This window comes from Podarcis pityusensis (assembly GCF_964106645.2).
Source record: "Podarcis pityusensis genome assembly, chromosome: 2".
Lineage (NCBI taxonomy): Eukaryota > Metazoa > Chordata > Lepidosauria > Squamata > Lacertidae > Podarcis > Podarcis pityusensis.
The window spans coordinates 91,153,307-91,297,485 of NC_138029.1; the positions used below are offsets into that span (position 1 = coordinate 91,153,307).

Below are 144,179 nucleotides of genomic sequence, written 5' to 3' on the forward strand. Positions count from 1 at the left end.
TTAACAATTTCCCTCCCAGTGGGAAGTGAGATGAAAATTCTCCAGGGCTGTTCTAGTTTCCTTCCTTTGGATCCATGCCTTCCCCCAATCCTCTACCACCATTCAAGTTCCACTTTTGCTGACACAAAAGCCATGGAACTCTCAATGGTGGCAGGACATAATGAAGACAGATCTCCCTCTGGAAAGGCAGACTCCTTTCTTCACTTGAAGCAGGAGATCTCTTTTGTCCTATAGCCCTTTGGGATACCTTCCCAGAGACCACAGGATTGCAGGCTGATCCTGTTGCAGATGAATTAAAAACTGTGGCCGAAAGCTGCAAGCTGGCACACCTAACTGACCCAATTTTTATTTCATTTCATTAACGGAAAGCATGCTTTCCCCTCCCAAGTTAAGACATCTAAGTTTTCATAATATTTATTTTTGTTCTTGGAATCTACCCCAGGGATGTGGTTTTAAGTTATGGGTTATGGAAAAACAACCATGGAAAATCCACACTCGAGAACAGTGTGGCTTTAATGGAGCAACTCCTACTGCAGGCCCGTGAAATGTAGCCTTGCTTTGGCCAATAGCTAAATTAAAAGGCTAGCAAGCAATAATTTTGTGAGTCTTGTGGTCCATTTGGAGTTGGGGAGCCATACTTTACAAACATAACTGTAGGTCATGCGGTAGCATGTTTATTTGAATAATTTACTGTTGCGCTGAACTTTTGCTAACTTTTTTTTAAAAAAGAGTACTTTTTATCACTATCTTAGATGTCCTGCAGTCTAGCAATTTTGCATGCCAAGGATGGATTAGACCAAGTAGTATAAAACTGTCTCTATGGCTTTCGGTTAACAGTGTTGGCTGATAAATATCTACTACAACTTCAGTATAACTTCCAAAAATCTGAACATAATTAGCTCTACTTCTAAGAATCAAAACAGTGAACCAGACACAGTGGGATTTGCTTATTTACTTCTCTTGCATAGGAAAAACTGCATACATTGACATGCCCATCACCCACTACACAGCCACAAGGCAGCTCCTGAGGAGGGGAGGAGTCTGATCTGGCTATCACATGCTCAGAAAGGATCACCTGTCACATATCTAACACATGAGGAACCAACCCTTTCAGATCCTGTTGGACTGCCGTTCCCATGCAGACTGTGTTGGCTTAAGCTGATGGGAGTTAGCATCATCTAGTAACATCTTTTCTTTGCCTAGATTTTGCCCAGCCCTCCAACCCCAACCCTCCTGCAGGTAGTCTAGACCTCTGCCCACTTGCCTGTATTTTACCTAAATCCATTTCAGTCTGTTACCTTTCTCCTCCTTAGTCTCATGTTGGCCTTGCAGAACTCAGCGGGGAAGTGGGTGGGTACAAAACCTGAATTAGTTGGCTCTGTCTGCCATTGGCTCTGTCTCCACCTGCTGTTGGCCTCCTGTCCTGCCAATCACAATGGCACCACCCACCACTAATTAGCATCCAGAAAGGGCAGGGCCTTTTCTTCACCTGCGCAGGTCACTATTTATGACTTTAGGCTTCAAAAACCTTTGGTTTGCAAGTCCCCCCTCTTTTCTTCTTATTGGAGCAGCATGACAGCACACTGATCTTTCAGATACAGTGGTACCTCGGGTTACATATGCTTCAGGTTACATACGCTTCAGGTTACATACTCCGCTAACCCAGAAATATTACCTCGGGTTAAGAACTTTGCTTCAGGATGAGAACAGAAATCGTGTAGCAGCGGCGCGGCAGCAGCAGGAGGCCCCATTAGCTAAAGTGGTGCTTCAGGTTAAGAACAGTTTCAGGTTAAGAATGGACCTCCGTAACGAATTAAGTATTTAACCCGAGGTACCACTGTATAGTGTTTTCTCCAACTAGATTACATGCATAGTAATCCCACTGAAATTAATGGGCCTAAATTGCTCATGAATTTTAACATGTCTTCTCTGAGTAGGGCTAGCATTGGATACACCTAGCATTTTCTGAAATTGATAAAATTCTTGTAAACCAAACCACTGCTTTTAAATGACAATTCCCTGCAGCACACTTTCCCATGTTCACTTTCCTAGAAATTTTATGCTTTCTGTTCAAATACAGTATATTTACAACGGCATCAAGCTCTCCCACTGACACTTCGAGAGCCAGCCATGTTTTACTGAGGATCGGCTGTAACCAAAAGCCTATGAAGAACTCTTTTTAATATTGTGGCTCCAAAATACATTGTTAATCGCAGCTCAGCGCAATAAATCATTTCTTGTGAAACCATCAGGCGTCAGGTGGAAAACCAAGCACTGTTCTGCTGCTTAATAAAATAATATTTTTTAAAAAATACTTCTAGGTTTTCTGTAAATACCTCCTTGTTTCCACACATTTTAATTACCTGCAGCGAGACCTAAACCAGCCTTTTCTCAATCAGTCAATTCTTCTCACTGTGCAATGAATCTGTCTCACACAGAACCAAAAAAAAAAGGAGTCTGGTTGTAATTCCTGTCTGCAGTGGCCAATATGAAACAGATGAGGGTATTGCATTTCTTTCCTTTGATTAATTTAGCTGTGCCAGTTAGTTTAATTCCCTGCCCCCCAGCACAATTTGCCCCAGAGTGCTCCACACTACTGAATAAATCTGTTGTTTGGTTTAGCGTTTTCATTTAGTATGTCCTCCTAACAATTTAGACAATCCAAAACAACCCAGCTACATGATAGGAGTATGCTTTAACCTTATGTGTACTGAAATACACATAATCTAGGGCATGACCTCAATTTTAAGCCTTGGCAAATATCTAAACTGGTCATAGATATCTCTGTACACTGACATGAAAGGTCTCTAAAACAGAGGTAGCTAACAGGTTTTGACTGCCTTCATTCTTGGGCCAAAACTCTACTGAACACCTGCCATGGCTGGTTTGCCAAAAGTGGGTGAGACCATCCTTTACTCTCACAAGCAGCTCTCCTCCTGTGATTCATGGAGGGAGATTATTGATTTCTCCCTGATGGCTGAGGAAGGAGCAGTTTCCATCCAGGCAGTTTACAGTCTCGGTAGTGGCGCCCACCCTGTGGAATGTCCTCCCATCAGATGTCAAGGAGATAAACAAGTACCTGACTTTTAGAGGACACCTGAAGGCAGCCCTGTTTAGGGAAGTTTTTAATGACGGATGTTTTGATGTATTTTTAATCTTTTGTTGGAAGCTGCCCAGAGTGGGTGGGATAGATAGATAAAGGTAAAGGTAAAGGGACCCCTGATCATTAGGTCCAATCGTGACCAACTCGGGTTGTGGCGCTCATCTCGCTTTATTGGCATGTGGCCAGCATGACTAAGCTGCTTCTGGCGAACCAGAGCAGCGCACAGAAATGCTGTTTACCTTCCCGCCGGAGCGGTACCTATTTATCTACTTGCACTTTGATATGCTTTCAAACTGCTAGGTTGTAAGGAGCAGGACCCGAGCAACGGGAGCTCACCCCGTCGCGGGGATTCGAACCACCGACCTTCTGATTGGTAAGTCCTAGGCTCTGTGGTTTAACCCACAGCGCCCCCTATAAATAAATAAATATCCCCGGCGGCATGCTGAGCCAGGCAGAGGTGTCTGCCATGCCTGCTGGGGGTGGGGGGGCGGGGGCAGCGGCAGCGGCAAGAGTACCAAAATCAGTGAGTTTTTGGGGGGAGCCAGAAAAAAAGATTGGGGGAATGGCGTTCAGATCAAGCATAAATATATAAGGAAAGCTCTCCTGAATAAACCCATAGGCCTGTCTAGTAAAGGACTCGGTTTTCTACAGTGACTAACCAGATACCTTTGGGAAACCCAGTTCACAAGGTAGACTAGAGGCAATCCTCTCGTGTTGTCTCCAGCAGTCATTATTCAGAAACATACTGTCTCTCATTCTGGAGGTGGCAGAGAGCCATGAAGACTAGCAACCATCAATACTAAAGCAGAAAGCAAGGACATGCTAGCAGACAGGTAAGTGAAATACAAAGTACAGAGATTATGGCTATGCCAAAATCTGTCCTTCAGTTTTCTTGCCCTGCAAACAAATCTTCTGTTTTTCTCCCTCATTCACAGGTTACTTTAGAATTCCTTTAGCATTTTCCTGGATGCAGCTTGGAGTTTTCCTTATTACTGTGAGGTGGCAGGTTTTGTGTCTGTTTTAACTTCAACGTTTTCCCTGCACTCTGCAGTCCCTTGGCCTTTAATTGAAGTTCAGAAAGCAGTGAGGTTGGCTACCAAGTGTCTGGGATTGATGTACTTGCTAATTTAATTTAAGGGAAGTCCCTCCTTTTGATTTTCATTTGAAAACATTTCTTTATAAGTAAAAAAGACTTAAGAAAGTTATGGGGAAATGCACTGGAAAGTGTGGTATAACAACTGTTTGACACAACATTGCTTAAGAGGAATCTAATTTCCAGTAAGGTTAGTCATATTGGTCCCTTTTTTAGTAGCCCGAGGACCTAAAAAATGGAGAAAATGGAAAGCCCCCCTTCACAGGGGTAAGTAGCCTTGTTGTGCAGATCTTGCTGTTTACTTTCTTCTTTAAAAAAAAAAAAGGTTGAGGCTTACCTTCTGAGTAATTTAGAATTCTCATCACCATATAACTAATAATCAACAAGAGTTGCTGACAACTGGCCATTAATTTTAATTTTCCATTGTCACAAAAGGAAAAAACAGTAGAATTTCAAACCCAATGGGATAATCAGGTTCAGAGGATTGAAAACAATTTGCAGGCCTTTTCCTGTCTTCACTATAAAGACCATTTGTTCTGCTTGGCTCTTGGAATATAGCTGGCAACATACCAAATATGTCTGCTTTACAGAAAAGGAGACTTTATTCACTAAGTTGAAGCAGTGTCCAAGACAGGTCTGCTAGAATTTTTGCACCTCTCACTCATTCATACACAGCCTGGGTATTTTACGTCACAGCTCCTAAAGTGGTTCTGTCGTAGAATTTAAAATAAAACGGCTTATCTTTGAATCTAAGTATAACTACACAGAGAGAACCAGCTGTGAGATGTTATTAAAAACAGGGTTTGTCCCAGAACTGATCTGTACACCACGAACCCTCAGCAACTGTCTGATGGAGGTGAGGGAAGGGAGTCTCCTATCTGAGCAGTGTATCTCTTTCCATACATTCTCTCCATCTTTTCACATCTTCCATGGGATGGGCATATCTCCCCATTGGTGTTTCAGTTTCTCATTAGTCCAGCTTTATGTTCAGCTATCCACATTTCCACAGCAGCCTTGAGGTTTTTTGGGGGGATTTCTTATATAGCCCTTGTGAAAATGCACCAACATTTCAATGCAATTTCTACCTAATATACATATTTTTGGAAAACAATTTTTCCCCAAATAATGCATTTGTGAACATTATTTTCACTAATGAATTCATTTTTATTCACACTTTATCTCAAGTCTATTTATTTTTTTGTACACATTCCTTGCTTGGAGAGCTGCAAAAATTCAGAGAAGTGCATATTTCGAAGTATGGCAGTGTTCTGAAAAGAGCAAAGCAGGTAAGTTCACATTTAAAGGTGACTCTAAATGAATTCCACATTCTAATGTGACCAAAAGACAGAGTTCCAAGCACATGCCGCTCATCTATTATTGCTTTCTCTTCTCTCTCAACTATGAGGTGACAAGATGAGGGCTGAGACCTGAACTCCAGCCTTCCAAATCTCAGAGTGAAAACATTGCCAGCATTATCCTTCTCCCCTTTCTGACTCTGCCCCTTCTGCATAGTACATTCCTTTCAGGAAAAACTTTTTAAAAACATCTGAGTTGCTTAAAGGCCAAGATACAACAGTGATGAAGACACGTCTCAAAAGGCTTCCATTTCTTTACATTTTATTTTTTCGAATACTTTATATTTAAGCATTTAGAAACATTTTTTCCATGTCTTGTCAGTTAATGTTAGGGGAAGTATTAGATATTTTAAGCTCCACAACTTAAAGAACATGACTATTTCTTTATTATTCACACTATACACATATAAACTACCTGCGCTGAGGTGATAGGCATAATTCTCCAAGTGCTATTTCACCTGCAGTCCCGTTAAAAGAAAAAGGGGGGGTGGATTGTATGGGGGTCAGAGTTTGGTGAATTCTGTCCCCGTCAAACTGATTGCCCAGACTGTCCAATCAGAACTATGTGATTCGCCTTAAGACATCCTGCCAAACTTATGCAATGGGTTACTTCTTTTAGCACTGTGGTCAGTGGCAGAGCAACATGCTGCAGCCCCTGGAGCGGAGAACAGGCGGGGGCGTGGCTGGCGTGCGTCCCAGGGGCATGATGCATCACCCGCGGGGGCATGGCGAGTGATGCAGGGGCAATGGGATTACATGCAAATCTGATCATACAGTCACTTGATGCAGCTGACTTCACAGACTGCTATGTGGCAGAATGCTACAAAACCATGGACGCCATCTTTACAATCCATTCTGAGGCATTATAGGAAGTCCAGCATGCTTTTGATGAGGCTATTGCTCCTTTGACCCATGTACCGCATGGTCCATCTCTCTGTGGCAGAGATGGGAAATCTGTAGCCTTCCAAATACTGTTTGACTACAATTACAATCAGCCCAAACCAACCATGTCAGTGGTCAAAAATGATGATGGGACTAAGAATCAAACAACATCTGGATGGTCACAGGTTTTCGGTGCATGTGTATGCGTGCTGAAGAGAAGAAGAGTAGAAGACGAGTTTGGATTTGATATCCCACTTTATCACTACCCGAAGGAGTCTCAAAGCGGCTAACATTCTCCTTTTCCCTTCCTCCCCCACAACAAACACTCTGTGAGGTGAGTGAGGCTGAGAGACCTCAAAGAAGTGTGACTAGCCCAAGGTCACCCAGCAGCTGCATGTGGAGGAGCGGAGAGCCGAACCCGGTTCACCAGATTATGAGTCTACCGCTCTTAACCACTACACCACACTGGCTCTACTGGCTGAACACCCAAATACCATCCCTATAGATGTCTGCATTGGAGCTGTATTGACACTTCAATAGGCTTCTTAAAAATAATAATATTTTTTTTTAAGTGTTAAGAGTGCTGCATTGATTTTAAAGTAATTATTTTTATAGCAGGTGAAATCATATATAAAATTGTGGGGATTTTTCCTTCTTTTACCAGTGACCACCTGCTAAGAAATGCTGTTCAAGTACTGTATACATTTCTACATCAGCTACCATTGGCCAAACAAGCTGTGCATTTTATTTTTGCTCCAGATTTTAAGTACTCACATTGGAGGGGCTGGGTAAATAAATGAATATATTCACTGGTGTATTTACATTTACAGCCACAGGTAGGTGTCACAGGTAAGCACTACTGAAATCAGTGCACCCCAAGCAAGTTCAGAGGCACACACTGCAATGGCTCTTGAGCAGGTATTTGTGTTCCACAAGCCACTATGTCTTATTGCTTGGAGTGTCAACTCAGTCATAACTGGTGGTGATTTGCCAGCATAGTTGCATCAATGGATTGCAGTTTTTATTTTCAACCCAGAAACTCACTGTGCACATATAACAGGCCAAATGGAGTTCTCCTGTGCTGCCAAAAAACATTGTCCAAAACTAAATTTACTGAATAAGCTTATGCTTTGTACATACCTAGTTTCCATAAATTCTTTAAACAGCCACACTGATTATATGTCTGAAAGCAAAATACAAGCATCTAATATGTGCTATGTCTCAAATCAGAAGAATTAATTGAAATTATTTTCCAGTTCTTCACCTCAGGTAACTTCTGCTCCCACTGTATCCCGACAGATGCTTACAGTACATTGGCGATTGTTGCTGGACGAGTCAACCAAACCAAATATTTACAGAACTAGTAAGGACAAAATTGTTTCTATAGCTTCTGAGGGCTCCCTTGGTTATCTGTTATAAATGGGCTTAATCTGAGTTAAAGTCTCAGCTTCATAAAGACATGCAACTAATATTGGCCTTGCTGCTAACCCCAAGCAAATGAATGATTAGGAACTAGATAGACTTTACATGTTCCAATGTACTCTTATCACAAGAGTCAATGCACATCTTGTTGGATGTGCCTTGGATAATGTTCATGATCACATGCTGTTTTCTTAACATCGTACAGTTTAAACTGATGAGAGTCTTATCATAAACATTAGGCAGAATAAGATTCAGAAGGACTTGAAGGTCTCCATATCTATAATAGGATCCAGTAGCTGAGACCAAATAGTAAGTGAGTTGACATAATGCCCAGGTTCATTATTATTTCTAAGTCACCAAAGCATATGAGCAAGGGTGTTTATGCCAACATTTGAGCTCATCCTCCAGTTTCAATGAAGGTAAATAGGAGTGGAGTTAAAAGAAAGTCAAGAAACTGTTGAGCACAAACTGGTTACTCATCACTCCCTGTTTCTTGGCTGTCGCAATAGAACTGCTCTACGTGGTAGATTTTTTATAGGTATGAAACTGGGTAACAAAGTAATTGGGGCGAGAAAAAGAATATACGGGACAGACTAACAACCAGCACAAACCATTTATCCATCCCCATAAACCCCACTGAAAACTAAGTGTAAGGCAAACACATTTTGCTTTAAAAACAGCTATAGCTATAGCTAGAATTATTTGAATGCAAGTTGCAATATACATCTTTTCCAATCACCCTGCACAAGCCATGATTACACCAATATCTTGACAAACATGAAGACAGTTTACTATAGTAATCTTAACAGTACTTGACTTGTAAACACAAGTTAATAAGCAGATCCCTTGCATCTGAGAAGTCGGTCATTACAACAAAGAAGAGAAAGTTCTTGTGAACGTCAGGGTTATATACGTTTTGCCACTTAGTTCCATTCTTTAAAGCCACTAATTTGGCTGGAGTTAGTGTGGTGGTTTCGATCTATAAATATAACACTTTCATAACAAGAAAGGTAGTGAGGCCCGACAGCAAAATTAAGAATTCTGCATGTTTCTAGAGACCCTTGATTAGATAGTGTAACATGAAGTCAATCAGTAATTGAACATTATGGCCATTGGTTTCCAGAACATTAGTTTATATCACTCTAGAAAGAACTAGAACATTCCATTCTTTAGATTTCACCCCGATGTGTTTGCTATCCTGTCATCATTTCCAACCTCATTTCCCAGGATAACATGATTGTAAATAGTCATAGTAGTCCAAAGCCACAGTGAAGTGACTTTCTTCACTCCCCCCCCCCCCGTGTTTTTATCCCATTGATTCAAATCTGGATGGCATCAGAAAATGAAAACTTTGGTTTGAGAAACTTCATGCCGACTAAGGATGCTTGTTTTTGCTACAAGTTGTACACAGCAGGTTGGCTGTATCCAGGATGAATGGTTGGCCTGTCAGCAAGGTCTCGCACTCCAGGCAGGTAAAGTGTTGCTTGTGCCAGGTGAGGCCTTCGACTCGCTGGTAGTCCTCAGAAAATATTATCTGTGGAAGTAAACAACTCCATTTATCATGTCACTTTCTTCCTAGAGCCAGCCAAGTCCTATAACTGCTTCATTATGGAAGCAACACACAAACAAAGCAGTTGACAAGCCAAAACACATATAAAACAAAGCAGTGTTTGCATCATTACTATTTAGCAACACACCAAAAGAGGATATCTCTCAACATAAACTACGGAAGTAGTTTGGCCTAGCTAATTCAAAGCTGTAGGGCATGTTTATATTCCGCTTTCGGTTTTTATAGAACCTCTGCTTATTAAAATAAAACTGAAACAAAAAAAAGAGCACCTTAAAATGCTTCTGGTTTCCGTGATTTAAATATATTTCAAACAGCTCATGGTTAGCAAGGAGAGAGGTTAACTATCAGCCCAGTTTCAGATAACAAGGTAGGGCAAACGCAAATCCAAAAGTCCCTGGAGCAAAAACGATGAGGGAGGAATAGAGTGGCTGAGAGATCATCTCCAAGAGCTTGCATGTTGACATGGTCCTGGTAAGCCATAGTTTAGTTCACCATGTTAGGCAGATCAGACCACTGAGTTGAATTTAATGTGGTGCTTAGTAGTCCTTTGTGCAAGCAGAATGACCTGCTGTGCAATGGGACTTTCCCCCTCTCCTCTTCCCTCACCTGACCCCTACATCTATTCTAGGGTTTCCTCCAACCCTCTGGGGACAATGTGGGACAGGAAAGCTCAGCTGTGCAAGCAGAAGTCATTCTACTCACACTTTTTTCAAAGCTGCACACCACTCCCTATATTTCTGTACCTGGTACTAAGCAGGTTCCTCACTGATTAGTTATGGTTCCACCCCCATTCACCTGTTCCATTTTCTATCCCTCAAAACCACCAAAATCCCCACCCCCACCCAAAAAGCACTCATATACTAGAGGCAAGAAATCCCCACCCCCCACCCAAAAAGCACTCATATACTAGAGGCAAGTATTCATTTTGCAGAGGCATTCGGCCAAACGCAATTCCTCGGAGCTGATAGTTTCTTATAGGCAGAGAAATTGAGAGCTATGCAGGAGAAGAGACTTCCATTTCCCCAGCCGTCATACCTCGTCACAGGCCGCACAGCGTGGCCTTACGCTCTCACAGTAATGACGCCCACACCAGATGGCCCCATTGTTCCAGAAGTAGATCAGGTCCACAAGCGGTTCAGAACACTTGCAGCACACAAAGCATGCGGGATGCCACTGACGACCATAGCCTCCTCTGCTGGCATATACCACAGGGGATTCTGAGGGCAGCACCTGCTTGCAGAGGTCGCAGAACTGAAGAAGAAAGTAAGGCCGTAATGAATATTCATCCACCCTTTTGCAAGGAATAATAAAGCACTGCTCAACTAATTCACAGCCAAAGGTACAATTTCATGCTTCGTGTCAGCCAGCTCCCATTCACCTTAAGCTCAGGGCCAGCTTTTAGGATCTCATGCCTTAGGCCCTCCAAGTGGAAGCATTTAAATCAGCCACAGTGTGCAAGTTTATTGCATGCTGTAGCTCAACACATCAATCGGCACCACTGCATGGAGACTCTTCATGGCTCTGCCGCCAGCATTGGCAAGAGAACGGGACAACGTTGGTCTGTGGCTACAGAGGGAGGGCAAAGTGTGTTGACATGCCCTAAGGGTATTTCAGCAAGTATTCCAATTGTAACTCAATTGCAAAACAAAAAACCCGAACTGAGCAAAATGTAGACTACAATGAAGTCTTTCTCTCTTCTGGGTCATGTTAAGGCATCATAGAAGTACGTTTAAAAATAATAAAATACTAATTGTTCTTTACGGCAAGAACAATCTTCAGAAATTAGATTCATATTTGTAATATTTATTTGTTTTATTAATTCAATTGTGATCTCCCGTAATGGATTACAACACAGATAGCAAGCTATATAGCAGACAGTCTGCTTTAAAAAATAGTAGGGATATGAATCAAAACAGTATTCTGTAGAATTGGAAAAGGTTCTGAAAAGGGGATGATAAACAGGATGGAGCCGCTCTGAGGGAAGTTTACAACATTTGGGGCTTCTTAGCTTAGAGAAAACATGATACAAGTGTATAAAATCAGCCAGAGAAAGGGGATAGAGGAAAGCATTTCTTTCTCTCATAGCACCAGAACTCAGGGATATCCAATGAATGTTAGAAGTTCCAGGACAAACAAAAGAAAGTATTTCTTCACCTATCATAACTTATTTACCTATTAACTTCTACTTGTTAATAGCTGCAAGAATGTTACTGGATTGAAAATGGAAAGTTACATATACCCTCCCTGGAAACAGTGGCTTAATAAAGTTTGAGATTTGGCTAAAGCAGTGAAAATAACACCTCATTTACGAGTGCAAATGGCAAATTAATACAGAAACAAATTCTAAGAAAAAAGTTGCACTTTATACAACATGGCAAAGAAAATTGTTACTTCCTGCGAAAGCAAAATTCAAGTGGGTTTTTGTTTTTAAGTAACATTGTAATTTCATGTTAATATTATGCTCCCCACAGGTACTTGGCTGGCCACTGTGAGAAGAGGATTCTTGACTCGATAGCTCTTCTCGTGTTCTTATTTTAATAAAATGTTATTGGGATTTTTAATCCTGTTTCCTAGCAAATATTGCCAAGTAATTTTTTAGCAGCGTTCGTGAAGTCTTGTACGGCTGTTGTTCAACAGGGCATGTGTGATCATGGGAACCTCCTAAGATAACTGAGGCCTAAGACATCCCCCGCCCTTCTCTTTAGCTTCGAATAACTATTTAATGACAGAGGTTGAAGGCTCCAGGGGAAAGATTCAGCAAGCTAGAACGTTGACATTCAAATACAGATCCTACCGATCACCTTAAATTATTGCATTATTACATTACAGTGGTACCTTGGGTTAAGAGCTTAATTCGTTCTGGAGGTCTGTTCTTAACCTGAAACTGTTCTTAACCTGAGGTACCACTTTAGCTAATGGGACCTCCTGCTGCCACTGCGCTGCCAGAGCATGATTTCTGTTCTCATCCTGAAGCAAAGTTCTTAACCCGAGGTACTATTTCTGGGTTAGTGGAGTCTGTAGCCTGAAGCATATGTAACCTGAAGTGTATGTAACCCGAGGTACCACTGTATTTGTTTCAGCCTTTTATAGTCTTGGGCTATAATCTTAATTCCTGGCTAGCCATGGCAGCAAAAAACCATTTTTGGTTTTCTATTGGCTACTGAATGGGGGGGATGGGACGGACAGACACTGGTGGTGGCAGCTTTTGCCTGCTCACTCCAGACTCATTGGGGTACCCCTCACCAATGGAGCTTCCCTGCTGGTGGGCCTGGACAGCTTCTACTCCACTGAAGCCCCCTCTAGCGCAGCAGATTCAGGGTCTTGTTTGCCCTGCTCATTATGAACTTTACCCCATCCTGTCATGCAAATAAATAAATAAATAAATAAATAAATAAATAAATAAATAATAATAATAATTTATTTATTTATCCCCGCCCATCTGGCTGGGTTTTCCCAGCCACTCAAAGAACAATACAATTAAACATTATATGGTTAAGAGTTGAGGGTGCTCTAGTTTGAACTTAGAAGGCATGCAGAAGAAAAAAATTGCCTCTTTTTGATATAAGGCTAGTTTGTTTGCTTTTAAGTCTCTGCTATTGCAACTGTAAGGAAAGGCTGCTGCTGGCCCCCTGAGTATCCACGGTGAGAACTTATTTTCAATATGTGGCTTATCACATTGCATGCCAATGAATATTTCCTTAGTTAATACTGACAGCTTTTTATTTCCATTTCCATTTCCACTGAAATAAAATAAAACAAAAACAGCTTCCCCGAAGAATCCCTCCCTTAAGCACACAAACCACTCTTTTCCTGTGAAGGGAAGCTTTGGCATCAGTGGAATATTTGTGTTCCAGCCCCAAGCTGAATCTCAAGAAAAGGACTCGGAAAGCCAAGACTTGTACATGGATTTCCCTAAACTCTTTGAAGACTGCCGTTTTTAGCCTCTTCCTTTATTACAAGCTTGCTATGCAAGTTGACCATGTCACTGAAGGCCTACGGAGAGATGTTTTGCACTGGCGGGGAGAGCTTGGCTGAATGTCAGAGGTTTAAAATAATAATAATAATAATAATAATAATAATAATAATTTATTATTTATACCCCGCCCATCTGGCTGGGTTTCCCCAGCCACTCTGGGCGGCTTCCAAAAGAATATTAAAATACAATGATACATCAAACATTAAAAGCTTCCCTAAACAGGGCTGCCTTCAGATGTCTTCTAAAAGTCTGGTAGTTGTTGTTCTCTTTGACATCTGGTGGGAGGGCGTTCCACAGGGAGGGCGCCACTACCGAGAAGGCCCTCTGCCTGGTTCCCTGTAACTTGGCTTCTCGTAGTGAGGGAACCGCCAGAAGGCCCTCGGTGCTGGACCTCAGTGTCCGGGTAGAACGATGGAGGTGGAGACGCTCCTTCAGGTATACTGGACCGAGGCCGTTTAGGGCTTTAAAGGTCAGCACCAACACTTTGAATTGTGCTCGGAAACGTACTGGGAGCCAATGTAGGTCTTTCAAGACCGGTGTTATATGGTCTCGGCGGCCGTTCCCAGTCACCAGTCTGGCTGCTGCATTCTGGATTAGTTGTAGTTTCCGGGTCACCTTCAAAGGTAGCCCCACGTAGAGTGCATTGCAGTAGTCCAAGCGGGAGATAACCAGAGCATGCACCACTCTGGCAAGGCAGTCCGCGGGCAGATAGGGTCTCAGCCTACGTACCAGATGGAGCTGGTACACAGCTGCCCTGGACACGGATTTAACCTGTGCCTCCATGGACAGCTGTGAGTCCAAAATGACTCCCAGGCTGCGCACCTGGTCCTTCAGGGGCACGGTTACCCCATTCAGGACCAGGGAATCCCCCACACCTGCCCGCCTCCTGTCCCCCAGAAACAGTACTTCTGTCTTGTCAGGATTCAATCTCAATCCGTTTGCCGCCATCCATCCTCCAACCGCCTCCAGACACTCACACAGGACCGTCACCGCCTTCACTGGTTCTGATTTGAAAGAGAGGTAGAGCTGGGTATCATCCGCATACTGATGAACACCCAGCCCAAACCCCCTGATGATCTCTCCCAGCGGCTGCATGTAGATGTTGAAAAGCATGGGGGAGAGGACAGAACCCTGAGGCACCCCACAAGTGAGAGCCCAGGGGTCTGAACACTCATCCCCCACCACCACTTTCTGAACACGGCCCAGGAGGAAGGAGCGGAACCACTGTATGACAGTGCCCCCAGCTCCCAGCCCCTCAAGACGGTCCAGAAGGATGTTATGGTCGATGGTATCAAACGCCGCTGAGAGATCCAGCAGAACTAGGAAACAGCTCTCACCTTTGTCCCTAGCCCGCCGGAGATCATCAACCAGCGCGACCAAGGCAGTTTCAGTCCCGTGATGAGGCCTGAATCCCGATTGGAAGGGATCCAAATGGTCCGCTTCTTCCAGGCGTGCCTGGAGTTGTTCAGCAACCACTCGCTCAATCACCTTGCCCAAGAATGGAAGATTTGAGACTGGGCGATAGTTGGCCATCGTGGCCGCATCTAAAGATGGTTTTTTAAGAAGCGGTTTAATAACCGCCTCTTTCAGCGGGTCTGGGAAGGCTCCCTCACGGAGGGAAGCATTCACCACCCCACGAAGCCCATCGCCCAGCCCTTCCCGGCTAGCTTTTATAAGCCAGGATGGGCAAGGATCAAGGAGACAGGTGGTTGGTTTCACTCGTCCAAGCAGCCTGTCCACATCCTCGGAGGTAACAGATTGGAATTGATCCCACGCAATTTGACTAGACAGGACTCTAGCACTCTCCCGCCCCGGCCCTGCTCCCACGGTGGCGTCTACCTCTTCCCGAATCTGAGCGACTTTATCTGCAAAAAACTTTGCGAAATCATTGCAAAATGAGACTCCAAGAGGTAGTTACTGTGTGTTCAGTCTTAAGACACTTACACTGAGTTGTGAGAGGTTTGGACTGAGAAGAGGTTTGCTTCTGGCAGCTTAGCCAGTTTCCTGCCAGTCAAGTAACACAGGCATCACTTCGCCATTGCAGAACTCCCTGTTTCTGCCCACTCAGTGTGCATGTGGAAGGCCTGCTTGCAGTATCCCTGCTAGTGGGGGTTGGGTGGAAAGCCCTGACACGGGGCATTCTGAAGAAGGGGATGAGCCGAGGAAGGGGCTGAGCATCCACTGCATGTTGCTGTCACAGCCAGGATTGGAAATGATCACAGTACCAGTATGGAGTTGGTGCAGAGATCAGGACATCATCAATCTCCTCCTTCTCCTGGTGCTGCTGCTGCTAGTGACTAAGGTAAAGGTAAAGGGACCCCTGACTGTTAGGTCCAGTTGTGACCGACTCTGGGGTTGTGGCGCTCATCTCGCTTTATTGGCTGAGGGAGCTGGCGTACAGCTTCCGGGTCATGTGGCCAGCATGACTAAGCCGCTTCTGGCGAACCAGAGCAGCGCACAGAAACGGCGTTTATCTTCCCGCCAGAGTAGTACCTATTTATCTTCTTGCACTTTGATGTGCTTTCGAACTGCTAGGTTGGCAGGAGCAGGGACCGAGCAATGGGAGCTCACCCCGTCGCGGGGATTCAAACCGCTGATCTTCTGATCGGCAAGTCCTAGGCTCTGTGGTTTAACCCACAGCGCCACCCGTGTCCCCTGCAAGTGACTAGGTTTGCCATATTTCAAAAAGTGAAATACGCCAACATGGGCTGCCACACACCTGGATTTTCCCGGATGTTTTGCCGATTTCTGTCGGACACTGCTTCCAACTGCAGAATTCCAGGTACGTATGTATGACAACCTTACAAGGAACCGGACTGGGGATGTTGCTCTGTAGTTGCAGTGGCAGAAATTTTGGATTGCTTTGGCTCTAGGTTTAATTGTATAGACAGGCCAGATTTAAGTTTGATGAGGCCCTAAGCTACTGAAGGTAATGGGGCCCTTTATATGTCCAGCTGTCCTTTGTCAACAACAAATTGCCACTGTTTTTTGTGTTGAATATATGCTATATGGTAATATATGGACCTAATAGGTATCTAAAGCCATTTGCACATAACAAAATATGTATTTTATCAAAGTAATTGTTGAACTGAAATACAATTAAGAAGAAGTATATTAATAGTGAAATAATTATTAAGCTCTAACTTAAAATGATTTTTTATTCATAACAAACTTAATAATGCAAACACATTGGCACTTGGCAATAACAAAAGTTCCTTTAGAAACACAATTTACCAAGACTCATAATCTAGTCTCTAGAAACTTGTTTTAACATGAAATAATAATAGGTGTAAATATATGATTTTGTTTTTTATCATATTTTGGAAATGTACATCCAGTTTTTTCCCCTTTAAATTTTTTTGGGGCCCCCAAGAGAGTGGGGGCCTAAGCTATAGCTTGTTTAGCTTATACGTAAATCTGGCACTGTGTATAGATGTCCAACAGGAATTCCCCCATGAACTGTGGCAAGTCCCCCCCTCCCAAAATCAGTATAAACTGTGCTAATTCACCATTATCTCAGATTTTAATGCTTGAAGCATGAGCCACCAAAATTACGGAAGAACAGCAAAAAGCTTCAGTGTCCCCCCCCCCCCATCCAAATGGTTTCAATGTTTGGCACTAATACTGGTGTTCTCTAATGTCTTGAAAGCTGAAGTCCTTGTGATGGATTGACTTCTAGATATTACAGATCCTTAAAAGAATGGTTAGTACAACCTTTAAAAGAAGTCTGTAATGAAATAATGGATAGGAAAAGGGCACCAGAGTCGTGGAAAGAAGCGTATATCACACTTGTACTGAAAACAGAGACTGAAAAGATGCAGCTTAAGAACTACCGCCCCATATCACTGCTCAATGTGGATTACAAAATTTTTGCAGACATCTTGGCTAAAAGACTAAAAAGAGTGTTAGTGGAAGAGATACATAAAGACCAAGCAGGCTTTCTCCCGGGTAGACAACTATCTGAAAATGTGAGAAATATAATCAATATTTTAGAAAAATTACAAGTGAATATAAATACTAAGGCAGTTTTAATATTTGTGGACACGGAGAAAGCTTTTGACAACATTTCTTGGAGCCTTATGAAGAACAACTTACAGGGTATGGGGGTAGGCCAAGGCTTTGAAAATGGTATAAGTGCAATATACTCTGAACAAAAGGCTAATTTAATTGTAAATAATGTGGTGACGGAAGAATTTAAGATAGAAAAAGGGACACGACAAGGCTGCCCAATCTCCCCATTGCTTTTTATATCGGTCCTGGAGGTTTTGCTGAATATGATTAGAAGGGACCAGTTGGTTAAAGGTATACAAGTCGGAGCCAAACAGTACAAATTGAGAGCATTTGCAATGACTTAGTATTGACGTTACAGGAGCCAGAATCTAGTACCAAAAGGGTTTTAGAACTGATTCAAGAATTTGGTCAGGTTGCAGGATTCAAACTGAATAAGTTAAAAACCAAGGTTTTAGAGAAAAACTTAACATCAATTGAGAGAGAAAGGTTTCAGAATGAGACAGGTTTAACAGTGGTTAAGAAAGTTAAATACCTGGGGATTAACATGACAGCAAAAAATGGGAATTTATTTAAAGACAACTATGAAAAATGCTGGGCTGAAGTGAAAAAAGATTTAGAAATTTGGTCAAATTTGAAGCTTTCACTGCTGGGTCGTATTGCTGCGATAAAAATGAATGTATTGCCTAGAATGTTATTTTTGTTTCAAACATTGCAAACTGTGGACAAAATGGACTGTTTCAAGAGGTGGCAGAGAGATATTTCTAGATTTGTCTGGCAGGGCAAGAAGCCTAGAATAAAATTTAAAATACTAACAGATGCAAAGGAAAGAGGTGGATTTGCCCTGCCAGGCCTCAAACTTTACTATGAATCAGCAGCTTTTTGCTGGTTGAAAGAATGGCTGCTTCTTGAAAACACAGACATTTTGGATCTAGAAGGTTTTAACAATGTATTTGGATGGCATGCATATCTGTGGTATGATAAGGTCAAAGAACATAAAGCATTCAAAAACCATACTGTCAGGAAAGCATTGTTTAATGTTTGGATAAGATACAAGGACTTATTGGAAAACAAAACCCCAAGGTGGTTGTCACCGATGGAAGCGAAAGCACTGAAAAAGCTCAATATGGAGGTCAAATGGCCGAAATATTGGGAAATTTTGGAACAAGATGGAGATAGACTGAAACTGCAGAGTTTTGAGAAATTAAAAAACAAAGTGCGAGACTGGCTTCATTATTATCAGATAATGGAGGCATATAATTTGGACAAGAAAATTGGCTTCCAGGTGGAAAAATCAAAATTAGAAACAGAACTATTAGAACCTAAAACTAAGATTTTGTCAAAGATGTATAACTTACTGTTGAAATGGAATACTCAGGATGAAACGGTGAAATCTGCTATGATTAAATGGGCACAAGATGTTGGACATAACATAATGATGGCTGACTGGGAACAGTTATGGACCACAGGTATGAAGTTTACGGCATGCAATGCCTTAAGAGAGAATATTATTAAAATGATTTACAGGTGGTACATGACACCAGTCAAGCTTGCAAAAATCTATCATTTGCCCGATAACAAATGTTGGAAATGTAAAGAAACTGAAGGTACATTCTTTCACCACTGGTGGACGTGCCCAAGGATTAAGGCTTTCTGGGAGATGATATATAATGAATTGAAAAAGGTATTTAAATATACCTTCTTGAAGAAACCAGAGGCCTTTCTCCTGGGCATAGTCGGCCAACTGGTGTTAAAGAAGGATAGAACTTTCTTTATGTATGCCACAACAGCAGCAAGAATACTTATTGCAAAGTATTGGAAGACACAAGACCTACCCACTCTGGAAGAATGGCAGATGAAGGTGATGGACTACATGGAATTGGCGGAAATGACTGGCAGAATCCGAGACCAGGGAGAAGAGTCGGTGGAAGAAGATTGGAAGAAATTTAAAGACTATTTACAGAAATATTGCAAAATTAATGAATGTTAGAATGATGTTGGAATGAAGCTAGGTGGTTTAAGCAGTAATGCCATAAAGGTGTATGTGAAAAAGGATTGATAACAGATGAAAATTTAAAGTTATAGTATATTAAGTTAAAGGATTATGAGGAAACAAAGAGGGAAAGAAATTGCTGACTTAACTAATTGAACTGGAATACAAAAAAGGGAGGTATGAGGAGGTCAGGGAAACAAGGATATGAATCTAAGCTATGGAAAGATTGATCTATTTTTCTTTTTCTTTTTAAGTGTCTTTTATTCTTTTATTCTGTATTTTGTATTTTGTACTTTTCTTGTATTTTTACTTCTTGTTTTTGTGTAATTCTTTTTTCTGAAATTTCAATAAATATCATATATATATAAAAAGAAAGCTGAAGTCCTTGTGGTTGAACAAATGTGGGTACGTTTTCAGCGAGTGTTTATTTGACTGCTGTTGGCTTCAAAGAATGCTCTGGAACAGAGGTGAATTCTGATTAGTAGTGGATGGAAAGCTTGTAGGTTTTCATGCTTCTGCGTCCTCTTTGCACAGTTCGTTTTCTTTCAACAGAGCCAGGGTAAAATGGGCAAAGGAGTGACTTCACCACCAGCGCACAGAATGTTCTGTAACCATTCAGGTGAATCTGACTAATTTACTAAGATAGTATTTACTCAACAGTGCAGTTAACTTGGAACTCAAGCAACATGATTTTTTTAAAAAAATCCAAACTGTAGTATGTATCCTTAACGATTGCATTCTTAAAATCACAAAAATCCTTATACTTTGCAGATATGCAAAAATTAGATGCATAGCTATGTTGTCACGTTAAAGACTGATAGATATATTTGTGGACCAGAGCTCACTTTGTCAAATGCAGGATTTTGTATTTTTTACAAGCTGGCAGAGTTTGAATTAAGAAACCTGTCCTGTAGTTTTGCAAGGGATGCAAAAAGAGAGGCCTTCTTGGTCCTGACCAGGGCCGGATTTAGGTTTGATGAGGCCCTAAGCTACTGAAGGTAATGGGGCCCTTTATATGTTCAGCTGTCCTTTGTCAACAACAAATTGTCGCTGTTTTTTGTGTTGAATATATGCTATATGGTAATATATAGGCCTAATAGGTATCTAAAGCCATTTGCACATAACAAAATATGTATTTTATCAAAGTAATTGTTGAACTGAAATACAATTAAGGCGGTTCGAATCCCTGCGACGGGGTGAGCTTCTGTTGCTCGGTCCCTGCTCCTGCCAACCTAGCAGTTCGAAAGCACGTCAAAGTGCAAGAAAGGTAATCGGCGTTTCTGTGCGCTGCTCTGGTTCGCCAGAAGCGGCTTAGTCATGCTGGCCACATGACCCAGAAGCTGTACGCCAGTTCCCTCGGCCAATAAAGCGAGATGAGCGCTGCAACCCCAGAGTCGGCCACAACTGGACCTAATGGTCAGGGGTCCCTTTACCTTTATATTTATAGTGAAATAATTATTAAGCTCTAACTTAAAATGATTTTTTATTCATAACAAACTTAATAACGCAAACACATTGGCATTGGGCAATAACAAAGTTCCTTTAGAAACACAATTTACAATTTTTACTCATAATTTTTTGTGGGGGCAAGAGGGTGGGGCCCTAAGCTATAGCTTGTTTAGCTTATACTTAAATCCGGCCCTGGTCTTGACCTCCCTTAGAGTTGGGAGACAAGAGAATTGCCATAACCAGTTGTCACTGCTAAGTTTGAATTAGTCAGAGGGCTGAAAGTGTTTGGGTTAGGGATGGCTAAAACTGATTTAGTCTTAGGGTACTGCTTCTTCCTTTGAGAACCCAATGCAGAATTAGAAATTTTGCACCTAATTATTTACAAATATGCCACCAAATGTTATACTGTATAGGATGCTAGAAGACTCCATCCAAACTTGTATCACCATCCCTGGGTTTCCCCTCATCTCTCAGAGAAGTAGGGAACATGCAAGTGTGTATAGCAAAAAAGTTTTTTAACAGGAGGGTCAAAACCTCTGTACGTGCAAAGGGACCACACTCAATGTGTCATAGAAAAGGGTTGTTATTGTACTGAAGGAAGCTAGTTTGTGAACAATGTTTTGTGGCTTTGCAGATTCTCACTTATTGCTTCATAATGGCAGCCTGGCACAGCAAAGTGCTGGCACATCACACACAATTCAATTTTCCCGGAGAATTATAGAGTAGACGTGTAATTGCTAATTTATTTATTTTTTAAAAAATCAAGATGATCAGATAAAAATTATAGGGATTTCAGCAGTGTGATGGTACACTTACTGCCAAGTATTGAGATGTATTCTAAACAATTTGAACAGGGAAGAAGTTTTAAAAAGTAGATCTTTTTTTGAGAGAACACCAGGAACCTGCAGTTGTAAACCAAAGTGAGAAGCAGTCACTTTGCACTGTACTTTGTTTTAAATTCTACAAGATTTTATCAACATCCTAACACTTGTTGATTGAATAGCCTGAGGACAATCTATCTAGCCACCCACCCACCCACAGCCCTTAACACAGGTTCCATTTTGCCAATCCAAACAAAAGCTTAAATGTTCCATTTTTTTGGAATGTCAGAACCTTCCATGGAATTTTGCAGAGCAGCCCCATAGTTTAGCAGTCTCACGACATCTGCACAAATGGAGCTTTTGTAATTGCTTCTCAAAGAATTTAGCTTTTCCACTGGTGCCCAAAGGAAAAAAATAAAGCATTAAATTCTTCTGGAGAATAAACACCACAGGTATGTATTTACTTGGAGGGATGAACTTGCAGTCAAAATAAACCTCCCTTGCCAAGATGGTTTTTACAAATGCCTTTAAGCGGAAGTCTTAGCCTTAAGATAGGAAGGGTGGTGTGTATTTTTCCCCCTAGAATGGGTAACAAAAATCTTTCCCAGACTGACTCACTGCAACGTGGTCTAGCAATGAACTTGCAAAGGGTTTTCACTGTTTGTAATATTCCCCCTTTTGATAGCTTGCCCTCTACAATCCCCCACCTACCCTTGCTCTAGCAAAAATTTGAGCAGGGACTATCAGATATGGGGACCTTTCAGAGCCAATACAGTGGTACCTCGGGTTAAATACTTAATTCGTTCCGGAGGTCAGTTCTTAACCTGAAACTGTTCTTAACCTGAAGCACCACTTTAGCTAATGGGGCCTCCTGCTGCCACTGGAGCACAATTTCTGTTCTTATCCTGAAGCAAAGTTCTTAACCTGAAGCACTATTTCTGGGTTAGCGGAGTCTGTAACCTAAAGCATATGTAACCTGAAGCGTATGTAACCAGAGGTACCACTGTATGTATGTTTCACTGCTGCTACAGAGCATTGGGCAAGAAAGAAAGAAAAAAAGGAGCTCATACCTGTAAATCCCACTCCCCAAGCCCACCTTTTGGCAGTCCTCAAACCACTTCTGCCCAACCCATTCCTCAATCTGTCTCTCTCCCCCACCTCTCTCCACTTATTCAACTTACCAGCTCTCCCAATTCACACATCCATGGCATTGCCACCAGTTTGGAAGAATGGATAATCAAGATGATAGAGCAGGCATAGGCAAACTCGGCCTTCCAGCTGTTTTGGGACTACAACTCCCACCATCCCTGACCACTGGTCCTGTTAGCTAGGGATGATGGGAGTTGTAGTCCCAAAACACCTGGAGGGCCGAGTTTGCCTCTGCCTGTGATAGAATATGCCGAAATGGCAAAGCTTACCATGAGGATCAGGCAACAAGATGAGAAGAAATTCTTACAAGATTGGGTAAAATTTATAGAATATGTTAAAGAACACTGTAAATATGTTAAAACATTAGCAGGGTTGTTGTAACATTTACGATGTGTTAAATATGGACAACATATTTATAATTAAGATTTGAAAATTACAAAGGAAAAATAATTATATGCAAGATGATGAATGATTGAATTAGGAAGGGGGGAGGAAGTCAAACACAATGAATTTGGTGTATAATTGAATGCAAAAGTGTCGTCATTTTAAAAAATCCTTGGAAAATAAAAATATTTTACAAAAAGACATTGCCACCAGTTTGTTACAAAGGTCTTTCAGAAGAAGCTCCGAAATTAGTAAGTTTGTGAGCATGACGGCCTCGTGAACTCAAGGACTAAGATTTCCAAGATTACTGGGGAGTCTATACCGAAAAATACACTTAAGTTGTTTTAAGCACTTCTGGCAGACAGATTGTTTTCTTTCATTAAACCACATTTGGCCAAACACAGAAATATGCTCCATTCCTTCCTATGCAACTCCATGCACTATGTATCCCGATTATATGCCTCCAGGGAAGCCTTTGCATATTTACCAATTCCTGCCCTTTAGGCACATCACCCAGGGTTCCATTGGTAGAAACAACTTCTTTACTTGCAGGAATGCCTTTATCAGGTTGTTTCCCATCATCTTTGGCAGTTCCTCCATGACCTGGCAGTGCAACTTCCCCGACGCCAAGAACGCCATCTTTGTATTTCTTCACGAAGTCCTCCATCAACTTTATTTCACTCTCTGAAAGGCCCCGGCAGTGGGAAGGATCCTGGTCATAAATAGGAAGCTGTCTCATCAACCTCCTGCGACGATAATAAGCACCTTCTGTACCAGCCACTGGCTGCATTTCTTTCGAAATCAGTTCCATGTACTGGGTAGCCTGATTTACGTGGAAGAAAAAGAGAGAGACAAGATAATAATGATACCTTTATTGTAAATGTACAACCTGTGTACAATGAAATTAACTGAGCCTTCCCCCCCCAACAAACACTCAGTCTCATTGCACTTTGTGCGCTTGTCGCACAACACACCAAACCCCAAAGTCAGTTGCACTATATTATTTTCCATTCAGCAGCCTAACAGCCCACAGATAGAAACTGTTTTTTAGCCTGTTGGAAGGAAGGAAAGTCCAATGCTGTAAAGAAAAATATTGCATAGGAACCTGGAATGTAAGAACCATGAACCTGGGTAAGTTGGATGTGGTCAAAAATGAGATGGCAAGAATAAATATTGACATCCTGGGCATCAGTGAACTAAAATGGACAGGAATGGGCGAATTCAGTTCGGATGACCATCATATCTACTACTGTGGGCAAGAATCCCGTAAAAGAAATGAAGTGGCCCTCATAGTCAACAAAAGAGTGGCAAAAGCTGTACTGGGATGCAATCTCAAAAATGATAGAATGATCTCGATACGAATCCAAGGCAGACCTTTTAACATCACAGTAATCCAAGTTTATGCACCAACCACTGGTGCTGAAGAAACTGAAATTGACCAATTCTATGAAGACTTACAACACCTTATAGAAATGACACCAAAGAAGGATGTTCTTCTCATTATAGGGGATTGGAATGCTAAAGTAGGGAGTCAAGAGATAAAAGGAACAACTGGCAAGTTTGGCCTTGGAGTTCAAAACGAAGCAGGGCAAAGGCTAATAGAGTTCTGCCAAGAGAACAAGCTGGTCATCACAAACACTCTTTTCCAACAACACAAGAGACGACTCTACACGTGGACATCACCAGATGGGCAGCATCGAAATCAGATTGATTATATTCTCTGCAGCCAAAGATGGAGAAGCTCTATACAGTCAGCAAAAACAAGACCTGGAGCTGACTGTGGCTCAGATCATCAGCTTCTTATAGCAAAATTCAAGCTTAAACTGAAGAAAGTTGGAAAAACCACTGGGCCGGTAAGATACAATCTAAGTCAAATCCCTTATGAATACACAGTGGAAGTGAGGAACAGGTTTAAGGATTTAGATTTGGTGGACAGAGTGCCTGAAGAACTATGGATGGAGGCTCGTAACATTATACAGGAGGCAGCAACTAAAACCATCCCAATGAAAAGGAAATGCAAGAAAGCAAAGTGGCTGTCCAACAAGGCCTTACAAATAGCGGGGGAGAGAAGGCAAGCAAAATGCGAGGGAGATAGTGAAAGATACAGGAAATTGAATGCAGATTTCCAAAAAATAGCAAGGAGAGACAAGAAGGCCTTCTTAAACGAGCAATGCAAAGAAATAGAGGAAAACAATAGAATGGGAAAAACCAGAGATCTGTTCAAGAAAATTGGACATATGAAAGGAACATTTCGTACAAAGATTACCATAATAAAAGACAAAAGTGGAAAGGACCTAACAGAAGCAGAAGACATCAAGAAGAAGTGGCAAGAATACACAGAGGAACTATACCAGAAAGAAATGGATGTCTTGTATACCCCAGGTAGTGTGGTTACTGACCTTGAGCCAGACATCCTGGAGAGTGAAGTCAAATGGGCCTTAGAAAACACTGCTAATAACAAGGCCAGTGGAAGTGATGATATTCCAGCTTAACTATTTAAAATTTTAAAAGATGATGCTGTTAAGGTGCTACACTCAATATGCCAGCAAATTTGGAAAACTCAGCAGTGGCCAGAGGATTGGAGAAGATCAGTCTACATCCCAATCCCAAAGAAGGGCAGTGCCAAAGAATGCTCCAACTACCGCACAATTGCACTCATTTCACACGCTAGCAAGGTTATGCTTAAAATTCTACAAGGAAGGCTCAAGCAGTATGTGGACCGAGAACTCCCAGAAGTGCAAGCTGGATTTCGAAGGGGCAGAGGAACCAGAGACCAAATTGCAAACATGCGCTGGATTATGGAGAAAGCTAGAGAGTTCTAGAAAGACATCTACTTCTGCTTCATTGACTATGCAAAAGCCTTTGACTGTGTCAACCACAGCAAACTATGGCAAGTTCTTAAAGAAATGGGAGTGCCTGATTACCTCATCTGGCTCCTGAGAAATCTCTATGTGGGACAAGAAGCTACAGTTAGAACTGGATATGGGACAACTGATTGGTTCAAAATTGGGAAAGGAGTACGGCAAGGCTGTATATTGTCTCCCTGCTTATTTAACTTTTTTGCAGAATTCATCATGCGAAAGGCTGGGCTGGATGAATCCCAAGCCGGAATTACGATCGCCGGAAGAAATATCAACAACCTCAGATATGCAGATGACACAACCTTGATGGCAGAAAGTGAAGAGGAATTAAAGAACCGTTTAATGAGGGTGAAAAAGGAGAGTGCAAAATATGGTCTGAAGCTCAACATCAAAAAAACGAAGATCATGGCCACTGGGCCCATCACCTCCTGGCAAATAGAAGGGGAAGAAATGGAGGCAGTGAGAGATTTTACTTTCTTGGGCTCACTGCAGATGGTGACAGCAGTCACGAAATTAAAAGACGTCTGCTTCTTGGGAGAAAGGCGATGGCAAACCTAGACAGCAACTTAAAAAGCAGAGACATCACCTTGCCAACAAAGGTCCGTATAGTTAAAGCCATGGTTTTCCCAGTAGTGATGTATGGAAGTGAGAGCTGGACCATAAAGAAGGCTGATCGCCGAAGAATTGATGCTTTTGAATTATGGTGCTGGAGGAGACTCTTGAGAGTCCCATGGACTGCAAGAAGATCAAACACACCCATTCTTAAGGAAATCAGCCCTGAGTGCTCACTGGAAGGACAGATCGTGAAGCTAAGGCTCGAATAATTTGGCCACCTCATGAGAAGAGAAGACTCCCTGGAAAAGACCCTGATGTTGGGAAAGATGGAGGGCACAAGGAGAAGGGGACGACAGAGGACGAGATGGTTGGATGGTGTTCTCGAAGCCACAAACATGAGTCTGACCAAACTGCGGGAGGCAGTGGAAGACAGGCGTGCCTGGCGTGCTCTGGTCCATGGGGTCACGAAGAGTCGGACACGACTAAACGACTAAACAACAACAACGACTGATTATACTTCTATATCTCCTGCCCGAGGGTAGAATATTAAAGAGGGGCTGGCCGGGGTATGAATCGTCCCTGAGAATTTTTCTCGCTCTCTTAAGGCAACGATCCCTTGCAATGTCACCTAGCGGGCTCAGGGGACAGCCCATGATATCATGTGCTGTGTTCACCACCCTCTGTAAAGACCTTCTGTCTGTGGCTGTCAAGCCAATGTACCACACTGTGATACAATAAGAGAGGACACTTTCTATTGTGGACCAGTAGAAGGAGGTCATCAATTGTTGTTTAACATTGTTCTTTCACAAGGCCCTGAGAAAATGGAGTCTCTGTTGGGCCTTCCTAACCACCTGAGTTATATTGTTTTTCCAAGTGAGGTCTTCACTAAGGTAAACTCCCAGAAATTTAAAGGAAGAGACTCTCTCCACACAACGTCCCGATATACAATGGGGCTAGTTCCCCTCTCTTCCTCTGAAAGTCCAACACCATCTGCTTTGTCTTGCTAATATTTAGGTGCAAATTATTCTCTAAGCACCATGTAGATACTTTTTGAACCTCCCCCCTGTATCCTGATTCATCTCCACCTGTGAATACATCAAGTGGCATATAGACGCCAGAAGGAACAAAAATGCCAAAGGCTGTCCATCTCTGTGACTTTGTCCACCATTTTCCTAGGGAAGCTACTCTCCATGCAATACAGCCGATGACTCAGATATTTGGGGTTTCTCCCTTGTATTCAGTAGCAAAGGTGGGGTTGGGAGGCTGCAGAGTCACTGCTGCTTACTGGGAGAGTACGAGGGGCAAGGGCGTGGGGAGGGCAGTGGTGGGCAAATGTGCTGGCAGGAGCACCACATTGGCTCCCCCACCTTACCACTCCCAAAGCTGAGAGGTCAGGCAAACAATGCCACCAACACCACCTGTGTCATCTGCTACGACTTGCATCCCAAATGGCAGCACTGACAACCAGTAAGGACTTTCCCAGTGGTTCCACACCACAGCCACCTTATGTGAGTCTTGTGCAGCCAAACTGTATGTCAGGTTTAGTCAAGTCAAGAGCATCCTTTCATGATGCAATACCCATGCACAGAGCATGCAGCAGAGATACTGTATCACAGGGGAGGGAAATGTGCAGCCTCCCAGGTGTTGTTGACTCACAAGTCCTGCTTTTCCTGAGCCTTTGGCAATGCTGGCTGGGGCTGATGGGAGTCAAAGCCCAACAACATTCAGAAGGCCATAGGTTCTCCATCCTTGCTGTATCATGTCAAAGGCTTTTCACATTTTCAAATATTTTTTGAAGCATTTCCCCAAGTATTTATATACTGTTCTTCAGCAAAATTGCTGGTTTTATACAATTAAATTGCCAAAAACAAAACACACAAGACAACTGGAGGATAAAAAAACAGGTTCACAAAATTTTGAACACTTGCAAAATATACAACTATGCTGTACATGTCAAAATTCCAGCAGTTTTACTCTGACAAAGGACTGAAGCTTCTAGACTAACTTCAAAAGGCAGCTCCATGTATAACATATTACAGTGGTCCAACTGAGAGGTCACTGGGGCACAGTTATGCCTTATCAGGATTTCTACTCACATGGGGTGACTATGAAGCAAACATGAATATAATCAGCCTGCAGACATGGGGAAGGTCAGGAACTGAGTGGGCAGAGACATTGGGGTGTGACTCATATGAACATTTGTATTCAGCTGAATGCCTGAACACAAGTCTTGTCTACATCCTTGGACCACAGAAACTGTAACCCACCCCATAAAATCAAACCAGATGATACTGTTAACATTCTCAGACACTGCTGCAAATGAGGCATCAAGGTCTAAGCAAATATATGAGCAACTTTATCTTTTAAGGTGTCTCGTAAAGTCATCACAACAGGCCCCCTGAGGATTTTGGGATGATTACTTGTAAGGAGGATTGGGCCTAGTCTTGAACCACTCAGAATAGATATGCAATATCTATCTATCTATCTATCTATCTATCTATCTATCTATCTATCAGTCAGGGTTTCCTTTTCACTGCTTTTGGCCTGGTGACAACATACCTTGCTCCTGCCAGATAGGGTAGGACACAGATGCCCCATCTCTGCCCCACTCCAGCCTAAGTTTGATTGACATCCCAGAAACACAACAGATTAAGAAAGAGCCCCAGCACACATCAGGTGTCACAAAAACCAAAGGCACAAGTCCAAAACTTCAATCTCCCTTAACCTTTTTGGCATCCCTAGTGTCTAGCAAATATTAAGTATGTGCCTGGAGACATGCTTCCTATTTATGAAAGATTACATTCAAGTGGTTGCCAAAATTTAGCTGGCTAAAAGCCATGGAAAGGCAAGCTTGTTAACAGTTAACCACCAGCTGCAATGCCTTATAAACCCACATGTAGCACACAAACAGCACTTGGGCGAGATGTTAATGATTCTAATTTAGTGCTGGGGGGGGGGGGACAAAAAGAAAATTTTTGCAGGGTTGTATACAGTCTGGAAGGTCTTCCATTTTCCCTTCTGTAAAGCCATTAGTTAACCTAAGTAAGCTAATTTATAAATCAGTACTTTGCTGACTTTACACCTTCGAACACTGCCCCCCCCCCGCAATCTCTACTGCTTTTTTGAGTGCCAAACAGGAGAGCTGGTGGCAAGGGGTGGCCACCAAGTTCAGTGGCCAGTAGCCAACTCATTTTATTACTCAAGCACACAGTCCAATGCTATGGGGGGGGGGGGATGAGAAAAGTCTGCACTTTATTTGGAGACCCGTGTTTCGAATCTAACATAAAGCAATGTGTAAGTACCGGTAATCAAGTTAGCCACTGGCTTTTAATTCATAGCTGGAGACGAAAGGCTGGTCTCATTCAAGATTAACATTTACAAAAAGGATGCAGAGAACTTTCAGTGCAGTTAATCTCTTTATGGAACAGAGCTTAGAAAGAGAGAGAGATTATCTGACAGGGACCTTTTCCCTCTTATAGCGTGACTTGTTCATAGGCAGCCAAGTTGGCCATTGACTGGTTTTTTTTTAGAGACCAGCTTTCAGGAGAGTTCAATTAATTTCCACCTTGGTCAGCACTTGCCTAATGAACAGCACAACTGTTAGGGTGTATATTAAACACCTCAGCAGGCTAAAGTATTGCTTGTTTGAAACATGCAACATAACCCACTAGTGCTTTGCAATAGAAGATCTGTTCCCCAAATGTTTAAACAATATGCCCAATGCAGTTACACAAGCAAAATCTGCCTCTTGTGACTGATTAAGTACAATGTTCGTATAGCACAGCTATCAACTGGCACACAAAAGAAAGGCAGGTCCATTTCATTGCATAAAACCAGGCCTGTGGAAATAAATTCACAGGGAGCTTTAAAGTGAATTAAATGCAGCACAAATGCATGTCTGGATGAGCCTTAAAATGTTAACCGTTATCTATGTTAGTTTTTTATTTTAAAAAGAAAGCTGCTTCATCCCAAGTCAGACGGTCAACTAGCTCAACATTGTCCATGCCAGCCTTCCCCATCCGACTGGTGCCCTTCTAGTTGTTTGGGATTACAATTCCACCATTGGCTACGCTGGCTGAGGTTGATGAAAGTAAACCCTAAAGCAACTAGAGGGCACAGTGAACAAGGTGAACACCACACAAGCAGTCCTTCCTTCCTTCCTTCCCAGAAAGGAAATGCTGTAACCAGTGATCGATTAGGTGCGACAGCAGTCATTCCAATCCACATTTGGGCAACTCGTGGCCTTTACCCCTGTTTGGACAAACTGTCCATACAGACATGGATGCAAATGCTTCCAAATTGGGAATGGCTACCCAGCATGCCTCACTGAGGGTTATCATGGGCGTCTTCTTCCTCTCAGACAGAATGCCGCCATACATCTGCTAAACCAGCAGCACAACACAATCTTCTCATAACTGAGAAGCAATTGCAGAAGCATATGCCGAAACTTGCTTTTACCATATTGGGCTGGTGGGGAGAAGATCATGAAAGGAAAATTATTTTCACTATTTTAGGAGATAGGTCCTTCAGTTATTTTATGAACTAATTTCCTTTTTACCCTCAGCATGGCCAGGGATAATGGGTGCTGTAGACCACAAAAGGGGGGGGGGCAGAGGAAATTGAAGGTGGAGTCTGCAGCCTGTTTCACAGAGGTTATTTCCCTTTCCCAGCCCTGCAGGACCAGGAGGGCACCAAATTGGCCACCCAGAGTTTAATCCATCACCTTACATTGAGGAAATGTCCTTATTTTTGGTGTACTCTGCCTCTTAAGCTGTTGATTCGTATCACTTTTGCTTCCAAATCCCTCTTGGCATGTAGAACAGAGTTCTGGGAAACAGCTTAGAAATCAACCTAAGTCAGTTTGAAGGTGAAGAAAAAAGTATTTTTATTTAAAGTGTAGATATCACGGCACGCAGCTAAATCAAATCTTGCTGGCTAAACCTGTTCCAGATATCTTGAATGTATTTTCATGTGTTCTCACAATTGTATCAAGTCAGCCAAGTCCAAATACTGGGCATGGAAAGGAATGCTGGACCGGATTTTGGAACTTGTTAGGCTCCAGTCAGATGCTGCAGAAGATGATGCTATCAAAGCCACCGATGGTTCAATTGTAGTATTTGTGTTTCCAAGTTGCAAACAATATGGTCCCATCTGCACAATAGCTTTAAAACAGTATTATGCCACTTTAAAGAGTCATTCTTTAAAGGAAAGTGTAATTTGTTAAGGGTGCTGAGAGTTGGTGGGGAGACCCTATTCCCCCTACAGAGCTACCATTCTCAGAGTGATTTGACAATCATTCGTTTTCCCCAGGGAACTGTAGTTCTTTAAGGGGAATGGTGAGGGAAGTGAAAACTTTACAGGGTTATTTGGGGGAATCCATGACTGCTTCAAGTGGTGCTATAGTGCTTTAAATGCAGCTGGGGGCTAGATCTGGCACATTCCTTATGAATGTACTGTGGGTTACATGACATCTTTCAGAAGTGCTGGATATGAAAGGTTTCATCGCTATGCATGAGGGATAGAGTAGAGCACTTGAATGAATAAATGAGACCGATTCTCTCTGTGTGTCAAAAGTTATTCCCTCCTATGGAAACTAAAAACATCTAAACAGTCAACAAGAACCCAAAACTTTAAGGATCACAGGAAAATGCAACCAAAACACAGATAAAACTCTAAACAAAACATGTAAACTGTAAGCATTAAATAAATGTACTCGAGTTAAAGGGCACTACTTGTTTTCACAATGATAGGATATCAAATTCCTGAGCTTCACGTGCCTATATATAGAAGGAGAATAACAAAGGTATTTATTGTGGTCACAGAAACTTTATTGAGGGCTTAAATAACTTCGTCAACTCAAGTAAGTACGGTAATTAAAACTTGTTCCTATTGACACGAAGAAAACTTCAGTGCTGTATTCAACTAAATTGCTGTGCTAGTGGAAGCCTTTGGAAGAATTCCTACCTTAATGGGACTTTCCGTCTCCTCCTCTTCCTGTACATGCCCTGGGCCAGCTCCAAATCTGCTCTGGAGGGCTGGGGGAACCCACATTACACATTTAGGGGGTGCATGGGGGGAGGAGAGGGGGAGAAGGTTCCACTGCACAAGAAAAATCCTTGCAGCTAACAGAACTTCTGCCTTAGTGCTGTTGAATACAGCCCTAAGAGTGGCAGCCAACTGAGTTTTACTTAGAGTAAAATTAATGTACCTGTCAGCTATGTCCGTTAACTTTAGTGGGTCTACTCTGAGGAGAACTAGCATTAGTTCCAATCCTATGTCTTGGCCACTGCCCCCCACTTGAGGAAGGACTGGAGATCGGGTTCGAAATGACCATGTGCAAACATGCCTAATGACCACCTGAAGCAAATCTATGAAATTTTAAGGGAAGAGAAGTAGTGAAGTAGTGACTCTGTGCCTTTGATCCATCGAAATGTTGAAGAATGCAAGACTTGCTCTTGTTCATTTTTAGAAACATATATAAATTCATACCCATATCTGAGGATGCATGCCAGTGTTGTAGCAATCCATATTACAAACCTTCAAAGTAGAATTCTTATCCCAAACTCTCTCAGTCCATCCAACTGTGCTACAGAGAAACGTAAACTGTTTGTGCATTTGGAAACCGAGGGTTGTGTCAAAATTGAAGGTGTTTTAGAACATAAGAGCAGCCCTGCTAGACCAGCCCAAAGGCTCATCTAGCCAAGCACTCCGTTCTCACAGTTGCCAACCAGGTGCCCATAGGAAGCCTACAGGCAGAACCTGAACAACAGGTTCACATTTGCAGTATTTGGGAAAATAATCTTTTACTTTCCACCTCACAGAACTAGCCACCAATTACCCCAAATAAGATTCTCATAATATGCAATGAGTAAGCAGCTACTGACTACTGCCAGGTGGGGGACATTTGTGATTTATTATTCTAGATTCTTGGGCTACCTACCTCAGCTGTCATTATCCACTGAACCATCTTACACATTACACAGTCAGTCCCAGAGCACCGTATTAGTTACCAAGAGGACTGGGCCAATCCCAGACCACTTTGTCCGTGTGTCTTGCCCTCTTTTCAAGAGCAACAGATATATTTTGGGACTGAGGCATGCTGCAGGAGATTGACAGGTTTCCCAAGAATTCCAGTTTCATTCCTTTCATGTGACAAAGAACTTTTACAAACAGGGAGGTTTGAGGTGAACTGTAACTTTAGAAGGTCACCCAAGGCAACTCTAGGATACTTGCTTACATAAGGCTCTTCTTATTGCCCTCTGTCTGTTCTTGAGCATCTCCATCTCTTCATGCTAGTCAAGGATAGACAACATACTGGGCCATGGTGAAAACATCTGGCCTTGGAAGTCCAGGCCATTTATATGAATGGTTTAGCGGAGAAAACAACTAATGTCTTATAAGCTTCTAGGTGTAAAGATTGATAAACGACTACTCTGTTATGTATGCAGTGGTTAGAGTGTCAGACCAGAACCTAGGAGTCCAGGGTTCAAATTCCCACTTCGCCATGAAGCTTACTGGCTGAGCTTGGGCCTCTCAACCGAGCCTACATGACAGGATTTTTGTGGGGATTAAATGAGGAGGGGGAAGAACAATCTACACCACACTGAGCTCCTTGGAGGAAACGGTGAGATATAAATGCAATAAATAGATAAATGTTATGTATCTTACTATATCATAAAACTGTAAAGCTGTCATCAAGCTGCGGTTCATGTGGCCACCTACTGGACAGCAGGTGGGCAGTGCAGTCAGGCAAGTGAGTGATCGGACAGCCTGGCCTGTTCCTCTGTGAGCTGTCTCTGCCGTGGTTTGGCTGAGCTGTAAGTGGAGGAAGGTTTGCCTGAACAGGTGAGCAAACGAGCTGCCAAAGCTGGTGAGAAAGAGGTAAAATGGAGGTGGACGGAGCTGGGCAGGTGGGCAGGATCGGATCAGTTGGTGTGGACTTTTCAACCTGTCCTGTGCTTCTCCTGTCGTTGCCTCCACTGGCATAGGGATGGGGAATGAAGGGGAGAAAATATTTCTCCTCTTTATCCACCATCCAATCTCCTACTGCTACTGGAGAAAATAGCCTACATTTTCTGGCTTCCCACAGCAGTGGCAGTGCAGTGGGGCTTAAGGAGGGCAACAAACGTGGGGTTTGGGTGATCTGCAAGGTGAAGGGCGATCCCTCTCCTCCTCCTCCAAGGTGCTATTTTGTGGGGTCTTCTGACCTTCCAGAGCTAGTGTGGGGCATGTGCAGGAGGAGAGGGGAGAATGCCCCACTGTGTCAGCAGGAGCACCGAGTAAGTTGAATTCAGCTCTTAGTATTTACTCCCAACTTCTTGAAAACTAGACCACTGAAGGGGAAAACTCCTCCTCTTGTATCTTACACCCTACCAAACATCACATATTAATCACATGGGCTTCGAAATTAATACAGTACTAAATTCCATGTTGTTCAGCAGATTAATTCGGGAGGGAAAATTCAAAGGTCTCATGCCATATATAAAGAGGAAAAGCACACCATTCTTCAGATCCCCCCGCCCCCGAATGCACAACATACGTAGCCAAAAAAGAGCCATTCCTTCCTACTAGATTTTTCAGCACGAAACATTTCGAGCGAATGTGCTGCCTCAACATTATTTACTAATCAAGAAACAAGTAGCAGAGATATCTTTCTGGTAAAAAAAATAACTATTTGGTGCTTTCTCAAGTTTTCCCTCCTTTACAACAGCAGAAATGGTCCCAGGAGGCAATAAAAATAAATTGCTTAGGGTGAGATATCACTGCAACTCGTCCTCTATGCAGGAGATTTTGAAACACCATAGATTGATACTAGATCTGAGCTTCTAGTTCCATGTATTAACCATGATTAAAAACAGTCCAAGACAAGGATCTGCAGGTCTTGATTCAAAATTCATCTGTCTTTAAGTTTCTCACAGCAGCTGCTTCAAAAGTCTTGGTTATGACCTACAAAACCCTATATGGTTTGGGTCCTGGCTATCTGAAGGACCATATCTCCTTATATGAACCTGTCTGGGTTTTGAGATCTTCTAGGGAGGCCTTTCTCTCAGTCCCACCACCTTCACAGGCATATTGGGTGAGAAAATGAGAGAGTGCCTTCTAGGTGGCTTCTCCCAGATAATGGAACTCCCACAGAAGGCTAGGCTGACCTCCTCTCTTACTTTCCTTTCACTGACAGGCAAATACTTTTTTGTTCTGACAGCCTTTGGCCACTGACTGACTGTTGTGGCAGGGTCTCCTGAGGGTGGGTATTGCACTGTGTGCATGTGTGTTTTTTTAAATGGTTTTAAGCATTTTCAGTGCTGTTTTAATAGGGTTACCTGCATGGTGTGTTTTCAGGTGTATCTGTTTTAATGTAGGTGGCAAACCCACCTTGTGTGCTGCACTGAGAGAAAGGCAGGATATAAAATCAGTAAGTTAAGAAGATGTGAGAAAGGGGGTTCAGGGTCGGGGGAAAGGGACACACAGTGGAGATGCTAAATCCTTTAGCAGCTATTGAAACCCTGTGTGTTTTGGAAAATTTCAAGTAGTCCTTACATACAATTAGGTGAGTGATCTTACCAGCTTCTGAGTCAGTCCAGGTGGAGCCCATTCGTATGTAATAGTGTTAAATGTTGGATCTTTCCGAGACACGATAGGATTAGTGATAATCATACGGTTCCTTTTATAGATGCGAACACCATCACCTCCTTTCACCCGGGCAGTTAGCGAAGAGTATTTCGAATCGGAGAGCAAGCGGCCAATTTTCCGATCATCTTCTGCATCGGAGCTCAGACTGTGATCTTCCTGGCTGCATTTACATGACTTGCATATTTTCCTGTGGGAGACAAAATGAGGTCACCCTTTGATATAAGCTGAACCCCAAACAGGCATGTGCTCTTTTGGAGGCTCAGTAATGAACTTTCAAAAACACTGAAGGTTAAATATTGAAATGGATCATGGCGTAGGACAAAAGACCTTTGTTGGCAAGAACTCAATTTGTAAGCTGCAGACTAATGGAATTTGCCATGGTGTGGAATATAAAACTGTAAAAACCCACACTGCAGAGACCCTGGAGAATCAGCCTCAGGGCACAATGACCAAGTGTTACTTCTAAGCTGCTGTGAATGCAGCTAGTCAGTTACACAATTTTGAAAAGAATCACCTGAGAGATGAGGACATGAGTCTCACTGCTTTGTTTATTTAATGCATTTATATCCCTCCTTTCTTCCAAATTGGAAAAGAACACCCGAGACTTCAATATCCATGTACAAACCCAGTGTTATCACGCAAGGTGCATTATTTTCTAATATTTTATATAAGAATACATTCACAATTTTTTCCACTGCCTTGATTCCAAAGCTAAACATATGATTTCAAGGGATTTGGATTCAAGCAGCAAAGTCGTTTTTGAGTGCATTGTCTTGGCAGCTAGGTTTAAAGGCATCTGATATATGTAAAATAGCTTATTGCAGAGTTGCACAGGAAATATGGGCGTAAGATTCTTTGAAGTCAAGACTAAATAAAATAAAATAAAATAAAAATAAAAAGATTGTGGAAATTTCAGTTTATAAGATGGGGTGGGTGAAACAGAGCATACGAGAGTCTTGGCTGCAAATTGATAAGATTAAGCTGTAAATTACTAATTCAGGGAAATATAATAGTATTGTTACCCTGCTCTTAAACATTTCTCCTCCTTTACTGGAAGACTACAATGGGAGAATGAGGGTGGTTCAGAGCTCTATGGCATGAATGGGTTTGTCATTAGTGTATCACTGCAACACATCCTAGGATGAGGTAAGATCAAAACATACAGACTTGAATGTTTAGTCAGTGTAGGTTATGTCAAACAAAGACCCCCATCAATACATCCTGTTGTGATATCTATAGGCCTCTTGAGTCTCTGTGCTATTTCCCCTTGCCCCAGTTTCTTAAGACTATAAAGCATGGAAATTGTTATATTTGGGAGCAGGGTTATATTTGGGAGTATTCACATGGCAACTGGCCCTATTGGATAGAACTCTTATCCAACAGGCCTTTGGGGCACAATAAGAACAACATCACAGACTTCCCTTGATCTATGTGACTGGGCCTTGTACCGTTGGTCCACTGTATGCAGCTTAGAATCTTTGAAAGCATGAAGTGGCTTAGAAATACTTTTTAATAAAAAATTAACTCACTTGCTTTTGTACATGCATTTCTATAATTAAAGGCCTGCTGTGCTTTGTACCATGCCTTAACTTTGCTTTAAAGGCTGTATATTTGTTCTTAGCTGCTCTGGGCTCTTGTGAGATGAAATATTGGGACATAAGAAATAAAAAAACAGCAACATGTTTGCATTCACAGTACACGGCTGATTCTAAAACAGAGGCAAACCACCATCCCCACAATATAAAACAGTCATCTACAATACGTCTAAGCATACAAATACACATGCCAGGGACTTGAAGCTCTGTCGAGGGTATGCTCTGTGGCATAGCGCTACATAATCTGGGCAACGAATCACATATTTTAAAATCATGTCACGGGTCTGCCACCAACAGACCTCCTCCATTTTAAGTTAGTTCCCGTCTCTGCGATAGCAGCATTTCTGATCCCTCACAGTGATGTGGTCACATAAATAGGTTTCTCTGCTCCTTATCATTGGCTGACACTGGAAGCGGCTGAGCAATATGCCATAGTCAGTGAGGTTGCACAGTGAGGTCACAAGGCTAGCAACACTACACATTGTGGAGAAAGGAGAACCTTGATATGGGAATGCAGTTTGGGGCACCAGCTCCACAAGATGCATTGTGTGTGCTTTCCTCTTTACAGTGAGGCAGTTCAGCTAGAATCTCTCAGTTGCCTTGACATAAAAATAAGACAGGAGCGCTTGTAGTACAATAACACACATATCCTCTTTCTACACTTCTGGCATTGTATTCAAAGTCTTTGTTTTATTTCCTTCTCTTCTCTAAAATATTCTTATTCTTAATACCCTGGTAAAGCAGTACCAATCTACTGCTGTAGGGTTGGGAGTCCAACCCCAGAGACCTATGGGGTCTAAGGGATTCTGAAAGCTCTGGGGGATTTGCCAATAGCCAGTGCTGGCAATTCTGAGGCCCGAGTCTTCCTATGGAATAGAGAAGCATGGTGGGCCGTTGACACAATTGCACCCAAGTGCTCCCTTTGGTTCCTTGAAGTTTAAGCAATCCCCTCATTTACTAGGGAGCTCTGGGCAATGGAAGCAGCTGGAATGCAAAGTGATAGGAAGGGTGAGTGAACACACATAAACATATATTCAATCAGATACTCGAGATCTTAAAGTAAGGGTGAAAAGAGATTTAAGGGCAACGCAACAGAAATGCTTTCAAATCTATATGTATGCAAAATACACACTAATTGAGGGAAATTATTGAACTGCAGGGAGTTGCATGAGATGGGGAGGTGTAAAATCAGCAAATGTCACCTCTTATGCTACTGGACACATTTGTTGTATCAAGAACTGCTCTGCAAGTGGAAAGGCGGTGTTGAATTTTCATCCATTATCTCCTCTTAGCAGGACTGCCCCACCCATGAGGCAAGGTGAGACAGAAGGATCAACAGGGGCAGCAGATCTTGACATCAGTCTTTATTCTGTACTTGTTCATGATGTAGTTCTTCACTCTCCCCTTATTCCCTGGTGGGGGAGGCATCATTTGGGGGGGTTTCCTGAGGCACCAAAAAGTATTGGTCCAGCCCTGCCACCTAGTTTTTATAAGCATCCATTTCTCCCTTTGGAATTATACAAACCAAGGTCATTCTAGCCTCTAGAGGAACATTTACAGTTAATGTCCACAATTATCCACTAATGAGTTAGATGCAATGTTCCAGGATGGAGTCCATTTGAAGAGATTCTTCAAAGGCTATGCTTTGTGTGGAACCACAATAAAAATATGAACCCAGCTCAGATTTCAAACAAAACAGACAGTGAACACACAAATAGATTTTCGGCAGTGATAAAAGAGTAATTTTCAGAAAATAATTTCAAGAGCCTTTCCAGAGCCAAACAAAAAATGACATTGCTGTGCCCAGTAGGAGGAAAGTGAATGGAATATACTTAATAGTTTGCTAAATAGCCCCCATCTTGATAGCAAATAAGGAGAACAGGGTTTATTAAACTGTGTTGAAATAATTAGATCTGGAAGCCAGTCTCTCGCAGATGTAGGGAAAGGTATTACAGTGCATAAATCCACATGCAGCATAAAAGGATGCTGGATGGTAAGTCAAGTATAATTACTTTGGCATCTTGCCCTCTTCCCCCTGTTGTGCACATAAAAACCAGTCATGTGGTTGCTCTTCTCCAATTGGCTGATGCCACAGAAGAATGTCTGTTTTCAACCGGCCTTGCCAAAGTTCAATTCAGAAGGAGTACTAGGATTACAGCGTAAGGGCAAATGCTTTCTTTTTAGGATCCCTGATCTCTTCTACTCCCCAAGGAGCATTAAGTCAGTGTGGTTACATGTCATTTATGAAAAAAAGAAAGAATTTTAAATTATAAAAAGCATGCGGAGGCTTGGGTGAGGGGGAACCACTGCAGAGAACTGAGAAACTATTTCAATGTCTTTCTACAAATTCCAGTCTACAAAAGTCATTCTTTGTCCTAAATAGGTTCTTTAAAAAGGCAAAGAGTGTGAGGCAGACGGTTTAAAAGCATAGATATCCCTATCTGCAGGCACCTCTCCCTGGAAATCGTTGTCTCCAGTTCTGACCTTAGCAGAGCAGTACGTGAAAAGAATGAACAGGGCTGGTGGTGCTGTTATTTGCCAAGGTAGGGATATGGAGGGTGAAAGGGTGATAAGCTTAGAGAAGCTCCAGATCTGTGGTGGCATGATGCAGGTGCCGCTGGAGCTTCCATGTCCACATTGCCACCTTACCTTGTCCCATTGTCATCCTGGCAAGTAGCAGTGGAAAGAAGTGCTGATGCTTCGCCACCACCCAACTTACTGAACCTCACTAAAATCAATCTGCTTGAGGAGTTGGGCTCTTCTCTCTCAACAATGTCTCTAGAAATGCACAGACCTAAATATTGAGATGTCATTTAATGCACAGCCTGTCATACTGGTGGCAATCATTTTGAAGCTTGGCTAACAGATTACAGGACCAGATATTACAGAATACAGCACTGCAAATATTATAGGATCTAGGCCAGGGATCTCTAACCTGACTGGAAGTGGTCTCAGGCTGGGTTCTTTGCAAGCCTATTGGTTAGAGAGTGATTTCATGTATTGGTTGTATAGATTTCTGGCTTTGTATATTGATCTGTGTATTTTAATAGATTGCCTTGGAAACGCTTGGGTCAAAGGGTGGAATGGATCACTGGAAATGCCAGGGACTGACCCCTGGGAACCTTGTGCATGTGTTCTCCCACTCTGCCCTAGTCACAATACTATGATTATTCCCAAGTAGCTAAAGCGTTTGGGAAGAAAAGATGCAACCCAGACAGCAGCAGATTTATAGCATACTTGGCATGGGAACTTGGATCCAAGCTGTCTTAAAATTTTATATTCCTTTGCTTTGCAGATCATAAGCCAGAGACTATATTCTTTCAGATTTTATATATTTGCAGACCATTGCATTAACAGCAGGTAACACCATCATGGTTCTTAAAAAGTGTTTCCTGGCTTCACAGTAGCCCTAATGTAAGGGAAGCAGAGCATGTGTTTTTGTGTGGGTAGGATGATATATTGGCACTATTGCTTGTAGCAAATGGAACCAATATCCCAACAGCTCTAATCCAGATCACTCCTTTTAAAAGCTTTTCTGAAACCACATCTCAAAAGTAGTACACATGGTAAAAAAAAAAAAAAAAGATTTTTGATGAAACGAAATTCATCTTTTTTCAATGATATATCACTTGTAGGTAATGCAAATATTTGGCACTGAATTTTCTATGATTTCTTGCACAGAGCAGAATTTGGAGGAAGCTATACTCAAGGAAGTCTGAGTAGATGCTAAAGGGAAAAAAGCCAGAGAAGACTAGCATCTTGAAAACCTCTCTGTATTATGATGCTCTATCGTACTAAAAGGTAAAGGTGAAAGACCCCTGGACGGTTAAGTACAGTCAAAGGTGACTATGGGGTTGCAGTGCTCATCTCGCTTTCAGGCCAAGGGAGCCGGCGTTTGTCCACAGACAGCTTTCTGGGTCATGTGGCCAGCATGACTAAACTGCTTCTGGTGCAGTGGAACACCGTGACACAAACCAGAGCGCATGGAAATGCCGTTTACCTTCCAGCCACAGCGGTATCTATTTATCTACTTGCACTGGCTGCAGTACAGAATAATCAGATTGCTCCCCACCCAGAAGAGTGGAATGTGGTTGACAGTACTTAAAAGAGGACCAAAATAAATACCATATTTACTTAAGTCTAATGCGCCGTCGAATCTAATGCGCACCTCAGTTTTCAGAACCTTGAAATAAATAAAGGATTTCCTGGCGAATGTAAATGCGCCCTGGAATCTAATGTGCACCTTAATTTTTGCAACATAATTGGGCCAAAAAAGATGAGCATTAGATTTGAGTAAATATGGTAAATAAAAGTCCCTGCATATCTTTGATGTGAGGAGAAGGAATACTCTCCCAGCTCTTTGCGTTAGTGGTGAACTGGAAGTGTGAGTTCAAGACATGAATATCTATGGCGCAATAATAATATAAAAAAATGGGGAAGGAGGAGAGAAATCCAGCAATTTTTTTTTGCATAAACAAGAAAGAAGTACAACGCACAGATGGAGGAATCATAAAGTGGGTCCAGATTTGAGCAATGTTTTCATTGCCAGCCTGCCGCAAAAAGATGTCCTAATTGTGGGAGAAAGCCTATCTGCGACTGAGTAAGATTAAAAAGCAGGCAGGAAGGGCTGCTGCATTTTTATGTGTGTCTTGGATCACTGGTCTGAAAATGTTTTCCCACCAAAACCAAAACAGACCAGATTCACTACATGCCTGATAGCTTATGCGAACGCTGGCCGGGCAGATATATCAAAAAGCCTTGACTATTTGCATTCAAACGGGTCACTTGAGTCTTTCCAAACTGTTCCCTCGAGAGTGGAGACTTCAAGGAATGTGGCATTTTAAAAAGATGACATCACCACTGAAAGAATGGTGTCCTTTGACTGGAATGGAAGGGCCAAAAGAGTCAGGGACACAATTATATAGGCTGACCTTTTGATGGGGAACAAAAGCAGCAAGCTCAAGATTAACCAGTTGAGACTCTGAATCCTACACGTCTGAAAAACTGAAGGAACTTTGGTGTAACTCATTTTAACAGCTGAGCAATATTTGAACAGTCTACTCAGTTGAGTTTTAATTTGGTGCTAGCAATGGCTTACTAAAGGTCAATAAATATTTTCTTCCCGCAAAAGATGGCTTTCTAAGCAGGCTTGCTTCTAGAAGAAGAAGAAGAGTTTGGATTTCATATCCCGCTTTATCACTACCCTAAGGAGTCTCAAAGCGGCTAACAATCTCCTTTCCCTTCTTCCCCCACAACGAACACTCTGTGAGGTGAGTGAGGCTAAGAGACTTCAGAGAAGTGTGACTAGCTGAAGGTCACCCAGCAGCTGCATGTGGAGGAGCGACTGCTTTCTAACATCCTTAACTCCATCATCTATATAGGAAGAGAACAGTGCTGGACTACCTTTCAACGTTGTTGCAAGAATTACTGAGTGTATGCAAAACTCTCTTGAGTGCTTGTGAAATGAAAGCCAGGCTGCTTTTGAGTACTTGGGGGAAAAGTGCTTTGCATCTTTTTCTGTATCTATGGCAACCTCCATGTTAATTTAACTGTAAAATCACAATGAAAATCAGTAACAAAACCATTATTGATCTTATTGGGTGCAGGTCTTTCTATCCACTGCAAAGCACAAATGGCATTTAGTCTGTTCACAGCTGCACAAAATCAGAAGACAAGTCAGAACATGAACAACAACCAAAGCGGAAAAGCAGAATCAAGTATTAAAGGCACTACCTCCAAGAATGTGGCTCAAAGCCACTGCACATCCCTCTGCATCTTAAACATGGCACACCTCTTCCTGATGGTTGCTGGCTGATGGACACCTGAAAAACAAAGAAGATGCTGTTATTTTCATTGCTGATTCCAGGGTGGTATACAAGTGTAACAGTTCAAGCAGCATAAACTCAATGGATAAGAAAATGAGCATGAGGCCAGGCAATCCCCATTTCTTTGATGCATGATGGTTCCATGAAGAGCAAAGAATGGAGCCAACATTAAAAAGATCATATTCCTCCATACTTTCTGAGGCTACAGCAACCAAAATTCATGCCACAAAACCAGAGCAGATGGTGTTCTGGATATATCCTCAGACTGAACCACCATACATGCCTTTTCTTGACCTACACCCTTGTGCAAATTAATTGAAACAAACAATGTAGTTTATTGTACAAAACTCACATATACATCTCACATATACGTACATTAGTAACAGATATGACCTCCGCTATTTTTAAGCAGCAGTTGAACACGGTTTGGCATGAAGTTTGCTAGTTTCGAACAATCACTGTTGATTTTCGGATCCCTGTACCACACTTGAATCAGCGCCTGAATGAGCTTCTCCATACAGCATGGAGGTGACTTTTGCATATACAGTGGTACCTTGGGTTATATACTGTAATGGTTCTAGGGGTTGCTCGTGCGTAAGCCGGTGCTTATCTCCCCGGCTGGGTGCAAACCCCGGCTGGGTGCTGTTCTGTCATGAATTTCGATGTGTGACAGGGGATAAAATTTTGTTCCATTAGGGCCATATATTAACTAGATTGAAATATTTGTTAGAATTCCACTGACTACAAGGCAGATGTTTACATGTCACAAATGGAAAGCGATGGACTATACTCCAGCATAGCATTCCGTAGCTTAGCTCTGCATTTGAAGGTCCCAGGTTCAATCCCTGGCATTTCCAGATAGAAACCGCTGCCTAAAATCACAGAGAAGTGACGTCAGTCGATAATCCCGTGTTAGGTGGGCCAATGGTCTGATTCAGTATAAGGCAGCTTCCTATGCTACTGTTCTATAGACTTTGCCAGATGGAATGTGCAGAAAAGGAAACACAGATATACAGAATGCAGAGGCTTAAAGTGAGTAGCTTGTGTTAAGGTTTAATTCTGCTCATGCCATATGTCTTCACATAGTTATGGGCGCAGAGGCCCAGATTTTCTTGGAAGTCATGCTTTGCGATTTGAACATCTCTTCCAAAATATGTGGGCAAGGGCTAGGAAAGGGAAGGTGCTCTTCATTTGCTATTATTAAAACAACACAGCTCGTTTCAAGAATTGAAAATAGATCCCAGAGACTAAGCCCTGTATCATATTAAGCTCTGTAACCACATGAACGTGTTAACCTTGGCAAACCAGTGATCACAGCTCTGTAGAATGAGAAGCAGCTAGGATGGGTCAACCAACAAGGAACAACTCAGTTATGATAATGGCAAAGAACAGGGATTATTCCAGAAGAGGAATGGCATTAAGAATGGTGGTTGGTGCTCTCTAAACAATGGCCAGCACTTTTCCTAGATGTTCTCATACCCATGTTCTCATTTCTGGTTCTAAAATGTAAAGATTAATTGGATAGATCAAGACCGTAAGCCAGCCAAGTGTCCAAAGCGCATTTATACTTAGAAAGGAACTGAGCAGCCATCTTTCACTGTGATAAGATACTTGCTTAAAGTATGTGATGATAAATGACACATTTAAAGCTATATTATCTTGGTAGGAGGTTAAGATAAAGAAACACAGTGCTGTCTTAGTTCTGGTTGTTGAAGAATTTGTTTTGCTGCAAGATAAACAAGGAAACATAAACTAAGCATTCATGAGATTGCAATACACTAGTGACTTGATAGCCAAGCTCATTTTTATAGGCGCTCTGTACCCAGAAAAACCTAAGAGTTATTTTGAGAATGTGGTCCTAGTTTCCACATCTTTGCTGCTATACTTTGTAGATCTTTGCTGCAATCTTGCTCTGCTGTTCATTCATGAGAGGGCAGGCCCATTGAGAAAAGGGCCTATAAAAATTAATTCAAACGTAATGTTGGTCTTTTAAAAAGGTGAAGAACAAAGAACACTTCTAAGTTTACATGGCACAAATACTCCGATAATTGTGCTCAAAAACGTAACAAATTCCTGCCTTTAATCTTCAGAAAATGATCCAGTGTGACTCTGTATTTAAAGAAGGGGAAAAATGCACTGGTGGCGCCAAAAATGAAGTTGTCCTAAAAGGAAATATTCTAGAGAAATGGATACCGTGGAATGCCGACTTCATAATCGGCCCTGTCATTGTCCCTCTCCCCCACCCCCAAGGAATTTTTCCAGGCTCCAAAATCCATTTCCTCAGACCTGGCAGAAATTCTTCTGCATGTCAAAGATTATACACGGAGGTGCCAGTCTGCCCTTGAAAGCAGTGCAGCCTTTTCTCTCTCCTCGCCCCCCGCCCCTTTAACAGGAAATATATTTGTGTGTGTCTATGGACGTGTAGAGGGAGCAAGCTGGCAGAAGTACAGTGCATCTGTAGTACAGACATCGCACAGCCCTTCCGTATTCAAGCAGCTTATTCGCTCGTGTGATTTACCCTCACATGAAGGAGAGAGCAAGCCTGTATTCACTGCTCTCATTCCTGCTGACCCTCGCTATCAATACAAAATCTGAAAGTGTGGGGGAATGGGACAGGCGATGGGGAGGACCTTCTATATCAACTCCCCAAGCATTTTTGAATCCTGGTCCTGCAGGGTCCTACATACACATACACAACATGTCCCTTGCTTCAGATCTTTCCAACACGTGGGTGGTGGGGCCGGGGGGGGGCCTACCCTACTCTATCCCTCATATGATATCAATTATGCAAAGCTAATCCTCACCAGCGAATGCCAGGCCACCCATTGCAACAGTTTTGCTTTGATGCCACAGCAACAAGTTGCATTTAATGTTCCCTTTTCCTTTGCGAAAGCTCTAAATCTCATCTGCTCCTTTGCAATGCCACTCTCTTTGATGTATCTCCCTGCTTATGGAAGGCTCTTACCTGGTGCCATCATTACGTATCTTTAGGCGCCAGGCAAAAACATCCCTTTGACTTTTAATTATCTATGGCCTTTTCATGTGGGTGGGGTGTTTTAATCGAGTTTTTAAAATTATATATTTTTAAATGCTGGTTTTAATGCATGTTTGTGCTTTATTTGGTTAAAATAATTGCAGATAGAACAAACAAACAAACAAACAAAAGAATAGCACAATAAAAGCAGAACAAATATAAACCAGAACGTTTGTGTTATTAAAATCCTTGAGAGAACCGGAGGGTGGCAACATGAGAATGGGCCTTTTCTGTCTGTGGAATGCTCTCCCCAAGAAAGTGTTGGGAAAAAGCACCAAGGCAAAAGCCAGCTCCAGATGGCTGGAATGCAAAACAGTGCAGATGTACTGTTGGAGAAAAGGTGGAGCCTATTCTCTGTACTGAGCACCGGATGTTAGCTCAGTGTGTTATATGACCTGTACTGGAAGTACAGGGGAGGAGTGTGAGACTCTTCTGATGGAGTCTGAAGGGAACAGTCACATTTCCATGTACTGTTGAATGACAGGAATAAAACATGTAGAAAGGACTCCTGTCTGTCTCTTCTTCCCCTCCCTGGGAAGGAATGCAGGGAGGGAGGAAGGAGGAGGGTGTGTCCTGCTCACGTTTGAGGAGGATCGCCGGTTTGTTTACCTAGCCTGCCGGAGGTCGCAGACGGACGGTAAACATCCAGTATCTCGCTCAATTGCCTCGGGGGAGGCCAGGTACCTCTGCCTGTGGGCTGATGATACTGACATATGGCAGCCTTCGGATGGTTACGATTCATCGGACATCTGCATGAGAGGCTGGTGGATTGTCCTCCTCTGCTCCAAGGGAGAAGAGAAGCGTCTGAAAGAAGCCAGAGGCTCCACAGACAGCTGGTGGAAAGAAGAGGTGTTTTCCAGAGCAACAAAGTTCAAGGTATGCTGCATTTCGGGCTAAAAGTGTGAACGCAGTTCGATTAATTCACTGCTTCACGGGGAGCTGCGTCTTGGAAAAATACAGCTCCGGGAGAAGAGACCTGCATTCCACAAATTCTTGTGGTTGATAAACTGTCCTATTGAAATGCATTGTTGCTAAGTAACGGAAAGTTACTGGCAAAGGGGCTGGACTGTGAGTGTCAGCCTGGGAAAGCGAAACAAAACCAGAGAATGTTTTGGCTACAAGTTCACGTGCCCTTGGAAGGGACTGTCAATAGCAGCCTGAGTTTAGCTGCCAGGTGCAAAGGGCGTAAACAACTTGCAGTTTTGCCTCCGTGAGAAAGAAAAAAACAACTGTTGGATTTTACAGTTTGTTTGACAGTGTGAGCTGGAGGCTTGGATTCAAAATGGATGTCAAGAAAGGGGGGAGACTTGCCTAACTCATCACCCCTGACCAGAGACAGTTATTCATCATGGTCTGGATGAATAACTACCCCAGAAGGGGTGAGCCAAGATGATGCTGGCTAAGTTCCTAAGAGCTCAACGAAAGCTGAGAAGAGCTTTGACCCCAGAGGGGAGAGTGCAGGAACTGTGGCTGTAGGAACTGTTGGTGTTCCTGATCAAGGTGCAATGGGTGTTGCTGACAGGGGGAGGGAAGAACAGAGTTCAAATCTCCCCACTGATGATGCTACTAGGAAGCATGGAGTAGCATTGAGTGCTGTACAATTGTGGACAGACTGGGCATCTACAGCGAAACTGTAAGAAGCCGCGCCAGTCAAGAGGAGCAAAGAGCAGCTCTACGAAGCCTGAGGCGTCAGGCAAAAGCCGTACCAAGTGCCAGGTGAAACCTGCAAAGGCTATGATGGCGAAAGGAACCACGCCAGATGTTGGGAACTCGTTCATAATTGACACGGGCGCCACGGTTCATATGTGCTCGCACAGAGGACTATTTTCGACGTTGAGGAAGCAAAGCTTCACTGTGAAACAGGCCAACGGTCAGGAGTTGGAAGCGACTGGAATTGGGACTGTGTATCTTGAGAGTCTGAACTTGACTATAAGCGATGTCTACCTGGTTCCAGAACTGAGATTTAATCTGCTGAGCGTGTCGCAGATTGCAAAGAAAGGACTGAAACTGTCCTATGATGCTAAAAGCTGCAAGATCTACAAAGATGGAGAACTGTTTCTTACTGCCAAAGAGAAAGATGGACTGTATTTGTTGACTTTTGATCAAAGTGATTACATGAAAAGTAATTCTTCTGTTTCTAACGAAATCTCTCTTGCAGGTGTGACCAGTGTGAGCACCAGGAAGGTGACGAAGAAGGTCGACAGAGCATTTCAGCGGGTGTATGCTGATGTGATTGGTCCTCTAGAACCATCTAGAGGCGGTGCACGATTTTACCTTGTGTGTGTGGATTGTTTCACTAATTATTCTTGGGTTTATTTGATGGAGAAACCGCAAGAAACTTTAGAAAAGTTTCAGGAGTTTTGTGACAAGGTTAAAAGTATGCATGATGCTAACATTGATTGTCTTTTCACAGATGAGAAGCAAATTTTTCTGTTACAGAAGTTTCAGAAGTTCCTGGATGGAAAAGGGATAGACCACAAAGTTGCAGTTTCGCAAGAAGCGTGGAACAGGGGGGTCTGTGTGAGGGTGAACAAAGAATTGCAAAAGGGGATGAATGCGCAATTGCTGAGTTCACATTTGTCACATGAATATTGGGCCGAATCGCTAGCGTCCTATCTTCATGTGTGGTTGAGAAAAGTCTCAACAGAGTTGGGATGTTCTCCTTTTGTGAAGCTGTTCAATAGAAAACCTTCTGTTGCCTATTTTAAGGTTTTCGGGTCTCATGTGAGAACAGAAGCTCCAGGTGGAGTAAAGAATGCCAGAGGCATTTTTGTGGGTTATGAAAAGGGTCTCTACAGAGTAATTTTGTCTGAATCTGGTCAGGTGATTCTCACAAAGTTCCTAGAGAGTGCTCCAAAGCAAGAGCGGATAGTACAGACATTTCCCACAGGAAACGATTCAGATGATGATGATGATTTTTCTGATGTCACAGATTACAGTGGTACTGACGATGACAGTGATAGCTCAGAGAGTTCAGTTGTAACAGTCATTGAGAGGAAATCTCACACAATGGATAGACCTTCACAGGTGAAGGATGAACCACTGATTGCTACTGGTTCTCAACAGAGTCCAAAGGTTGAACCAGTGAGCACAGAGGATCAGAACCTCATACGCAGGTCTGAGAGAGTTACAAAGGGTGTACCACCAAAGAGGTACTCAAAAGAGTTTGCTAACGTAGCTGTTGCATGTGTTGCTATTGTTAACAACTCGAAGCAGGTTAAAGCAGTGTCTAAGTCAGAGACAAAGACACAACAGAGAGTAGCTAGCCAAGGTAATGCAGAAGCACTCATTCCTTGGAAGCCAGACAACCAGAGAGGTACACTGGTGAAACCAGTGGTGGGGAGTTCCAAGGGTGGAACTGAAACAACAGGGGACTGTTATATGTATAACAACTGTTTGTTCTCTTCTCTGGATAATGTTTTGCCAATTGATGCTTTTGGGGGAGGATGTTGGGAAAAAGCACCAAGGCAAAAGCCAGCTCCAGATGGCTGGAATGCAAAACAGTGCAGATGTACTGTTGGAGAAAAGGTGGAGCCTATTCTCTGTACTGAGCACCGGATGTTAGCTCAGTGTGTTATATGACCTGTACTGGAAGTACAGGGGAGGAGTGTGAGACTCTTCTGATGGAGTCTGAAGGGAACAGTCACATTTCCATGTACTGTTGAATGACAGGAATAAAACATGTAGAAAGGACTCCTGTCTGTCTCTTCTTCCCCTCCCTGGGAAGGAATGCAGGGAGGGAGGAAGGAGGAGGGTGTGTCCTGCTCACGTTTGAGGAGGATCGCCGGTTTGTTTACCTAGCCTGCCGGAGGTCGCAGACGGACGGTAAACATCCAGTATCTCGCTCAATTGCCTCGGGGGAGGCCAGGTACCTCTGCCTGTGGGCTGATGATACTGACAGAAAGTTCACCTGGCGCCTTCATTATACACCTTTGGGCGCAAGGTAAAATGTTCCTTTTTTACCAGGCCTTGAGTTGATTTGATTGACATCCTACGCCCTTTTAAAATACAATGGTACCTTGGGTTACAAACACTTTGGGTTACAGACTCTGCTAACCCGAAAGTAGTACCTTGGGTTAAGAACTTTACCTCAGGATGAAAACAGAAATTGTGTGCCGGTGGCGCAGCGGCAGCAAGAGGCCCCATTAGCTAAAGTGGTACCTCAGGTTAAGAACGGTTTCAGGTTAAGAGCAGACCTCCGGAACAAATTAAGTTTGTAACCAGGTACCACTGGTTTTGGGGGGCTTTTGGGGGTGGGGGTGGGGTTATTTGGTTGTTTTTATTTTGATTATATATTTTTTGGTTTTATATTTATATTTATTATATATATTTATATTTTGATTTTGTTCTGTGAACTGCCCTGAGAACAAACAAACAAACAAGTTAGTTATGAGATTTCAGCAGGTCATTATGGGATATGCACTGATTGGAAAAACAAGCAGTATGACTACCTCAAAACTTTTGCAGGAGCCAACAGTACTGAAAGCTGGATTGAGTGTGACCGCCCCAATAGCACCATGAGCACAAATCATCATGAATGCACACAAAAAAGATCTCTGGAGGGGCCTCAATCTTCCTATAAAATAATCACGGCATTTTATGGTTCTCTAGAGCTTAGGGTTGCCAACTAACCAAGAACAACTTTGTCCCTGTGCCTTTTCACTGATCAACCATTATCACTTATCTCCTTCGAATGCCTGCACAAAAAAAGGCATAGCTAGAGAGGCTGGCTAAAAAGCTGGCAACAATTGCAAGCCTTAGATTATAGAACATCACTCGTAATGCCCCTGCCAAAAATGATTCTCTGTACGACAAGACTTTCAGTGTACTTAGGGTTTTTTTTTTTAAAAAGAGCCTTCTATCCAGAAATATGGGTCTCTTTAGTTCGTGTTCCAAAGTCTCATAATAGTTGCTGGCAAGCTTTGGGAAAATGAGGGAGTAACTGAAAAAGACAAATTAGGCACAGGGGAAAGCACATTGCGGGAGATAAATAAGGAAGAAGCCTGGATTGTTATCCTGGTTTGAGTTTCTCCAGCTCCACCCATGTGCAAATGTTTCTTGAAAGAATGATGCAGTGAAATATGAGGTGAAGTTTCATAGGCTGAAAATGAGAGATGACTGTAAAAAGGCATAATCCTGCTAGATAAATTTAGATGTCTGGGTGTCTGGTGGATAAAACAGAAGAAAAATAAGCTCTACTTATCCGGATGAGAGATAACATTTATTTTTAAGATCTTTTCTTAGAAATTCATATTTGAAATGGTGCTTGACAACGTAGCGGTGACTGGCTTCACAAGAAGAGAAGAGGGCCAAGACAATTTGTTCCAAGGAAGACTGGTCTGGGGGTGGCAACCTTAGCTGGCAATCATCACCACAATCCTAAAGCAGGACACAGACGGGAGCGGAAAACCGCCTTCTCTCATGGTGCATGCATTCATTCCTTTTGTCCATTTTTGGATCCAAGCCAAATGGGTTTTGCAGGTTTTTTAAATAGTAATAATAAAAAGGCGGTCTTCCTTCCTTCGTCTTTGACACTCTAGGCACAAGCTGATTCCGTAGCACAAAGTAATTTTCACCAGCTGGTATGTTAGGACAGAGAAAGCTTGGCCTCATTTGCTCTGGGAACCCCCAAGTTAGACTACTGCAATGTATTATACATGGGAGTGCCTTTGAAGGCTGTTACTAAGGGTTACTAAGGGTTACTGAAGGATACAGAAGCTATTATGCCATGCTGATTGCATTGGACCTGAACTGCAGAGGGTTGGACTAGATGGCCCTTGGGGGCCCTTTCCAACTCTACAATTCAAAAGTGCTGGATTTAACCTTTTCAGGTCCTTCACAGCTAAGACTGTAGTACTTGAAAGACCACCTATACCTCCATACGTACAGTCTAGCGGCAGCTAAACTGGTGACTGGGAGCGGCCGCCGAGACCACATAACACCAGTCCTGAAAGACCTGCATTGGCTCCCAGTATGTTTCCGTGCACAGTTCAAAGTGTTGGTGCTGACCTTGAAAGCCCTAAACGGCTTCAACCCAGTATACCTGAAGGAGCGTCTCCACACCCATCTTTCAGCCCGAGCACTGAGGTCCAGCGCCGAGGGCCTTCTGGCAGTTCCCTCACTGCAAGAAGTGAAGCTGCAGGGAACCAGGCAGAGGGCCTTCTTGGTAGTGGCGCCCGCCCTGTGGAACGCCCTCCCATCAGATGTCAAGGAAATAAACAACTATCTGACTATTAGAAGACATCTGAAGGCAGCCCTGTTTAGGAAAATTTTTAATGTTTGATGCTTTATCGTGTTTTTAATATTTTGTTGGGAGCTGCCCAGAGTAGCTGGGGAAACCCAGGCAGATGAGCGGAGTATAAATAAATCATCATCATCATGAAGAACTTCAATGGAGGACATCCTGCAAGTATTCCTACCATCTGAAGTGGGGCAGTCATCCCAGGGGCCTTCTCAATACTCAATACTCAATTAGCATGGCTAATGGTCAGGGATGATGTGAGTTTCAATTTGAAACATCTGGAGGATACCAGGTTGGGTAAGACTAGTCTCATCGATGTAGGTTTTTCATTTAAGAGACAAATGGATGTCGCTCAGGAGGAGAGAATCGGCTTTGCATGGAGATTCCATGTTCCGTCTTGATATCTGCAGCTGGGGCTGGGAGAGACCCCTGCCTGAAACCCTAGAGAGAGTGTCACTGCCAGTCAGTATTGCCAATACTGAGTAGATGCACCTGCTTGGTAGAAGGTCACTTCCTAGTTACATGGGGGGGAATGCGAAAAGAATCCACTGACATGGTAAGTCTTGCTTGTCAAAACAGCCTTCGAGCGACTGCATCTAGCCTCAACATGCCTTTTGGCAACACGGCAACGCTTTTTTCATCCGTAGGTACAAGCATCTTGGTCTGCGATGCTGTGTTGTGGTGCAGCTGTTATTACTTTGAATCCATCGTGCTTAGTTGCTAGCACAGCAAATCCAGAATTGGCTGGCACTTTTAGAAGCGGTGTTAAGAACAATTGAGTTAACTTGGGGGGGGGGGAATGGCCAGGTGGATAGAGTTACAGGCAGATCAACCGAGTATTCTGAACTCTGGCACCTCCCGCTGCTGAACACATATACTAACTGGAGCCAAGAAGGACCCCTCCAAGAAAGTTATTCCACCCTTACGGGGAATCAGAATGAACTGAGACATTCTTCCCAATATTAAGCAATTGGCTTGAAATGGATTCGAGGATAGTTACTAGTCAGGATCTTGTGGTGTGGGATGCATGCATCCAGCAGAGTATTCTGTTGATGAATGGCTCCAAGGCACTGCCAGATACAGTCACTGACCCTGTCGACTGTAGAGATCCCAAAGGCATAAACCTCATGCAAATGGTGGCTAGCAAGCGCTACAGACTGTGCTCCTTAGCCAATGGTTCATTTCAGCGGTCATGATACAAATGGATGCACTGCCCTTCCCAAACATCCTAAAGACATACTAAGAGGGCCTGGGCATAAAATACCAAGAAGGGCATTGGGGAATAACTGAAAGTGAATTCTCCATTGCAGTGGTGGCCTGTGTGGTGAAGTGGAATGGCAAAGCTGTCCTCTTGACCCCAGCGTCACTGCAGCATACCTGGATGGGGCTGGTCAGGGCGGCAATGAGATCACGACTGCAGAGCCAACCTGGAAGCTTGCTGAAGCACTTGGAACAGCCCCGAGTGGGAAGAAGACAGATCTGGATCTACTGGTGTCTGGCAAGGATTCCCAGCCCCTAGCTGTTTAACCATGGCAGCAACAAAAAGACCTCTCCTTAATTATCTTGTGAATGAAGAAATGGAAATGAAGAAAGATTGGGAGGAAACAATAATGATTTGGGGGCCCATAATGTCTGGGCTTAGGTCTTTTGCTGACCAGCCTCTGGATGGCTGGCCTTCAAGTTATCACTAAAAGCCAAACCAAACCAAAAGCAGATCCCGCAAGCCAATCTGTCCACTCAAGTCCCGCCTTCGCCTACGAGGGAAGAGAAACACAGCTTTGGGGAAACGTTCAAGAAATGGACAATCACATATTGGCAGCAATTTAGAATCCAGGCAGATCTATACTGCACCCTCTGTCTAATTCTAAGTTTATTCAAGGTGTCCCTTTGGCTATCAGCTGTACTTTGTTCATTATATCATGAGTTTATTATGTTAATGAGTTTTTATCCTCATGTACACCAGTTTCCAACTAACTGTACTAGGTAGTAGACACATTTATAAAGAATTTTGAGTTGCTTTTTGAAGCAATTCTACGGCATTAGAAAATGAATCCCCTTAGTCACACAATGACATCCTTCACTTTAATCTTTCTCTTGTCCCTTTAGTATCATGCTCCTAGCTGCTGATGCCACTATTACACACACACACACACACACACACAAACTTGCTTCTTTCAGGAAGTTATTTAGAAGTGCTCAGCTCATAGAAAGCTGAATGGGTCTCGCCCCTTAGTATACAAATCTCAACCACATCACAGCAGTCCCATACAGACCAAAAATATTCTGTCTGGCAATCATTAGTGCAATGCAGCTGGAGCTCGGGGTTTCCAAGTGGAGCTAAAGGCAGCCTACACATGAGTTGGTCAAGACGCCATCAGCTGCCAAACTTCCTAGGGAGTGATACTAGTCCCTTGAGAACAAGTGATGTCCAGAAGACATAGTCCTTATCGTCGTGCACTCCCCACTCATCCTTAACGGTTTGCAAAGCAAGTTGCTTCCATTGTTTATTACATATACCAATTTGTACTAGAGGTCTAGTGTTGCTTTGCTTCTCACCTAGGACGATGAAGAGCTCCAGAGAATTCAAAAGCTTTTGTGCTATTTTGCCACAGTTTGGTTGGCGGAATAAAATATATTGTCCCAATGTGGGTTGGGGCATTTCCAAGTTTCAGGTCTATATTGGGCTGGGGATTCTAAGAAACATATTATGTTTGTAAGATGTTTTGATAAGACACTGTCCTAAAAAAAAGAAGAAGCATTAAGTCAGTGACTACAGTTACCAGCAAGCAAAACAAACAGACAAACATGAAAGAAAGTTTGACAATAAAGAAGCTGAGAATAAAGAGGCTTTAAAGGTACCCCTGCCCGTACGGGCCAGTCGTGACCGACTCTAGGGTTGCGCGCTCATCTCGCTCAAGAGGCCGGGAGCCAGCGCCATCCGAAGACACTTCCGGGTCACGTGGCCAGTGTGACGAAGCTGCAACTGGCGAGCCAGCACCAGTGCCGCACACGGAAACACCGTTTGGGGGACGTGGGTGGCGCTGTGGGTAAAACCTCAGTGCCTAGGACTTGCTGATCGTAAGGTCGGTGGTTCGAATCCCCACGGCGGGGTGAGCTCCCGTTGTTCGGTCCCAGCTCCTGCCCACCTAGCAGTTCGAAAGCACCCCTAAGTGCAAGTAGATAAATAGGTACCGCTTTATAAGTGGGAAGGTAAAGAGGCTTTAGAAGCACAATAATGGCATAGAACAAATAGAACTCTTGGCTATAATCCACCTAAGCCATGTTATTTCCAATAATCTGGAAAGTCAGCTAAAGCACATGTTTTTAAAAGGTATACATATTTGCAAATATACAACACAGAGAATCTTTTGGCCGTTGAGATGAGCTAAGAAATATCACTCAGCCAGGACTCAGGAGCAGTAGCCCAATAGAAAAGTGACTTCACATTTTTACAGAATTATATTTTGGGCAAGAGACTACTGCACAGGCAGTGCATGGACTGTATCACCAGCACCCAGTTACTGCTGTTCTTGGAGCTATTTTTCTAGAAAAAGAGGTGCCAGAACTCAACTTGTTTTCTTAGAATGGCAATGACATCTACCTGAGACGTGCCAGAACTGAGTTCCAGTGAGTTCCGGCTGAACCCCCCCCCTTTTGTTCCACTTTAAGCTGCAATTGGAATAGTAGCTCTGATGCCAGATTTCAGGAATCTAAATAACGTTCTGCAGCGGGTGGGCAGTCCACCTAGCCACAAATGGTTTGTCGTGGGAGATAAAGGTAATTTTCATTGGGACTGTGGTGTTTTGCGACCAGGGAGGGGGTTCAATACTTCCTCTCCCCACCTTGCTGTACTCCCAATAATTGCCCCATTGTAATTTAAGGGGAAGAAAATAGATGTACAAAGACACAATTAATGTGATACAATGTTCATAGAAAGGAACGATGGACCGTAAAGAACAAAATGGCTGCCACAGTCTATATAGGCAATGGCTGGCCAGAAAAGCTGTGTGACAAATCATCTACTGCTGGAGAAATTGTAAAGCTGTTCCACTGCATTCAGAAAAAGAAGAAATGATTGTAGAAACCTGGGCTCCCCTGGGAGGAAGGGTGGGACATAAATTTAATAAATACAATAAGCAGGTTATTAAGAGGCTTATCTATCATTATATACCAGTTGTAATATCTTAACAAAAGTAGTTTCCAGGATTCTTTCAACATTCACCTTCAGAGTTGCTACATTATGTGGACAAAAGAGTCTTTTGCAGGCATCTAAAATAATGAACTCTCTCTCTTTACTACAGAATCACTCTGAGGCATCAAAGATAAACAAAGCCTTGCTTTTTGGCTCAGTTCCACACTGTTGGATAGGGTTGTTACAACTTGGGGAGATGGAGGAAGGAGGGAGAAAAAGGATCTTTCAAGCAGAGAGCTACCAAGTGTTTGTGCATAAATGTAAACAAGGCAGCATCCCTGTGGTAAAAGCCGCTGTGGATTGCATTTGGCAACCATTAGTAGCCTTAATGAATCAGTTTGTTTTCTCTATAGTGGATCAGTTACATTCATACAGAACACTGATGAGTTGGCAGGTCTAGGAGGCTTGCCAAGCCCAAATCTATTGGGCGGGGGGTGGGGCGGGACGCAGGCAAATGAAGTTGCTAGACTTGCCCTTAATCCAATACAAATCAGGACATTCCTGTCAGGGCTGTGTCCGCTGCCTTCTACAAGCAACAGGAGAGCCTTGTCTACAGAGGTTTTTATCCTTGTTTGAACTTCTGCACGTATTCATGAATGCAAAGAGTGTGCTGTACCGAAGTTTACTTTGAGTCTAAGGTGACAAGTATGGCAAAAACAGTCTGGGTAAAATAACCAAGGACTAGGTTCAAGGCTTCACCCACTCCTAGGAACAAAACCAAGGCAAATATTTGAGGTTCAAATTGTTTCAATGCATAATAATCCCATTCACTCCTGCATTTCCTCAGCTGGGCCAAGACTGGGGATATTGTGAGAAGAGCAGAAAACACTGCAAGGATTCATTTAAGCCACTACTAAAGGATTCGTCTTCAGCATGCAAGCCAACAGGCTCCTGCCCTGAGAACTTTTAGATCGTAAAGTCATAAACACTTCTCTCTCTCCATGCTTCTGGGGTTGTGTGACAGAAGCAGGACTGGTTCCATCATGTGTCAATATGTGGCGTGACTCAAAACACCCTTTTGGAGCTCCCAGGACCTATGGGAAAGCTATCCATGCAGTCCAATCCTACCCATGCTTGCTCAGGTGCAGAGGCACCAAGTTGCCCCCAAGTTTGAGGGAGCCCAGAGTGTGTGTGTGGGGGGGGGAACATCACACACATGCAAATCACGTCATCTGAAGGAGGCTAAGTGCTCTGGAGCTGACATGTCTGCTCAGGTGTAGAGACAGGTAAGCTTGTCAATTTCGGTCTCTAATTTTTCCAGTCAGTTCTTCGCATCAGTTTGCAATGTTTTCTAAAAAGTCCTCATGAAAATTATTCAGCATTGTAGTGTGAATTTTTGGAAAGCTATTTCCCCATACGTATACACTGCATTCCTGTATGTCATTTTCACCAATGCCTGCATTTTCAGCCACACTTTCACCTCGTACAGTACAGTGGTACCTCGGGTTACATATGCTTCAGGTTACGTACGCTTCATGTTACAGACTCTGCTAACCCAGAAATAGTACCTCGGGTTAAGAACTTTGCTTCAGGATGAGAACAGAAATCGCGCGGTGGCGGTGCGAGGCCCCATTAGCTAAAGTGGTGCTTCAGGTTAAGAATTAAGTACATAACCAGAGGTCCCACTGTATATGCATTGCACACAGTACTTGGCCACAGAACTGCATTGCAAAATTTGAAGAAGTGCAAATTTCAAAGGACGCCTGTGTCTCAGTTCACATATTATTTCGGAAAGTGCGAATCAGAGAGATTCACCTTTAAATGTGAACCAAATCAAATTTATTGCCCATTCCTACTCAGAAGTAAGCTTAGAAATATCAGCTGCCTGTGAAAAACATCCTAATGGCACAGTAGCTTTATTTCCACATGTCAGCATTGTTTACAATAGAGTTCAACATTTTGCAGCATGTGACAGGAGTGGAGAACATCGGATAGGATCCAACATATAAGTAAATTCTGTTGCACGTTCATGTTCTACTAACAGCATTCTAGCAAATACACAGATACGGATTTCAGAACTGGTCACAAAATTCTGTCAAAAGTTTTGAGGTTAAACTTCAGGACATTAATATTCCAAATTTTGAAACTGAAAATTTACTGGGTTGTTTTTTAAAAAAAATAATAATTGTGAAATAGCATTCAAGCACCATAACATTTGTTGCAAGCAGTGTAAAGCATATCATATGCAGGCCAAAATTTAGCATGCTATTACTATGTCCAGACACAACCAGGGTCTTGGTGGGCCTTTGCAAATGTCCAGGGTGTTTTGACCTTTGTGGACAGGCCAGCGAATTGCAATGGATTAAAAACTCAGGGTTACTGTTATTACTATTATAGAATGCATTGGATGCTGTGCAGTTTTATTCTAAGTTACAGCGCATTTACATTCTCTCTCTTTGCTGTAGCTAGCCTTCAGATAGCCTTCTTGGAAAAAAAACGAGTTGCTAAATGATCTGCAGCGGGCAGAATTCAAAGCCTGAAGGAATTAGAGCTTGCTTCGTATATTCCACTAGGCAAACCCCAGAAGAGCCCAACAGTTATGAGTATACAAAATAAACACAGAATGGGCTTCCAAGTTCTCTCCTCATTGCTTCAAAGAGAATATAAATATTCCCACGGTTTCTTGTATATAATATTTCTTTAAAGAGGGAAACCAGGGTGTATCAGTTCTGCATTGTTTATCAGGGCTCTCCTTGTTATGACTAGTGAAGAATTGTCAGGTCATTCAGCATTTCCGCACCCAACCATGTGTCCGTACTAGTAACTGATGCTCCTCTTCTTCTAAAACCAGAGATAGGAGCTGCTGGTGAACTATGTAGGGATCAACACCCTCAGACACATGACATCCAGTCTCTTTCCCCCCTCCAAACAAGTCATAAGGTTTGCAGTCACATAAGGTTAACAGGCATCAGCTAGAATTAGTGGCCAATCCAGATTAACACTATACAGTGGTACCTCGGGTTAAGTACTTAATTCGTTCTGGAGGTCTGTTCTTAACCTGAAACTGTTCTGAACCTGAAGCACCACTTTAGCTAATGGGGTCTCCCACTGCCGCCGCGCCGCCGCCACACGATTTCTGTTCTTATCCTGAAGCAAAGTTCTTAAGCTGAAGCACTATTTCTGGGTTAGCGGAGTCTGTAACCTGAAGCGTATGTAACCCGAGGTACCACTGTACCACTCTTAATGTTGCACTGCTCCAATATGGAGCCAGGGGCAGTATTCCATTAAAGGATTAGTGCTAGCACAATGCAACTTTCACTGCCCTATCCCCCACAAAAAACAACACCCCCAAATCTGGTCTAAAGGATTGGGGAAACCCCTGGAAGAGATTTAGGAGGTGCATGGGAAGAATGAGAGAGGGAGAACATTCTGTTGCGCAAGAAAATCCCTGCACCGACATAAAGTTCTCTCACTTCCAACCAACATACTATCCTGTTCATGCACCGTTTCTTATTCTTCTCTTACGCAGTAGAGATTTCGATTCCAATTTCCCATGAATTAAAAAAAAAGGAAAAAATTTGAAATATCATTGGAGAGTGGGGGGAAACTGGAAAAGGCATACAAAGGCAGCAAGTTCACAAAACGGTAAGACATTCTTGCTGATTTCTTGTTCAGCCAGAAATAATTGACTGCTCATTTATCAGTATCCCCCAGCAAGCACACTCAAGAATTAGAGATAGCAGGTTTGATTGTGAATTTTTAGAAATTACCAAACCTAGAGCAAGGTTCAGTGCCATCAGAATTATTTGGAAGCACCCCGTTTGACAGTGGTACTAGAAGGTGAAGACAGTTTTGCCAAAGAAACACTTATTTTGGCTATAGGCACACCCACACCAATGTCCAAGAAAACTAATCCAAGTGTATCTGCCAGATTTCAGCATCCCTTCAGTGTGACCAAGATATAGCAGTGCAAAAGTCTCTGCAAATATCATGCCCTTCCAAGCACAAATACTTGGCAGGATTCTTTTCACAGGCAACAATGTGTGAATTCATGATAAGCGGGGGGGGGGGGGGGCAGGCTTTTAAAAATAGAGTAGAAAGATCTCCCACCCAACCCTGTATTAATTGGATTTAAAACTGGCATTTCAAAAAAGAAAAAGAAATGGACCTGGACTCCAAAATGAGAACAAGAGAGGGATAGGTGGCAATTTGCTTGCGGAAAAATTCAAGGATATTCTAAATACAGAAACACACAGAGCCAATGGGTACCTGGAGTCTCTAAACTTAATCTCAGAAGAGGAAAGAGGACACTCAAGGATACTGTTGGACTAGGGAAACCCCCTCTGTGATTTGCTTGCTGGGAACTTTAAGAACAAGGATTGTACCAAACTAAATTCTACTCACAAGTAGACCCACTGAAATCGTTAACCATGTCCACCAATTGCAACAGGTCTACTTTGAGCAGGTGCAACCTCAGGTCATTTGCCTTTGAAGTGAGCTCGGCGCCTTCACTGAGGCAGGTTTCCAAATGCTCCATGAAGACTTGCTTTGCGAGATCAAGTTTGAGTTCTTGCCTTGAAAACCTTTCCAATGTCTAGAGCCCTCAACTGATTAGAACAAATATACCCAACTTTCCTCCACCCCGCCCTATGGACCACTGGAAAATTGCCGGTGGTCTTGATGGACCACTTAATGGTTTTTCTGCCTGTTGTAGCAATTGCACCATGCCAAATGCTGGATATTTTTAGCTGTAATTTTATTGCTTCTCCCCTCCAGACATACTATATTTTATTGTACTACAGTTTGAAATCCATAAAATTGTAATACCATATAACTTAACATTAATACGAATATTTAATCTCCCAACCTAACCACAAATCCACAGACACACCGCCGAACTACCTGAAAGAAGCTCACAGGCTTCTTTAGAAGGCTAAAGGAAGAATTATGATCTACTGTTGTATTAGCTTCTGGGTGGCCAATTGGGTCAGGAGCAGATCAGGGGTAGGGAAGAGCAGTGCTGTGGCACAAAATCAGTACACTAAATCAAGAGGATGCCCCAGGCTGCCAGTTTTCAAGCCCCACTTAGAACTGGCACATAGCAGGTTTCCAACAACAGAATCCATGGCACAGAACCGAGTAGTTTAAATAGCAGTTGAGTGGCTTTCCTAGTGGTAAAGCCATGCTTGGTTCTTAAACTACAGTAATGGAAATCTGCGTTCCTCAGAAATCCTCTGTGTGTACATGCAAATATTTCAGTCAGAATCAGGATACATAAATAGCATTACAGACATACCTTGGAAAGCAAACAGAATCTGTTCTGGAAGTCCATTTGACTTCCAAAACGTTTGACTTCCAAGGCAAAGCTTCTGATTGGCTGCAGGAGCCAATCAGAAGCAGCAGAAGCCATGCCGGACATTTGGTTTCCAAAAATCATTCGAAAACTGGATCAATCACTTTTGGTTTCCGATCGTTTGGGAGCTAAAACATTTGAGTTTACAGGAGTTCGGCTTCTGGGGTTCCGCTGTATATCCTGCAGGTTGTTAAGAGTAAAGTAAATCTATTTTAAGGGTTCTGTATAGGAAGCCCTCAGAAAGACACATCTATGAATGCTAGCACCAAGGAGCACATCTGGCTCTAAGCCAAATAGTGCCCCAGGCAAGTCACACCATTGACACCCCATTTGTTCAATTTTTTTTTTTCCATTGCATTTAGAACCCACTTGTACACAACTATTTTGGAACAAGACGGAGATAGACTGAAATTGCAGAGTTTTGAAAAACTAAAAAACAAAGTGCGAGACTGGCTTCATTATTATCAAATAATGGAGGCATTTAAATTAGACAGGAAAATTGGCTTCCAGGTGGAAAAATCAAAATTAGAAACAGAATTGTTAGAACCCAATACTAAAAATCTGTCAAGAATGTATAACTTGCTGCTGAAATGGAATACTCAAGATGAAACGGTAAAATCGGCTATGATTAAATGGGCACAGGACGTAGGACATAACATTATGTTTGCTGACTGGGAACAGTTATGGACCACTGGTATGAAATTTACGGCATGTAATGCCTTAAGAGAGAATATTATGAAAATGATATACAGGTGGTACATAACCCCAGTCAAGCTTGCGAAGATCTATCACTTGCCCGATAACAAATGTTGGAAATGTAAAGAAACTGAAGGTACATTTTTTCACCTTTGGTGGACGTGCCCAAAGATTAAGGCTTTCTGGGAAATGATATATAATGAATTAAAAAAGGTATTTAAGTATACCTTCCCCAAGAAACCAGAGGCCTTTCTCCTGGGCATAGTGGGCCAAATGGTGTTAAAAAAGGATAGAACTTTCTTTATGTATGCAACAACAGCAGCAAGAATACTCATCGCAAAGTATTGGAAGACACAAGAACTTCCCATGCTGGAGGAATGGCAGATGAAACTTATGGACTATATGGAATTGGCGGAAATGACTGGCAGAATCCGTGACCAGGGAGAAGAGTCGATGGAGGAAGACTGGAAGAAATTCAAAGACTATCTTCAGAAACACTGCAAAATTAAGGAATGTTAGAGTGATGTTGGATTGAAAATAAGTGGTTTCCAGCTGTACAGGTTAAAGTTAAGGATAGATTAAGATTAAAGATCAAGATTAAAGATGCTTAAAGAAATGGAAATTTGATAATAAAAGGGAAAAATTTAAAGGTATATGACATTAAGAACAAGGATTATGTTTAAAAAAGTTGAAGCTATATATTTTAATATTTTATTAAATTAAAGATTGGGTTTAAAAAAGTGGAAAAGAAACTGCTGGACAAATAATGTAGATTGGAACACAAAAGAGGGAGGTATGAGGAAGTCCAGAAAATAAGTAATTTAAAATTGGGAATGGAAAAGAGAGTTTGTTTTTAATTGTCATGTTTTGTATTTTTATTGTTAAATTTTGTATTGTTTTTTTGTGTGTGTTGTTTTTTCTTTTTCTTTGTTTAAAACCTTAATAAAAAATTATTTAAAAAAAAAAAAAAACCCACTTGTACACAACTGACCCCCATCACCCAATTTTCCTCAGTGGATCAGATCACATACATTCACAATCTCTTCAAATGCACACTGCTGAAAAATGGAGTCTAGAGTCTTAACTTTTCCCATGCATCAAAACAAAATGTGAAGAAGGAACTGTTTGTACTATTTGTTTCGGCTGCTGAGTAGAAATCTTGCGGCAGGCAGGCCCAAGCTCCCCCCCCCCCCCCCCCCCGCTTCCAGGTATTAACCTACGGATTAATCTAGCCCTGCCTAATTGAAGGTGCAGCCCAGAAACAGGCTTACCATCCTAATGTGAAATACGCGTAAGGTTTTTAGGAAGATCTTTCAGTTGGTTTCTTCAAAGGTTTCAACATTTAAATTCAGCAACAGGTTTACTTGAAGTGTAAGATGGAAAATGGGGTGAGGAATGCTGTTATCGTATTCCATCGCCACAACTGCTGGTTGTCTCCACACCTCCCTTTCAGGCCAGGTTGGCAGCTAGAAAACCAGACAGGACTTCTCCCCGGGGCCAAATTTGGCCCAGGAATCTCCATTGGCTGAACTGTGCTGCAGAAAGCAGCTGTGGAACCAATAGCTTTCTATATCACAGAGCAACTCTAGCCAAAGCTACTCAGAGATTAAGCCCACTTGAATTCAATGAATCTGACTCCCAAGTAAGTGTGGTTAGGATTGTAGCAGTAGCATTAGCAGAGGTTTTCATATTATGGAGAGGTTTTCAGATCATGGTAAGGGATAAACTCATGCTATATGGATTAGGAGCCAAGCACACAATTCTATGTTTTTAAAAAAAGTCTATGATGTCACTGCAAGCACATTCCATGTTACAATGGTACCTCTGGTTATGTACTTAATTCGTTCCAGAGGTCCGTTCTTAACCTGAAACTGTTCTTAACCTGAAGCACCACTTTAGCTAATGGGGCCTCCTGCTGCCGCCACGCCACCGGAGCACGATTTCTGTTCTCATCCTGAAGCAAAGTTCTTAACCCAAGGTACTATTTCTGGGTTAGCAGAGTCTGTAATCTGAAGCGTATGTAACCTGAAGCATATGTAACCCGAGGTACCACTGTATAGGGGCACAGGAGTTCCTCTATAGTTAAGAGGAATAGCAAAGAGAAGCCTCATTATTCTAAGCTTCAAAAATTGATGGCTTATAAAAGTGGAACCTGCTGAGTTTAAAACCTTGAAACTTGGCATACATGCTACACCTAATGAGCCAACCATCAAACTAATATGATACATAATACCACAGGTAGAGCATTAAAAGCACTGTAATTGACACTTCTGACCCTTTTTTCCTCTCCAGCTTGTATGCCCCTTTTTTTTTCTTTTGCAGAAACTACCAGTGCATTTTATTTAGGCTTGTCAAGGAGCATGTTTGCACTGGATTGGTGAAATTCTATGCAGCCTTTCACACATTACGTTTTCCGTGCCCCATTCAAGTCTATGGAATGGCAGGTACTGGCAGACAGTGCTAGGGCTGTTCATCATGGGCCCACCTGTGGCACTGATCTGTGCGCCCCTCCTAGGGGCCACCTACCCACCCCAATTTGGGAGAAGAGCTAAGGGCTTTTTAAACACTATTTTAACATACAGCTCAATAAGGCTTACAAATATGGACAGGAGGAGATCTTGTGCAGTGCTGCTCCTTCACAAATGGCTTCACTGGTCTCAAGGCCTTTGCTTGTGCATCCACTATCCATTCTACTGTAGCCAATAGAACAGGTTGCAGTGTGTATGTGTGATGCCCATTGCAGCTTCTCCTCAGGTGTACAAATGTTTGCTGGCAACCCCTGGCCTACACAGAACTAGAGCAGTACTAAAGGAAGAAAAACAGTCAGCTCTCCCCTTTTTTGAGAATGACACTGGGAACACATTTCGTCCGTGCTAGGTTTCTGTTGAAGGAGTTGTTGTTTCAATTCAGCGGGAGTGGGTTGTATTAGATTACATCTCCATCTTGGCGCCAACTGTTTCTAATAACGTTCAAAAGGTGGAAGCCATCAAGCTCCATTCCAGTTTTGACTTAAGATTCTTCATTTCAGATTTCTCAAGCTAAGCTCTTCCAGCTTCGAAATGGCTGCCCGACCCACTGCCTCTCTTTTTACTAACAGGATGCCGCTTAAGGCATCAACAATAATTAAGCCCCAAAGTGAGTGAACAATCAACATTGCAGGACCCTGAAATGAGCCATAATGGATGCCAGATTCTGTAGTCACAGACTTGCACACACTGGCATTGCTAAGCCAAGCTCCAAACTGACAGCAGTTTGCCTTCTGCCCAGAAAATGAGGAGACTTTCCCCCAATTGGGGAGAGAGAGGGAGAGAGAGAGAGAGAGAGAGAGAGAGAGAGAGAGAGAGAGAGAGAGAGTCATGCCGCCATAATGATGCCAGGCCTAAGCACGCCTTGGGCATCATAGTGTTATTCAAGGTCTTTTCTTCATTTTGACTAGGCAACAACATTTCTGTTCCGAAGTGTGGTCTAGCTGCACGACTGTTTTCTTTCTGGTCAGCCAGTGTTGTACTTGGTTCCAGTTCAGGTGTCAGGCAGCTTGGAATGTTACTCCACAGCAGTACAGGCCTCACACGCCATCTATGGTGCTGATATTTCTTGCTCAAGATGGCACCGTTTCAAAAGAAAGGGAGGGGAGTGCAGATTTCGTACCTGAAGAAAGCTAATTCTCAGAAGCTCTAGCCGGACCGCTCATGTTGATGGCTGGGCACCTGATGAGGGTCGAGGAGATCAAAAGGGCCCATTGCTGATCCATCTGAACCACTCTTCAGTGTTTCTGCCCACACCCTGAGCTACGACACAGAACAGTGGCTGTTGCTAGTCACTCACAACTCCTTCCACCCCCCTGGTGGGTGAGCGATGGAAGCAACACTTTTATATGGGGGTTGTCAGTAGGATCCATGGCAACCCTTCCGCCATGTTGGGTACCAAATGCAATACTTGACCCAGTGTCAACATCAGGGGAAGTATTTCATTCTGGCAAAACTTGGGCTAGTGCTGAGGAGGGGGCTTAAGCAGGAGTCCTGGTTCGGACAAAATGCTAAGCTAATCCTTGGTGTATAGCTTAGTGCAGTGCAGCCATAAAAAGGACCAAGGAAGAGCAAAATGGTTTCCAACTCCTCTCCCGCAGCCTGTATGTCCATACCAACATTTGGGCAGGGCCGTCTTACTCATAGGCGCTAGGGGTGCGGGCACCTGGGCGCTGGGTTCTCAGGGGCACCAGGCCGAGAGTCCGGGGCCTGAGAGTTGAGTCCGGGGAAGAGCCCGCCCATTGGTCAGAGTGCAGCAGCGGGCTCTTCTGCTGTGGGCGGCTCTGCACCGTGAGTTCAGGGCTGACTGAGCCAGCAAGACGCTGAGGCAGCCAGCCGGCTCTGCCCTTCTGCACGCCTGGGACTGGGCAACCTGGAGGGGGGGGGCGCCGGGTGGATCTTTGCACCCCAGCGCCACATATGCTTAAGACAGCCCTGCATTTGGGTTACTGTGTTGCATGAACCAAACATCCTATTTCCACTGTATTGGGTTTTCCATTACTGAAAAGCCTTTTTACTACTTCAAGCTAGCATGAAGCATTTTTGTCCTAGCATTTTTACGTTCAGGTGTACACTGTGATTAGAGGTCCTAATGCATGCCTAAGAAAGTCATTGGGTAGAAAGGACTCTAGATGCCTCTTTGAAGCCTAAATCCCTTTCGTCCTTTTACCAAAGGCACACAAGCTCCATCTTTTAACTGGACACCATTCTCAAGTTCACCAGCAGCTACGTGTTGTGAGAAGATGCCCCACGATGTTTTGGTTAACTGACGAGGAGCTATGTGCTAGCCATTTAAATGCTTTACCACATGGAAGTTGTAATAAAAGTAGCCTTCTGCTGTATCCAGCAACACTGATGAAGCCAGCTTTAGCATTTTAGCACCTCACTTATCCTTTACCCAACAGCATCACTAGAAGCTAGAGTCACCACCAATGACAGCATTCCCATATTATTGATGCAAGGAACATTTAAGATGCCACCACATAATTTCTAGTCACCCACAGGTACAACTTAGGGGAAATTAAATATGAAAGCCGTATTATGTTCTTAGACAAGATGGACAGCAAGAGAAGATGTGAAGGAGGGTTTCTGACACACTTTGCTATTGTAGCAGCATACAGAACTCTTTGTGCTAGACGCACCCATGAAATTATACTGGCATGGGGACTAGCCACATATTTGGTCCATTCTACATGGTTCCCAGAAAGCAGACCCTGGGTTGAATCCACACTTGTTTCTGTGAGAATGGAGGGGCTCCTTCAGTTGTGCAGGGAACTAGGATTCAGTGGAGGCTCACCACTAAAGGAAAGGAGCAAGGCAACAATTTCACAAGTGCCAGCTTCCATGCTTTCCTCCCATAAACTTCCAAAACTGTTTGGGTGTGTGTTCCCAAGGGAGACACAGGAGGCTGAGGACAATCAGCAAAAATTACTACCTGAACCCCTTTCCTCTAGTACTGACAGAGCACCACTGCGTACAAGTCAGGACCCAGCCTATTACCAGAGCAGTGTGGAATGGCAGTCCCACCACCACTGAAATGAAAGATCAAGTCCCAAGTTAAAGCTGACATGACGAAGACATGAATGTTGTCATGTTCTCAGGAGTGGAGCATAAAGGATTGAAAACCATAAGTAAAGGCAAGAGTGAGTAGTCAGTTATGATAAAGTGATGAATATTTATTTTTTGAAATACTTATAATCCAGACTTTTATAAAAGTTTATCAAGGTGCCATACAACATACAAGATTTTAATAAAATCAGTAGAAGCATCAATAAAAACCATCAATACATACTGGTTGGTTAGAATGGTGGAAACAAATCATATTGCAAAGGCTGAACCACAGGGGCAGGGGGAACCACCAGAAGTGTCCCCTCAGAGGATCTCACTGAGTGAGACGGAACATAAGTGATCCCAGATTTTTGGGCCCAGAATAAAGTGACAGAGGAAGCTAAGGACCAAACTCTGGGGTACACTAACATAAAGGGGGGAGTATAGAAAAGAACTACAGTGGTACCTCGGGTTACATACGCTTCAGGTTACAGACTCCGCTAACCCAGAAATATTAAGAACAGAAATCGTGCAGCAGCCGGAGGCCCCATTAGCTAAAGTGGTGCTTCAGGTTAAGAACAGTTTCAGGTTAAGAACGGACCTCCGGAATGAATTAAGTACTTAACCCGAGGTACCACTGTAATGAATACAGTATGCATAGATTCAGTCATAGATACACAGAGAGTTTAAGGGAGAGAGATAATCAACTGTGCCAAAGTTACTGAAGAGAAGCAGAATAGAAGTTGCTTGACAGAGCAGCTGGAAGTCAGAGGTGGTTTCCCCCAGAAAGCTCAGAAAAAGCAAACTTAAAAATAAAATCAGTTGAAAAACTTCATATTCAAGGAATCTGAGAACAGAGGGCAGGAGAGATATTAAATTATCATAAGAGAGACAAGAAGGGTTAAGCAATAAACTAGAAATGGACCTTTTGTTTTGAACAAGTCCGTTCCTGGATTTGTTGGTATGCACACAACAACCATCCCATGCCGATTGTGGAAAAGGTTTTGCAACATAAGCATGTTGAGGCTGAATGGTACAGTGCTGGCTTTTAAAGTCCCTGCACCTAGTTTATTGGGATGACTATTTCCATGCTCCACAGTGCTGTGGTCCAGGTTATTTTAACCCTTTGCAAATACTGTAACACTGCCACTACTCAATTTTCTGACTATTAAACAGTTTTGTATGTAAGCAAGCTTGCACACCTATTATATTACACACTAGACAAAGTGCCTTACAACCTAATCACCGTCTGTTAGGAAATAGATCAAGTCCAGTACCTTGAGTCTCATTTTCTGCACCAACGACATCTAACTGCCCCCCCCTCCTGAATATCAAGATATATAAAGCTTTCACCCTCCCAGTCCCAAAGTTATGGGTTCAAAATGCATAAAGCCAATCTGAACAAGGAAGGGATGGGGGAAGGAAATCAATATTCTTATAGTTAAGAACAAAGGGCATGCAGTCCTGTTATATGCTATACCAAGTGAAAGGCCTTCTTTCAGGGAACAGGTTCCCATAAATTCTACTAAACTGCATCCAGGAATTGAAGACATTCTTATTTGTGACCCACCCTTTGATCATTCTACTGAACCAGCACCTACTTCAACAAAACCTTCCAATTCCACACAGGTCCAGACACTCAGTGCAAACAAGTCCAGTGATCGACCCACAAATTATTCAATACTTCTTTAGCATTTCCCAATATACAACATGCTGCAGATCTTCTCACGAGCCTGACCTTAACCGCTCTTACTCGGAAAAAAATTCCATTGATTTCAGTAGGATTTACTTCTCAAACAGTATGCTTAGGAATGACATCCTGGTCATTTAACCAGGGAATAACCCCCAGCAAGAATTATGCCTACAAGCGGAAGGTATGATTGGATATTGACCCACAGTTCACAGGTCCATTTGCAGGGAATTCAATTACACCCATGAAATCCCGCCCCCAGTGGCATAGTCTTAAACTTTATTACATAAAGAAAACTGCACAAGGAGTAGCAATAGCTTCATGGCTACTTTTCCATATGCTTTGTGAAAGAAAGTGATCTGTATTCAAGCTGCTGGAGCAACTGAAACGCCTCTCCTTTTTGTTTTGTGTGACCTGTAACATCCAGCACATTATATGCACAAACTTACAGAGCCTGGGCATCGGGCCAGCAGACCAGGTTTGCAGCGGGAGAAGCAAAGGCTACGAACCTTATACTTAGCCTGTGGCTACTGCTTTTCAGCACATGAAGAAGTTTATAGACCAGCTGAATTTCTTTCATTTCCTACAGTTACTGAAGTTGACTGTGAAAGTGAAAAAGCACGCACACAGTTTCCAGCCACTAATTTCTTAGAATAAAATCCGGAACAGTAGTAGAACAGTCTGTGCAAAACTGGATTCCCCTTATCACATTAGTATTGAGCACACTTTTTAGACTCTTCAAGTCTGGAGTTTGTTCCCCATAAAACACGGACTGGAATCTATCAGCGATAAGATTACGACGACAGCAGCAGCGCGTCCCTTCAACACGCTGAATGTTTCAGTCAAATAGTAATTCCCACTTCATGCGTTTTAATCCCAGGCTAGGTGTGTACAAAGGTCTATAAAGGGAAGCCCCAGTGATTTCAGTGAAGCTTCCTCGCAGGTAAAGTCTTTGTTTGCTGCGGTCTGCTGGAAAGCCACAGCTGTTGAGAGAGAAACTAAAACTAACCTCGAATATTCCTCAGCAATAACTACGGAAGCAAGAGGAAGTAAGGCGGAAGAAATATTGCCATTTACCTTTTGGATTCCTGAACTCAGATCCATTCTTCAGCTTGCCTTCCCTGCTTCGCGCTTCCTCCTATTTGAATCTGCCTGAGGCGTGCAAGTATTTATTGCTGTAATTCTTTAGCTGGGACAACAGCTTTGGAGTGAGTAAAAATCGCAAACTGCTGTAGGTACCGAGGAGCCCCGGGAGCTATTAGCAAACCCCACGTTCCAATCCCCAGCGTTTATTCACAAGCTGCCTGCAGGGAACCCCGTTAATTGGAGCTCACAACTCCTCTAAACACCCTGCCAGCCAATCAGATGAGGGCTTTAAACTTTTCCAGCCAATGCGAAGTGAGGCTTTAATCCTCAAGGTTCTTCGGCTCGCTTTTTAACCCCCAGAGGGAAAGGATGGAGCGAGCAGAGGCACGCCGTTTTCCAGCTGTGGAGGCAGCGCTCGCCCAGCTACTTCGAGTAAGGCGACTGCAATGATCCCGCCCCGGGATCTCGCGTCTCCTGCTTTCCCTTTTAAAGGATGAAGGGGGAAACCTTGCGCTTAAGCAAGCCAGTTCATTCACAGAAAGAGGAAGTGAGTGTGTGTGGGGGGGGGGGGAACCTGGGATATTATTAGCCCATTAAATCCAAAAATAATTTCTGATCTAAACTGTGGCCCTCATCGCCGTTGCGCTAATCAGACATTTTATTTAAGCCAAATGCATATTTTTAAGCCATGGCAACGTTTGTTTGTTACTGGTGTCTGCAGCTGGGGGAAAAACAGGGCAGTGCCTGCAAAAAGGGTGGTGTAACTCAAATGCCATTTCAAATACTTGCTTTTCCTCTGCCAGACTTAGGATGGCCCATGTAGTGATGTGGGGAAATTTAGCAAGTTAAAACTTTGGCTCATGTTAAAGAAGAGCATTGTGGAAGAGCCAAATGCTGTGGAATCCTGGGAAACTGTATCTTTCTTTAATTGCAGACTTTCTGTCCTTAAGAGTGTTATTTTCTCCATCTGTAGCAAAGGGAGTTTCTAGTTGATTTGTGGTTCTTGACACCTGGCTGTCCCGTGGATTCAGTGTGAATGGGTTATCTTGTTAATTTACAACTCAAAGAATCTGTTTGTCTGTGGGTATGCTTTAATCTTCAAGGTCTTGGGATAAACAGGATTCAGTTGCCAATTCTTCTAAAAAGTTTGAGTTATTGTTCTTCTATCTAACCATTGGCGAATTGCTAATTAATCTAAAGAACTGATTGGCTTTTGAGTTTTGAACCCACGGTGGGTTCAAAGGGGATAAAACCTTAGGAAACCCACTTGCAATTTGCAGATCATCTTGCCAAGCAGCAGCCCACCTCACCTGTGAGACCATTGTCATGCAGAGAGGGCCTGCCCTGATTGGGGGGGGGGTGCTTGCATGCACAAAACACTAAAATGAGAGATCCAATCCAAATTGTAAAGAACAAGGCTCTCTGCTTGTTCTGGAGACTCAAAACATACTTTCCCAAAAGTTTTAAAGGAGGGTTTTCAAACTTATTTTCCTATTTTCTAGCCTAGTTGTTAACTACGTCTCTGTGAAGTGGCCCTAAACCAAACCTGCCATTTCCCATTTTTAACACACTGTTATGTCTTACTCAAATTTCTTCCACATGTTCATGAGGAAGAAATAGGAAAATAGCTTTCGTTTCTTTGTTCAATAATGTAAATGGAAATAGGTTCTTAAGCGAACAAGCGGTCTTGTTCCTTGGGCTGCAATTCTGAGCATATTCACAAACCAGTAAGGCTGCAATCCTAAATCCACTTCCCATGGAGGTAACCCCAGTTGAACACAGTTGGACACACTTCCAAGTATGCATGCGGAAATTTGTGTTATATGTTACACTGAAGCAAGTGGGATTCACCTTTGATACATGGTCTAAGATCTCTAGTCCATGAAAGCTAATGTCACAATAAAATGGGATCATCTTTTAAGATGCCACAAAACTTTTTATTGTTTATACTTGGGCTGCATACACATTACTGTTTCCTCTGACCCCAAGATGCTGACACCACTGGTGTCAGAAGGCACGTACACATGTATCCTGCAGCTTCATAAGTAATACACCTGCTTGATTCATTTCCCCACAAACCAGGTTCCAACTGATTAGAAAACAGAAGCCTCAGTTAAGCAGAAGAGTGTACATTGGAGGCATCCATTGTGCGTAGGCAGATGACAACTTAAGTGAATTGGAGTTTGGCACAGAGGAACAAGTCAGTTAATGTGCATTGGCGTGTACAGCAAGACAAGAAAGTGACTTGAAATGTAGTGGCGAGAGGGAAACACAACCTTGCTGTGGTCAAGCAAGGTCTTTATGCTGCAGTCCTATACCCACTTACCTACTTTTATGATTTTGTGGTTTTAAGACCTATGCCACCTGAAAGCTAAGTGATACAGGGAAACAGACTTTTGAATTGTAAACAAAACTGCATGTGGGCTGTAAGGGTGACACCTTGTGACAGAGTAACCATCTAAGTCCATCTGCCATGAATTAACATTATTATTTTTATTATTTTTAAATTACATTGCATATCTCCCTTCATTCATAGATCCCAGAGTGCTTCACAGCCTATGTGTTGACAACTTCAAAGACTCAAACATGTTGCATCCAGAGCTTCTGTGGCAGGTGTGGAGAACTTTTGGCCCGCCTTATGTTGCTGAACTACAACTCCCATCAGCCCCAGCAAGCATGGCCTATGGAGTATGGGAGTTGTAGTTAGAGCAACATAAGGCGGGCCAAGGACGCGGGTGGCGCTGTGGTCTAAACCACTGAGCCTCTTGGGCTCGCCAATCAGAAGGTGAGCAGTTCGAATCCCCGTGACGGGGTGAGCTCCCGTTGTTCGGTCCCTGCTCCTGCCAACCTAGCAGTTCAAAAGCACCCCCAAAATGACAAGTAGATAAATAGGTACCGCTCTGGCAGGAAGGTAAATGGTGTTTCCGTGCGCTGCTCTGGTTTCGCCAGAAGCAGCTTAGCCATGCTGGCCACATGACCCAGAAAAACTGTCTGAGGACAAACGCCGGCTTCCTCGGCCTGTAAAGCGAGATGAGCGCCGCAATCCAAGAGTCGTTCGTGACTGGACTTAACTGTCAAGGGTCCTTTGCCTTTACCGTTGCCTCTTCTATTGGAACAACATGATCTTCAGTTATGCTCATTTGTATTACTAATAGATTGAGTTTCAGATCCTTCTTAAATTCTTTTTATCTAATTTTGCATAAGCAAATAGCAGCCACACCTGTACTGAGCTTTGACGAGAACCAAATAGCATATAGAGAGGATTGTTGGAGTCATCTCACACATTGTATCTGCCGCTGAGTGTACACTCAACAGAAAACAACAACAACAACACGGTCAGACCTTGGTCTATGATGGTCCGCCTTCATGAAAGAAGTTTGCAATCATATTTGCTACATTCACACACATTATTAGGTGTTTGCGTAAAACATCTTACATAATAAGATGCACACCATAAAACAATCTAATATGAAAAGCAGCCCATAGCATCCAGCTCCACATGAATCAATAAAATACTGAAGAAGGGATCTTTACAAATACATTTTGAGTTTTGGGTGTGCTTCAAGATAGTTCCTCAAGAGTTATCTGCAGTTGCTTTGTGTTTATCATGGAACACAAATTTAAGTGTCCCAAAGCTTACAAATAAATAAACAAGAATACAGTGGTACCTTGGGTTAAGTACTTAATTCATTCCAGAGGTCCGTTCTTAACCTGAAACTGTTCTTAACCTGAAGCACCACTTTAGCTAATGGGGCCTCCTGCTGCTGCTGCGCCGCCGGAGAACAATTTCTGTTCTCATCCTGAAGCAAAGTTCTTAACCCGAGGTACTATTTCTGGGTTAGCGGAGTCTGTAACCTGAAGCGTATGTAACCTGAAGCATATGTAACCCAAGGTATCACTGTACATGAAATGGTCTGGAATCAGCTGTAAGCAGGTTAGCTTAACAGGTAGAACTCTAGTCCCTTAGGGTATTTCTAGACTTTCCCAGTCCCCATTATTGGCTTGAGAAGATAAATCATTTGCTTCATTGAAATTTATCATTGTCTCTGGTCACATTTTAAAACCCCATCAAAAAGAATAAGAAAAAAAGGGTGCTCTGAATGTTAATGAAACATAGGAGACAGCAGTAGCCAGACATGACTATTCAACTTTGAAATGGCATTTGAGCACCAAACAAGCTGAGTAATGAAAGCATTTGGGTTAGAAACGGGGGAAATAAACAGAAAGTTCTGAAGGACATTGTCATGGAAGACGCTGAGATGCTCAGGCAGTGTGTTGTCTGGGCAGGGTTCCAAAAAATATTTTCTCCGACTGCCTCTGACTAATACATCTGTCTTATGCCTGTCTGCTTGTTATGAAGAAACTAAATCATTTTCTGACTAAATGTAGATTAAATCTCGGTAACGGTCATACTCTGGGAACTGACGTGACAGGCTGATGAAGGAGGAAATGGTCTTCATTATTGGAAAGTGCGCAGCATGGGAGATCACCTTCTTCCTGTGTATTTTGCAAGTCTGATGCATCCTGAAGCGTATTCATGGGTGAGTAGTTCTTTAAGGCAGCCTACAGTGACAAAAGGAAAAGAATGGTTGCAGTTTGGTAAATCAGTAGTAACTTGGAATTAGTGTGATGTCTTAACTAAACAGAATTCCTTTCTTATTCTGACAAGACGTTTAGGAAAGAAAAGCCTAGACTTCATGTCTCCTTTTACATCCTTTTATAGTTGTTTAAACTAGATTGCTGAAGTAAAAAGATGTGATAGGGTACCTAGCCTCTCACTTTTATATATCCACAACGTTTTTGATCGTGGTGCAAAAAGTCATCGGTGCATCAATCTCATGTGTTACCTCACACATTACAGATTAAGAAGACATAGACACATAAAACTGATGTTTGTGTTAGAATGTACGGTAACTTGTTATGGTACTTGTAGAGGAAGGAAGATAAAAAAGGAATTAAACCAGAGGCGGAGCAATCTGCTCCAGTACCCAGGGGGCGTGGTGTGAGTCCTAGGGGTGTGACGCACGTCCTGGGGGCATGGCATGGCGCCTGCGGGTGGCATGGTGCATGTCCTGGGGGGGTGCACAGTATGTGGCGCGAGCCCCGGGAGGTGCCGCCGATCGGGGGTCAGCATTTTGTCACCCCCCCTTTGGAATAGCACACAGGGCGTGCCGCCCCCGCCTTGGAACGCCCCTGAATTAAACAATACCTACATAAATGTAGCATGTGTACCAGTGTTTAATGCTCAGAACCATACTTAAAAGTGCTGGTTTTGACCTTTGAATGGCTGGCCCTCAGTCAGGACAGAGGACTGATGCTGGTGATGAAGTATGCCACACAGTTTGCCCTTTGCCCCCTAGAAACGGAGGACAGTATCTTGCCATCAATGTTGAAATAAGATGCAACTATCAGTCTAGTCAGTTTCAGTATATGGAAGGAAGTCACCATGTTTTCTACCTCAGATAGCATAATGTCTTAAGACAGACTTGACTTTTAAAGCCCTTGGGACCAGGCCAGGATACCCGAATCATTGCCCACTTCTGCATGTACCTACCTGGACCGTAAGAACTTCTTTGGAGACCCTTCAGCAGGTGCCGTCACCACCAGGCAAAGTGCTGGGAAGGCCCACGGACTTGTCATTTTCGTGTGATGCAAAGGCATTTACATTTTTCCAGTGTTTATCCCTTCCATATGAGCTTGGGTACTCATGTCATTGACAGATACTGTCCCTGAAAGCCAATTTTCTGTAGTGTAGCAACCCCGCCTACATCTCTGTGTCTACCTCACATGAGAATGGAATGGGAGTAGAAAGGAAGTCTATTTGCTACTCTGAAGAAGGGTAGGGTTCTTTTAAGTTATGAAATAAATTAACAATATGAACATGAACCTTGTTTGTGTCCCGGATCCATACATAGAAATCCACACATGGTATCAATTGTGCATATATTTATTGTTCTAAAATAAAATAAATTTGCAAAGATGTCTACTGCTAAATATATACAGTGGTACCTCGGGTTACATACGCTTCAGGTTACATACGCTTCAGGTTACAGACTCCGCTAACCCAGAAATAGTACCTCGGGTTAAGAACTTTGCTTCAGGCTGAGAACAGAAATCGTGCTCTGGCAGCATGGCAGCAGCAGGGGGCCCCATTAGCTTAAGTGGTGCTTCAGGTTAAGAACAGTTTCAGGTTAAGAACGGACCTCTGGAATGAATTAAGTACTTAACCCGAGGTACCACTGTATTTTCACGCTGCTTTTGACTCATCAGGTTTTTGTATTGCTCTTTTCTTGGGCAAAATTCAGGGCTTTCTTTTGATAAGACCATGAACTAATCACTAGCATAGAGAAGTGGGGCCTGGGGGAGATGAACACTTCTACAGAGTTGGTTTTTCCCTTTTTCTTTTTTGGCGATATATTTTTTAATCTACTCTTTTGAAATGAGGAATAACAATACCAAGAATCATTGACAGAGAGGTCAATATTCTTCACAGATAATCTAATCCTGCAGACTCTAAAATAAATGAAAATGAACTTGAGAAATGACTGGAAGAAGAGTGTGAAATGAAAAAAAGGGGGGAGGCACACAATTAAATCCAGGCATCAGCTTTCATATTGATTGCCAGTAAAGCAAAGGAAGACGTTTCTGTATGTCAATTTTAGCTGTGATTATTTGTCCATAATTATATACTTTGGTGGAAAGGCAATATTGCTCTCGTTCTGGTCTGAGAGATATTTTGTGGCAATGACTTTTGGGCTCTCCCCCGCCTCCCACATTGGATGCTACTAAGTAACTCAGCAAATTTGATCTCATAATTTCAGCATAAAGGGGCATGCCATGGTTGTGAAGATAAGTCATATTGCCCATTTCCAAATTTTGTTATGTTACAAATAAGAGAATTGAAATGCTAACTCTACTCGCATGGACAATACTTGCTCAACAGGATTAATTCAACAAAGTTACATTGAAGAGACATGCCTCTTCTCTGGAGTCATGTACTTTTCACTTGTTCAAATAACGGTATACCGGTGTGCTGTTCTGTAGGCTATTTGATCCGTGTGGCCAGACCAACATGATATCTGTGGGTATAAACAGGAACTCACAACATACAAGCAACATGTGAGAACAAATCCCTTCAAGCATATAGTGTATCATCAGCCACATGTTTTAAGCCTCTTTATTGATGCCACCATCACCAGAGGAATTGGGGTATCTGTATCTATGCAACCCACATGGGAGCACAACATATAAATAGCCACACTGCTTGGTTCCAGTCAGGCTGTGAGGTCAGTATTAATCCCATGCATTCCAGAAGCATTTATGTGCTGGCCGTCAAAGTCCGTTTAGGGAAAACAAAGGTTCATCTGCATTTGACCTAGGCAATTTCCCCCACCACTCATATCCTTTCTTGAAACAAGCTAGAGTGAATCACCGAAAAAAGTCTCCTTTAGAAGGCCTCAGAAATCCAGACCTCTGACCAGAGAACAAGTCAGAACCCATAAAGTAGGCCAAATCTTTGCCTTACTATCTGTTATAAATGGCAAGAATCATACTTATAACAAGGTGTTGTAAGCTATTTTGCAAGGAGCTGATCATTGCCTTGCCCAGCAAATTATCTTTTTATTTACTTATTTTGCCTGAGAAGCTTTTCAGCTTTAGATTTAAAATGCGTCCTATAGCATCCAAACCATTGCTTTTGTAAAAACTTTGCTGTATTGCCTCAGTTATTCATATATCCCAGCTTCTTCTTGGCTGACAGTAGGTATTCTTTTTTTAATTAATGGTGTATTGCTTAAGTGCCCCCACTTAAACTGCCATTTGCATCAGCAATAAATATCAATCAGCATCTATGAAAAAGAAAAGTGCCATTGTTGGAAATGTAAGCAATTTTGGTGCTACCTAGAGCTCCCTTACTTCTTCACAGACATGAGAACAAATGGTGTTTACATGCTGTGGTATTTCAGTAGACAAATACTCCAGGGTCTTGGTAAATCTTTCTCGCTTAAGTGCTTGCTTGTAAGATCAAGAAAACAATTATAGGTTTAGAAGAAAGTGGCTTAATCTTCAGAGTTTTGCATCAGTTTACAAAATCATCTTGGTTAAGACGTAAACATGCCTTACTTCAAATTGAACATGATAGGATGCTGCTCTTTTCCCTCTTGCTTTCAAGTTGGATAAAATGACAAATCTATTTATTTTCTCATTTTCTCAATACAAGATTGAGAGGGGGGGGTGCAATCCAGTTTAAAAGGACATTGGATCAAGACCATCATTTCTAAGTGTCTAATCCAAGCTCCGATTAAAATCACAAGTGGCAAGAAAAACAATGTTTGTAACAGGAGCACTGAAAGGGCCAGTCAAGTAGGAATAGCACCACTATAATCATGTTTAAACTGATTCATGCTTTCACACAGTTAATTACAATGATCGTCTCAGAACTGTAAAGCTACATTAACTAGCAGAGGTTTGGAGTGTGTGGGAGGGCAGAGCTCTGTAGTTGCAGAACATCTTACAATTTATTCCTTTATGGTTCCTTATACACTATGGGAAAATCATACATTGGGACACCCCGCACCCCTGCGATGGCTATGAAAAATCATCACAGGTTGACCCCATAGCTCCCATAGTTGTACAAACAGAGGAAAGAATTGGTAGTGCTAGTTGGCCCATGGCTCATGAACCAGGAGCAGGGCTCAGGTCAATGAGGAGTTGTGTCTTCAGTTTTGTCGACTCAGTGGAACTCCCTCCCATTAGAAATCAGGCAGGCAGTTTCATGCCGAGTTAAAATGGTTTTCTTTCAGGATGCCGATTGCACAGTGAATTTTGCTCTGATGTGTTATTCTCCAATGCTTTAAAATGCAATGAATATGGTGTGATGTTTTATTCTCAAAAGCTTTAATTTGTGTTTTAAATGTTGTCTATTATATGTTTTCTTGTTTGTAAACAGGTTTGAGACCCACAAAACGTGCAGAAAAGCAAGGTAAATAAATAAAACCCTTTAAGTATGTTTTACTGGTTTGAGTGATTGGGAGAAGAGTATTTGAGACAGCAAGTATTTGTAGTGGTTAGAGCAAGTTCAAGTCTCCACTTAGTCCTGAAGTTCTTACCTTCAGTTGTTACCTGTGGAACTCAGCTTAGCTGTTGTTCTACCTCCTAGCACCTTGACTCTGAAATCTGTAGGAAAGTATGCAAAGCTCATGCATAAAGAGCAAGAATGTTGCAGTGTGTGCATGATGACCTCTACTTAAACTAAACCAGGGGTCAGCAACCTTTTTCAGCCATGGGCCGGTCCACCGTCCCTCAGACCACGTGGTGGGCCGGACTATATTTTGGAAAAAAATATACGAACGAATTCCTATGACCTACAAATAACCTAGAGATGCATTTTTTTAAAAAGGACACATTCTACTCATGTAAAAACACGCTGATTCCCGGACCATCCGCGGGCCGGATTGAGAAGGCGATTGGGCCACATCTGGCCCACGGGCCTTAGGTTGCCTACCCCTGAACTAACCAGTAGGAGGGATATTCATCAGTGTTGCAAAATAATGAGAGGAGGGCAGAAAATGCCAATGCCTTCCTTTATGCCTGGCCCCCCACTTAATTCATACAATCTGTATCTTGATGTAGTTCACTGAGAGGCCTGTGAGAGGGTACTCTATTTCAGAGGCGCTACACAATAAACACATTGACACCCATTAGAATCCATCAAGTGCGGGGACTGCCACTGAGACCCCTTCTCACACACCTTTGCATGCATTACCTGTAGCCCGAAAACCTAGGTAAGTGCACCAAATTCCAGTGTGAATTCACATATCCCTTAGGTAATTGAGTTGTCCTCTTCTAAACCTCACTCTTCAGTCCCATTCTATTTAATCTTGATTTGTCTTGGTTGCTCTGCACCGAGTTAGCTTCAGCCCGCATATCTAGCTAGCTGTTTAGGGAAGTTTTTAGTTTGATGTTTTATTGTGTTTTTAATATTCTGTTGGGAGCCGCCCAGAGTGGCTGGGGAAACCCAGCCAGATGGGTGAGAAATCAATCAATCAATCAATCAATCAATCAATCAGTCAATCAGTCAATCAATATCACAGATGGGCACTATCCAACGTCACACCAATGGACACAAAGGAACTTGCCCTTCCTATCCTTGCCACTGCATCTCACCGTGACCCCCTCATCTGTATCAGACATTTTCCAGACCCTCCACGGCAGGCTTTTTGGCCACATAGGGGTGCTGCAGGGGTGAGGAGAGGAAGGGGAACTTTCATTTCATAGAGTCATAGAATTGCAGAGTTGGAAGGGATCCCAAGAGTCACCTGTAATGCAGTTCTGCCGACAGCCATTCCTGGATGGGCTTGAACCACCAACCTGGTTAACAACCAGACACACTGAACCAATGTGCCGCCTCAGGGATTTTCCTGAGTGGAAGCCCTGTGCACAAGCAGGCCGACACCATTGAATGTTTTACAATTGTATTTGTTGTTTAATTTTTGTAAATTTCTTAAAAAGCTGGTGCTTGAAGACAGGTCAGACTCCCAAGAAAGAAACTATGCCACTGTTGTAATGTGCTAGATTGGCCTCAGATTAATTTACTCTGATGTGAAGGTTTTTAAATAACATATTGCACTTGGCTTGTATATCTTTACAACCTAGTAACATTGGTTTGCATGTTAGCACCCAGGTAAAAGGTACCTAATGTTCATTGGTCTGTATTCCAAAGCATGGAACAAATTAGTTCATACTTTTCTACACAAGCAACCATAATGTGAATGAATTGAATTTGGTCTTTGAAAACAAGAGCTTTCTTATTAATTTTAATGCAGGGCAAAATCTGTTGTTAATGATGCGATCGTAGAAATGATCATAGATATGGCATATTGTGCAATGACAAACCTAAACAGCATCTTAAAAAGCAGAGTCATCACCTTGCGAACAAAGGTCCCTATAGTTAAAGCTATGGTTTTCCCAGTAGTGATGTATGGAAGTGAGAGCTGGACCATAAAGAAGGCTGATCACCGAAGAATTGATGCTTTTGAATTATGGTGCTGGAGGAGACTCTTGAGAGTCCCATGGACTGCAAGAAGATCAAACCTCTCCATTCTTAAGGAAATCAGCCCTGAGTGCTCACTGGAAGGACAGACCCTGAAGCTGAGGCTCCAGTACTTTGGCCACCTCATGAGAAGACTCCCTGGAAAAAAGAACCCTGATGTTGGGAAAGATGGAGGGCACAAGGAGAAGGGGACGACAGAGGACGAGATGGTTGGACAGTGTTCTCGAAGTTACCAGCATGAGTTTGACCAAACTGTGGGAGGCAGTGGAAGACAGGAGTGCCTGGTGTGCTCTGGTCCATGGGGTCACGAAGAGTCGGACACGACTAAACGACTAAACAACAACATGTCATATTGTATCGTGTGCCAAGATTTCCTCCTGAAGTCTGCTTGAAAGATCCCTATGGAAATTTTACAGGAGAAATCGTAGCTCCAGTGGTATTAGTGACAGGGCTCCTGCAGACTTTAACAGGCCCTGTATTTCACCTTGTGGATTTATCTCTGTTCATCCATTTAGCTTAATGCTGAACTTGTTCATTACCTTGTTGTTGCTCTTTTTCCCCTTAAAAAAAAAATCCCAGCAGCCTATTAATCTTACAGAGGCTCCCACTCAGAGCCTGTCTGCTAATTTGATTTAGGACACCATAACTCTTTAGTCCTGTCACTAGAAAATATATCCTCTCTTTGTTCAACCATGCTTAGAGAAGCACTCAGTCTGAACTGGCATCAGGATGGAGGGATTATTACGACACATCCTTTTGGCTGGAAGACATCTGAGGATAACACTACACTTGCCGGCCTAAAAGTTTGGCTTCTACAAATACAATCAGATAGGGATATCAGACTGAAGAGTTAACCAGTTGAAAGGGACATCTACTAATCAATAGGACCCACTTCTTATGGTGTGTTAATCTTAGGCACTTTCTGGGGAGAAGGAAGTCATTGGGATGAGTGTGCTATAAACTGCTGTGCTCCCAGATGGTAGCTAAGGGCAGGAATTCTGTTTTTTAACAGCAGAAAAACAGTTTTACAGGGCCAAAGCAGCAGCCAATGTATCCTATTATCCTTTCTGCAAATGAATCCTAGATGCTATAATGAGCTTCTCTGATTTCCTAAGAAGAGTTTCCTAAGAAGGGTTTCCTAAGAAGGGTTTCAAAGAGAGCCAGAACACGTTATAGTTGCCATGAAAATGTCAACAAAATGAGCGATTCCTGTCTCAGCTGTGTGACATCATTCCTTATATTATTGAACTCTGGAGGTCTGCTATGTATCACTCTGGCAACAAAATGGACTACGGTGGGTGGCGTAGGATGGCTGTGTTTCTCACCTGCAGCATACCAAGAGGGGGAGGGGCACCACAGTGGCAAGGTTGGCATGGTGCAAATGCACAAGTGGAACCAATCCAGGGCTCCTGCTGGCCTGTTTGCACCATGCCAACTCTGCCATTGTGCCCCTCCCCTTCTCCATCCCAGTATGCAGTAGTGACTCAGCACAACCCCACCATGCCATCCACTGCTGAAAACGGGGCAACCAAAAAAACAAAAAACAAGAGGGCACTTTATTTATAAAATGTATAATTCACTTACTATACCAAAGAAACCTCTGTGCTGTGCTGAGACTTGGGCCTGTTCAGATGTGACCTCCTTGCCCTCTGCCCTTGGTTCCGTCAGGATGGCTTTCCTCACCTGCAATTTACTTTTAATTTAAATTCACGCAATTGCCAGGAGCAGTCAGCATGGCAAGGTGCTGCTTAGGAACAGACCTCCCGGTAGCAGCTTCACTACCACTTACTGGGACTGCTGATTGCAAGAGTGACATCACTTCTAGTCTTGCCTGTAGGATATACTGGCTGCAGGCATTAGGATTGGACAAATCATGAGTCCTTCCCTCCCTGCAAATATAGGTAGGTACAGTACATGAGGTAAACAAAAGGGGGAGGCACATTTTCCTCTTTCCCCTTCTTTTATAATTCTCCTAACCCTCCAGAACAGATTTTAGGAGGGGGCACTGCAGGCTGCAAAGGAGAGGTAGAAGTGAGATAAATTTCCTCCTTTCCGCTTCTGTTGGCAGATGCCTCCACTGCAGGAATAGTGCAAGGAAGTATTATCCACCATTTATATTTATTTGTTTAAGGGATTCACACCCCACTTTTTAACAATTTAACAGGGCTGCTGCTTGTGGGAATGTTCAGGGTGGAGGGAGAGGATATATTGTTTATTAATATCCTTCCTAACTTGCGCTAGCAAATTCCTTTGCTTAGCAGAGTTTACATTCCCCTTCTCACACACAGCAGAAATCTGGTTGCAGGCTCGCTAGAACCTCTTACTATTATGCAATTCAATCTCCCTCAGATTGAATTGTATGTTCCTGGTAAGATCCCCTTTTAAATCCCTCCTAAAAGAATAAAGAGACCACACTCTTATTCATAAGCAATAAAAAGAAAGTTTACTCACAATCAGGCAGAGCACAGTGTGAACCCTGAAGGCAGGCTTTAGGTTTAAAGTTACAAACTTACACTAACAGGTTTATCCCATAAGGGAGATGACCAGGGGGACTGCCTGGCTGGCAGCCAGCAGTTCGTTCCAGGAAGTTCGCAGGACGAAAAGAAGATGGAAAAGAGAGAGAGTGGCGGCATGCCTTGTCCTTTTACCAGGTCTGGAAAGGTCACGCCTACCCATTTGTCACATGCAAGGAAGGATGCTCCAGGCCAGGAGGAACAGGAAGTTTCGACAGGCTGGACCAAACATTCCCTCGCATGTCCACTCTAGCAAACAAGGAATGTTGTACTTGACTGCTCCCAGTGGATTACAACCCACACTGCGTACTGTGGTTGGATTGACACTGACCTGTTCAACATTATTAGATATATAATGCAGAATATAAAAATAGCAACTAAGCTATCACCAAGACGAGCAGTACATTGCACATAAAAGCACAGGTATGAAATGCAGGGTACAAATCAGCAGGTAAAACTTAACAAAATGGAAATAAACATAAAGCAATTTTTTTAAAAAGGAAAGCTGAGTAACTTAAAAGCTGAGTAACTGACATATTAAGTCAAACTCTTTTGTACCATCAGGCGTTGCCATACAGGGCTGCTATTGGTAATTGCAATGTAACAGATACAGTACAGTGGTACCTCAAGTTACATACGCTTCAGGTTACACACTCCGCTAACCCAGAAATAGTGCTTCAGGTTAAGAACTTTGCTTCAGGATAAGAACAGAAATCGGGCTCTGGCGGTGTGGCAGCAGCAGGAGGCCCCATTAGCTAAAGTGGTGCTTCAGGTTAAGAACAGTTTCAGGTTAAGAACGGACCTCCGGAACGAATTAAGTACTTAACCTGAGGTACCACTGTATACAGTGGCGGAGCTTCATGCTCTGGCACGGGGGGCGGGCGGCGGGGTGGAGAGCAGGTGCTGATGCGCATCCTCGGGACGTGGTGTGTTGCCCGTAGGGGCGTGGCACCCGGTGCAGGGGCAGCCGCAACGGCACCCCACTGGGATCGCGCTGCTGGGGGCGGTGCGCTCCCCCCGCACGCCTCTTCCTCCACCAGTGACAGTATATGAAGGCTTATCCTCAAATCAAAGTTGGTACCAAAGAGAATTAACCAACAGGATAGATGCTGCTGGATGGGATGGATTTAATTGAACAGAGTGAGGACTTAAGCAACCTGTGCACAGGACTGCAGCCAGTATTAGTGGTTCCTGTTTTATGGGTAGACAACTATTTGAGTGAAACAAAAGTATACTCTGCACTAAGTTAGAGCTGCCTGGGGATTGTAGTCTGCAGTTTTATGTGCCCATTTCCTTCAAGCAGTCCATAAAAATAGCAATTTCTATAGAAACTGCCTCTTCGTCACTTACACAGAGAGACATAATGCATTGTTTACAGATACTATTGCCAATTAGACACCATATTTACCAGGAATCCCTTGGCGAGGATCTATTAAATCATAGAATCGGAACTGTAGAGTTGGAAGGGATCCTGAGGGTCATCAAATCCAACCACCTGCAATGAAGGAACCTCAGCTAAAGCATCCATGACAGATGGCCATCCGACCTTTGCTTAAAGGCTCCAAAGAGGGAATCTGTTCTACTGTCAAACAGCTCTTACTGTCAGAAAGTTCTTCCTCATGTTAATTGGAATCTTATTTCTTGTAACTCAAAGTCATTGGTTTGGTAACTCAAAGTCTCCTACCCTCCAGATGGAGCTTTCTCCATCTTCAATGTGACAGCCCTTGAGATATTTGAAGATGACCATCATGTCTCCTCTTTTTCCAGGCTAAACATCCTGAACTCCCTCAACTGTTCCTCACAAGGCTTTGTTTCCAAACCCTTGATCATCTTGGTCACCCTCCTCTGCACATTCCCAGCTTGTCAATATCCTTCTTAAATGTTGGGTGGACACAGTATTCCAAGGGTGGTCTGACCAAGGCAGAATAGAGTGGTACTATTACTTCCCTTGATCTGGACACTATACTTCTGTTGATGCAGCCTAGAATAGAATTAGCTTTTTTGCTGCTGCATCACACTGTGGACTCATGTTAAGCTTATGGTCTGCTAAGACTGCCTAGGTCCTTTTCACATCTAGGGCTGAAGCTTAGGATTTGTTCAAATGAGATAACTTGATGCTGAAGAGCAACATTCTCTCTCTCTCTCTCTCTCTCTCTCTCTCTCTCCCCCCCCCTCAATTAAACAAATCAATACTCCTGATCCTAATGCTCTACTGGATCCTGAATTAAAAAAAAATGTTGCTTATCCTTCAGATGGAGTATTGGATAGCCTGTGTCAACTGAACATTTTTCTGTATGTCTGCATAACTCATTACAGTAAAAGCAAGTAGTCAGAATAATATATTAAAATGCCACCATCTCTATTATATGGTGCATTATGAATGTTTGGAAAAGCTATTTTTAGAATTAATAGTACTATGTAAACCTACATCAGGCCACTTTTCAGCTGAATAATATTCATTTTAAAAATACGATGTGAAGTTTAGGAACATACCAGTTTAGTGATTCAGTGCTTTAGTGCATACCCCGGATAAGCTGTCATGCTGAGAATCTAGTACTCTCACCCGCTAAATCACTGTGGTACCTTGCATTATGACGTTCACTCTCTTGCAAGTGTGTGTGTGTGTGTCTGTAACTCTTTGTTTTCTCTTTTGCTGGAATAGGTGGTTCAGTATTAAAAATGTACCTTCTAAATTAAGCACTTACCCCCATGCCCAGGCAACTCCTGAATGCACAAAATATCCAGCCAACCAGAAGCATGGCTATATGGAGGTGTTATTTCCGTATAGGTATCAAGCGCTGGTCAGAACTACAGTGGTACCTCGGGTTGAGAACTTAATTCATTCTGGAGGTCCGTTCTTAAACTGAAACTGTTCTTAACCTGAAGCACCACTTTAGCTAATGGGGCCTCCAGCTGCTGCCGTGCCGCCGCCGCACGATTTCTGTTCTCATCCTGAAGCAAAGTTCTTAACCCAAGGTACTATTTCTGGGTTAGTGGAGTCTGTAACCTGAAGCGTCTGTAACCTGAAGTGTCTGTAACCCGAGGTACCACAGTATAGGTTGTATTCATTTTCTCCCATATTACTGGATGCCTTGCATGGACTTCTGAATGGGTTGCAGTTGAGATGGGGGAGTATCTAAGGTAGTATTTCTGCGCAGTTTAAATCAGGCTCCCTCAAACTCGGCCCTCCAGATGTTTTTGGCCTACAACTCCCATGATCCCTAGCTAGCAGGACCAGTGGTCAGGGAATGATGGGAATTGTAGTCTCAAAACATCTGGAGGGCCGAGGTTGAGGAAGCCTGGTTTAAATGTTTGATCAAACAAGGGTTGATAGTGGAATTATATTGCTTTCCCCCTCCTTTTCCATGTCTACTTAAACAGCTTAAGACACCTTATCTCTCTCTGCCCCCCCCTCCGTATGTCTTTTTTGATTCTTGTCTTTTTTGGTAGTGACACTCTGATATTGGAATACCAGACTCCTTAGGTCCTTTTGATAGCTCATCAATACCATCTTATTGCATGTCAAGGCCCCATGAACCCGTTGCTCCCATACAAGGACAACAACTGGGATCAAATAGGTCACAACCTTATTGATTATAGATGTGCATGGTTTGGCTTAGGCATTGGGTATAACCATTTTTCACTCTGGCCCACTTGCTGGGAGTGCATCTAAGGGTGGAGCATTTGATGGGGGGCCCCTACTTGAGGAGTGCTATGGCCCCCCAGGGATGTTCTGTGCCTGAGCCTGCCTGCAACTGGTCAATCTGCAGGCAGGCTGCTGTTCCCACCAGTCAACGACCTCAGATCGCAGACACAACCGTGGCTAGGCTGCAAGGCTGCCTGACTCCTAAGGTAAGCAGACTTCTCCAAAACCTTTTAGCTGCAGCTGACTCCTTCATTCTTACCACAGTCTTATTATTATTATATGTTGACTGCATCCTTAGACTGAGCCAACTGACATCATGTACTTAGATTTTCAGAAAGCTTTTGACAAAGCCACATCAGCGCTTGATGTTTTTCATAAGCTGTCAACACTGAAAAGGCTTTTGTGTTTGAGGTGTGCTTGCCATTCTGCACATTTATTTATTTATTTCATCATATATATATATATATATATATATCGCGTTTGCTTGTTAAATAAACCTCAAAGCTGTTTACCAAAAGAATAAAAGAAGAAAATTATTGGTAAAAACCATTTAAACAACTACCTAAAACACTCAAAAATAAAAATAAAACCAGCAGTAAACTAAAAAACACTCATTAGCATTCCAGGTAACTAGGTAGGATTGTTTAAGCAAGTTTTAGCAGGCACTGAAAAGAGTAGAGTGAAGGAGCCCACTCGATATCAGATTGAAGTGGCTGAGTGGGCAAATGAACATTCAGTGTGGCAGTCATCAAGTGACAAACATGCATGTGTGAACTCACTGAGAGGGCCAGTAGCAGGCATCACAAATGCTGCCTGACACCAACATTCTTCCACTCAAGATCTCCGAGCTGACATAAGATGGATGCTCACATTGCTGTCCCAACTGCATTCTGCCACCTCAGTTTTGTGTGGGGAAGAATGTCAGGATGTCTTCCCATGGTGCCATTTCTCACAACAGCAAAACGGTGTGCCTTGCCACCACAAATCGAAGCCTTTCAGTTATCGAGAGAAACAGAATGGTCTTCATTCAGGAACACTGCTAATTTAAGTGTTGAAAATAAACTTTTGAGTACTTCATTGCTCCTAAGTTAGTTTACACAGTGTGATGGTTACACTCAAATTGATTTCTTGTGCTGCCAGAAGGAAGGAATAAAAAATACTCAGTGCTGCTTAACAAAGCCTGTAACATAAATATGCCTGAGAGAAACTATCAAAATTATTAATGGTGTTTTTCTAACCTGTGTAATGAGGAGATACTCACTTCAGACAAAACTGGTATCCCTGGGTATGTGAGATTTTGGTCTGTCTCCTCCTCTAGGTGATTTAATTGAGCTAGTTATAAATAGTGTATCAGTAAACAAGACCTATTGGGCCTGTGAATCATGCCTAAAATATTTGGGAGCCCTCCACAATTTGTCTGCTGGTAAAGACTGTGCTCATTAGGCCAGTCCAGATGTATTCAGTGATCCAGTGAGAGTCTAATTCCACCATCCGATAAATCACTGGAGCAGTAATGCTCTTGTTTGCTGACAGCTAGTGCAACAAGACTGAAAGAGCAGCCTGCTGAACTGTGGAAGGGATGTCTCTGTTAGAGCTGGGCTGATGCTGGCACTTTCATCAAGCTAGACTTTTGACAAGGCGTAATTATTATTATTTTCCCGGTGCTTCAATTTGTGCTTCAATTAGTACTGAGAATTTCAAAGGGCAAGGTGGTCGAGGCAGTCTACTTCTGTGACCCCTCTCCCATCCATTTGGATGCATACGGATATAATATGATTTGATCAGGAATCAAAGAAGAAAACCCTTTGTCTTCCACAGCCCACTTGGTACAAAATGGTTGCCATTGCTTCCTGTCAGACATTTTAGACTGTGGCAACGATTCAGTCTTTTGCAGTCAGGGTGATGTTAACAATGTTTTGCTCCAGAAGGACAGGGTTCAAAATAGCATTGATCTTGTGGTCTTTTGGCTTCTGGTGAAAATGTCAAACTTGGATGCAGATTCCCCAGCCAGCAGTCCTTATCTGAAAATACTTCTTTTCTGGGAAGGCGCTTGAGCAAGTGGTTTCCCAAAAGACAATTCAAAGCGTGTGAAATTTCTCTGGAAGCCTCTGAACATTTATTTAGCATTGACATGCCATTGTGAACAGACTGGGATGATGACCATCGAGCTGGCTGTCAATCAGGGCAAGATGTAACAGGCCAGTAATGAGATTACGGGAAATGGAGAATGTTCTACTCATGAAACAGCTTCAATGATCAGAATTCCGTGATCTGTGACTGCTGCTTCTCCCTTTTCTGCAGCCTTCTTAAAAAAACCTTCTTGTAGCACCAACTGTAATGTCCTGCCATTCTTTCAGGCAGTTCTGCCACATCCTGATTCTGACACCATGTAATGTTCTGTTGTGGATGTTGTGGAGGTAGGAGCATACACACCCACCGTGATTGCTGAGGATGATTATCAACTAAGTTTTACATAGAACGGACCCACTGAAGTTAATGAATGCGACTAAGTTAAGTGTTTTTGTATTTTTATCTGTAGTGTCATTGATTCCCTGTCTGGGAAAAGGCAGGATATAAATTAATAATATAAAAATAATTAATTTCCCTAGGTCTACTCTGAGTAAAACTTAGTTGACTACCACCCTGAGTATGCACAACAAAGAATACTTTACTTTGTTTGATACATCTTCCATAACTCTATGATCGCTCATGCCAACTAGTGACATTAACTGTAACTACACTTATTTTACAACTACCAAATCCATATACAGTACAGTGGTACCTCGGGTTACAAACACTTCGGGTTACAGACTCCACTAACCCAGAAGTTGTACCTTGGGTTAAGAACTTTACCTCAGGATGAGAACAGAAATCATGCGCCGGCAGCACGGGGGCAGCGGGAGGCCCCATTAGCTAAAGTGGTACCTCAGGTTAAGAACGGTTTCAGGTTAAGAACGGACCTCTAGAACGAATTAAGTTCGTAACCAGAGGTACCACTGTACTGTATGGGGAAAAGGGTGTTTATAGTGGCACTTTGTAGGTAGAGTTCTCTTTCCAATGAGACTTGCCAAGCACTATTGTTATTAAGTTTTAGACGCAGTTCAGTGTTGTGTTGAGGGTTCAGGGAGGAAACAACACATAAGCCTTCAAACACAACCTAGCTTTATTGCAGCATAATTAGACTAAGAGGAAGGTTCCACCAAGCAGCTAGAACTGGAAGAGAACTACAGGAGCCCAGTGAAGCAAAACACCCCACTAACTTAAATCATTAGCAACACCCCTCCTGTTAGGTTATGTAGTTCAAAGCTTCAGTTGTTGCAGAAGATGTTTAAGGTGGAATCAAGGTTGTCCTTTCACAGTGCTGTCTGTTGACTTCACTGCCAGTTAACCATCTGTGGTGCCTGTAGTTCACAGCAGCTGTTGGTAAAGAAGAATCATTGCTCTCGTCACTGTGCTCTTCTGATATGTCCACAGGTAGTGTGGCAGGAAGAGCTTCTACGGGTTGCTCTAAAGGGGATAGGTCTAATGGTTCCTCTGCTGTCACATCACTTTGAGAGGAGCACCTTCTCAACTGATCAGTGTTGCAATGCCGTTCTTGACTACCAGCACACTGGGCCTTGTGAGATGCCTGTCCATTGACCATGATAATAGAAGGAAGCACCTGGATCTAGACTCCTATTTCCTTGCAAAAATGCTGTTCACAAGAATGAACAAAGAATACATGCTGACAGAGCAGCATCCAAGGCTCATTTGTTTTTGCTAGTCTTCAACTAAGTCAGGATGAAGATAGACAAGGTACATTTTAAGCAGATGTCCCATGAGTAGCTTGGTGGGACTGACTACTGTTGCTGGAAGTGGAGCGACCTGTTGAGTAATGAGAAACCTGCCAAGTCTGGTTGTCCAGTTTCTACCAACAATCTGCTTTAGGGCATCCTTTGTTTATTTGCACCTTCTGTTCCCTCTGTCAGTTTGCTTAGGGATGACGAGGTGCAATGGTGACAGCTCAGATAAGGTTTCTATTTGTAAATTCCTTAAACTCCACTGATGGTAAATGCTTAGCCATTGTCAGAAACTATTGTATCAGGCAATCCATGTGTCACATATAATTTGTGCAGAGCTGCAATTGCTGCAGTAGAAGTTCATGATGGCACCAAGACCACCTCAAGCCATTTTGAGGAGGAGTCTGCCACAATCAAAACGTTATTTCCCTGGAAGGGACTTGCAAAGTCAATATGGATTCTTGACCAAGGAGTGGCAACCTTGTAGTTTGCAAATCAGGCTGTGAAGGTACAGGGGCTTTTAGCTCGGTCCTACTCTAAGATAATTATTATGGCGTGGACTAGAGAATCAGGCGTGATGTTCCCTAGCTACAGGCTTTGTGAGACAGCCAGGATAGACCCTGATTCAGTGCTGTACAAAGCACAGACATAATTTCCAGAAATTCTAAGCATTACAGTACCACAAAGCAAAGTATGCACCTGTTAATGTGTGTCCTGAGTAGATGTGAAGATACATAGCACTGAGTACAAAAGGCCAGAACAATGCCCTGAAGTTGAATACATTATAATAACATCAAAGATCTGGAGCTGGGAGCTGATGGGTCATGTATCATTTAAATGTCCCTGGTGTTCTAGGACACGTGAAGAACAGGCAGATAACAATCAAAGGCAGTGCAGTCAAAAGATTTTGCACATCAAACCCTACCAAAGCAGATAATAATCTCAAAGATGACCTGCCTTTGAAGGCAAATTATACTGTTTAAATGCAAACCAGTAGACTCTGAAAACTGTGCGTGGCTAGGTGGCAATGGATATTTCATACTAATAACCCCAGCAATGAATGAAATAAATCAGTACAGTGAATGCTTCAAAGAGTTTGGCTCTTGATCCAGAAGAGCTGCATGTCATGCAAAAGAAATCTGAATGTGCATTTTGGATCATCTTTTGGACTGCTTCTTCCCAGGTACCATGCTTTGCTTTTAAACATCTAAGAGTGTAATCCTACTGATGTCTTCTCAAAAGTGAGTCCTACTGAATGCAGTGGGCTGTCTTCCTAAACATAGCTAAATGCAGATATTGACTGCGATCCAGCAAAATGAAATCTGATCACGTGATCACACATGCATGGACCACACATGCCTTCCCCATCCCATAATTGTTTCTGCAGGCACCCCTCTATCAGGCTTTTCACTTGGACTTTTGAAAATTCACCTCTGCATTGGAAATGAATGCAAAACATTTTGAATGGCGAGATTACTAGCTGATTTTTTATTTTTATTTTACAAACATTGAGTAAAAATGTTATGAGTGATTCCTCCATTTCTAATCAAAACGTAACCCTGAACCATCCGTCAAATATTTGAAACCAAGAAAAACACTTCAAACTAATATTTCTGATATTACAAATGCCATATACTATAAAACTGTATTACATCTGGTGTGCTTGAAATTGAAGACGTAATTACAGTTTGGGAGGCTTGATCAAGATAAGGATAATGCAGACTTAGTTAATTATGAGGAATGGTTTTGGAGGTTACCAGCAGTGACAAGTAGGTGTGATCCTGTCATGGAAAGACCCATGGCTCACAGACTTAGCACCCTCTTTGCATGTAAAAGTTGTCAGGTTAAATCTTGACACCTTTAGTTATTTATTATTTATTGTTATTAAAAAGGATTTCAAGTACTGGGCTAGGAATGGCCTCTGCATGACTTCATGGGTTTATGGGTAAATTTGAATCTACGTTGAAGCTCATGCGTGATAGTGGCACCCAGGACTGTCAGTCATTCTTGGTTGAAGATTGCTGGGTACAAGCTGTAATCTTGAGCATGTTGCTTGAGGACCTCAAGAGTGCTCTCCAGACTACAGCTTCCACCAGGCTTAACTAGCGTAGTCAATACTTAGGGATGATGGAAGTTGGAGTCCAACAACATCTGAAGAGCCCCATGTTGGATACCTAGAGGTACCATAGATTGTCAGAAGGTACAATCTAGTACTATTATTGTAATTCATGTCATGTTCATTTTCTTCAGCTTGCTTCTGGTGTCTAGAGCATGTTAACTAATAGAGGCCACAAGATCATCTTGTTTTGGTTTCATGCCAGTTAGCTGGATCTTATTTTATAGGTTTCAGTAAGAGTGTAACCAGAAACTACTTTTGGGAATAAATGCATCCTATGGAATAATGAATGATATCCAAAAGGCAAAGCCCTTCCCTGACACTCTGATGGGAAGTGTGACTCTTTCAGGGTATCAAAATATTTATGCAATGTGATATTAAGCTGCAGTCCTCCTTTCACGGCTTGCTTCAGTCTGAGTAAAACTGCCAATAATTAAATTGTCACTGCTTTACAAATTGCACCAATTATCCTTCCATTTCATTCTGTTGCTGCTGTTAAGACCACCCCATTATTAATGATATCCCAAATGTTCCATTTCTAAATGGAGTAAAGAATATCTTTACAACTGAGGTCATTCCAATCTGTCAGATTTCATTAATTTTAATTAAATGTGCTTTGCTGGCAGGCTATGGTATTCCGAGTTTGGGGAATATGTGTTGTGGCTGGAGATGCAACAGCAGGATAATGAAGTCTAAGAAATTCTGAGATTGTACAGGATATATCTCCTTTGAGACAATCCTGGTTAAGCAGTGAGTATGCCCATTACTGACGATCCCTCATGCTAATATTTGATTATTTGATTAGATTATTTAATTTCTGTACTGCTTAATATATTAAAAATATCTCTAAGCAGTTTACAAAAAACTGAAGCAACAACAGATAACTTAAACAAAAATATTACAAAAAGACAGTTACATATAAAAATGTTACATTCATACAAAGATAGATAGTTGATAGATAGATACAGCAGGTAGAGATAGATATTCAGTTTCCTTCTGACACATTCATTTCCATTTCCTTCCTCTTAGCCTCCAGGTTCTCACCCAGGGTCCTAAAAAAACCTCAGCTCACCCATAAAAGTCTCAAAATGAGAAAAGTTCCTGGAAACAGCAGCCATCACCATAGTCTCTCACTCTAGACTTGCTTTTTATGGGAAGGCCCAAGGTACCGTATTTTTTGCTCTATAAGACTCACTTTTTCCCTCCTAAAAAGTAAGGGGAAATGTGTGTGCGTCTTATGGAGCGAATGCAGGCTGCGCAGCTATCCCAGAAGCCAGAACAGCAAAAGGGATTGCTGCTTTCACTGCACAGCGATCCCTCTTGCTGTTCTGGCTTCTGAGATTCAGAATATTTTTTTTCTTGTTTTCCTCCTCCAAAAACTAGGTGCGTCTTGTGGTCTGGTGCGTCTTATAGAGCGAAAAATACGGTAGATCCTCAGGCATTCCCACAGCTGTGTCCCATTCAGCTGCCGTCTCCACATCCTCTTCCAGGTACAGCAGATCTGTTGAGTTTCCCAGGAGCTCCAGAGGATGGAGAAAGCACTCCCTTCTCCTATACTCACACCTCTTATGCAAGCCACTCATACTTTGGCCCAAGTCCTTCATAGTTTAAACATGGACATTCCCCCAATAGATATTTCAAGCATTTGGTACCCTGCTCTTTCACAGGAATAAAAGAAAACACCTTTTCCCCAGGCTGTCTTACCATATAATACAAAATTCAAAAATTAAGCTCATTACACTGGGCAACAATTTTTTACTTTTTGAATGTTGTCTAGATTTCTACAACTGATTTAGGGTATTTTTGCACTGCTGAATCAGGAAATGGCATCCGTTTCTCTCCATCAGGTCAGGTTTACTGTAAACTGAATGGTGGGCATTGATAAAGGTAAGTACACGTAAATTGCATGTTGCTTCACCATTTTTCAAACTTCAGGGCTTGAACTTCCGTTTCTTGGAACTCCTGGAATGCTCAGCAGCACGGAGGTCTTTCTTCAGAGTCCAACAGTAGTCGGCCATCATGACTGCGTCCCAGCGACCCTGATACCTGGTCTTCCATCTCTTTCATGTCCTGATGGAATCTCTCCCCCTGCTCATCACTCATTGAACCCAGGTTCTCAGGAAACCAGTCCATATGTGAAAATAGGTAGTGCATCTTGACGCTCATGTTGCAGCCCAGGTTTCTGAAAGCAGTCAGCATGTTGTTGACAAGTTCTGCGTAGTTTCTGGCCTTATTGTTGCCAAGAAAGTTCTTCACTACCAGAACAAATGCCTTCCATGCTTCCAGTTCCACTTCGTTCATTGAGTTTCCGAACTCTGGATCTCTGATGAGCTGACGGATCTGAGGACCATCAAAGATGCCAGCTTTCAACTTCTCCACGGTCAATCCTGGAAAAGCCTGGCACAAGTAAGTGAAGCAGTCACCATCCTTGTCCAGAGCCTTGGTGAACTGCTTGATTAAGCCGAGCTTGATGTGCAGCGGTGGGAAGAGTATTCTGTCTCTGTCCACCAGAGGGTTGTTGATGACGTTCCTTTCTTTGCAAGGCACCAATTCCTCCCGCACAGGCCAGTCCTTCTTCGTGTAATGCTGAGCACGGCCCCTACTATCCCACATGCACAGAAAACATGGATACTTGGTGAAGCCAGACTGTTGTCCCAACAAAAAGTTCACCATCTTCAGGTCAACACAAATAAACCACTTATGCTGATCATAACCAATTTTCTCCAGCACATACTTCACCGCTTCATAGTTCTCCTTCAGTGTAGTCGAGTGAGCCAGGGGTATAGAGGCAAACTGGTTGCCGTTGTGTAGCAGAACACATTTCAGTGATCGCTTGCTGCTGTCAATGAACAGTCTCCAATCTTTGGGTTCGTACTGTGGCACTCCAAGCTTGAGCAGAAGCTGCGCAATATCTGCACAGTACACCAAGTCCTTCTCTTCCGAGAAAAAAATGGAGGTTTTATGATTTCAAACTGATCCCTTTTCGACATAATCACCCAGAACTATCGGACCGGAATACTTCTTGTCATTAAAATAATCATTTCCAATCAAAACAATTATTCGACATGGCATTTTACCCCCACCAACTTCTTCTAAAATGCTCCACACAAGCGTACATGTGAACAAAAACGTAAAAAAAGACATGTGGCCATAGCTCAAAAACTTGACCTGATTGAGCAAAACCAATGTGATTTTTGGATTCAGCACATCAGATCCGTCCTAAATCAACTGAAAAAATGCAGACAACAAATTTGTTGTTGACCAGTGTTATCCTTTATTTTTCTTTTATCATTTTTGCAGCACGGTTTCACTATAAAAACAAACCAGCTAGGATTGGCGATCACAAATGAACATGGAGCAGACAGTGGATGTGGAGCAATTAAGAGTCCGTCCACCACTAATCCTCACAAGCTAAGATTACGCTATGCATTTGATCATAAGGAAACACTCAGAAGGTCTGGCTTCTTTGTAGTATCCAAGGTGCATAGAGAGCCCTCTGCTTGCCATATGTGAACTACACACTTTGTTTCTAGGTCCTGGAAACCTGTTTGTAAAGAAAACATAAGCTCTGTGCTCCAATCTGCTGCTCAGAAAAGCGTGAAGCCAAGGGCTTGTCCACACCAGAACAAAATGTGGACCCCATCCAGTGTTGCCCTGGACCTTTCCCACTTTAAATCTGGTTTAGTTCTGATTTTGATGTCACAAGGGTGAAAACTCCCCACATTTAAAGGCGGAAAGTTTCCCAACAATGCTGGGATGGGGAGGACGTCATGTGGACACTCCAGCTTTCATGGGGTGACACACCATTGTGAATCCCCGTTTTCCTCCAGTGTGGAGAAGTCCCAAGAAACCTTGAATGATCAATGTGGTATACATGGCTAGTATACCACATTGATATCAGGCTATAGAACCATAGCTGGAACTGGTTCTGTAGCCAGGAAATTCTTCCTTAACTTCTAGCTAACCCAATGTTAACTCCTTAATGGACAGATCTTTTGAACCTATAATCTTAACGTATAGATATATGTATAGTCTTTTAGTATCTGCTAGGTTTGTGCGTTGGCTCTGTGTGGGAGCTGAATAACGAGGTAAATCAGGGTGATAGGGGGAGGTGTCTCCCCACTCCTGAGTCAAAGCATGATGTTAGTAACTTCTCTAAGTCAGATCTGTCCCACCACAAAACTTGGGTTGCCTTGTCATTAAGTTTCTTTACTTTTCTGAGCATTTTTCTTTGGTTGTGATTCCTGCATTGCAGAGGGCTAGACTACAGGACCCTTGGAGCCCCTTCTGTGATCCTATATTTTCCTATATTTCTCTTATATTTCTCTAGCTCCGGGTGTTTCGTAAGAAGGGTGGTTTATCCTATGACAGCTGAAAACAAATGAAATGAAAAACAGAGAGAATGCTTCTCGAGAAAAATCAATGGTATGGATTGATTAATAATAGCAGATGAACTTGACACTCTAATTTTATTATGCCGTAGCTGTTGTGTGCTCTGTTGTTGCACAGAGCTGGCTTTCTTCTTCTTCAGTCATTGCCTTCCCCTTACCCAGATACTGAAGCCCTTTGCAACGAATTGTTCTTTTTCGTTCAGTGGTCTTTAAGTTGGCTGCAACAGGGGATCTAGACATTGTTCTCTAGTGGGGTGTGTGTGTGTGTGTGTGTGTGTGTAATATATTGCACACAAATCACTTGTTTATGATTTCTGAAAACAACAACAAATGAAAATGGGCATTACCTCTGCCCCTAAAAACCCCTCACAACCCTCCACTTTTCACTTTGTGAAACATGACTAACTTTGTTTTTGTTTGTTTAGTCGTTTAGTCGTGTCCGACTCTTCGTGACCCAATGGACCAGAGCATGCCAGGCACTTCTGTCTTCCACTGCTTCCTGCAGTTTGGTCAAACTCATGCTGGTAGCTTCGAAAACACTGTCCAACCACCTCGTCCTCTGTCGTCCCCTTTTCCTTGTGCCCTCCATGTGTCCCAACATCAGGGTCTTTTCCAGGGAGTCTTCTCTTCTCATGAGGTGGTCAAAGTATTGGAACCTCAGCTTCAGGATCTGTCCTCCCAGTGAGCACTCAGGGCTGATTTTCTTAAGAATGAATAGGTTTGATCTTCTTGCAGTCCATGGGACTCTCAAGAGTCTCCTCCAGCACCATAATTCAAAAGCATCAATTCTTCGGTGATCAGCCTTCTTTATGGTCCAGCTCTCACTTCCATACATCACTATACAGACCTTTGTTGGCAAGGTGAAGTCTCTGCTTTCATGACTGACTAGTGGTTGGTAAAACGTGCTCTTCCTCTTTTGCACCCTTCCCATGGGGATTTATTTTTAAGATGAATGTGCACAGGTACAGAACTAGTGATTGAGGGGACAGAAGAGAAAACACAGCACCAGCAAGGACCACTGATGGGTGCAGACAGGATCCACTGGAATACCTTAAAAAAAACCAAAACCAGTTTGTAGATAGTAGCATGCCAATTGTGCACCCAGAAAGGATGGATCAGAATCACACACAGAGAGAGTTTAATCAAAAACATATAATTCAATGAAGTACAAAAATAAAAAGCAAAAACAAACAATACAATTCAATTAACCCCCCCCCCCCCAAATGGATCATGTTACTCACCAATCCCTGGGAATAATAACTATGATTTTTTATGTTGGAGGGTGATAACATATTTTATTAAAAAGATTTGCAAAATAAACAATGACCCATTTGTAACATAAAAGCCCCATCTGGAAGCACCCTAAGGGACACTGGCATGAACTGGAACAGAGGCCTTTTGTTGACTCTGAACACATTGATTTAATGAACTCCTGTAATTGATTCTAATTTAATTCAAATTGTGCTATTGTTTAGACTATGATCTTTATGGGACAGATGAAAACGCATTGTAAGGCCCCTTTTATCTAGGTCCACAAAAATCTAAATGTGGCTCCATGAACGTATGGTAATTGGCCATAACATACTGATGTGAAATTGAGCATTCCGTAATTGATTTTGGATCTGTGAACCAGCGCCATCTGTATCATTAGGATTTTGTATCTCAGCCTTACAAACGCACTGCTGTAGGAAGAGTGGGTGAGGAAATGCAGTGTTCGCTTCCTGAAGTTCAGCCAGTAGCCAGGTAGTTCAAGAGCAGTAAAGCAATCTCTTGCATTCCATCCATAATCATCTTATTCTTTGAAATGGAAACCTCTCAAGGGGAAGTCCAGAATGTTTCTTTGGTTGAAATATTGGAATAAAAAAATTCTGGCAATGGGTAGCTATATGCTTATGTATAATACAGTGGTACCTCAGGTTAAGAACTTAATTCGTTCTGGAGGTCCGTTCTGAACCTGAAACTGTTCTTAAGCTGAGGTACCACTTTAGCTAATGGGGCCTCCTGCTGCAGCTGCGTCGCCGCTGCACGATTTCTGTTCTCATCCTGAAGCAAAATTCTTAACCCAAGGTAATATTTCTGGGTTAGCGGAGTCTGTAACCTGAAGTGTATGTAACCTGAAGCGTATGTAACCTGAAGCGTATGTAACCCGAGGTACCACTGTACAGAGGAATATACACAGCCACTTGCCTTGGCTGCATACCTATCCTTTAACACAACAGAAGTCCTTCTGGATGAAGCCAAAAGTCTGTCAAGTCTTGCCTCTCACAGTGGACAACCAAATGTCTGTGGGAAGTGCTTTTTCTGGGGGATTGTGGTCAAAATTGTTCACTCATTAATTCTGGGCTAACACAAGCTATACTGAATAACAAGCAGGTGAAGAACATACGACATGCCCTGCTGGACCTATCTAGTCCAGTATCATACAGATATCTCTGGGAGGTTCACAAGCAGGACATGAGTACAGCAGCACTCTCACTCTGTCATTCCTCAGCAAGCCGCATTCAGAAGCATTGTTCCTCTGAGCCCGGAGGTAAGATACTATATGCCTGGAGGTAATATAATAGTAGTATAGTATACTATTGGTTTCATGACTAGTAGCCATTCGTAGCCTTATCCTCCATGAAGCTGTGTGTCTGAATGGTGGCCCTTCCCCATATCCCCAATGATAGCATTGTTTTTTTCCAGGTCGCAATGGTTCTCTATGAAAGCACTCTTGGGGGATTCAAATTTTAGCTATGACAACCCAGTCTTTCCCCCCACAGAATGAAGGGAAAACCCACTTCCCACCTTATTTTGTGTGTTAGTGGCACAATCATTTCAGAAGATGAATAAAAAGGTTTTGTGATCCAGGCAGAGCTTTATATAAAGAGACCACAGTTTCCTGGCTCCCCTAGGGTTCTGCTTACATCTTTTCCAGTGTAGTAACACGGGCATGCCATGACATTTTGAAGCTCCTCTCAGCTATCAGCCAACTGTGATTTTTTAAAAAATAATAATAAACAAACCATCCCTAAGCTGTCACACAGGATTCCCTTGGGAGATGAATGCAATGGCATCTGAAAGCAGTGAAGGAGTTTCAGTGAATACAAGGAGTCTGATTCATTAGGTAGCTGGCTTGCCAGGCAGTGCTGTTAAGTGCAGCTGAAATCTTTTTGTTGTCTGCTGCTCTGAAAAGTGACCTGTGGGACCGATAAAACCTTGCTGAGATTGCAGTTTTGGCTTAGCAGCACCATAGAATCGACACAGCAGTGTCAGGATACAACAAACAGATAAATAAAGAAGCCCCACATGGAAATAATGCAGGACCTGGTGTGTGCAACCTTGTCAGAATGCTGGAGAAGAGCTTACCAGATCAGGCGTAGGAAGAATCAAAGACTAGCAGTGCGCAGCTGCAGTGATGGGATATTTAAATGGCTGCAATGCTTTGAAGCAGGCAGGGCTGGCCCTACTATTAGGCAGAGTGGGACAATGGCCTCAGGAGGCAGATATTGGGTGAGGATGGAGTGACAGCAGCCTACATTGGTTCTTTGTCCAGAAACCCCACCCTCAGTTGTGTGTGTGCCCAACGACCTGCCTGTGTCACCTAAACTAACCACCTGCCCTCAGGTGTGCTAGAAGATGCCATCTGGTTGTCAGCATTGAAGTAAGATTCAGTGCCAATCAGTTGTCAATCAGTTGCCCTCTGTATGTGGAAGGGGAGGTATCACCTTCCCATGTGCCTCAGGCTTCAAAATGTCTTGGGCCATCCCCAAGAGCAGAGTGGAGGTTCTTTTTCTGTTGAGGGCCACATGCTGCAGATATTCTATGGGGAGAGTCATGCTGTGGTTGGTGAGGCCATAGACCAAAGAACCCCCTCTTCCTCTCCCCCGTTTTGACACTTGTATGGAATTAGGCTGAGGACTCCTTGTAAAGGTGGTTGATTTTGTACAATGAACATAAGAATTGCTTTGCTGAACCACAGCAAGGTCCAACTCGTTCCAGAATTTTTGTCTCCAAGAATGCATATTTAAATTTAATGGTACTTGTAAGATTTCTTACTTTCTCATCACCCTAAGACTCCAGGCTGGGTTGCTACAAAATAATATGCAATGATAAAACCAAGGGAAAGGGTTTAATGTCACATGAAACCCTGCTGGTTTTTATCACTTCAAGGAATGGACAAAAGAAATTGAGCTGTAACATTATTACAGGATTTTATGATGAGATTTAAGAATGTTTTTGTTTTATGTACCCATTACAAATGAAATTCACATCTCATTTAACCAAACCTGGAGATATAAAAAATGAATCAGAGTTGGAAGCCTTCATATCTAGTAAATGGAGATTACAATAGAATGGTGATTGTTTTTATGTCTGAATCAAAAATTTTAAAAGTGACACACTTATCTCTGGATTGGAGGTTGTTGTTGGTAGTATTTGTTGGTATTCTTCTTCTTCTTCCCTTAATTATTCTGGGGATTAATATTTGAGGCAGGAAAATGAAATCCTCTCAGGAACCTGAAAGGACTTGCATTGTTTCTGACAAGACCAGCCCTAGAAGTAGGGAAGTAAGAAGACATCATTTTCCATTCTGTTCCGTATTTGTTGCATGCAGCACTGTTTCCGTTCTGCTATAGTTTATCTTCTGCCAAAAACTACATTATTCATCTCACTGTCTGCTGTGGAGAAATTACATAACTTAACAGAACAAGGCACCTGTTTTTGTGTGACATCTCCCAGTCTCCTCTTCCATTTCAGTCAGGAAACTGCTATTCATATGTGTAACTTTAGTTCTTTTCCCCAGTAAACAAGGTGCTCATGTTTCATTCATTCCCAGAGCAACCTTGTGAAGTCAGCCTCTTACATTTTCATTTGGCAGCTAAAGAGCAGAGGCTGAGAGACCATTACTTGCTCAGAGTCTTGGGTTGAGTAAGGTTACCCTCCAGCTCTCTGTTGACTGCACTACAGCCACTCCCAATAAATAATTCACTTTTTTAAAAAATAAATATTTTCCTGCTGCATTGCTAAACTTTTCTTCCATGTTGATTTACATTCCTAGTAGAATGGAACCAGACCATTAGCGGTTACTACTTTGTAGCCCATGGCAAGGTATGTTCCTTACTCTCAAAACTGGTCAACAGCTTTGCAAATGGTATCTTTGCAAATGGTATTCTGAGCCAACTAAAGCAGGTATGGGGAACCTTAGGTCCTCCAGATGTTGCTGAACTACAACTCCCACCAGCCTCAGCAAGCATGGTCAATGGCGGTGGATTAAGGGAGTTGTAGTGCAGCAACTTTCCCAGTAGTGATGTATGGAAGTGAGAGCTGGACCATAAAGAAGGGTGATCGCCGAAGAATTGATGCTTTTGAATTATGGTGCTGGAGGAGACTCTTGAGAGTCCCATGGACTGCAAGAAGATCAAATGCATCCATTCTTAAGGAAATCAGCCCTGAGTGCTCCCTGGAAGGACAGATCCTGAAGCTGAGGCTCCAATACTTTGGCCACCTCATGAGAAGAGAAGACTCCTTGGAAAAGACCCTGATGTTGGGAAAGATTGAGGGCACAAGAAGAAGGGGACGACAGAGGACAAGATGGTTGGACAGTGTTCTTGAAGCTACAAACATGAGTCTGACCAAACTGCGGGAGGCAGTGGAAGACAGGAGTGCCTGGCGTGCTCTGGTCCATGGGGTCACGAAGAGTCGGACACGACTATATGACTAAACAACAACAACAACAGTGCAGCAACATCTGGAGGGCCACACTTGAACTAATGTTTCCAAACTGTGTTTGCAGGCAGCTTCATTTTTTAGCACATTACAGTAATCCAGCTTTGATGTTACCTGAGCATACATAACTGAATCTAGATAATGGTCACATTTTACCATCATGCAGGCTACCATCTGACTGCCTGAGGCAGCAGGTTCTGGGTTACAATTAAAGAGCAGCAAATTGACAATTGCTTCATTTTTATACTTTTATTGAAACCACCTTTGGAAAGGCTGCATGGATTTTCTGTGCAAGGCACCAAAATGTCCTGGGCTGTTCCTTACACTATGAGACTATGAAAACCATGTCCGTTGCACTCAGGTCTTGTTTATGGGCTTCGCCCAAGCATCTGGTTGGCCACTATGAGAATAGGATGCTACAATAAATGGGCCTTTCAACCAATCCAGTGGAGTTTTTCTTATGCTCTTATATATCTGCTCTCTTTTTGCAGGCCTTATAAAGTGAATTTTCTTAAAGCATCTTCATTACCATTGTACTGGATTTCATTGTGTGCAGAGTAATATAAGGCCATGGGCTGCTGGAAAAAGTGAATTAGTTTATGCTTATTAGTTTGTGCTTCTTTCCATTTCTTTAATGCTCTTTATCACACAGAGAGGGCTCACGTGCAAAAGAGTGAACTGCAGTACATTGTCTGATTCCATTGCAGCAAAGCCAGTATGCCAAAATGCTTAGAGAGTTGGATTATGTCCTAGAAGTAAGGTAAAGGTAAAGGGACCCCTGACCATTAGGTCCAGTCGTTACTGACTCTGGGGTTGCGGCGCTCATCTCGCTTTATTGGCCAAGGGAGCCGGCGTACAGCTTCCAGGTCATGTGGCCAGCATGACTAAGCTGCTTCTGGAGAACCAGAGCAGTGCACGGAAACGCTGTTTACCTTCCTGCCGGAGTGATACCTATTTATCTACTTGCACTTTGATGTGCTTTCAAACTGCTAGGTTGGCAGGAGCAGAGACTGAGCAACGACCTTTTGATCGGCAAGTCCTAGGCTCTGTGGTTTAACCCACAGTGCCACCCACTTGTATGACCTAGAAGAGCTGGGTTCAAATCACCAGTCAGCCATGAATCCCATTGGTGTCTTTCTCTCATCTTAATATACCTCACAGGATTGTTGTGAAGGCTAACTGGGAATGGGAGGGAGAGCTCTATATGTCACCTCAAGCTCCTTTGAGGAGAGGCAGGACATAAATGTGATAAATAACCTAATATAATTGATGTAATAAACAACACAAGCCCCATAGGAGAAGAGTACACCAGGTAAATAAATAAAAAAAAAGAGAGAGCAGTCTGCTCAAATTCACTTAGAGGAAGTTTATGGAATATGTAAAGGGCAACATAAACACTAGCAAAATGCTAAATAAAATGGTTCCTGCGCTCCCAGGAGAGCTTGTGTCTGTTTGCAGCATCTTGAGAGGAACAAAGATACCTAAACTATAATGATCTCATAAAATGGGTCACGTTGTGAGTGACAGAATAGGGTCAGAACAGGCTCTAATGAGAAGGAAATTGGAATCCCTCAAGCGTAAGTGAGCTATTCCATGTTCTGTAATCAAGGTGATTGTGATTCCTTATCTGGGAGCATGATAAGTGCTTTGTCCGGTATGCCAGAGCTGACATTTTAGATCTGCTGCACAATGAAAGATACTTCCCTCCTCCTGTGCTCATCCACCCTTTCAATCTGTGTTTCATGCAGTCACTGGCCACCTTGTAGGCAAACTCAGTCACTGGTCAGTATTTTGTTTGTGTGCTTACAAGATTTAGGACTGATTGCCACTGTTGGCTGCTTGTGGTGGCGTGGCAGCATTGCTGCTTGACCAGCTTTGAAGCCAGTTTGAGGATTTCCAGTTGAGTTAACCATCTGAGCAGCAGTTATATGGTCCAGGCAAATATATAGTCCTCTGATTCATTTGCTGGGAGCACAGCTTGACATTTTGCCTCCTGCGGTCAACCTAGGCCAATGCAGTGTGAGCAGTGTGTGGCCTTGCCAAAACAGCAGGGTAGATTTGTGGGGGCTGAGTGTAACAATCCATTTGCCAAGACAGGGGCTTGGTACAGGCTGTGAAGAAAGCAGAGGCTACAAGCAGCATGTATACACGAGCTGGCCTTAAACTGGAAGGCTGAACAATGACTATGGAGAAATCAGCCCAGAATTTCTCACCACTGAGTATACATGGACAAGATTGAACTTATAAGTTGTTCTGAACATTCTTCTTTCTGATGCATTGCTGGCAGCGCACAGGACTTTGTCATTCTGGGAAAGGGCTGTGACTCAGTGGCCTTGCATGCAAAAGGTCCCACATAGAATTGGGCATGTTGACATCCCTTTCCAGCAGTCTTGAGAGTCATTGCCAGTCAGTGCTGAACTAGATGGACCAGTGGTTTGATTCAAGACAAGGCAGCTTCCTATTTTTGTGGGATGAAAGCTACAATACTAAGCGAAGGGTTAATGCTCTCAAGAATAAAGAACTCTGTAATGTCATACATCTGAGGCAGTTATTTTCAGTTGGTACAGTTATGGCAGTTATTAACAGTCTTAACAGTTAGAGCAGCAGATATGTTCTGTTGCACTACTGTCTGCCTCAGAGTTAGTCTGTAACCATTTTTTAATCTCAGATATGTAAAAACGGAAATGTAATGTAAAGGATCCCTGGACGGTTAAGTCCAGTCAAAAGCAACTATGGGGCTGTGACACTCATCTCGCTTTTCAGGTTGAGGGAGCCGGCATTTGTCCACAGACAGCTTTCTGGGTCATGTGGCCAGCATGACTAAACCGCTACTGGCACATGGAGGACTGTGACAGAAGCCAGAGGGTACAGAAACACCGTTTACCTTCCCGCTGCAGTGGTACCTATTATCTACTTGCGCTGGCATGCTTTTGAACTGCTAGGTTGGCGGGAGCTGGGACAGAGCAACGGGAATTCATCCTGTCATGCAGACTCGATCTGCCAACCTTCCGATCCGCAAGCCCAAGAGGCTCAGTATTTCCAAATGCAAGTACACTAAGTAAAAGCTATTCATTATTTAAACTTAAAAAGAGAGTGCATTGCGTAGTTTTTATAGGAGGGAAAAGGGAACTAATTAAAGGATCAAACAACCCGGGCTCTCTTCCGCATAACTCTGTAAAGTCTAATTCCCGCAATTTTGAGGTCAATTGCTTGCAAAAACACATCAGCATGTGGAAAGTTCACATCTCTGGAGAAACACACCATATTACCACAGGTTTATGTTCAAAATCAGAGGAAGGAGAATGTACCCACCTAAGAACACAAGAAGAGCCTTCTGGATCAAGCCAATGACACATTTGGTCCGGTATTCTCTTCTCACAGTGGCCAACCAGATACCTGTGGGAAGCCTTCAAGCAGGACTTGAATGCAACAGATATGCTTTTTCCACTTGCAGTTCCCAGCAACTGGTATTCAGAGGCACAATGCCTCTGACACGGGGTGTAGAACATAGCCATTGTGGCTAGTGGTCATTGATAGCCTTGCCTTCCATGGATTTGTCTAATTCTCTTTTAAAGCCATACAAAATTGGGGTGCCATTGTCAATTACGGCTTTCCCGTGTTCATACAGCTAGGAAAAAACACACATATGTGATCAGCAGCACACATAATGCTTTGTCTTGGTGTTCTTTTACCGCTTAAACTTGCACATGCCCAATTAGGTTGTGTGACTCTACAACAAGGGTGGGGGATTTATTGCCCCCTATATGCTGCTGGACTCTAGCTCCCATCAGCCCCAGCTAACATGACCAGCGTTCAAGGATTATGGAAGTTGTAGTCCAACAACATCTGGAGGACACCAGGTTCCTCACCCCTGGTCTACAAGATACAGAAAGCAAACCCAGCCCAGTATGTTACAAATCAGGGGTACTTCCTAGCAAAGCCGCCTGCAGTTCGAGAAGAAGAAGAATCGCTGCAATTATTCAGCTCTGTTTTACCTAAAAAGAGAGGAGCTTGCAGACACAATAACTTCCAAAACAGTCCCTCTTTTTAAATATTCCAGAGTGATGTAACCTAGTCTGACAAACTCACTGACAGGTGAAGCACGAAAGGACAAACTGTCAGCTGGGAAATGTTAAAGGGACTCACGGTTGCAGCCGCTGAGCATCTGAAAATGTTAAGTGCTCTTCCAGTGTACAGTAGAACATCTGTTATCAGGTACCCGGTCTGCAAAAAGGGAGAGTATAGGAAAAAAGACAGCATAAGGCTGTGTGCACTCTTGCTTACATGGGTGTGTGTACTGTATGTGTGCATATATACCCATCCACACATATAGTGCACACATCCCCTTGAGCAAAGTGCACACATCATTTGGTTGTGTGTGTGCATAAATATATTCATTTATTTAGTGACTACATTTATGCCACATCCTTCCTCAGGAGCTGGGGATGGTATTTTTCACCCCCCCATCTTTATTTTATCCTCACCACAGCGCTCTGAGGCAGGTCCAAAGTAACCCAGTTAGCTTGATCTGAATGTGGGTCTTACCTGTCTTTCTTCAATACTATGGGTATGATCATCTGTATATTACTGGATGTTATTAGACAACACAGGGGTTGTGTTTCGTATTGATAAGCCGGAGCAACGAGTTCTCCATTTCTCTAGAGAAGCAGCTAAAACAAAAACAAACCCCTCAGCTCTGCAGAAACTCATGCCATGCAGAGACTGCCAATGATAGTTGTCAAAACCTAGCAAGCACTATCTTTCTGTTTGTCACTCTTCCCATCTATATGAGTCATTTTTTAAAGAACTCTTTTTAATTGGCTACTTCGGGACTTTCCAGATAGTGAACTTCTTAGTGAAATAAATGACATTGTTATCCATTTTCCTCTTTCCCTCAAGGCTTTGCTTCTCTTCCTGGGGGGTTAACACTGGGATCCGTGTATATTTTGCACCACTGAAATGCAATAAACACCCAGGATGTTGGTGTGAGCAATATATCTGCTTCCCCAATTCCATTTTTATTTTCTTAAAAATCTTGTTTGCAGCTGAATATTATATGAAGAAAAAAAACACTAGAGCTTGTGTGTAGAGGGGCCTTCCACACAGATCAATTTCCATGGCCCTGGACATAGCATTCTCTGTGGCAGCCCCTAAATTGTAAAGTTCCCGCCTCACAGAGGTGCCCTTGGCGTCATCACTATACAGCTTTCAGCAAATGCTGAAGACACAGTTTTAGTTTACCCTGACATTTGACACCTGAGATATATGTTTTCCGGGCCCACGCCCCTATTCCAGTGATTATAATCTGCTTTACCTGTTAAAAATGCTTTAAATTGCTGTACAGTCATACCTTGGGTTGAATATGCTTCATGTTGAGCACGTTCGAGTTGCGCTCTGCGGCAACCAGGAAGTAACGGCGCGCGTTACTTCCAGGTTTCATCGCTCGTGCATGCGCTCAAAATGATGTCATGCGCATGCGCAGATGTGCCACCGCTAGTTACGTTTGCTTCTGGATGTGAACGGGGCTCCGGAACGGATTCCGTTCATATCCAGAGGTACCACTGTAAGTCACTTTGGGACCTGCTGGTGAAGGGAGGGTAATAAAGTGCTAGTGTTTCATGAAGTGGGGTGGGGGGGTGGGGTATGATTACATTAACACTGGCTTTCTCAAGCCTGAAACTCTGGAAATGTCACTGCTGGGACAACTGTGTTGGAGATGTCTGAAATGCAAACACTAAGGAAACGTTTTGCGCTCACAAAAGCGTGCGACTGTAACCAGTTGCCAACCCACTCCAGGCTTCTTAATATTTTCAGTCTTGCCTCTGCAAAGTAATTATGATAATTGCTTGCCTCTTATCCACATTTCTTGAGACTGTTTGCTTGGTAATGATTATTTGCTTGCTTCAGACGTGGTTTTCTCAGGTCACGAACAAAAGCAGCTAATTAAGCACTTGGGAAACAAAAGCAAACAAGTTTGAGTCCCCAGTTTTCTTGCTTTGTGACAAAGCATTTAAAAAAAAAAATCTAGCACAACAAAGGATTTGAAAATAGCAAGAAATGCTGTCCCTTTTGTGGATATATCCTTGGCACTGTGAACTCTGCTTACTTGCCTGAACAAACAAATGCAGGAGGGGAAAGCCCTGGAAAGGGATGAGATGTTTAGGAACCACCAATATGGTGGGACTAAAGGCCATTGGATGAATTTGGTATATTTGAATGCTTAGTAGTCATATTTCATATAACTCAAACCTTTGTCTCAACTCTGTGATTAATAACACACCAGTCAATGCTGGATCCAAGAGCAAGCTCCCTTTAGGTTAATCAGTTTCTATGTGGAGGAAAATCACATCTTAATAAGCTGTTGAAACTAGAAGCCAGCTTACAGGTAACCTCGAAAATATTTTGCCCATTATCTTCAACTTGGCAGATAATTTTCTGCTGAGTCTTGGACATATTTCCTCACTTTTTTCTTTCCCTAGTATTTCACCGATTCCTTCTGGCACTTTTCCCTGTGCCATTTGCATATCATATTTTCCCTCCTGCTGCTCTTAGACATTAGCTGTACTGATAAAAGCAGCACTGTCTCCTCAGACTTCCCAGACATCAAGCCACAAATGTCCCGAGGGACCGTGTTTCTGTTTTCTTCCGAACACCATTAACTCCCCACTCATCTTTACCCATCTAGAATCACCATGTGTTCTTTGTTAAGCTCTCCACAAGGTGGCAATGTGGTAATATGTTTAATTTTAATCAAATCCTTCCTCAGACAATCCTCTAAGTGGCAGCACTGCATGTACAAATGCCAAACGTAAAACATCCCGGTAGTCCTTAAAAAATGCTTTGCATTTATGGGAAGGATATTGATCTTTAAGGTGATGCTGTCTAATGGAAAAATGATATTTCCATTTAGCGTCTTTGCCCAATATGGAAAAGGCATGTCTTTCTAATTAACGCTGCCATCTCTTATTTTCCATCAGCGTGCACTCAAACCTGATTGGCTGTGTAGCACTGTGATGTCATCCTATTGGTGTTCCCTGATTAGCTGGGAGCCATGTACATAGGTCGAAGCACTAACTAAGGAGGAAAAATGGCACGGAAGCAACAGCAGACTTATGGAGAAGCTGTGGATCTGCAAACTAGACTGAATGTTCTTAGCAGGAAACTTGTTTTTCAGGAAATATTTTGCATGCCCCCAGAAAACATTACTTTCACCCTGACCACCAGCAACTGACAGCAATTCAACACAGCCCTAGTTTAGGGCAAATTTTTGCTGCATTTTTTCCTGAATAAAATCAGAGCATTTTAGTAAATGCCCTTCTTTCAACTAACACAGCAATAATTTGTGCAGCTATAGCAAAGGCTGAGCTGGCATAGACACTAATAGTTCAGTGTATGTTATTAGTGCTTTTAATGACATTCAGTCAAACTGATCCTGGTTCAGAAAGCAACCGCTTGAAGTGAACCCCTTAGTAAAAGATCAAATCCAACAGTGGCTCCCTTGTGTATTATCAAAGATACGTCAACAGCAATATATTATACCACTGATGGGAATGTCTTCTTTATGGCCCTACTTAAGATTACTGAGATGCATTCTACTGCCTTTGGAGAAGGTTCAGCGCAGAAATTTGACGTCATCTTGTATTCCTTTCTGGAGTGTTTTGACTACCAGAATGCGGTCCTAAGAACAGCATGTTGGGACCTGATGATCTGACTGCTTGTTTATTTATACAAACATCTGGTATGGAGGGAGGACCAAGAAAGTGGGGGTGGGGACAGAGGAGAACATGATTCTTGTCAAATAAATTATATACTCTGTTTTTTAAATGTCCTACACCCTTGTCACCTAACCTGAACCTACAAGGACAGGACAGGTTAAGAGTTTTTATCATGTTTTTATCACTGATGTTCTGTAATGCGTTTTTCATGTTGTACACATATTGTATACAAGGGAAGTATATAAATTGAAATAATAATAATAATAATAATAATAATAATAATAATAATAATAATAAATTAATTGGTGTTAACACATGAATAAGGAGTTCACTGTCTCATCTTGCAACTAACAAACACATCAGGTTGTAATTCAAGTGGACCAATTATAGAACTAGAAAGACCCCCAAACCCCTAATCACACATGAAGTTTGCTGAGCAGCCTTTGGAAATTCTGCTGCCTTTTCAGCCCAACCTCACTGCACTCTTATGAAAATAGTTTTGGAAAGCATCTTATCTTCCTCTTCTTTGGCGATCACTCGTAAGATTGTCTTCCAAAACAGGGTTTTAGCAGTGAGTCCATAAGTGACTGTGGAGGCCAATTCTGGATCCACACGTCCTTCCACAGTGGGGACATAGGTTTCTGGGCAGGAGTTGATCACAGTGTGGATTTGCCAAGCGTGCCTTCCTCTTAGCGCGTTTCTCCCTTTTGTCCTGAGTTCGAGCGTCTTCAAAGCCCATGACGTCTTTAGTAAAGGCTGTTCTCCAATTGGTGCGCTTGCAGGTAAGTGTTTCCCAGTTGTCAATGTTTATACTACATTTTTTTTAGATTTGCCTTGAGAGAGTCTTTAAACCTCTTTTGTTGACTACCAGCATTACGCTTTCCATTTTAAAGTTCGGAATAGAGTAGTTGCTTTGGAAGACGCATCCGCACAACATGACCAGTCCAATGAAGTTATAGAATACCCTGGAAAGAGCAGGCTGCCATGAAGCCTTACAACGAATTATTGGATTAGTAGGATTATATATATATAATCTTAGTAGGATTAGAGCTCAGATGCACCGTGGATCAGTGCTGCCTGGATGCCACATCTATTCTTCTAAAAATGCCATATCCTAATCTGAAAAAATGGTTTGATGCTTATGGTTACTCAGAAATTGTTCTTTGTACATGCTCAGAGGAGCTCTGCTATTTGGATGTTCCAGGACAAAACCCCAAAAGAATTGCTGCGCTTACTGAAATCCCTGGATTTTTAACTGAAATTGGCACATTGCAGACAACACTGACAGCTGCCTCTTCTGCTGGAGTGAATTTATTTTCTGATGAACGGATCCCTGCCGAAGCTTGAAGAGCAGAGCTGGAATAAGGCAGCGCATCTGACCGCTGCCTGTCTACTTCATGATTTCACCCCTTATTCATTTTTGTTTCAGCTTGACAAGGCTCTGAGAACACTTTGTTCCAGACTAGTGGCCTATATCAGGCTGGGCTGGGGGCAGTGTGGGGCGGGAAGAGACAAGACTTCATCAAAATATGAAATGCACACAGAGAAGTGTGGAAAATTGAAACAGAAATGTTGGGCTGCTAACTTAGGTGTGGTCATTCCAAGACAGGAGCACTGAAGAAGATCTGCCGACAGAATTTGCAGCTCTGCATTTTCAGATGATGAAGTCTAGTTTTCTGAAAGGGAGACTCAAGAAAATCCCAGGAGATCAGTACTTTTGCATCTGCGGTAGTACCTTTTACTCTTTAGTCCCTTGGTAGAGAACACAATGCACTATATCAGGGGTAGGCAACCTAAGGCCCTGGGGCCGGATGCGTCCCAATCGCCTTCTCAATCTGGCCCACGGACTGTCCGGGAATCCGTGTGTTTTTACATGAGTAGAATGTGTCCTTTCATTTAAAATGCATCTCTGGGTTATTTGTGGGGCATAGGAATTCGTTCATTATTATTTTTTTCAAAATATAGTCCAGCCCACCACATGGTCTGAGGGACGGTGGACCCGCCCTCGGCTGAAAAAGGTTGCTGACCCCTGCACTATATGCTATACTGTAAACTGTATGAAACACTGAGGCAAAAATATTTAGAGAAATCTTCAGCAGTGCTTCCTACCCTCCATGGTATGGATAAAATGAAGGATCTGTTGTCTGGTTCAGACAGGTCTGTAAAGCAGATAAATTTGCCCTTGAGATCTAAGATCCTGTTTGTCATGTATGTTGTATGTATTCTATAGGTCAAGGTGTTTCTTTCTGACCTATGTCCACGCCTTTCTGTTTGGCTACAATCTGCATTTGGTTGCCTTATTTTTTTTAAATAAGCATTCAACTTAATAGAGCCCCCCTTCCAATCCTTACACTGTTTCCTTGGCCTCCCCCCCCTTTCTCTCTCTCTGATTTCTTGTCCTGTCCTTGGAATCAAACTTAGGAAGGTCTGAGATGCAGAAAAGGAAGGAAAAAGAGAGGGAGAGAGGCAACCAGGCACTGAGTTTCTGTTTGGTACGTTGGCGCAGGCTCTGCAAGTCAATTCTTCACCTTCAGGCTTCTTGTTCTCTTGGATGACTGTCTGGCAGTAAATCAGATGGTGCCCTGAAACAGAGATTATCTTTGTAAACCAATTCCCATTTATCGCCACATGACGCTTGGGGCTTATTTCGGTGCACTTTGTTTAACAGCAGTTAAGTAGTTTATTACAAAGTGGAGGCAGACTCTTTGCAAAAGATCCTGCATCCTCTAGAATCAGAGGGATGGACTCTGCTTTTTGTGTAGAGCACAGCAGATCGATACCAAAGAGTCCCTGCTACCCCCAGGCTACTGCTCAGGTCCCTTTCATCCTAGGTAAGTTTCGTTTCAAGTCCTGAGTCACTCCGACTTCCAGGAAAGAGCAGAAGTGTGTGGTCAGCAAATAGCCAGAAACAAGACTATCACAAAGAATTAGGCTTCATTCACTCGTGTTTATTCATTGCAGAAGCCCTGGGAGAAAACTGCTGGTTACGATGTGGTTCATGTGGGGTGGCAAATTGCCCACCTGACACCAGTGTTGCTGTGGATGACCTCAACAGAGCTGGAATAGGCCGGTAGGGTTGGGAATGCCACCACCAATCCAGTGCTCCCATTGGTGCAATGAAGTGGCCTCTACCTTGACATCACCCTGCTCTGGCCTCATCCTTACCCTAGTACAGGCAACCCCCTATTTACATGTATGTATCACACACATTGCACCTAATGTGAAAGTGGCCTGAAAACGTCACAAAAGGGGGTGGATTTGGACAGGGCAGAGACAGAATAGGGTGTTTGGAGGCTTCTTCAATGGTGTTTCAAATATATGTGATTTCACATGAATACATGGTGCCTTGGAACATAACCCCCATGCAAATTGGGGGTTGCCTGCATATGCATTTTGTACACTTGGCTGGAGAACTGGGCTGCAAAATTCAGAGAAGGCCGAATTTCAAAGGATGGCTGTGTTTTGGTTTGTCTGTTGTTTCAGAAACTGCAAATTGGGTAACTTTAAATGTGATCTGAATCACATTTCTCCCTGATCCCTACTCCCTGTGTATGGGCATTAGACAGGCACCCTCACAATATTGCTTTAAGTAAAGGTAAAGGGACCCCTGACCATTAGGTCCAGTCGTGACCGACCCTGGGGTTGCGGTGCTCATCTCGCTTTACTGGTCGAGGGAGCCGGCGTACAGCTTCCGGGTCATGTGGCCAGCATGACTAAGCTGCTTCTGGCGAACCAGAGCAGCACACGGAAATGCCATTTACCTTCCCGCCGGAGCGGTACCTATTTATCTACTTGCACTTTGACGTGCTTTTGAACTGCTAGGTTGGCAGGAGCAGGGACCGAGCAACGGGAGCTCACCCCGCTGCGGGGATTCGAACCACCGACCTTCTGATCGGCAAGTCCTAGGCTCTATGGTTTAACCCACAGCGCCACCCGCATCCCAATATTGCTTTAGACACCTGCTAAAACCTATTTAGCAACCTGTGCAGGTTGAACACAGTATATCCTGAATCATGTAGGGCCATGCATGCTAGTGCAGTGCCTTAATTTCCAATGCAAGCTGTCCTGCTCCACCCTCACTTTCCCTCATTGGCCAAGAAGGTCTGAAGATTGATTGTAAGTAAATTCTGCTTAATTGTTCTTGTTATTTGGATCCCTACATCACTGGGGTTCCTGACTGCACAGGGCTTGGAAGTGCAGCTGGCCAAACGTCTTGGCAACCCTCTGTCTGACTTTCCTTCTTGCTCTCAGTGCAGGAAGGGCTCTGGCAGTGTTGGGGATAGTGGAGTCAGGGATTGCATGCATGATCTTATGGCTGTCTTAACACATTCCCAGCAAACACTTTAAGAGGGTTCATAATCCTAGTCAATATGCAAATGCCTATCAGCTCATTAACACCATGGAAAATACTGCTCATATCAGATTGTGGGTTGCCAGGTAAGAATATTCATGGAAGCACTCTTGTGAGTGGAGATCTTTACATTCCCAGCATGCTCTGCTCACAGAACCAGAGCTCCTCCATGTTCCATCAACATTCTTGTCTGATGTTATGGTTCATGCAAGTAGATGACGCAAGCCGGGGTTATTTGCAGGGGTTAACTGGCTATCAAAAGATGTGAACCAGTTCTAACCACTGACCATATATAATCAAAAAAGTTTTTGACTTCTTAAAAAAAAAGTCATTTTCCCCACTGAGACAGAAAGCATTTGAAATGTGCAAGTGTTAAAAGTGAACATGACAAACGTGGCTTTTAGACAGAATGTTTTCTGCATTTCTTGTTTGAAAGCGTTAGAGACCACTGGGGAATTATCTGACAGCAAATGGCACTTTAGGTGGTTTGCCTGTGCTAGCACCATGGTTAAGATAACTCTGAATTCATCTTCCCTCTGCCCTTTTACATACCTGAGATTGTGGCTCTCCAAAGCCCATTAATTCAATATGAGCTTTTTATAGTCTCTCTCCTGTCAATGGTGAAGTTCACCTTTACCTTAGACAATTCCCCGCGTTGTGACAAAGGGAGAATAAAGAAGATGTAGCCACTTAACGCTAGGCTGGAAGATGGAAGATAACGAACAAAATTCTGGGACAGTTCAAGAACCGCAGAGAGGCTGGTAATCGCTACATTTGCACCAAGCGAATACTGCTTCCTTTCTTGGACATCAGCGAAACACATATTCCTTTTGTTGTTGTTTAGTCATTTAGTCGTGTCCGACTCTTCGTGACCCCATGGACCAGAGCATGCCAGGCACTCCTGTCTTCCACTGCCTCCCGCAGTTTGGTCAAACTCACGCTGGTAGCATCGAGAACCCTGTCCAACCATCTCGTCCTCTGCCGTCCCCTTCTCCTTGTGCCCTCAGTCTTTCCCAACATCAGGGTCTTTTTTTCCAAGGAGTCTTCTCTTCTCATGAGGTGGCCAAAGTACTGGAGCCTCAGCTTCATTATCTGTCCTTCCAGTGAGCACTCGGGGCTGATTTCCTTAAGAATGGAGAGGTTTGATCTTCTTGAAGTCCGTGGGACTCTCAAGAGTCTCCTCCAACACCATAATTCAAAAGCATCAATTCTTTGGCAATCAGCCTTCTTTATGGTCCAGCTCTCACTTCCATACATCACTATTGGGAAAACCATAGCTTTAACTATATGGACTTTTGTTGGCAAGGTGATGTCTCTGCTTTTTAAGATGCTGTCTAGGTTTGTCATTGCTTTTCTCCCAAGAAGCAGGCATCTTTTAATTTCGTGACTGCTGTCACCATCTGCAGTGATCATGGAACCCAAGAAAGCAAAATCTTTCACTGCCTCCATTTCTTCCCCTTCTATTTGCCAGGAGGTGATGGGCCCAGTAGCCATGATCTTCCCCCTTCATGGATCACTGCCTTGCCGTGGCGAAGGGGCTTGAATAACTCACAGAAGCTATGAGCTATGCTGTGCAGGGCCACCCAAGATGGACAGGTCATAGTGAAGAGTTTTGACCAAACGTGATCCACCTGGAGCAGGAACTGGCAAGCCACTCCAGTATCCCTGCCAAGAAAACTCCATGGACAAGGACAAAGACATATTCCTTACAGAAGGAATATGCATGTCTTCCAAACAGATTGAAAAGTGGGGGGCGGCAGTACAGGGATGTGCTGCTTTGTACTTGCCAATTCTGTTAAGTTCAATGGGACCTACTTGAAGGAAATGTGCATAGCATTGCCTAATGAAGAATAGCAGAGGAGCTAAATGAGAAGTCAATGTTCTGCTGCAGTGTAATTCTGAATACTGGATGCTGGGGGCAAATAATGAAGGAAGGCTGTTGCTGTTGTGCTTTGCTTACATGAGAATTTTCCAGAATCTTGTGGCTGGCACTGTTTGAGGAAGGACACAGGATCCATCAGATCTTGGTCCTGTTCAGTATTGGCTTATGTTCTTATCCATTTAAATGACTTTACAATGGATCAGACAAATTGAGAACATGTAGACACAGGAAGAGATCTTGCCAGAAATATACTGGATGCTCTAATCAGTTCCTTGCCACTCTGTTGCTCCTTGATAACAATCCTGTTATAACCTACAAGGTGGCCAAATTTTGTGCAGCAGCAATCAAAATATAACGATTAGCACCCAGGATTAGTATAATATATAATATAATATATCAACCAATGGGCATTTCTTGATCAGAAGGGTTTCCTTTCTGGTAGATAAATGACCGCCTACTGCTTTTTAAAAAGTATATGTGATTTTATATCATTTTATCTTGTTTTGAGCTTTTAAATTTTGTAATTGGTGTTTTTGTCTTGGTACTGATCATTGACCATAATAAAACCACTTGTACTTGTGCATGAAGAGATATTTTGCATCAGACAAAGACCCACTTAGGCTGACCAGAGGCCCCTGGGAAATCCACAAGCAGAATAGGACAGCAATAGCTTTTCTCTACTGTTGTTCCCAAGAAATTGGTGTTCAAGGGCAAATTGCCTTTGGCAGTGGAGGCAGAACATAGTCATCATAACAAGTAACCATTGATAGCTTTATCCTCTATGAATAAGCAGGTGATCGGATTGGCAACGTTGACCTGGTTTGCCTACTCTTTGCAAGTAACTAAAATGTATTTCACCCAATGCATGATCAAGGGGAAAATGTCCTTATCACTGTTTGTAAATTTCTGGTTGGCACTTTCTTTATCCAGGAACAATGGCTTGATGAGGAAGCCATTGCTACATTTGACAGCCTGTGAATGGAATCTTGACAATGTTACTGCAGGTGGGAGAGACAAACCATTCAGTGTCTATGAAGCCACAAGCCAGTCATGGCACAAAGCTCTTTTCCCGGGGAATCTGTCATCTCAAGGATGAGAGTGTAGCACTTTCAAGTTCAAAAAAGAGGGAGCACCACAGAGAGTTGCCCTCAAGGGTGTTTCGGCACTTGCTTGTTTGCACTGGCTTTGCTTTATGCTGTCACTTCAGACATCAAGGGGTTGGACTGCAGCGTCTATTTATTTTAGAGTTAGTTTTACTGGACATGTAACTCTGCAGTGGTCAGGACTGCATTTGCACAGTTAAAGAAACTTCAACTGGCTCAGAGAGGTACAGCCAGATTGTTGACTAGGGCTGGTTATAGGGAGCACGCAACCCCCTTGCTGCAACAGTTCTACTGGCTTCCAGTAGATGCAGAAGAGGGCCTTCTCAGTGGCTACTCCCAGACTTTGGCAATCCCTCCCTGAAGAAGCTAGACTGTCTCCCTCCCTGTTGTCCTTCCACTGGCAGATGAAGAGTGTCTTGTTCCAACGGGCTTTTGGGAATTGACTGCTTTTAATGAAAGGGCCGGTGCAGTGCTGTTTTTATTGGCATGCTTTAAGCATATTTTATATGTATATAGTTTTAATTCTATTAAAGTTTAATTTTTTATTCATTGTTTTTTCTTTTCTTTTTTAGTGATTCTTGTTTCTATCTGTTATCTGCATCAGGAGAAAAGGTGAGGTATAAAGTAACAACAACAATTTCACTAGACATTGATCCAAAGGAGCATTAAGACGGGGGGACAGGGCTCAATTGCATCTGAGAATGGTAATAATAATAATAATAATAATAATAATAATAATAATAATGTATTATTTATACCCCACCCATCTGGCTGAGTTTTCCCAGCCACTCTGGGCGGCTTTACAGCATATCCAGTGCTGAAGAGGCAAACTGTGTGTCATGAACACACAGTAGTGTCTGCCCAAAGTAGAGAAGTCCAGAATGAGTTAGAAAGCAGCCAGAAACAGAGAGGCTTGCATTTCTCTCAGACAACTGCAAGCAGTCGGCTGTCAACTCCCCCCATTCTGAAAGGATGTAGATAAGCCATTAGCAGAGGGTGGGCTGGAGAGAAGCTAAATCTCTCAAGAAGCACAGGCAGGATCAGAAGGCAGGAGGGGGAGCAGTTCCTCACCGGAAGAGGAGGAAGTTTACCCCATAAGCCCCAGGAGTAGATGAATGGGAATGGTATTAGACAGAAAACAAAACCAGAAATGTAAGGGTCATAGGTTCAGGATATTCTGCAGAAGCTGGAAACATTCCTTAGAAGGGTCAACTGAATCATAAGACATGGACACTCGGCTAGAGTGTCAGAGGCTAATTGTTTGGCAATAAATCTTCAAGCTAATTACGCCTTGCGTGCTGTGATATCAAGACGGCGGCCTGGGCTCCTGACACTGTGCTTGTGGTTCACTCCAGCTCATAGGGAGATAGCCAATGAAGCAATTCTAACACAAAGCCTTTGGGCTGTGCAGTGGAACTTCCCCTCCTTCTCCTCTCCCCATGTGGCTTGAGTGTCTCTCCCTCCCCAAATCTGTTCTGGGTTTCCCTCCAACCCCCTGGAGCAGATCTGGGGAAAGAAGCGGGAGCCCATGAGGGGAAGTTACGTTGTGCAAGTGGAAATCTTTGCTCTAGCTAAAGTATGTTCCTCCTCCTCCCTGGTCTTGGAGTTAAATAGGAGAGGAAAAGTCAAAGAACCTGAAAAGCATTTGCTTGATTTAAATGTTTTGCTACATCTGCAGAAAAAAATCCCCCTTTCCCTCACTATAATCCACCTAAAACACACAGAGAGACTTTTTGCAGATAGAAGTGTGATGGGGAAATGTATGAAAAAGTGTGGGGTAATTTATTGACTGATTGGCGCCATGCAGGCAAATCAGTATGAATGTTCATTGCTGCATAAACTCCCCACAAACCAGAATGAATGTACACTTAAGGGTGGGCATAATAGAATCTCAGTGAAAGCTTCCTGCAAACAAATCAGGATGGATACTCAATGAACAGGTCATCTGGGAGGGGCCTAAAAAAGAAATTCAGATCAGGGTCCCATTCTAGTAACTAACTGGGCACATAAAAGCACAGATATATAACACCGAGTCCATAAGTTGTCCTGTGTCTGAAAAGGCTAATGACTAACTGATCTAGTCAGGCCTTTAAGGGTGAGCAATTAGGCTTTATAACAGCAGTTTTGAAGTTCACTGTGCCTTTCCTTGTTATAAATCTCGTTACTGTGCTTGATGCAGTGCACCCAGAAACTCTATTGGGCCCGTGGAAGCTGGTGGCAAACAGCCCCCTCCATAATTTTGTCAAGTCAATACAAACTCTTCATGTGCAGAAACGTATTTCAACTCCATCCCAACACAGACTTCTTACCATCATCCCCCAGGGAGCCTTTTCGTTCAGATCCTTTGCTCAATCTGGACTCTGCACTGCTATTATTGGGGAAACCTGAATTGTCAGCACATTGGGAGTTTTCATATGCACATGTAGAAGACACACAGCTCTACTTTGCTTTCAAACCTTCTCTCCCTGAGGTGCTGTCTGACTGCCTGTCTGATATTTGTGGCTGAGCGAATGGAATTTTCTATCGCTCACTGCAGCGAAGAAAAGTCGAGATATTTTCTTGGCTGGATGGAAGCAACTGTCCAAACCAGGTCTAGGGCTAACATTTGAGTTTGAACACAAAAGGGAGTCCAGTAGTTTTCTTCTGTCATCTCACACTCATCATCATCATCCTCATTTTATTTATATGCCAGCTTTCCATAGTTGAAACTATGCTCAAGGTGGCTTACAACATGGCAAGATTTACACAATTACAAACATAACAAAAGTCATAAACAATAAATAAAGCACATCAGAAAGTACACAACCAAATGGAAACAATTTCCACATAAATTGTAAGATCCAAAACCAAAGATACAACAACCTCTCCCAACCCGTCATAAACAATACTCCAGCCCAAGAATCTGTTCAACAACCTCGTTCATTGCACATTTCAGAAATGAACCTGTATTCAAATTTAGAACGAGAGTCAAAGGAGTCAGCTACATTGGTAAAGAAAAAACGCTTTATATGTGTAAAACACTGTGACACCAGATGGCGCTGTGGAGTCCTGTCTTTCACCAATGGGATTTCCCTTTATGAAGTTTACAAACTGAATTGCTTTTTTGATGTGTATAGATCCAGCCATAGTTAGGGGAAAGGCTGTAGTTCACTCATAGAGCATCTGCATTGTGCCCAGAAAGTACCAGGTTCAATTTCCAGCATCTCCAGGAAAGGCTGAGAATATCGGCTGCCTGGAACCCTGAAAAGCCACTAATGGTCAGTATTAGTATTGAGCTAAATGGACCAGTGACCTGATTCAGAACAAAGCAACGTCTGAAATTCCTTTGAGAATGGATCTTTCACTACCAATTTAAAATTCCCAAGCTGAATCTCAGACTCGAGTGTTTATTTTTACACTGATAGCCGACAGAGTTCAATGAAGAAAATCGATTAGAGTTGGGAGGTAAGAATTCAGATCCCTGTTTAGCCATGTTTTTATTGTATGTGCTTGAGCCTTTGGCTCTCTATCTTCAAAACTGGCAGAAAAAAATAGAAAGGAAAAAAGAAATAGGAAAGGAAAGGAAAGAAAAGAAAAGAAAAGAAAAGAAAAAGGGCTACTTCAAAACATTCCTCTCCTATGACAATGAGGTGTATTTGATGCAGTTCTTATCAAAATGTTATGGCAATGCAAGGTTTTCTCCTTGCATGACAGAACATTTCCTCCACACCTGTAAATCTGTTCTGGGGGTTCTCTGAACCCTCCAGAACAGATTTGGGGGTGGTGCACTCCATGCACAAGGAAAGAGAGGGGGAGAAATGCCATTGGGCTAATCCTTGAGTTAGTGCAACTGTGTAGTTGAATTCCACCCAGTGAATAATTATTTTTAAAAATCCATGCACTTAAAAGTATTTTTACGGTTCAGTGTCTTATTTGTGTTCAGATTGTTTTATTGTTTACTGCAGGACACCCAGAGAACTTTGTATTTTGCGGCAGCACACAAAGGTAATAAATTAAATAAATATCCAACGGAAGGTTATGGAATTGCCAGCAGATAGGCACAAAAGCAATGACAAACCTAGACAGCATCTTAAAAAGCAGAGACATCACCTTGCCAACAAAGGTCCGTATAGTTAAAGCCATGGTTTTCCCAGTAGTGATGTATGGAAGTGAAAGCTGGACCATAAAGAAGGCTGATCGCCGAAGAATTGATGCTTTTGAATTATGGTGCTGGAGGAGACTCTTGAGAGTCCCATGGACTGCAAGAAGATCACACCTATCCATTCTGAAAGAAATCAGCCCTGAGTGCTCACTGGAAGGACAGATCCTGAAGCTGAGGCTCCAATACTTTGGCCACCTCATGAGAAGAGAAGACTCCCTGAAAAAGACCCTGATGTTGGGAAAGATGGAGGGCGCAAGGAGAAGGGGACGACATGGTTGGATAGTGTTCTCAAAGCTACCAGCATGAGTTTGACCAAACTGTGGGTGGCAGTGGAAGACAGAAATGCCTGGCGGGCTCTGGTCGGACATGACTAAATGACTAAACAACAACAAGAAGGCACAAAAGTATGGGGGGGGGGAGCAAAACTGTGTGTATGTAGGAAATCAGCCATCACATAACTGACATCTTGCACACACACCCCATTATGTGTATCCTACCAGTCCCTGAATTTTTTAGATCTTTTGCCCCTATGGATAAGCTTCCATGCATTTCACACACTAGCAAGCCATTGGGAATTGCTTCCAAGTTCCATTAGAGATGCTTGAAGAATTCAGTCTTCGTGAATTCCGATGAGAACTCAGCTGATCAGCACCTCTCAGACTAATGTGTGGATTAGGAGTTAATTATCCACTTCTCAGATGTTCTGACACAGTGCCGAGCTCTAAAAAGTATCAAAGGTACGTTTAAAATGCATATTTTGGGAGAAACTGTATTTAAAACTAGACCTTTATGCATGTGTAATTAAATGTGTTATATGTGTGAATGCACTTCTTTTCAAAACCACAGATTTCTGAAGAAATGGAACAAAACCACTCAAGGGTGAATGCATGTAAAAATGAAACAGACAAACTCACCCATACCTATGAATATACAAAGAAACCAAACTTTGTGGTGAACATTTTTATACATTCACAGAAGCAAAGTAGAAGCCAGCAGATCACCTTTGTTCAAGTACACTGGACTCACCCATCATGAAACTATCAAATCCATTTGTGCATAGAGCAGACTACAGTGGTACCTTTGGTTACGTACTTAATTCGTTCCAGAGGTCCATTCTTAACCTAAAACTGTTCTTAACCTGAAGCACCACTTTAGCTAATGGGGCCTCCTGCTGCTGCTGTGCCACCGCCGTGTGATTTCTGTTCTCATCCTGAAGCAAAGTTCTTAACCCGAGGTACTATTTTATGGGTTAGCGGAGTCTGTAACCTGAAGCGTATGTAACCCAAGGTACCACTGTACTGTTTTGCAGATACTTAATACTGTCCATGTACAGAACATAGGCATGGCATAGTCCTAGCTTGAAACATTTTAATGGCAGATGACAATCACTACTAGAAATCTGCTACCAGGGGAGGGAGTTAGTAATCTGTATAAAATGCATCAGGTTTCTTAGCTATATTTTGTCTTGGCTTACATATTCTTGGGTTGGTCCCAGAAACAATCATTCCTGAAAAAACATTAGTTTCATTTTTCTTGAAATAAACATAAACCATCACAGCCATTGTGTATGTTGGACCTGATGGATTGCTCTGCTTTAATGACACTCCATCAATTTCTAGTGGTATATTAAGCTACTGGATGTTTCTAAGATTTTTCTGTTGACAAAACGTATTTTAGATTGTAATACAATCACTCAGATATATTCCGAACATCTACTCAAGCCACGTCCTCTAAAACTGAAGAACATTCCAGTGGATCACTCCATGGCTTACAAAATTTTGCAGGGCTTTTTGTATATAAAGTAAAGGGCATATTCACACCATATGTTGGAAGCTCACCCAATTCACACAAATAGCACACTACTTCTCCCAAAGAATCCTGGGAACAGTTTTTTTTAAGGATGTTGGGAATTATGGCTCCAAAGGCAATACCCAGGATTCTTGGGGGGTGGGAGTAATGTGATTTAAATCTTTGATACATGTGCCTTAAATGTGTGCAAGTGGCCCCAAACTCTAAATTCCAGAAGTTGGGATCACTCCTGATATACGTCTCTCTCAACACTTTGCCCAAGGGGGAAAAACCTACCAGTGTATACTGCTATTCTGTCTGCTCAGACACAAACAACGGAGGTTGTTCCATTTATTTGTAGTTGTTTTATGTTTATATACTCTGAGGTAGATTTGTGGTTATTCAGGATGGCTGAGTGATGTGCACATTATTCCAATACATCTTATCAAATGTCCCTGAGGTGATCAGATGCCCCGCTCTGGGAAACCACAGTCAAAAAGGGCTGGAAGAAATCCAAAAGATTTCATTTATTTTCTTCTGATTAAGGGGAACACTACAAATTTACTTGGATATGTAGTGGCCACACACTGACTGGGTCCCATTGACTTTGAGCTGTAAGTATTTTAGTAGACTAATTGGTTGTCGTTGTGATTGGGTTGTAAACGGCACATTCCCTTAATTGTTTCAGGTGAGGTGAGGAAATATTTTTTCCCTACCTGGAAGTTGCAGTTGGCAGAAAAGGCAGGAAACCATAACAAATTGATGGCTTCTAGGACAATTCCAACGGCAGGCATGTTTGATGAAAGACAACCCCCTGGTTATTTTTCTCAGGAATGATCTTCCAATTTGCAAGGGGACAGGTGAAAATTTATCAACTGATTGATAGGTAACACACTTGGGAATTAATTTCCCAACAGTGTCACTGAGAATACTACAGCTGGGTTTTCCTACATGTGCTCAATGGACTGCAACACACCGTAAATGGCAGCGACACCTGGAATGTTATTTGTTGCCATTGCTGATGGGTGAGCTTGGAACTTTTCTTGCCTGGAGGAAATGGAACACACAGAGGGAATGAAGTGCAAAGTCTTACCTTCTCTGCTCTTGCATCTCCATGCCCTCAAATCTGCCCTTCTTTTTTGTGGAGGTCTTTGCGCACCCTTTCTTGTTGCCTGTAAAGGTAAAGGGACCCCTGACCATTAGGTCCAGTTGTGACCGACTCTGGGGTTGCGGCGCTCATCTCGCTTTACTGGCCGAGAGAACCGGCGTACAGCTTTCGGGTCATGTGGCCAGCATGACTAAGCCGCTTCTGGCGAACCAGAGCAGCACACGGAAACACCGTTTACCTTCCTGCCAGAGCGGTACCTATTTATCTACTTGCACTTTGACGTGCTTTCAAACTGCTAGGTTGGCAGGAGCAAGGACTGAGCAACGGGAGCTCACCCCGTCGCGGAGATTCGAACTGCCGACCTTCTGATCGGCAAGTCCTAGGCTCTGTGGTTTAACCCACAGCACCACCCGCGTCCCCCTGTTGCCTGTAGTTCTCTCCAAACTTCTATTGGATCCCCCCTTTCTTCTGTCTTCTTATATGTTTTTGAATGTGTCAGTGAATTAATTAAGGCAATGTATTCTGAAAAAAATGGGTTGTGGTATTTTGGTGGAAGATGCCCAGGATGAAAGCTTACTATCGTTCAAGAAAGCTAGCCTACCAGGTCTTTGGGTGTATGGATGGCAGCATCTACATTTTGCATGAATAAATGACTTCATTATTAACCCAGACAATGCCGGGATAACATCGTCCCTTGATCTATGAAATGTCATTCTGGGAGAAACATAGGACAGAATTATAGAAAATGAGTTTGGCTCTGTCCAATTATTTCTGTTGTATTGATTCTACTCATTTCTCATCTAGGTATTGAACAGACCAGTTGAACAAGCCCAAATCCATGTTATAGATTAAGGATCGGCAAACTAAGGTCCGCGGGCCGGATCAGGCCCAATTGCCTTCATTCAGGATCCAGCCAGGGGACTGTCTGTGGATTGGCGAGGGGATTCTGTTTGTTCAGGCTCTGCCATTCCCCCCCTCTCCCTCACACACAATGTGGCACCTCCTCCTCCTCCCTTCTTCTGACTTCTCTCTGCCCTGCGGAGGAAGGGGGCTGGGCTGAGCTGGCTGAGCGCCATTTTAAGCAGCCTCTCCGGAGCCAGCCTTTTCGTGCTGCTCATCTTCCCTCTGCCCCCACCGCCCTGGTGCTCCTGTGGGCCAGAGAGTGGAGCGGACGAGCTCGCTCTGCCTACCCATGAGAAGCAGCAGCAGCAGCAGCAGCAGCAGCAGCAGCAGCAGCAGCAGTGGTGCTGCTGGTGGTGGCGGCAGCCACTGGGAAGATAAGTGCAGTGGGTTGGGGCTGGGGGCTGGGGAGGAGGACTACTTGCCCTCCTCACCTCTTCCTCTGGTGCCGCTTCTGAGGGATAGTGGACCAGCCTACTGTCATAGATAGATGGATAGATGGATAGATGGATAGATAGATAGATAGATAGATAGATAGATAGACAGATAGATAGATAGATAGATAGATAGATAGATAGAGTGTGTACTAGTCATCAGCATCAGGGCACATCTACCTAAGTTTGAGACCACTTGGTTAATTTGTTTCCGTGACATTCATATAGGTAAAATACCCAGCACACAACCTGCTATGTGGACTATTCTGAGTGCCTATATTTTTAAATATATTCATGCCTCTGTAGATTTGGATCTCTCATTAGGAAAGAAAAAGAAATGGAAAATGCTATCTTGTTATGTAACCCTGCCAAGGGCTAAGCTATTGGTTATTAACTATTCATAAGTGACATAAAAAATAAAGAAACTAATGAGGTATATCGCAACTGCAAAAGAAATTGACCAACCTGTTGTTTTGGCTCTTATTATCTCTAGTATTACCTGTCTTAGTAAATAGGTAGGTCAGCAAAGAAGATTCCTGGGGCGAATCTCTATGTACTGTATGATTGAATCAAACACTCCCTCCTTTTGCTATTATAGAATGCAGGTCATGTGTTTTTTGTCTTCCCAATCAAGTCCTTACCTAGAGGGCAGGAACAACTATGCATTTCTTTCTTCTCTAGTGAATTCTTAAAGGAACGGAAAGTTCCAGAAATTTAGGGACCTGTGGTGGAGACAGCTCAAGAGTCATTTCAGGTCCTTTCAGTAGGCTGGGCAACTCTTTAACCTAGCTTGGTGCCAGACCTTCTTGGGTAATTTAGCTGGCAAAACTAAAATAAAGACAAATCACTAGGACCAATGTATGATTCATTCTCTAGAAATGAATAATAATAATAATGATAATAACACATGTCTGTTAAAAACTAATGTTAATTTATCTCTCCCTTCACCAAAGGGAGAGACAGAGATACAGATGTATGTATTTTCCCAATATTTTCCAGAGAATTGGCAGTTTTATGGGTAGAATAATGCATATTTTACTGGAATGCCTGTCAATCCTGTTAACCAAGAGCCAGCGGGAACCACTTATTTCTGGCCAAAAGGAAATCTAATTTGCAGCATACCTAATTAGTTTAGCCTGAATGCTAAAATAGGCTCAGTTTGCCTAATGAAGAGCTCTGTGTTACTTTCAGCTTCCTCGTAAATGTGGCAAGTTGGATCAACCTTGAATATATGATGGGTGGTGCTTTTAAGTGCTTCTATATAACACCATCTTAATGGAGACAACTCCAGCCTAAGTGAGATAAAAAATGTGGCCTTAGCTGATGAATTTTGATTCTGGAGAAGCAGAAAGTATCTCAGTACAGTGGTACCTCGGGTTAAGTACTTAATTCGTTCCGGAGGTCTGTTCTTAACCTGAAACTGTTCTTAACCTGAAGCGCCACTTTAGCTAATGGGGCCTCCTGCTGCCGCTGTGCCGCCGGAGCACGATTTCTGTTCTCATCCTGAAGCAAAGTTCTTAACCTGAGGTACTATTTCTGGGTTAGTGGAGTCTGTAACCTGAAGCGTATGTAACCTGAAGCATATGTAACCCAAGGTACCACTGTACTGTATAAAATATCCTCATTAGAATTAGAAGGGAGATGGCCACAAGATTCCGATAGCATTGGAGTACAGATGTTTGGGCTTAAAGTTCAGTGTATTTGACTAGTACAGTGTATTTCTCATATATATGTTTTCAAAAGCCACCTTAGATTCCATAATCAGATGGATTTCCCTTTTAGTGACAGAACAAGGATAGTCAACATGGTGTCCTCAGATGTGGTTAGACCCCAATCCCAATCAGCTGTAGCCTGTGTGACTGATGGTCAGGGATGCCATGAGTCCAAAAACATGTGGAGGGCATAATTGTGGCTGAAAAAGAGAATTATCAGAAAATTATATTTTTGATAATTTTTGGCTTATCAGTGAATGGAACTATAGTGTTAGTTCATACTGCTGGTTGAAGCAAGCAATGATTTCAGAGAGGAGGGACAGAAGGAGCAGGGAACAAGCCCATTGCTTTCTTGAACAATATTAAAACATTTAAGCAATCATTAAAACTGGGTCCACAGCTGCATCACCTTCGTCACAAGCAGAGAAGCTTAGCGGGCATTTCACAGAACATTCTCCTCAAGGGCCTTGCAGTAGAACCTGCAATTGACTAGTCCTCCACTCTCCCAGGTGTGTCTGTCAGCATCGCCCTAGAGCCAGTGCACCAACTGGACTCATGCACCTCAACCCCGACTGGGCTAGGCGAGCTGGGTAGCACCGCCAGAGACCTCCTTTCTCACAGGAACAGGTCACAGTGCTGTGGACTCACAGCTTAGAGCTGAGAGCACTGGATTCACTGTCTCAATAATACAGTCGTTGCGCAGCAGAGTTTTGCAGAGTCTTGCAGAGTATAAACCACTCGGAGAGCAGCTCTGTAGAATATCTTCCTTTTATTCTATAACTACAACTATGATACAAAACTATATACAGAGCTGAATATTCTAAGCATAAATCAATGCTACACTGAGAGTCTGCAGCTGCTCTTAGCAGCAATCTTATCTCTAGGATCTCTAACACTCTCACTCTCTCCAATACACTGACTGACTGACTCTCTCTCTCACACACACACAGATATGTTGCTGGGCAGAATAAGTAGATAGGCAGGACACGCCTCCTTCTCTCTGGAGAGTCAGCAGAGACCATCAGGAGATGATCAGGAGATTCTTGGGTATGGGAGGGGTGAAGTCTCCTCATTCTCCCCCATTTCATCCGACCATTTCAAGAATCTTTAACATAACTGCAATTTGCACATACACTCCAAAAGTTGTTCTCTGCTTACAACCTTGGTTAACATATCTGCAGGTATCTCTCTTCCCGGCATATAACACACTTTTACAATACCATTGAATAAGCAGCTTCTGGAAAAATCTTCACACACATTTCTTCCTTTCAGATACAAATTGACATTTCTAATTAGGCAGATTTGAACAAACCATTTTTCAGAACTCAAATACACGCTTTCCTTCAAATATCAGGTAAGGAAATAAATAAAGCGTTTTGTGCTACTACTCTCAGCACACTTCATGCTAGGTTTGAAAACCCCACCAGAGTTGCTCGTGACCGCAGTCTTTGCAAACTCTTCAGAAAACCTTTTCGGTGGTACACCCTTGGTTGTTCTCTCGGATCTGCGCAAAACTCTCTGATCCCCTTGTTCTGGTGCTTCCTCCTCTTTGGGAGAATGGGGAGCTAAAGTATATGAAGCTGCTAAGTCTGAGTCAGCGTCAGACTCACCTGAGGCTTTTGGGCTCTGATAATCTGTGCCATCATCTGGAACTACATTGGCATCAGGATTATCACGACCAACAACACTTGCCTCCCTCTTAACTTTCTTTGCCCCTTTTGCACCATCATCACAAATGGGATGGCACTGAAAAACGCCAACTCTGTCCCATTGTGGATTGTCATCAATTTTCCTGGTCAGCCTTATGGTTTTTGTGTCTGTGATCAGAACACGATAAGACCCTTTCTCATATCCTAGGAAAATACCATGTTCTCCACGCTTGCTCAGTTTGTCACCCTGCGAGGTGTGCACCCAAACCTCCGAACCAAAAATTTTAAAATGCTTTACACATGGCTTTCTTCCGTGAAGCATCTCATATGGGGTGCAATTTACACTAGACTGGTATCTCCTGTTATACACATGACAGAAAAACGAAAGAGCTTCAGCCCAAAAAGGATTGGGCAGCCCTGAATCATGTAACAGCGTTCTGATTCCTTGCTGCAGAGTCTGGTTTACTCTCTCACATAAACCATTCTGCCAGGGTGATCTGGGCGTGGCGGTCCTATGCTCAATGCCCTGTTCAGAAAGAAAACTCTCAAACTCTTCTGAACAAAACTCTCCACCCTTGTCTGTGAAAAGAAAACGTACATTCTCATTATGTACATTTCTGAGCCATTTACAAAACTGGCGAAACTTGGTAAAGGCTTCAGCCTTTTTCTGCAGCATATAGACCCAAACATATTTCGAATAGGAGTCTATCAGAACCATGAAAAACCTTGAATTGCCTCTAGAGAGCGCTAGAGGCCCCACTAAGTCTGCATGAATGACTTCATATGGTTTCTTGGCCTCTCTCCCAGACTCTGTACCTTTGGGAGCTTGCCTTGCCTTACTCTCTGCACAAGAAACACATTTCATGTGGTAGGGACATTCTTTCAACTTCATACCCTGAACCATATCAGGCATTTTTGCCACAGCTTGGAAATTCAAATGACCATAAATACGGTGGTAATAATGAATACATTGGTCATGCAACTTCTCATTCTTATCAACAGATAAATTGCAACACTCTTTCTCAGTTGCTTCTGCAGTGCCTGTACCTGAAACAAAAGGCAGTTGGTACAAACCATTTACACATTTTGCATACAGAATGAGCTTGCCATCTCTAAGAATTTCACAGCGAGATTTAGCAAACACCACCTTAAACCCTTGACGATCAAGCTGGGAAACACTCAACAAATTGTCCTGAATATCAGGCGCATACAGGACATTCTTAATAGTTGCATTCAGGCTCTTTAAGAACACAGTTCCCTGAGCCATACTCGTGAGAACTGTCCCATCTGCTTGATGAATTTCTTTCTCTTGCTTCTCAAGCCGAACAAAGAGATTCTTATCTTTGGCCACGTGGTTTGAACAGCCAGAGTCGACCACGAAGAAACTCCGCCCACGTTGACTGGAACAGCGAGAGATCAAGGCCTTTGAAGTAGCAGGTGCATGGGGATTTCGTCCTCCTCCCCCTCTGCCTCTGAAGTTTCCCTTCTTCTTTGAAGACTTCTTACACTGGAAACTCAAATGGCCTTGTGCTCCACACGAAAAGCACCGCTTCAATTTCAAAGCTTTAACAGCAGCAGTTTCACTTTCACTTTCCCCTGCTGAAGACTCAGGCACATTTTCAAGCATATTTTTAACAGCACAGTCCCGGCTTTCTTTAACAGCCTGTCTGCGATCCCACTCATTCAAGAGCACGCTAGACACATAATCTTCTGTTAGCCGGTCAGAAGGCATTGTGGAAATCTGGGCAGCCACTCCATCATAAGACTCATCTAGGCTATTGATCATTAACATTGCAAACACAGCCTCTGAAATAGCCAGGTCTCGCTGAACAAGGTCCTGTCTGAGACGGTTTAATTGAGATAGATGGCTAGGCAAATCACCACCTTTCTCCAACTGCAGCCTGCACAGCTTCTTAAAGAAAATCACACTGGAACCAGCATTTTGTCTAAGATGCATATCTCTCAACTTATGCCAAACAGCTTGTGCAGTCTCTTGACCCTCTAAGTTCACCAGCAAGTGGTCTGAAACACTCAAAATAATTGTCCCTCGGGCTTTCATATCTGCAGCATGCCACTCAGCCCAATCATCATCATCCTTATCTGGAGGGTCATCTTCTATCGTGTGAAATAGCTTTTCCCTCTGTAAAAGCGCTTTCATCTTTACTTGCCAAACTGCATAGGTTTCAGGCGTGAGGAGAGGAAAGGACAGAGCCATCTGGCCAGAATGTGCACAGGCCATGTCTGCTATTACTTAGAGCAAGACACTTCCCTCGTGCAACACAGATAAAGCCTTGACTCCCTCAGCCACTCTCTCTCCCACTCAGAGCGCAATTAACAGGCAAACAGGGATGCTATCTTCTTCCTTTGGCAGTCAGCAACATACCTCCATAAATCAAGCAGCAGCAAGAGCAACAGCGGCAGCTTGAACACTCTGCTCCAAAACAGCTCTGCTTCTGGGCACCGCAAATCAGTCCAGCATGCAGCGTCCGTTCCACCGTCCGGCAATCAGCAACAGAAACCTCTGGCGACTGGGACGCCTGGGACGCCTAGGATGACTGGAACAACGCCAGGTCAGACGACTGGAACAATGACTGGGCCCATAACCGATGTCAGCATCGCCCTAGAGCCAGTGCACCAACTGGACTCATGCACCTCAACCCCGACTGGGCTAGGCGAGCTGGGTAGCACCGCCAGAGACCTCCTTTCTCACAGGAACAGGTCACAGTGCTGTGGACTCACAGCTTAGAGCTGAGAGCACCAGATTCACTGTCTCAATAATACAGTCGTTGCGCAGCAGAGTTTTGCAGAGTCTTGCAGAGTATAAACCACTCGGAGAGCAGCTCTGTAGAATATCTTCCTTTTATTCTATAACTACAACTATGATACAAAACTATATACAGAGCTGAATATTCTAAGCATAAATCAATGCTACACTGAGAGTCTGCAGCTGCTCTTAGCAGCAATCTTATCTCTAGGATCTCTAACACTCTCACTCTCTCCGATACACTGACTGACTGACTCTCTCTCACACACACACACAGATATGTTGCTGGGCAGAATAAGTAGATAGGCAGGACACGCCTCCTTCTCTCTGGAGAGTCAGCAGAGACCATCAGGAGATGATCAGGAGATTCTTGGGTATGGGAGGGGTGAAATCTCCTCAGTGTCGCTGGTGGGGTCTGATCGTGGAAGGGTCTCAGAGACGTACTATGCATCTTGCTAGGGAAAGCAATGGCATTGTATACAATTTAAAACATAACTTTATTATTGTACAGCTGGCAACTTGTTCCTTTTCATTTGTGCTAGTTATTAAAAGCCGCCCAGAGTGACTGGGGAAACCCAGCCAGATGGGCGGGGTATAAATAATACATTATTATAATTATATTATAAAATGACATTTTCAAAAATCTATCAGAAAATTGTTTTCTGAGAAATTTCAGCCCAACCCTGATATTTAGGCTTTGTCAGACGAAACAGATGGGACCATTTATTTTCCTTCTGCCAGATGTTGCTTCTGGGAAACTCTGGACACTTTATACTTTTCATTCGTTTGGAAGATTTATAAACAGCTTGCTTGAAGAGCTCTCTAAGCAGTGTGAATAAATAAATCAAATTGTGGATAATTATCTACAAACAGGATTGCACATGCAATTGCAGATTCATGTACTGTCAATGCACAGAAGGGCTTGTCTTTTGAAGCTGCTACGTGGAAACCCATTTTCTTTTGAGAAAAAGCTTAGTGCAATCATTAATTCAGGCCTGCACAACTTATGACTCACCAAGCTCAGGGTAGCCCACTGCTTATGATAATTAATTTTCTGACGTAACTCTCATCTTTGCTACTTGCTGATGGCTGCAAAAATGCAAGGGGTGTGTGTGTGTGTGTGTGTGTGTGTGTGTGTAGCGGCCAGCAGGCCACAATATGTGGTTGGTCGCAAATTGTGCAGTTCTGGTTTAATATTGAAAATACTGTCTGACTTGAATGCTCTTCGCCTTATTTCCAGACCTGTTTGTTGTCCCCCAGTAGTGAAAAGAAAAGACACTCTGGAAAATTTCAGAGGCTTTTACCTATTTACTAAATATTTTCCTGCATTTTGACCTGGCCCCCAAAGTGTTATTTGTGAAGTGGTTCGTGAACTGAAATACAGCGATGGGGAAAGTTTTACCTGGTTAATTTGTGTTTGTCGGGCTGCTTTTAGGAGGAAGACTGATAAATCTGTCTATGCTTGAGAATGATTGTTTTGTTTCAGGACCGAACCTTTCACTGAAACAAGGTCCTTGGGCTTACACACAGAGTGATCATATGGGAGTGCTTGAACAAGTATTTTTTTATTTTTTAAATCACTCCAGGAAGATTTGAGAAGTCCTGTCCTGTGTTTTAATTTAATCTGAGGGAAGTTAACAGTTTGAGAGACAGCAGTGCTATTTGGTTTCTAGACCCCAGCTCACATCCACTGCCTGCTGCCAGGGCATTGCTGCTCCTGAAGCTCATTAGAGGATTAGTTAGGCCCTGCAGTTGATCAACTGACTTCAGCAACTGATCTAATTAAGAAGTTTAGATAAAGGATGAGAGAGAGCAGCAGAAAACTGGAAAATAGAAAAAGTATACTTTAGCTTGAGAGAGAGAGGGAGAGGGCAGAATCTGTAAACACATTACAAACGCATCAAGTATTTTACTTTCTAATTGGTCCCCTTGAGAAAGTGTTTTGCCACTGGGGTCCTTGTCCTAGATCTGCATTCAAATCCGACCTTGTCGAAAGCACCCTGTCTGGCTTCCTCTCTTCATGTGCTAATTGTGAAGTTGGACAGTTCCCTCTGAGCAGTTGGAAGTTCGGGAAGGTTTCTTAATTGGTACATCTTTTTACGTACAAATTGAAAAGAGAGGCTTCCAAGTGGTTAAGAAGAAGCAGGGAAATTGGCAGTGGTCTTAAAAATACAAATGGTTCTCGTCTTATTTTTAAAACTCCTCCAGGGCCATCTTACCATAGGCACTAGGGGTGCGGGGCACCTGGGTGCCTGGCTCTCAGGGGCGCCAGGCCGAGAGTCCGGGGCCCGAGAGTTGAGTCCGGGGAAGAGCCCGCCCGTCGGTCAGAGCAACGCGGTGGGCTCTTCTGCTGTGGGCGACTCTGCATCATGAGTTTGGGCCGACTGAGCCAGCGAGACACTGAAGCGGCCGGCTGGCTCCGCCCTCCTGCACACCTGGGACTGGGCAACCGGGAGGGGAAGAGCCCTGGGTGGATCTTTGTACCCCGGCGCCACATATGCTTAAGACAGCCCTGAACATATGCTTAAGACAGCCTCCTCCCTGATGTGACAATCCTTAGCAGTCCCATTTCTTAAACTCCCCCTGCTGCAACCAAGCTTAATGATGAGCTACACAGAATCATTGAAGCTGCATCAATATTTTTCTTATTATTAGTAAGTTGCATTATCTTTCTCCTTCTCATGCTTAGCCTGTGAGGCAGGGTAATAGCTATTCTGATTCTACAGATGGGGAGAAACTCAAGCTGAATCAAGCACACTGAGGGCCATGATTGGGCTAGACTGCAACTCCAGCCTCCCAGGTGTGATGGCACCCTAGACCACATATCACTCCTGTAATGTTATACACTAATCTGTGTTCATTTGTGATCTAAAAGAATCAATGTGTCAGGATGCTGTCAGTGGCTCCCAGCTGGTTGCCCAGGAAAGTATGAAGACAAGGAAAGTTTTCGTCCTTTTTTATTTCAATATTTACACAGAGAGGCTATAGAACCCAGTCTCTTGGATAATGGCATTGTTCCGAGTGAATCTCCACCCCCCGTCTCTCCCACTTCCTCATTTGTCACTTCTATGAGTGCTGCTACGTGCCCTCTGTCTTTGAGCTCTCTACTCTCCTACTTTCAAGGCTCGCTGGGTTCTGGGAGATGGAGGGTCTGGGATGCTTTCTAATGACACCATGTCAGTCAGCAGCCGCTCCGCTTCTGCCTCCTCCTCTCCCATGATTTCCCAACTTTCCACCTCATCTGCCTCTGAGCTGTGACCTCCCACAACCCCCTGTTGTAAATCTATACTGTCTTCTTCCTCCTCCTCAGGATGTGGAGGCAGTCTTCACCATTCCTCCTCTGCCCAGTCCCTGACACAATGCATATTAGATGGTATGCACTGCATTCTCCCCTTTATTTATTTCTCTTTCACACTTGAAGGCACTGTAGTGTAACTCTTACGCGCCATCAGTAGTAGCCGGTGGGGCTGTGAGGGTGGGGCTGTATGGCTCTCCTCTTTTCTTGATGCCGCACATTGCTGTGCTCACCAAGAGGAAGAGGGGCAAGGCAGCGGGAGCGCTGCATAATGTTAGCACAGTGTCAGGAAGGTTGGCTTATGTGTTTATTGCATTTCTCTACAAATTGCTCAAGGTGGTGTCCATGGTTCTCCCCCTCCTTACTTAATCCCCACAACAGCCTGGGGAGGTAGGGTGGGCACAGAGACAGGGAGTAGCCTAAGGTTGCATCCGGTGGGCTTCATGATCAAGCGGGGATTTGAACCCTGGAACCCAGGTCCTAGTTCGACACTCTAACCACTGCCCCACACTGGCTCTGCCACTGCACCCATGCCACACTCATTCTGCTTTGCCTGCCTCCCTCTGAGGAAGCGGTAGCAACACACAGCAATGGGCAGATTGGAGAGCAATGTGGCCCCACCCACAAACCATAAGTGAAACGAAATTTTGTCAAAATCCTAAATTTAGAAAAAAATAGTATATTTCTGTAGTTTTGTGAAATGAGTGTTTAAAGAACAACCCTATGAGCAATACCTTTGTCCATTGTACTCATTAGCTTAGTCATAACAATAAAGGCAGTAAATAATCCAATAATAACTACTCAGTCATACAGATGAAGTGAGGAATGTGAACAACGCTAATATGATTAGGTAATTCAATCCAGAAATTGAAAAGGAGGCTGAACGGTTGTGTGGTTGTCAAACTAGTCATAAATGTACCATTTTTCTCGATAAAAGAGAATATACTGTACACACTTGCTGTTGAATTAGTTCCATTGAACTGAATAGGTGACATGAAGCCAAGTTGTGCACAGAGTGGACCCACTGAAATCAATGGCTGCTATCCAACTAACTTGTACCATCAGTGCAAAGATTTCCACTCATACAATGGAATGTCTCCCCTCCTCTCCCCACAGGGCTGGAGGTAACTCCGGAACAGATTTAGGAGGCAGGCAGGGGAAGAGAAGGTGGGTGAAAGTGGAGGTCTGCCCTGCAAGAGGAAATCCTTGCACTGGGAGCTGGATACTTCCCAATGACCTCAATTGGTCTCCTTTGAGCATCACTGACATTGGATATCACCCATCAGACAATGTAGACTGGCTGTGTTTTTCATGTCATTTTCCCCCTTCAGTGATAGCTTCTTCAAAAAATAAATACCCCTTAAGGTATTCCCCCCACCCCTACTCCTTTACTTGAAAACCTTTTAGAAGATATATCTGTTTCCCATGTCCGTATCATTCACAGAGTTTTTATCTCAATGCCTCTCTTCTTGTTCAGTGGCTAGTAGCCACAATGGCTATGTTTTACCTCCAGTGTTGGAGGCAGTCTACCTCTGAATACCAGTTGCTGGGAATCACAAGTGTAGTATGTTGCACCCAAGTTCTGTTTGAGGGCTTTTGAAAACGGAGTGCTGGACTAGATAGGCCTTTGGCCTGATCCAGCAGAGCTCTTTTTATGTTTTTATGATTGACTAGTTGTCCTTCCTTGCACCCTCTCTCTTCCTTTTCCTCATGTGTCTGTTTTTTATTTAGAAACTGTAAGCCTTAACAACAACAAAAAAGTAAATCTAAAGAATGAGCCTAGAACACACACAGCTGTTCTGCAACAAAAAATAATGATTAGCTTTACATGATCAAAGGAGAGTAGCTTTTCTCCTTGTCTAATGAACCAAGAATCAAGGTGTAGTGTAGCACGGGAATGCATAGCAGTAAAAATGCCTCCATGCTATAGATTATGGATGGGGAACATGTGGCTCCCCAGATGTTGCTGGACCTCTGTGCCCATCAAATCCATCCATCACGGCCAGTCATATGGAATGATAGGGGTCGTGGTCCAACAACATCTGAAGGCCCACAGGTTCCCCATATGCGCTCATCTTGTCCACAAATCTCAGCTGATCCTGCCACTTGTGACATCCATGCTGTAGCTTAACCAGACTTCGCATAAATGTCTAAGCCTGAGCTGTCTGAAGAGTGATAGCCAATGAGTCAGCTCACCTTATGGAAGCATCAAGAAGCTCACTGCTAATAGTAACTGCCTTGATAGATGTCGTTAAGAGTCAAACTCCAGGGGTATTATCTGGCCCATAGAGTTCCACAGTGAAACATCTGGCAGGCCTAACAAGATGCCAGCCCCTCTGTTTCCACATGTGAATGGCAGCTGGCTGTAAATTCAGCACAATGCATGTATTTGTAGTCATTAAACACACTTCCAAGTCTGTGCTCTATTTTTATTGGAGCGAGCAAGTGTGCTGTACCAATTCTCATCCCATTTGTCTCATTCAGCAATACTTGTCTTGATTTATTTCAGTGTAGTACGCCCAGATGGCCTATACACATCTCAGTAACAAAGGCTTACTTGAATATCTCTTTTGCCGTGAAGACGCATAAATAAATAAGTGCCACTCTGTATTAGAGCCATCTGGAAAAATCCTGAACCCAGCACAACCTAATTACTCACAATCATTAGGACGATGGTTTGGAAACAGGCAATCTGGTCTGCAAGCCAGTTAAATCACAACCCAGTTAAATCACAACATTTGCATTTAAACTAGCTAAGATGCATCTCTCACCTTAGCGTTTGTGTGTGCTTGTCTTGCTCTCTGAAGCACAGCTGTAACAAAACAGCCTGGAATATAACGCCGCCACTGCAGTCCTGCTTGCCTAACAGTTTTCATTGGCCTGTGCTGCAGCATCTTAGAATCAGGCAGGCAGTGAGTTCAGATACACCTTAAGCAGGTTGTAGGTGGTAGTGGGGGCACATTTAATATTTCCTTACTACTACACAATTATTAATCATCATCATCATCATCATTATTATTATATACAGGTACAGAAGCTGTTTTCATTGCCACTGGTCAGCCCTGGAGTGTGATGATAAAAAATAAAACTAGGAGTATTCCTGAGCCTGTGAAGAGTGTCTTCTTCACTGAGTGACTATCTACATCCTACTTCCTTCCTTATTATCTTTAGTTCATATTTAGGACTCATTATGAAGGGTATTCAGACAGGTGTGAGCACCACAGATGCATAGAAAAAGGAGAGATTGAATTAATACACGTATAACAATATTTGCTACATAAAATTAAATTAATGTTTCCTGAACTATTGAGGCTCGATTAAAACTGGAAGCACAGTTTCACTCTCACATATTTCTTTATCCATTCCCAGGGACCAATGGGCAGGCATCCTCTTTGATGGGCCTTTAATATGGTTCCTGCTCCTGTACTTCCCTTTGCCCAGTCAGTCAGGATTGATGGATGGAGGTCTGTGTGTGTGTGTGTGTGTGTGTGTGTGTGTGTGAGATTTATTAGCTTATTAACGAATCCTCTGAGTTTACAGTCAAACACAACATCAGTAAAAATAATATAATCCTTCAAGGCAGGGGTGGGGGACAACTTAGGTGGCTCAAAAAGAGCCTGAAAGATTTTTCTGTCACTATACACTGTGGTCCTATGCATCAGAGATGAGGGACCTGTGACCCCCCCCATCCAATGCTATTAATCAGTAACTCCCATCATCCCCAACCATTGCTGACTGAGGCTGATGGGAGTTGTAGTCCTACAACATCTGGAAGGTCGCAGACTCTCCATCCTCCATTAAGACAACATAAAGCAGAATAGTTTAAATCCAGTGCTAAAACCAGAACTCAATAGGCCTGAGCAAATCCATTTCCCCCCACGTAGTGCTGGGGGAAAAAAGCCTCAGTGCCAGGAGACCATCTCTGAAAATAGTGTTCCAAATTTGCAATGCCATTGAGAGAAGGTCCTATCTAGTTATCTGCCTTGCTTCTGGTAGTTGAGGAACCCAGAGAAGGGCCTCTGGGAATGGTTAATGCCTAGGCCGGTGGATGCTTCTGTCTAGCCTGATGCAGGCTGCATTAGTGAATCTCAGCGCAGTCTTACTTTTCCTCAAGGATGATGCCACTGCCCATATATCAGAAGAGAAGGAGGGTGGCCATCTGTCCTACTTAACAGAGGACATGACTGTATTGAGAAGGGCTGTCATAAGATAGTCTTCTGTTTGACAATATCTTTTCATTGAGGGCTGAACCATCTGAGTCTTGCTGAAAGATAAGGAACCATAAAAAACATTGCTTATCATCTGATCACAGCACCTGGTCAGCAAAATGAGTAACCTGGTGCCAACCTCACTACGGTGAGATGGATTGCATTTCTATTTAAATTGTAGTATTGTTTCCCCTTAATTTGCATCTATAAATATAGATTAGCATGCACCTTTTATGAAAACTGGTGACTTCTGTTTGACCATGTGTCACTGGGCATCTTAAAGAGCAAAATAAATATTTTGTCCTCATTGCTTTGCACAGAGTAATCAACAGATGCATCCAACATTATGACTTAATTTTTCAGGGCAGACCTCTCCAGAGCACCAGGGCACTCCAGCATAATGTTTAGGAATTTGGGTATTTCTCTCGCCACAAGATCAATTTTAATTGCATGCATATACAGTATGGCTGGGTTTACCTAGATCCATTTCATTTCATTAGGTGGCTGCAATAAAGGAGTTATTAACAATACATTTGTTAGTTTGGTGATGACTGTTTGCCCTTTCTTGTTTCAAAATCTGGTGGCTAGTCATTTTTCACAGTGCCTGAGCATGTTTCCTGGATTTGAAATAGTGTATTGTAGAGTTGTAAACACAGTTGAAGCAGATAGCCTGAAGCATCTTCTCTGAAAAAGCTACAGGAATCCCTCGCAACAGCTGATGCTGTTCTGAATTTGCAGCCAGGCTCAGTGACCCTTTAGTTATAATGCTGGAGAGTATGAGAAGTGGATCTGCAAAATTGTTTTATTTCAGAAGGGCATGAGCTGCCACTATAGGATAAAATATGATACATGGTTCAAAAGAAGTCATGTGTATCACCCTGAACTTGATGCCAGGAGCCATTCTCTCTCCCCGCCCCCATTTTAAGTATCATTTTTCTCAATTCCCTGCTACCCTAAGGGTGGCTATTTTGGAAGTTTTTGGAAAAAAAATGAAGCTTTAGAATCCCACAGGAAATGTTTTATCGATAAAATGATCACAGACCTAATAAAGGCGATTTACAGGATGTAGCTGTGTGTTGGGGAAAGGGTAGTTAATGCCGTAATTGCAATTCTAGAGAATGCAAGTCATGATCACAACTTGTCATATAATGGGAAATGAAATTCATGTTAAAGGGGAAAAGGTAGAGGCACAACACATTGGGAAATGCCATTTCCGAGTCTGCTGTTCAGCATAAAGATTAGACAAAGGAAAAATGTTTTGTGAGATATTTGCTTTTTGGATTCTTCTTCCTTGGCAATTACTTGTAGCTGAATAAGACTGTCTCTCATGAACATGGTCTTAATAGTGAGTCTGTGACTATGGAGGCCAATTCTGGATCCACATGTCCTTCCACAGTGGGGACATAGGTTTCTGGGCAGGAGTTCATCATGGTGAGGGTTTGCCAAACATGCCTTCATCTTATCACGTTTCTTTCTTTCATCCTGAGTTTGAGCATCTTCAAAGTCCATGACACCTTTGGTAAAGGTTGTTCTCCAGTTGGAGTGCTCGCAGGCCAGTGTTTCCCAGTTGTCAGTGTTTAGACTACTTTTTTTTAGATTTGCCTTGAGAGAGTATTTAAACCTCTTTTGTTGACCACCAGCATTATGCTTTCCATTTTAAAGTTCGGAATACAGTAGTTGCTTTGGAAGACAATAATCAGGCATCCGAATAATCATTGCTTTGACACTGGTGATCTTTGCTTCTTCCAGCACACTGGGATTAGTTCGCCTATCTTCCCAAGTGATGTGTAAACATTTTTGGAAGCACCATTGCAATCCTATATACATGATTCTTCAGAAGTAAGCCTTGTTGAGTTCAGTGCAATTTGCTCCAGTTAAGTGTCCATATGTCTGTAGTCTTATACTTGCAGGACCACAACTGTCTTTTATTTTGAGAGAAAGGAAAAATACAAAGCAACGAAAGAAGATTTGTAGAAAAGAAAAGGGATAAGGGAGATCGAGCCATTAAGTGGTCTGCAAAAACCACCAGCAATTTTCAAGTGGTCCATGAAGGAGGGGGGTGAGTTTGGGAACCACTTCGTGATCACCACCTTACTGAAGTTACCAGATCTGTTATTTGGTCAATAACTGGATAGATGACCTTGACACCACCTATATGGTGGGATAGAAATGATCTCTGTGCCCACAGCATCACCACCACCCAAGGTCTTGCTGCTTTGTGTGAGTAAGTCATATAAAACCCAAGTGTCCTAGTGACAATAATGGTTCTAGTAGCACTTGCAAAATATGTACCTTCTCCTTTGGGAGAAACAGAGCACGGTGTCATCAACAAAGCCAAGCTCAGTGAAAGAGATGTAGACAGTTCACTGCTCTGCAAAATAATGCCCAAGATATTTCCCCCCCTCTTTGAAGCAGCTGTATGAAAAATTGTTTTACATTTTTAAAAATTGTG

The 144,179-nt window shown here is 43.0% G+C and overlaps 1 protein-coding gene and 1 long non-coding RNA gene across 3 annotated transcripts; one reads left to right on the forward strand and one right to left on the reverse strand.

Annotated features, from left to right (window-relative positions):
- Positions 1-5,792: 5,792 nt before the first annotated feature.
- On the reverse strand, positions 5,793-71,862 carry LMCD1 (LIM and cysteine rich domains 1). 2 transcript variants are annotated; one of them, XR_013983001.1, is made up of 7 exons: positions 71,468-71,862; positions 43,580-43,668; positions 36,183-36,438; positions 23,693-24,028; positions 10,461-10,676; positions 7,137-9,389; positions 5,793-7,084 (listed from the first exon to the last, which is right to left on the reverse strand). XR_013983001.1 is itself a non-coding variant. In XM_080995860.1 (6 exons), the coding sequence occupies exons 1-6, from the start codon at positions 71,492-71,494 to the stop codon at positions 9,231-9,233; spliced, it is 1,083 nt and encodes a 360-aa protein (XP_080851986.1). In that variant the 5' UTR covers positions 71,495-71,862; the 3' UTR covers positions 5,793-9,230. The 2 variants fall into 2 exon arrangements, 1 of the variants encoding a protein (XP_080851986.1); XM_080995860.1 differs by having other exon boundaries at positions 5,793-9,389.
- A 48,421-nt stretch (positions 71,863-120,283) lies between these two features.
- Positions 120,284-126,861, forward strand: LOC308471687. The gene is made up of 3 exons (XR_013983082.1): positions 120,284-120,340; positions 123,673-124,606; positions 126,346-126,861. It is a non-coding gene; the product is annotated as an uncharacterized lncRNA (long non-coding RNA).
- The last annotated feature ends 17,318 nt before the right edge of the window (positions 126,862-144,179 follow it).

What these genes read in the sequence shown, in the direction of transcription:
- LMCD1 (XM_080995860.1), bottom strand. Translation starts at nt 71,494, where the DNA reads ATGGATCTGAGTTCAGGAATCCAAAAG. An exon ending in TTTGAGCCACATTCTTGGAG is followed by an intron (nt 36,439 to 43,579) that starts GTAGTGCCTTTA and finishes TGTCTCCCACAG; the next exon opens with GAAAATATGCAAGTCATGTA. An exon ending in GCTGTGCGGCCTGTGACGAG is followed by an intron (nt 9,390 to 10,460) that starts GTATGACGGCTG and finishes TTACTTCCACAG; the next exon opens with ATAATATTTTCTGAGGACTA.